The following is a 138,499-nucleotide window of genomic DNA, read 5'->3' on the forward strand; positions in this document are numbered from 1 at the left end:
ACACAAAGGCTCGGCGGGGAAGACGGGACCCTCGCCGGTACCCCCCAACCCTCCCGGTTCACCTTTGCTGAGGTTTTCTGCCGGTCGGTCCCGGCAGCGTCTGCAGCCCAGTGGCTTTTAGAGCTCTGCGTCTGAGGTGTGACATGTGTGACGTCCCTGGAATAAAAGGATGACGGCTACATTCCCATCAGAAAAAAAACGTCTCACGGCAAACAAAAGGTAGAATGACCACATCCTTCTTTGAGAGACATGGACATCTAACTGGAGTATATTTCATTTTAAACCGAGTGCAGATGATATAATCAACTTCTGCATCCGGACGTGTGGCTTCTGATAGTTTGTGGCGTTCAAGTTTCAGCGGAGGAGAAGGTTCCTGATTTTATGCCCTTCAAATTTTGTCATGTAAATGACATGATGAGGCATGAAATTATCTAAATGGCAGAACCCAACGACAGCTGTTTGGTGGACCTGGAATCAAAACGAGCCGAAGGATCTTTCTCTGTAGCAAACTTTCTTGGATTAAGCTATTTTTATTCATTAGTTTCCAATAGAACGGAAAAATCGAAGTGAAACTGCTTTGTTTTTGTCGTACTGATTATAGGCTGGAAAAAGTATTCCATGGATTCTTTTCCTTTCCAGAACATTTGTGCAATCACACTAGCACGAACAATGGCGCAGATAAGGTAGCATATTTTACAAATAGTTTTACGGTATATTCCGCTCTATTATGAAGTCTAACAAAAGAATTCCCTCATTACGGTCATCATAACCGAAAGCTCATAACAAGATCCACATATTCATGTCCTTTGGAAATAGAGCAGAGGAGATAATTGGATGTTTATACATAAACTAAACAATGTTTATTCTCAGAGAAACGAAGAAAAGAAAAAAAACACTCAACAATTAGGGAAATGCTAAAAATGAAATACTTTTACTTTAAAAAAAGACAGAAGACAGACTTTAAGAAAGCATCACCAACTAGTGCATTGTGACAATAGTTAGAACACATGAATCATTTACATCATACAAACATGTTTTCTAAAGCTACTCACTAACTCCTATGAATGCTGTATAGTATCCAATTTGTATCAATATAAAGGCCTCTTGCAAGCACAAAACATTTAGATTACGGTGCAGGACGAGGAAATATTATTTCCACACTAAAAACATCCTACGGAGAATATATTTTAACATGTGCTTGATAAATCTCAGCTCATGTATGTGGTAAGGTTCAAAAAAGTGCACAGGAATAAGCTCAAAGATTGTTTCGTGTAGTTTAAAAACGGCTAGTATTCTGTTTCAAGTCACGACGGCCTAAAATGTGCTGTGGTTTTCGGTTTCAGTTTATAGCTGCCAAAGCCACGTATAGTCTGGAAGAAAAATATACTGTACACCGCATGTACCTACTGCGCTCCTATACAATACACATGATCTAAATCCCTCTATTTGACTATAGCGACTGCATGAAAACAGACATTACATCGAGGTTCGCCTCGCGGCATCGTGGTCGAGGGGATCCACAAAGGGCCGCCCTGAGCTGCCGCCCTGAGCTGCCGCTAGCAGAGCGAGAAGCGCCTGGAGTTGAGGTTCATCTTGGTGACGCCGATGAGCCTCAGCGGGGCCGAGAGGCCGAGGCCCGGCGTGACCGGACACTCGCACAGCAGGTCCGACAGCTCGTCCCGCTCCTCCAGGCCGACGGTGGCGTCGTTGAGCATCCGGCGGTGCAGGTGGCACGTCTGCTCGATCTTCAGCTGGTTGATGTCGCCGCGGAGCCGCATGAGCTGCCTGGCCAGCTGCTGGTCCTGCAGGCGCATGTCAGTCTGGTGGAGAGAGAGAGAGAGAGAGACCCCAATCTCACTCACTAGTTTGAATGGGACTCTTATGCCTGCTAATTGGACACTGAGCCCAGTGCTGATTTGTAAGTAGCAGGAAGTCATCTTCACATTAAAAATGATTTTTTTTAAAAGGTGCCAAACTATCCACTCCCTATTCCAAAGACAGATGATACAGTTCTAATTTCTCACCAGTTCTCTCCTCAGCCAGCTGAGAGCTTCATCGATGTTCTCGAATCCCTTCAGGACGCCCGATGGCAGCTTGCACTGGATCACGCGAGACTTCCCCACAGTCTCCGTGCCGCTGACCGTTTGCCCCTCAGGCTCCGCTTGCATCGGGAATTTTCCGCTCCTGGCGAGCCGGGCTTTCCACTCCAGGTAAGAAGGCCTCCTCGTTTCCAGCCTCAGTTTCTCCGTCAGCGCCTTCAGGTCCAGGAGGTGGTCATCTGAAGGCAAATCGTCTTCCGCCGGGATGACAGCCTGGTCCACAAAAATCCCGAGAGCTGGAGGAGCGTCCATCATCCAACCGCTGGATAAAAAGGATCACGGTACAAATAGACGGAGATATCTTCTCATCGGTGGCCTCTTCTGCTGTGACGGGTTTCTGTTGCTGTGGAGGCCGAGGAACTTTAGATCTGCGCAGGAGAGAAAGTAGCACACTGTGAAACATTCGCTGACTGTACCACCGACCACATCCAGTGAGACAAAGAGACCAAACCGGCGTGACATTTGACGTGCGAGACTGCACCGCAACTGTGTCACGACAGGCTGCGTTTGATCCCGTCTCAGACAGTCGGTGAGCACGAGGCTCTGGACCCGTTCTCTCTCTCTCTCTCTCTCTGCGTTCTGTGAAGGGATTCAGATCGAGCATTTGACTTCTAACGCATCGCATTATCACCAGCACGCTGCGGGAACATAGTTTGAGTATTTTAACTTCCTGTTTAACAGGAACAAACTGTTGCCACAGCAACGACAGTCGTTGTAGATAAATCAGCCACTTCCAGCTCCTGTCCTCTGGGTTTATTGCCTTTAACAAACAACACAGTGACAGACAGCTGGCACTACGCTCATTTCCAGCTACAAACTTATGCAACAAATGTTTCAAAAAACACATATATTTTTTTTTAGGTACACGTCATTAGAAATTAGATAACCAGAAATCTAAATCTCACAAGACTTTGGGTCTGGACCAAAGTGGTGGATCAGCCGAGCTAAAGAAACATTGAATTGGAAATAATAGAATTCAATCTAGCAAATCGAAATATGTTTTTATCTGTTTAGAAGCACTGGAGGGGTTCTGGTGCCCCACAGTAAGGTCAACTGAGGAAGTTACGTTACAAACTAAATCTTTATGGATTTAGCAAACTCACACACTCATAACAGTGGCAGCAAAAACCGACTCTCTGCCCAGTGTCCTCTTTCCTACGAAGTCTCCAAGCACTCAATAAGTGGTTAGAGCTCAGTTATTCCATAACGGGCACAGCAGAGCAGCGGTGATGTCACTGCCCTTGTGTCTAATGATAGGCTTATGTTTTTGCGAGGTAAAATAGACCTCTGACTGCAAAGAGTAGCTGCATTAATGTATGAAAGCCGGGAAATGGATTTTCTACTCTGTCTGTGGGTCTCTGGGGACCACACTGTTGTTACAGGAGACCAATAGAGGAGGCGGAAAATAAAGCAATGCCACGTGCATCTCTAAGAGTAAGTTAGGACAGGACATGTACAGACAGGAATTGATTAAAATGGAGAAAAGAAACTGCAGAGCCAAGAGGTTTGTAAAGAGGGGGAAGAGTGTGTGTAAGCATATTAGCTTGAACCCAATTTAAATATATAAAAGGGTTTAGAATCACCATAAAACTAGCCGCTTTACAGACACTTTTTTTTAAATAATAAAAACAATCCTCTTAAGATCTATATTCTTAGTCTTCAGAAAAACTTAATAAACTGATCTGGGGAAAGATTAAAAAAAATAATCTATCGCCATGATCCAAATGTTTCAACTGCCAACCAAACCTGGCAGCATCCAACTACGTTCCTCTGGTTTTGAGGCAGCACAATCTGATGGCTCAGCAACATTGAGTTGCATCGTTGCCACACCAACAAGATGTATTTGTGGGGTTAGGAGAGGCTGAAGAACCAAAAGCAGTCTGGCTCGTCTATCCAGCACAGCATAAAGCTGTTAACTGTTATGAGTTCACAGAGTAACATAAAAGCTATTTGGGAAAGGCAAACGCACAATGCTGAGGCATGTTGGATACTTTGTTATGGCAGCAGAAACTTAATACAGTGTGTGATCCACAAATAAAAGGGGAAAATCATGCTGGGAATCACAATCCACAGGTTCTCTTCTCTGGTTGAATACATGTCGATGAAAAAAGCCCATTTTAAGACGTGAAATAAACTTTTTTTATCCGTTTTAGAGTAAAAAAAAAATTTAGATTACCATCTAACATGATTCTTTCTGCCATTAATACAATCACAATAACCTTGAGTTAACACATTTTACTATAATTTATCGTCAAACTTTGAATGTGGGGATGTCTAATAAGTGTGTGGACATTTTTTATAAATGTATGGGGAATATACCAGAGTAAATGAATAATAGAAAGTGTAATGCTTTCCCTTCTGACTGCCTTCTCTAAAATTCTGGTTAGCATTATTGGTTTATTCCTAATCCATAAAGGAAAAAGTTGTGGTACAAATTCCTCATGTTGCGTTAGTATGTTTTTCCCCCCGTAAAACGCAGTGAAATGTAGCAGGTTATTGTGTAAGTAGCCTTAGCATTATTTCTGTATACAAGTGACACCCAAGTTGCCTGCTCGTCCACATCGCCTTCACGGTGACGCTCGTTTTAAACCACCTGCCCTCCCCGCCGCCGGGAGCATGTCGGTCTATCTGCGTGTGGCTGCGTTACCGTTTATCGAATCCCTCCGACGTGCAGCTCCGTGAAGACCATCCACCGCGCGCTCTCACCTCATCTCGTCCCGAACAGCTCCACGCTCCACTGGTTTTAGAGCAGAGCGCCTGCCGGAGGGAGGGGTGGGGCGGGGAGGGGAGGGCTGCGTCAGGTTCTTGTTGCTTGGAGACGTCCCAAGAATCCCGAAACATATTTTTCCCGCCGCATGAACACTGCAAGTGCGTCACAGTCACGGACGACTGGACAACAGCTCCACGTTTGTTTTTTTCTTTATTTTAACTCGATAAAATGCAATAAAGTACAAAATGTGAAAAAAGTAGATACATAAATACAGACCAATTAACATCGGATTTGTCAAGTTACTAAAGGAGCTTTCTCAAAAATGTGTCAAAATGGACATTTGTGATATATTCTCGCTTGTAAAGAGTAACAATTTCCCAGTTTACAGACGTAGTGTGCCAACATGAACAGTTGTAAGCTGTAATGCAATTCTATAAGAGCTCGACGTAAATAACGTCTGCCACAGGTGTTTTGTATTATTAGTGCTGATTGCTTGCAGGGGCGTCGTGTTCATCAAAGAGGACAAGGGCCCTAAACCTGAAATATATATTTACTTCAAGTCATTTCAATTAAATAGAAATATCTTTACTTGCTTAAAACATACCATTCAACCAATTGTTGTAATATGACACACAAGAACACTAATTGTCATTGAGCTTATATCAATTATCAATCATTTGATTATAGAAAACTAAAAATGTTGTGTGGGGTCAATGGTACTCTGCTTTAATGGGACATTTTGTCACGATCAACATAAAATTGGTGGCTATTACCAGCAGTAAATCCACATTTTCATTATGACAAAATTGACAGAACCAACTCCAAATAAAGGTAGGTCCAGGGAACTGTAATCCCAACCAACGAAAAACAATAACCGCAACCAACTGTTGTTACTACAAAATATGACAAGGCGCTAAATGTGAAATGCAAATAAAGTGGATTTGCAGCCAACATCTGTGTCATTGGGACGGTTTCCCCGGCCTTTCGGCCTGTGTTTTATAAAACAATTATCCTTGTTGCAGTGATTCTGTAGATTGTGGATATGCAATCTTTGCTCTTCAAATATTTATACAATAAATTATAGAAAACAAGTTATGTTTTACCTATATTAGCACTTTCACCAGCATTGTGACAGCCACCTGTCACACATGCCTACTACACACATACACTTGAATGCTTGAAGATCACTTGAAATTACCCATTTTCAGCATGAGACACAGTCTCACATTTAAACGTCTTATCCCTCATGTAGTATTTTAGAAACTTGAAATGCTTAATCCTATTGATAGTGTTGATATTTTTATTGGGAAATCGCCTTTCCTTTCTTTTTCGAAATGAATCTTATAAAGTAAGTTCCTCTATGTCGTCGTCGAATGAAGCGATGGCACGGATGGCCGGCCGGCTATCTGTGACGTGCAGGGTGTTCATGGAGGACGCCGGAGGGGTGGAAGACCCCGAGTTGAAGCTGAGCAGTCCTTCCCGTCTTGATCGCACTCCATTGGTACTTGGAGGGCTGTTGAGCACCTCCATTTTATTGGAGGTGCTCGCAGGGACACTCGCAGGTGCTGCCAGGGCACCAAATAACTGCTGCATGAGGTTGGACTTCCTCTCCTTCCCCGGCCCGCTCTCAGTCTCCTTTTCTTTCTCGGTCTCCAACCCTCTGAGACTGTAAACACCAATGGCTTCCAACGCCGAGTCCGCGTCCTCTTTGGGCGCAGGCGGGTGGAAGCTGGAGGAGCCGCGAGGGGCTGAATGTCCAAAAGAGGGCGCGTAGCCTCCGAATGCCAAGTCGTCCCCGGTGATTAGGGACCGCGGCGCTCTCTTCCCCGTCCCTGATGTGGCCGGCCCACCAAGCAGGCCCGATCTCCTCCTCCCGCCTTCACCGCTCCCGGCGCGCAGACCGGCCGACTCCTCTGATTCTGTGATGTAGAAATTTGTAGAGCTGTGGTTCTTCTGCTCAGGAAGACGAGGAGAAGAATGGTCAGCGGGAGCCTTATTCGACTCAAAAGGACCGTGCTCGGCAAACATGGCGTCCTGGGCCCCGTGTTCCTGGCGGTCGATTTCCCGCAGCTTAGCCAGCAGCTGTTCCTTTTTGCGACGTGCTTCCTCTGCTGCTTGCTGATTGTCCGCAGCCCCCTGGTTCCACCGCTCAACCTCTTCCTGGACATGGCCGCGCTTCCTGTCGTTCTCGTCCTCCTGGTTTAACAGGGACCCCTCCGCTGTCCTCTTACTCTCGTCTCGCTCCGTTTTTCTCTCCCGGCCTGTGGACGAAAAAATGAACAAATCCATTACCGCATCGCTGCTTTCTTGTGCTCGTTATACACACACACACACAGTTTAATTGTTTTACCGTCTCTCGCTGTCACCGCCTTCTCATCCAGCACGTGGAGCTCCTGGTTCAGTTGCCGCTGCTCCTCCTCGTTCTTCCCTGTCTCCTTGCCGCCTCCTTTCGCTCTTACTCTCATCCTCTGCTGTTCCAACTTTTGACGTCTGTCTTCCATCTCCGCCCGTCTGTCCTCTCCGTCGAACTGCGGCTGACGTAAATTAATAGGGTGAGACATTTGGTATGAAGGGACAAATAACAACAGTGGGAGGTGGAGGCAGGGGGGGGGGGGTAGTATTACGTGAATTGACTCCACCTTGAGTGATAGGTATCCATCGGGCGCCTGTTCACTGCACTCGTCGATGGCAGGAGGAGGCGAAGGGAAATCCAGACTAGACGTTCCGTCTTTAGTCTGAGCGGCCTTGGTGCTGCCCCTGCTGGGGACTATGGGGGAGGGGAGGGATTAGATTGTATATTAGACTTCAGTTCTCCTTGATACGGCACACCGGACCAGGAGTCAGTTCTCACCGATCCGCTTTGCGCCACTGTCAACATCTCTTCTCAGTGCAGGTTTCATCATGCGATTGGCGTAAATGTTCTTAGTATCGAGTTCTCTCTCCTTCTCCTGATAAGGAAAGAATATAACAAAGTTAACATTTTAAGACAGAGACAGAGGGTGTCGTATGTGTACAGATTGTAAAGCCCTCCAGAGCCACATTTTGTGATTTTGGTCAATACAAAACTAACTAAATTCTGTTGTTCTAATGAGGTATATTCTCCTGTACATGGACCTTGAGTTTATTGGTCAGTCGTTCCAGCTCCTCCTGCAGAGTCCTGATCTCTTCCTGGGCACTGATGGTCTTCTTCCTCTCTGCAACCATCTGCCTCTGGTAGCTGTTGCTGCTCAGCTCCATGCTACGCTCCAGCTCCTTCAAACGCACACAGAGAAAGTAAATAAAGCTCCCATGTGGCAGCATGACAAAAAGTAATAAATATATAAATAACATACAAATGTTGGTGTAAATGATTTGGCTTTTATTTTATTACCCGGCTATAGTATAACCTTGTAAACCATACACCAATATTATGTTAAAGATCTTTTTACAGCCATTGCAAACATAAACACCACCTAATTTGGACGACCGCGAATGTCAAATGCAAATAACCACAGTAACATAAACACCTTGTAGAGAAATTAAATATTTGCAAAGCTCCGCTTTCACAACAATTCAAATAAATGTGCCTTAATCTTGTGTTCCGCCTCTTGGGCCCGTGTCCTCTCCTCATCCAGCCTGCGGCTCAGCTCGTCTCTGGCCCCTAAATCTCGCTGGTCGACCAGCTTCTTGAGCCGCGCGATGGTCGCCTGGCTCCTCTGCAGCTGCTCCTCGCTGTCCCTCATCCGCCGCTCGGCGGCCCGCTCGCGCTCCTGAGTGCGCCTGAGCCGCTCGCGCAGCACGTGGGTCTCGTTGGTGTGGCGCGACAGCAGCTGGGATATCTCGCTTTCCGTGTCGTCGTAGCGCTGCAGGGCTTTCTCTTGACGCGCCTGAAGCTGCGGCCAGCAAACGAAGAAGAGAAATGACACTTTCAGGTGGTGGAGAATTTTAATTTCCTTGCATTGCGTATTTTGCCCACTAAAATCTGATGTTTGATCAAGACTTTTTCTTAGGCCCCAACTCAACGAGAAGCGTAGAGGTACCTGTCTGAGGACTCGATTTTCCTTTTGCAGCTCATCGGTGCGCTGTTGCAGCTCAGCGAGGGAGTTACGCAGTTCATTGATCTTCAGCAGGCGGGCTGAGAGCATCCTCTTGGTCACCAGGTCCAGGTCTTTAGGGGGCGAGGACTCCTTGCTTCCGGAACGCACTCCCCTGCGATGCTGCTGGGGGAGGGGCTGGCCACCCGGCCGCAGTGGGCGTGTCACACCCCGGCGCCCCACAACACCTGCGCGCCAGAACAACATGCAAGGAGTGAAAATGGTTTAGAGGAAATTAAAGGGGAATACTTTCACAGGCCAACAGTGAAACAAATGGACAAGTGCACTAGAGGTGAATAGGAGGCTTTAGAGTCAAATTTGAATCAAAGATATTTGTGTGGTGTTAAGTGAAACTTCATTAGGAACCATTCGAAAGTTAAACTGTACAGTAAGAAACTGCTCATAACAATCTTCATTTCTCATGAAAGAGGATTTTTGTCCTGCAGAAAACCACCATGTGAAAAATCGGCCTTACACTGCCATCACCTGGACAGTAGATCAAATGTAAGCACTGGGGGTTGTTTTATTCAATCACCAATACTTGATGATCTCCTAGCTCCACATACCGGTCTTGTAGAAGGGGCCGTTAGAAATCCTCTTCACCCGCCCACCTCTCTGAGGCGTGAGTGATGGACTCCGGGACTGGGAGTATGGTGACATTGAGCGGCCTGAAGGAGACTCATTCTCATAGTCCTCCGAGTACAACGACCCAGTACTCCTCCGTCCCTCTCCATCGGATAGTCGGTCCTGATCCGGATCTGAACGCCAGGTTCTGGTTTTCGATCTACTCTCAACACAGACGTCTTTTTCTCCCTCACCCTGGACCTTGTCCTGGAAGATCGGTTTGTGTTTCTGGAGGGAGGATGCTCTGGAATCTTTCTTTGTACTTCGGAGGGACTGGCGACTTTGATCAACATCCCGGTTGTCTGCATACGGATCGGTTAGGTTTTCTGATTCCATGTTGTCACTCTGAGAAGAAATGCTGTGTTAAAAAAAAGACAGTAGAGTTGGAATTAAACAAATCAAACCTTAAATAACATTGAGATTCGGACTGAGATATGATTTAACATTAAAAAATGTCTTACATATTCAGGATCTACCTTTCCTGATGTTACAAACATACATCAAATGTCTCCTGGTAAACTAATCTCATCCTTTGAATATTCTCCAAGGTGTTTGTGTGTGTCGAGTGTCTTGGTCACCAAGCGACAACACAAATGAGGTGGAATTTTCCATGAGGTTGAATGATATCACTGCTCTGAATACTGCTGCTACATACAAATTAGTAGCCTGCCCCCATCTCGCCTGGTGACCGATTAAAAAGACAGTATCATTATTGTCACTGCAATAAGATGCAGGCTCACACGTCAAAGACCACCGGAAAAAGAAGAAGAAAAGTGATTCAGGTGTTCAGGAGTTCTCACCTGTTTTTCTTATTCTGCCTTTTGTGGATGTAGTGTGGCATGTTAAATACAAATATCGTACACAGTATTGTTGTTCACTTTGCAATATACGTGTACTCTATCAAATGTAGAACTACTCGATAGTATTTGTGTCTATTATAATGTTTAAGCTAAATATTAGTTTCTAATAATAATAGTAGTTGTTTTTTTTCTACATTTCACAAATCCTACAATCAAACATGTCAACATATGTGCCCCGTTTTAAACCTTAATCCAACACCTTCGGAGTGAAATTGCCTTCAATAAAAAAACAAAACAGAAAAGAACATCATTGGCAGAGGCTGTTCACCTGACAGTATTTACTTAACATTAAAAATGTATCTCATTAGATGTTTTTATTTTCCTCCTGTCTCTTCATTAGAAAAAAAGCGTATACACTGATAGACAAACTGTAATGATGGCTATTCATTCAAACCAATTAACTTAAAGGGCTTTTGTCGAATGTAACGTTACATGGATGTACAGTGACGTCACAGTATCTTTACACTCACCGCACAGCTTAAATGATCCACGTCCCCTTCGCTGGAAGCATCGTTCACATATCCCGCTCCATCGTTCTTATGTCTCACTGTCTCACGATACAGTGAGACATATGTTCAATACCCCCCCCCCCCCCCCCCCTCCTTCAGTGACACGGACAGATTGGATTAAAGTGGGCCGTCTGCTGAGGACAGTTGTATTGTCGTGAGAGAGCCACTTGACGCTAAAAGCTACAATGTGGCCAAGTTATCTGACGCTAGCCGCATGCCTCAACACATGCAACATTGTACAATTTACATGAATAAAAGAGAAGAGTGGCGGAAGCGTTAGTTAAAGATTACCCATAAGGAGTTAACTATAGAATACGAACTAACGGGGGCGGACTCTAGCTTATTATGCTAGCATAGCAAAGAAAAAACAACAACTGACGTTAGCAACCCTCAACAGGTGGAATGTGTTTTAACCTCACTACTCTGCGTCTGCAGCCACCAACCTTTCCGCTTTGTCCGTTTACCATTTCGTGTCTCCCCGACTTTGCCTGGCTTAAGCTTGTCGCGATTACCTCGGTGGGCTAATGTTAGCGACATTACGGTTCAACTGACGTTAAAGTTGCTAGCATTAAGTTAAGCTAGTTTAGCCACCGATGCAAGAAGGCGGAGACGTTTGCCGTTTTGGTTGCAGTCGTGTGAAAGCGCCACCCTATTATTTATCCACAGTCAACCAGCAAAAAGGAGAAATTCTGGCAGTCAGAAGCGGTCAGATACGATTTGTTGGGTTCCACGGTACGCCGAGAGGTTTTCTCCAGCCCAACCGCTGACGCCGCACCATGGCAACCGCAGCCTTCCGTGTAGTACCACTATAATGCGAGGGTGGCGCTGTAGTGCACGCTGTGTTATGAACAGCTGTGTTTTTGTTTTAGCATTGTATTAATTAAGGAGAACGTTTGTAATACCATCTGTAGCGGCCCCTCGGATTGATTGATCAAGACGCAGAGAGTTTCAAACGGGTGTTGATTTATTTCGTTTCTCTCGACGAGCACCATAAGCACCATGACGTCGTGAACACCTTGAACACCGTGAAAACTACAGAAACAGAAGAAATACACAATGCTTCTGTGTAGTTTCAACAATTAACTTATACAAAATAATGTTTACACTCGATACAGGTCATTTGAAATACTAGCCAAAGTGAAATAAAATATGTTTAAAACGCTATGACAAATAAAACATGCATCCTTCATACCTCAATCCGCTCTCCAAGGGCGCTAATCAAAGGAATTTCCTCCACCTGCTAGCATCTCGGCACACCCTCATAATTAGGAGCTTTTTGAAATGACAGGTACCAACAATACAAAACAATGAAATAAATTACGATTTAAACTTTCTTTACATCATTCGAATGTATTTACAATACATAACTAATAAGTTTACAAGTTTTACCCTTGCTTCGACGATGCGTGACTTCCACGTTGCAAGTGATAAGTAGCAGGAAGTTAGCGTCACAAAAACATAAGAAGAAAAACGGCGCTTTTCAAAATAAAAGCAGAACGGACCTCGTTAACACATGAATAGAATATTGCGTAGGAGAACTGCAATTCAAATCAGACATTTACACTCCCACCAAATCCTAGTACAATGAATGAACAAATAAGCAAAGAATAAATGAATGGTGCTGGATTTCTCGACTCTAAGAAATGAACTGCCTGAAATTCAGAGGTATAACTATATAGCATCATAATTAACCAGTGCGTGCTGTGTTGTCAATTAAGTTTTTCCAATCAGTTCTCAAGGAGGAGCACCAATTTTTTGATTGGTCTCTCAATAATTGAGGGCTTGGAGGGAGGATCTTGTTTTTTATAGGGTTTCTTTTCCCCAACTTGCACTTTAACGCGACGAACTAAGCCATCACCACTTTGAATAGTTTCAATGACTCGTCCAAGTTGCCACTGATTTCTTGGGAGGTTGTCGTCTTTAATAATGACAATATCATTCACCTTTAGGTTGCGCTGAGGTGAGTGCCATTTCTGTCTCAAAGATATGTTCAGCAGATACTCCTTTTTCCAGCGGCTCCAAAACTGTTCGATGAGATACTGAACTCTTCTCCACCTCTTTGTCGCATACAGATCCTCCTTGACAAATACTCCAGGAGGAGGAAGAGCAACTTTAGATTTCATCATAATGAGGTGATTCGGTGTTATAGGCTCCGGTGCCTGTGGATCATTGATTCCATCTACTGTTAATGGGCGGCTGTTAACAATAGCCATGGCCTCATACAGCAGTGTTCTGAGGGAGGCATCATCCAGTCGACCTGGGCACTGTGCAAAGGTGGCATTCAGCACATTTCTGACAGTCCTGATCTGGCGTTCCCAGACGCCTCCTGCCTGACTGTCAGAGGGAGCATTGAAGACAAATTCGCACTGCTTCTCAGTCAGGAAAGTTTCCAGTAGTTTAGTGTCACATTGTTTAAGTGCTTCCTTGAGCTCATTTCTGGCACCAACAAAATTAGAGCCTTGGTCACAGTGCAGTTGCTGGACAGCTCCTCTCAGGCTGATGAAGCATCTCAATGAGTTGATGAATGAGTCTGTTGACAAATCTTCGAGCATTTCGATGTGAACAGCTCTAGAGTACAGACATGTGAAAATCAAGCCGTATCTTTTGTATTCTTTGCGGGCTTTCTTTACAATGAAAGGGCCAAAACAGTCCATGCCGCTGTATGTGAAAGGTGCCGAGGCTTCAACGCGTTCTTTGGGAAGTTCGGCCATTTGCTGTCTCTCTGTTGGCCGTCGCAATTTCCTGCAAAACACGCAAGTGTGTATCAGCTTAGCAACCAACTTGCTCCCACCAATTACCCAGAATCCATTGGCTCGAAGCTCCATTAAAGTCTGGCTTCGACCTTGATGGCATGTCTTAGCGTGGAAATGGGATACAATCAGCTTGGTGATGTGGCTGTTATTTGGTAGGATGACTGGATGCTTGATTTTGTGACCGAGTGATGACTGTTTCAATCTCCCACCAACACGGAGGAGTCCTTCAGACCAAATAGGATCGAGACGGAAAAGAGAGCTTGAGTTTGGAAGGTCTCTTTTACCTTGAAGCATCTTTATCTCATGAGGGAAGGCTTGCAGCTGTACGATCTTTATCACTTCGTCTGCAGCGTTCTCACGCTCCTTAACAGTCACATACTCACTGGGTTGTTTTGTTTTAACCCCAAGCCTCTTAATTCTTGCAACTACTTTAAGAATTGTTGTCCAAGAGGAAAACTGACTTAGACGTCCGAGGATGTCATTGTAGTTTTTGACTTCTGTTGCAAGCACCTGAATTGTCTTGACTTCCGGATCACCAACGAGTAATTCTGATGGAGCGCTGGGTGTTAGAAGTAATTTGCGCTCCCAGAGAAACTTTGGTCCTCGCAGCCAGTTTGTTGAATGAATGTCTGAAGCACGAAGACCTCGGGAGGCATGATCTGCCGGATTTTCTGCGGTGTCCACATAGTGCCACTGACTGGGATCACTGTTATCCCTTATCAGCTGAACACGGTTTGCGACAAATATGTGAAACCTACGGGCATCATTGTTAATGTACCCAAGCACAACTTGTGAATCTGTCCAGAAAAATTCTTCATCAATCCTGATGTCAAGTTCAGCTTTTAACATGACACTGACTTTTGCAGAAACCACAGCTGCAGTGAGTTCTAGCCTCGGGATGCTTGTGACGTTTGAGGGTGCAACCCTTGCTTTTGCCAACACAAGACTGCAATGGACTTCATCCATGTCATTTTTGTATCTGAGGTAAGAACATGCACCGTATCCTACGCAGCTGGCATCCGAAAAATGGTGCAACTCTACTCTAACAATGTTGTGGAAGTCATACGGGTGATAACATCTCGGAATTGAAACCTCTTTCAACTTGTGCAGACCATTTTTCCACTCCTCCCACCGTAGCATCATATCTTCTGGGAGCGGATCGTCCCACCCGATGCCTCGGTGACACAGCTCTTGAAGTATACGCTTTCCCGTTAGGCTGAATGGAGCGATGAATCCAAGTGGGTCATACAGAGAGGCAATGACCGAAAGGCAACTACGCCGGGTTGAAGGCTGATCTTTCAAGCTGCTATTAAAGCTGAAAGTGTCAGTTTTAATTGACCATTGAATGCCGAGTGCACGTTCTGACGGGGTTGGATCCAGTCCTAGAGGTTCGATGGTTGCTGCTCTTTCTGAGGGATTTAAGCAGGTGAGAGCTGCTTCCTCGTTTGAGTTGAATTTATGAAGGCGTAGGCCTCCTCTTTTGCACAACTCCTGTGACTCAGTGATAAGTTTCTTGGCTTCCTCGATCGATGGGACACTGACTAACCCGTCATCAACATAAAAGTTTTTCTCCACAAATGTTGATGCTAGCGGATAGGTGGCTTTGTGTTGCCGTGCCAGGTGTTTCAAACCAAAATTGGCACATCCTGGAGACGATGCAGCTCCGAAGAGGTGAACCGTCATCCTGTATTCCTGTGGTTCCTTCTCCAAATCTCCACCTTTCCACCAGAGGAATTTCAGATAATTCCTGGATTCAGGAGTGACGGAGAACTGATAAAACATTCTTTCGATGTCACAGATGATCGCTACGGCCTCCTTTCTGAAGCGGCAAAGAACTCCTACCAGTGGATTGATAAGATCAGGCCCAGTTAGAAGAGTGTCGTTTAGAGAAACGCCATGGAATTTGGCTGAACAGTCGAATACGACTCTCAGTTTGTCTGGTTTTCTGGGGTGATAGACGCCGTGATGCGGAAGGTACCACTCTGTCTCTCCCTCGGATGTTGTAGGGACAGGCTCTGCATCACCCTTGTTAATTGTTTCTTCCATGAATGTTTTGTATTGATCATGGTATTGTTTATTGGTCTTTAATTTCTTCTTAAGACACTGCAGGCGAACTGTTGCTAGCCTCTTGTTGTTTGGTAGGTTGGGTGGCGTGTTGCTCTTGAAAGGGAGTGGCATCTGATAATGTCCGTCCTTTTTCTGCGTGATGTTGTCACTGAGGAACTGTATGAAACGAACATCATTCTGAGACACATATTTATCTTCATAAGTTCTCTCAGTGAAGTCCGATTCTAGGGCCTTTAGAACATCTGTCGCCGATGGATTTGGCAGTTCTTTTACTGTGAGCCGATGCACAAAGCTCTGACTTCCTTGTCTATCTAGGTGGGGGTTTGATGTGCCTATGATACTCCATCCTAGTTCTGATCTCTGTGCAAACGGTTGATTTTTGTCCCCAATGATAACTTCAAGGGGAGCTAGCGCTGACGGACAGTCATATCCAATCAGGAGCCCTACATCACAGTCTTGAAGGGGTGGTAGCTTATCTGCTATATGTCTGAGATGCGGCCACCGTAATGCGGTTTCCTTCGTTGGGACGTAAGACTTGTCCACCGGGATAAAATCACGGCTGTAGGCTTGCTGTACTTGGATGTGGTTCTTGGAGTGCAGTCCTCGAACCTGTAGACCATGGACGTTCTTGCTCGATATGACTGTGTCAATAGCTGTCATAGTACTCAGTTTCAGTTGTACTTTTTGGGTATCTACATTCAATTTGTCAAGTACATCTTCTAAGACAAACGTTGAATCACTCTGTGTGTCCAGTATTGCGTACGTAAGCACTTCTCTGTGTGGTTCTTGTATTGAAGACACAAGGACTGGCACGATACTCGAGGTAGCAGAAGCATGGTGTGTTGATGCATGGGATACGACCTTATGCGTTTCCAAGCTGGCATGGTTTTCCGTGGAAGGAGAGCTATTCGTTGACGCTTCCACAGGTCTTTGTTTCCTGTCTTCGTGCAAGCAGGTTGGGTGACGACGGCTGCATATGTCGCATGTGTGCCGTCTCTTGCAGTCTTTGGTAATGTGACCCTTCCTCATGCACCCAAAGCAGAGCCGATTTTCACAGATGAATGCCCTTTTGTCTTCACCACTTTTCGCTGCGAATATGGGACACTTGGTGATGTTATGAGCTTCACGTTTACAGACGGAGCAAGGCGATTTAAGTTTACTGACGTGTGTATCTTGTTTCTCCTGAACGAAACTCTTTGTTTGCGTATTTGTGTTGAGAGCCTTGGCTCGCTTTGGTGATCTTTCATCTGTGGCTTTGAAATTTATCAACCATGGAGAAGCAATAGGGTTGCAGGCTATCCGTGCCTCTTTGCTCAGGAACTTTGTAAAGCATGCAAGATCTGGATAGTTTCCAGATGTGTCAAGTTCATCTACAACAATTCGACTCCACTTGCGCACGATCCAGTCTGGTAGTTTTTTAAGCAACTTGTGGTTTTCCTCACAATCGTTGAGGATAGCTAGTCCTTTGACGTGTGGGATCGCCTCAGTGCAGCCTTGGAGGAAGTCAGCGAACTGTTGTAGGGCTTGTGGGTCGTTTGTGCTGATCTTTGGCCACCTCATGAGCTTATCTCGGAAAGCCTTCTGTATGGTGAACGGGTTCCCATATCTGTCTTGTAAGACTCTCCATGCTCCGCTGTACGCGCTCTCTGAATCTCTATAAAAGAAACCTTCTACAGCTTTGCGCGCCTCTCCAACAAGATAATTTTTTAGATAAAACATCTTCTCACTTTGTGGGAGGGGTTTTCTGTCAATAAGAGCTGTGAATTGCATCTTCCAATCGGTAAACTGTAAAGGGTCGCCACTGAACTTAGTTGGTTCAGGGACCGGCAAGCGATTCATGCTTAATGAGCTGGCGATTGCTTGGGCCAGACTGACAGACTCCAGGGTCATCGTCTCAGCTTGATGAGGTTGAAATGATGCAGCATCCGGATTTAATCGAGGTTCATTTTGCATTCTGTCATTAATCTCATCATGGTTCTCAAAACCTTCCAAATCGTCATATGCTCTCAGACGAGCTGCTGCTACAGCAACGTCCTTTTCTGCCTGTAACTGTTGCAATTTGGCTCTCTCTTGTTCCAACTGTTGTTGTATTTCGACCTCCTTTTGTTTCATTTCTGCCAACATTTTTGCTTCTTTAAGTTTCCATTCACCCTCTAACTTGTGAAGATGTGCTTGCTGCGCTTGGATTTCTTTCATGGCCTTCGATTGTTCCAGTTTAGCCGCAAGCTCTGCTTGTGCATCTACTCTACTGCTGTGGGTACTAACTGAGCTGCAGCGGTTGTTCGATCTCTCCGATGACTTTGCTGAGCTTACCGTTTCAGTTTGGGTGTGACCAAAGACAGACCCATATTCATCTTTGTTTAATGTTTCTCTCACCCTTTCCTTCTCAAGTTGGTCATTATAATCTTGATTAATAGTCTCTAGACGGTCGCTTATGAGGTCACAAATGTCTTTTGTTAGTGTAACACAAGCATCCATTTTCTTTACAATCTCTGGTGTGGTATTACTGTTACGTAGAATGGGTTCATACTGCTGGCTTACGTCATCATGCTTTGCTTGAATGCCTTGCTGTAATTCGTTAAGGTCTTCCAATGAACAGAGAGTTTTTAACTTTGTTCTGGTCTCCCTTGCTACCAGCCTCCAAGAGTCATAGGTCTTGTTAAATGCTTTCTCACGTTTTCTTGTCTCTTGGTCATGAATCTCTTGGCCTTTCTCTGTTAGCTTTCTTTCACGTGAGCTGGACCTGCATGGTGTGTCTTTAAGTGACATCTTGTTTGTGCTGCTGCTGCTTTACTTCGAGTGTAGCCTTTGATTGTGTTATGCCTGAATTTACACTTGTAAGCTGTAGTTATCCTTTACCACAGAGTAATATTTATGCCAGGCATTAACAGATTATGTACATCCAAAGGGTTTTTAGCATGAACAGTAACAACAAGATTTTTTCTTCAACTCTTTCTTAAATAGACATGACACAAGCACATGGGTCAGTTTCTTGAAATAGTCACCATTTTTGAAGCGTTAGGCACAGAATCTTAGCTTGCAAGTTATTTTTGACCTTATAATACCATGTTATTATTTAAGTCGCTTCAGTTATGCTGTAAGCTTGCACTTGTGGAAATAGTTATTTTTCAGTCCTTTTGCTTGTTAGCATCCAGTGTCTTCTTTTGCATCTCTAGTTGTACCTTAAGCATGTTGTCCATTTTACGTCTTGTCCAGGTGCAGGAGTTGGAAGCGAAGTAAACTGGCTGGTAGTTGGACATCGGATGTGATGGCGTCAGATTCTCATCATGGATGGCAGGGCTGGTGCAGCGTTGAGTTTTCACTGTAGCGGCCCCTCGGATTGATTGATCAAGACGCAGAGAGTTTCAAACGGGTGTTGATTTATTTCGTTTCTCTCGACGAGCACCATAAGCACCATGACGTCGTGAACACCTTGAACACCGTGAAAACTACAGAAACAGAAGAAATACACAATGCTTCTGTGTAGTTTCAACAATTAACTTATACAAAATAATGTTTACACTCGATACAGGTCATTTGAAATACTAGCCAAAGTGAAATAAAATATGTTTAAAACGCTATGACAAATAAAACATGCATCCTTCATACCTCAATCCGCTCTCCAAGGGCGCTAATCAAAGGAATTTCCTCCACCTGCTAGCATCTCGGCACACCCTCATAATTAGGAGCTTTTTGAAATGACAGGTACCAACAATACAAAACAATGAAATAAATTACGATTTAAACTTTCTTTACATCATTCGAATGTATTTACAATACATAACTAATAAGTTTACAAGTTTTACCCTTGCTTCGACGATGCGTGACTTCCACGTTGCAAGTGATAAGTAGCAGGAAGTTAGCGTCACAAAAACATAAGAAGAAAAACGGCGCTTTTCAAAATAAAAGCAGAACGGACCTCGTTAACACATGAATAGAATATTGCGTAGGAGAACTGCAATTCAAATCAGACATTTACACCATCATGTATGCCGTTGCATAGTATGTGATTGGTGCTTGTGTCATAAAGCCATCTGGTATAACATAGTTTCTTATTATTTTTGTGCAATGCATATTTCAATTGGTTGTCAGCTGCATATTGACCTTTGAGATATATGGAGTACCATATGCTACCTGACTATGATTCCGAAGTCAAACAACGTATTCACAGCTGCAGTTAAGATGTATTCATGCTACCAAGCCTACTGCCAGCAGCACATTTAAATAAATATAATATGATTGATTGGGGTGATGAGGCACTTACAATCAGCCTATGCATTTTCCCCAAATTTACATTTAACTTGTCTGCGATATTTTGCCGTACTTCGCCGGTCCCGTTGCAGCGCCACCAAGGAAAGGCCTGTTGACCTCTCAACGGTTTCACTCCCTGTTGCACTCTCTCTTCAAAATTATTTTAAACTTTCCCTCAAGGTACTTTTTGACTATCAGTCTCATGCCAGTAAAGCCTACTGACTTTGCCTTTCATTTTCTCAAAAACTGTACAGTAATATATCATGCAAGTACATAGGGGCAGAGAGGAGGACCTCCTTAACAAAAATCAAGTGAAGGTAGAGTGTAACCTTTTGTGTTCTTGTTTAAAGATAGTTCAAAGATTAGGAAATGACACTTAGAAAACAGTTTTGCCACTTTTAAATGAAGTGTTTTTTTCTTCTCTTTTTTAAAAGCCTCAAATAAGTGACCTGAGACGTTCAGACGCCATTTCAACCAATTTTAATGTTGAAATGACCTATACTGCTTACTGGGATGTGTACTGTAATTGGCTGCAATATATATTGCAAGGTAAACGCGCATACAAGTGCAGCTAAATCTTGATTCACATCAGAAATCGTGTTATTCACTTAAATGCACAAGCAGACTTTGAACAATACCAATAAGATCTCAGATGTTTTCCATACAACAAACATGTCTTAATCCTATTTTGTACGAAATGTACACTATAATGTAGTATACTTTTTGTTCTCACCCACAGCGTTTTTTTTAAATTTTATTTTATTTTGAAAACTACGAGCGGAAGTTCAGTGTTTGATTTAAAGTCCCATTTCGCGTGAGTGGTTGAGCGCCACAGCCAGCAGAAGCGCGTGCTGTGTTATTATTATGGCTCAGTTTAAAGATAGGAGACGCGTGTCGTCTCTCTTCTAAGACTCTGTCGCTTGTAGACTTTCAGTTATTTATTTTTTGTTAATCTCGTTTCCTCCAGTCAGTTTGTTTGTCGACTAATAATAACCGGGATTAAAATGGTCATCAAGGTTTACATCGCCTCTTCAACCGGCTCGGTCGCGGTGAGTACTTGTGTTTTTCTTTTCTTTTCCGTTTGACATTTGTATAGAAGAGATGCGGCATATTAAAAAAGCACGTAGAAATCTTTCTGCTCGCTGAATATTGTTCTCTGCCGTTACATGACCGAACTGTGCATCTTCACAATCAGTGAAAGTAATCATCATCCAAACAGGCGGTTGACTAAGACGCACATTTATAATTCCCAGTCAACATTTATTTTGGGTTTGGTCAATTCATCTTTTTCAACAAATGGTTTGTATTTTTGATTTGACACCGTATTAAATCGTCATTGTGTGGAAGCTTAATAAATAATAATAAAACTTCTCCCTTCCAGAACAAAGGAGGTGTTGTGTGTGTGTGTGTGTGTGTGTGTGTGTGTGTGTGTGTGTGTGTAACCACCTGACCTATATTAACTATGACCTAAACAATGCCGGATTATGTGTCTATCAATCATAACCTTGTTGGATTAAACGGTCTTTATGGCAGATTTGTGTTGCATGACTTTGAAGACATCATCTGGTGTTGCATCTCTGGAAAAGCCCTCCTGTCCTTTTTGTTGTAGTACCCTTCACTCTTATTTGTGCTGTGAGATGTTATCTTCCACCTGTCCAACTCCTTCGCTCCAACAACTGCGCCGTGTGGAAATACCCTGATTTATTATATATTCTGTAGTAGATCAACAGATCCTTCCAGCCCCATAGATGTGAGCTTTTTCTTTGGATAAAAAAGCTTCAACTGTTGAATGTGTCACTTTGATCTAATCTACCGTTATTGAGCTAGTATGGATTAATCAATGATGGATGCCATCATTAGTCCCCGGTCTACTGCTGAGAAGGCCCAGCTGGTATTAAGTACCGGCAGAAAATCATCAAACAACACTCCTCTGTGAATTCTTTAAGTCCTAGGTAATGCTGAAAATGAGTAATAATATTTATTTTATCACGCTCCATCTATGGATGAGGGCAGCAGAAATTAGCGAGTGTTTACAAAAGAGTTATTTTTACCAACATGACACGTACGTTCAGAACACGCAGACTCTCTCCCATAAACGAAGCACAGTCATGCATGCCTGACCGGGTCCGCCATTCGGGGGATGAGCTCATGTGAATGTAATTTACTGCGAATGCTTTTGAATTGAGTTACAAATGATCAAATTAAGCGCGAAGGTATAAGGACTGGACCCCTCTGCTGATTTAAAGGGAAAATGCATGTGTGTGTGTGTGTGTGTGAGAGAGAGGAAAAATACGGAGAGAGATGGTAGAGCGGCACAAAGTTGAAAAACATTCATGTGCAACACGTGCAGGACTGCATGTGCAGAATCAAGCGGATAAACAAAACGCTACATAAAAAGAGCATTTTGCAGCTAGCAGATTAGTGGGAAATCACCCCCAACAAATAAATTAAGTGTAAATTAGGTTATCACCTATTGTCCGGTTCAGTCTCATCCGCTTCTTTGTTGCCCAGTAATTATCCTGAACATAGTTTTTAAACCTTCAGAATATTCCTCTGTACCACACATTATCCAACCAAATAAGTTATTTTATAGTTCTAAAGCATTGCAGTCCCTCTTCTTGACAAACGATGTGCAATGTGGTGACGATTTCTTTTTCTCCGTTCTTAAGGGAAGGGAAATATACAGATTTTATTAATATTTATTTCCAAAATCCTCTCCTTTGGCTGTGTGCATCTCTGTCCGTGTCTGATGGATTAGTCTTGACGTCCAGTTAATCTCTACATTTCCCGACAGTGCTCTCAAACAACGCACACGTACTCATGCACTGTAATGTCAGCGTCTGCGCGTTTGACTGTCAACCCAAATCTGAACTCGTCCGTCCCCTGAGAGACATTCTCACTCACCATCACAGGGGGGACCTCTTCCATTATTTAGTATGAACCGCTTTTCAGCTCGGAGGAACAACTACGCTGCATAGCACAGACCGGTCACACTTTACTGGAAGTTTTGTACTTTTTGACTGGAGTAAACAGGCACATTTTGTACTTGTCAGTAAACGTGCAATTTGTTAGCTCTCTTACTAAAAAAACACAACGCTGTTTTATGACCACACAAAGGAAATCACCATTGGACAAAAGACGTAACAGATGAACTTCTTTGGGTGTGTGTCTCTAACAGATGGTGCAGAATAGTCTCCTGCTGTCTTTTAGGTAAGACAATAGCTCCATTGTGGCCCTTAGAATCACTGTCATTTTGGACAGACATTAAACACACACACACACTTAAAGTGCATATATTTAAATCATAATCTTCTTCATCTTCTGCATCAAAGGCCAAATTTCTAGAAGGTTTCCTTGGTACTCAAATACACGATCATTTAGCCACAAAATACATGGCACTGAATAATTAGCATAGCTTTTTGTCATGTTAATGAATGCTCAAGCACACATGCTGCACTGACTGAATTGACCGCGTGAGATAACGCAGATGTTGACCAAAGTGAATGTTTTTACAAATGGGAATCATCTAACAAATGATTCTACTAAAGTATGGCAGACTTTGGTGCTTTTAACACGCTTAGAATAATTGTATTTGAGTAACAATGCATGCTAGACGCGAATGGAAAAAGCTGAGTTGAAAATCCAAAATCCTTCTTAATATCCCCGTTACCACAGGAGTCGCTCTGCAGTGAATACATAGCATGCATAGAATGCATATTTGGTTGTACATGAGAATGCCTTTTGATCTCCCTTCCTTTTATTTGTTTTTCTTAATTACCTATTTCAGGTGAAAAAGCATCAGCAAGCAGTGGTGGGCTTCTTGGAGTCCAATCGGATCCGTTTCCAGGAAGTAGACATCACCATGCTGGAGGAGCAGAGGCTGTGGATGTTCCGCAACATCCCCACGGACAAGCGGCCGGAGAAAGGCAACCCGCTGCCTCCGCAGATATTCAACGACGATCACTACTGTGGGGTAAGAAGAAGTCCGTGCAACCATTTGGAATCCATTCTGTCATTTTTGACATCTGACCTTAATAGTAGACATACCATGCGATGACGCACACACGGATGTAATGTTGCATGTAAACATTACGTTACAGGGGCACTAGTGGTAAAATCTTACAGACACATCACAATCGGATACAGTTATGTCACTAGGTGCAAATGAATCACCCAAGAAATTAGTTCATTTATGGAAGAATAAAGAAGGGGGTTTCAAAAGAAAACCTATGCGGGTTTAAATGAGTTTGATCCTTCAGTGCTGGCCAGTTTGTGTCCTCTACTGATCCTGCACACCACTCTGTAAACCGGTCGTAATCCGGTTTCATGTGTGGGGGCAGATTATCTGCTCTTCCTGTCGTCCCCCTCCCTGGCCGAAGGTAATCCAACATCACTCTGCAGTGTCATGGCAACTGAATTGTATCAAAGTGGAGGAACTATTTGAAGCATCTTTCAAACTGTCATGTTTTTGTCTCATCCCCCCCCCCCCCCCCCCCCCCTCCACAGGACTATGAAGACTTCTTCCAGTCAAAGGAGGATAACACTGTATTTGCCTTCCTCGGGCTTAGTTCCAAACCCTCAGTGAAAGTAAGAGACGGTTTGCGTTCAAACACACTAAATCACACTTGATGTCTCTGTGCTATACATCCTACTGCCAACAACATCTGCTGTCAGGTCTGAGATCCTCCATCGCTGCATCAGCAGCTTCCTCTACTGCAAACCGCCTCTGAACTGTTTGATTTAAAACATATTTCATGCACATCAGCTTTATTTTTTTGTTCGGAAAAAGAGAAGTTAGTTTGGTTCAGCTGCTCTTTGCATCGGTCCGTTCTACAAATGACAAAGGATCATCTGCCGTAACTCCCAAAGACTATCATTGTAAAAACGTTCATCTTTGTGCTTAGATGAATGGGAAACTAACTAATTCCATTTATCATTTAACATTATTCATTTGATCTCTTTTGAACTTGTTTTAGCACAGCATGTGTGAGTAACGTTTTTACATAAAATGATTCAATCTCTCTTCCCTTTCCGCCTCATAGGATTCTGAGTCATAACATGAAACCTCAGCTACAAGATGTTCTGTGATTCTTTAAAATCCGAAGATGAAAACCACATTGCTTCCTGTGTTGCATCACCTCTTCTCCCGCGTTCCTCCTCCTGCTAATATGCCAACATGTTGCCAAACATCAACGGCCACGGATTTCACCCTGCGTGACTTCTCCTGACTCTCTTTAAACACATCTTTCAATTTCCAAGAAATTCCCAATTCCCGAGATGGACCTAATCACAGGAGAAGGTGATTAACTTCGGGACGGACGTATTAGTGTTCCCTTTTTATACATTGTGACAGCAAACCCCGGCGGTAGCATAAGTTCCGTGCAACTTAGGTGGAGCAGTTTTCTGTAGGTCGATGCATAATTGGGGAAATAACTAAAAACTAGCACCTGTCACCTGAACACACACCTGTGATCTTTACTGTGTGCGTATATTTGCCTTAGTATGTATCTCAGTAACCGTTTAATGAAGCGGTTGCATTAAGTAAGTGCAACCTGAAATAACTGTGTGATGCTTTCCAAGAGGAGACCGTGGCGCTACCGTTTAACCACCTAAGCAGATGCTATGAATCCTAAAACGTATGAGGGATGGACCTGATATGTAGTCCCCAAACAAAGCTTGCACTTGAATTATTCCACTGCCAATCTAGTTTGATTTAAGGACAGGGTTTCAGTTATATGCTTTTTTTTTAATCCTATTTCCTATAAATCCAATAAAATATTGACATCAACGTGTGGTAGTTTCTTTTCTACGTTGTGACTTTGATTGGTTCAGGTTTTAAAAGGCCAATGAGTTCCCTAATAGGGCAGGCCGCTGTATTTCTTAGCCAATATTACTCAAACAGGAGCAGAGACTAGTTCATGGTGGTAAACAATACATGTGTGCCGTTCTAACAATTATTCACAGCGGCAGGATGGTGTTTGTGGGATTAAAACAGACTACAGTGCACAGGTTCAAAACAATGAACAAAGATGTCAGTCGGCTCAATTAATTGTTGGTTTTGGCCTTTTTGTAGGATTTGTTGACAGGATGCAAACCAGTGGCAGCTTCATCCTCAAATCCAGGCCGTCCTCAAATCCAAAGCGTTTTTTACAGTAGACGTCACGTGAGTCATCGCAGTGCACTAGATAGCAGCGTATCACCATGAAGTTCTATCAGACCGAGGACTGAGATAAGAAAATATAGTTCATTGCTCAGAGATAATCAAGTGGCAAAGCTCTGCAATAACAGAACCCGGCTTCTGTCCGAAGTGTAAGCAAACTCACAGAATCAAAATACGTGTTGGCATGTCCTCCAATCTGTATTCTATGTCCTCTGTCCCAAACATGTCCCTCGTCCTCATTAAATTATCATGGGTGGGTGGTTAACTAATTCCTTTATGTTTACACATGAAGGCCACACAAACAGATGCACCCTAACTAGCCAGACTTACCTTCATGTTGTGCCATCGCGTGGAAGGATATCATTCTGACTTCTTTCAAATCATTTTGAATAATAATTGTTCGAACAACATTCCTATTTTGCTTTTGTGTCCTTGATTTGTGAATCAACGTGATAATAAGAAGCCCTTTGGACTGACTTAAAAATTTAATATTTTTCAGTTTGTAACATGTTTTTTTTTTTTTTAGTTATACTCAACTCCACATGAAGCGGGACATTTTATAAGTAAATTTGACCACTATTTTTCATATAATGATGTAATACTACAACAAATAAAATGGTTTGAGTGCCTAATCTTAATCTATTTTCTAGTGGTGAGAAGGTGTTTAATGCGATGCAAAAAATCCTACATTAGCGACTTTGTGAGTCGCACGTTAAGAGTGAGAATAAAAGCGATTATGGATAAGAAAAGTGGACTCAAAGACAGACTCATGAGATAACGTGTGCCGAGGTCGCTGTACATACAGGGGAGAACCAATGATAACAGGTTGAGAAACTCAACTCTATTCTTACACCACTATATGAACTCTCAGCACCTGTATCTGTAGCGTTTAAGCTTTTTAACCAGCTTCCGAAATGTCCCCTCTCTCGTTGCTAAAAAGAGTCCCGTTTGATCTGTTCCTCTTTAACTGCCCTTTGGACCGTATAACCATTATCCTGTTGGCGAAATGACCCCTCTGTCTCTCAGGCCACTCACATTGGACCCTGCCGGATGAGTTGTACGGTAATTTCCCATCAGAGAATGATGCAAATCTTGTGTGTCTGTAATGATTTACCCAGACATCGATATGTGCTAACCTGCTTTTAAATCTCAGTGTCATCAGTTCGGTCATTAGATGATACTGAATGAAGACGAAGGCGACTGTGTCACTACTTTAGATCTATAGTTTTGAGTAGACGAGCACAGGTTGAGTTAAACAGGTGAGCGGGGACACCTGAGTAGAAAGAGTGATGTCATAAGTAAACAACTGTGGCTTTTCTTACTGTGACAAGGCAAACGTTTTTTGTAAAAAATAACTCTTTGGCTCATACCGACACAACCCGAAATGATCATCAATGAACACAACGGCTCAATGACGCTACACAGACGAGAACTTTTCTCCTTTAGAACATGAAAATGGCTTGATTGTGCATTGTGCACACGATGTGGGGAAAATAAGCGAGTTGTTTACGCGAGAAATGTTTTTAAGCGAGAAATATCACATACAGTCACACGTTTGACAGGACAACAACTCAGGGAAACTCACTGTTCTCAGTTCTTTCAAAAAACAGTTATATATCAATACAATATATCTGTTCTACTTGCTGTGAATGTCATTCATTATATTGCATTAGTTTATACATATAAATGAGCCAGAGTTGGACCCTGCTCTTTTTGCATGGAAAGGAGCCAGTTTGGGCATCTGGTAGGGCCAATGGAGGGCAATCAGGCCCATCCCTGAGCCCCCCCAAAAAGAAAATATTGAATTATAGAAAATGTAAATTTTTGTTTTGGAAATATGAAATGTACCCATGAATATTTTTAATATATTATATATGCACATATCTGGTTTTCCTGCACATCCTGTCTTCATGCGCGTTTTAGCTGCTCTAGGGGCAACTTCAAGATCGCCCACAGAAGGCGGGTCAAAGAAGCCCTTGGGCCCATTGCTGATTCAATTTAAAACTGTGTGACATATAATTTAGCCAATCAGAGTGCTTAAAAAATTCACCAGCTGCCACGTTCTCCCTGGGGAGGTTTTCCAGGCACGTCCAGCTGGGAAGAGGCTCTGAGGGAGACCCAGGACCAGGTGGAGAGATTATATCTCCACACGGGCCTGGGAACGCCCCGGGATCCGCCAGTCGGTGCTGGTCGATGGGGCCCGGGAAAGTTTTGGGGTCCCTGCTGGAACTGTTGCTCCCGCAACCGGATCAACCGTTGAAGATGAGACTCGATCAAATGAGATGAGTGTGTTCCTTAATATTACTGTCAAGTAATAATCTTTCGGGGCAGTTTTGCAGTTTTGTGGCGACAATGTTTTTCTTACACCAAATATGTTTACATGGAGCATTGCATAAGTGGGTGGTCTGTTACAGGAACTGAACTAAAAGGACAAGGACTCTCAGCATTTCGCAAGCGGAAGTGTTGACCATTGGTCCCAATGAGTCATGTTGAGAATAAGATGTGGATAAGAACCGTCAGCTCTTCTGAAAGAACAAACCTCAGTGAATTATGTTCTGTTGCATCAGACCATTATTCGTTGATCAGATGAGCAGAAAAACAACCCCATTAACCCGTTCTGTAAGGTAAGAAAATGATTTATAAAAAATGATGTCTCAAACAAAGTTGATAGTGGAAATGGATTGTTTTGCAATGTAATGCAATATTTTGAGTAAATAATTCCACAATATTAGCACCAGGACTGAACATGATGCACGATATACAGCAAACTAAATGCACTTAGAATATAAACATTTTGTAAAAACTACTTAAATTATGAACACATTTTTATTTAATGCATTTCATTAATTCCTTAAAGAGCTGTTGATGCTGTGGAGAAATAGCTGGAAATTAATGAGCTGGAAATTAGCCTGTTTATATGAATTTAAACTTAAAATCGGGGTAAATGGCCGTGGTTGATACAAATAAAACATGAAATTCAGTGGTCACTTCTTACCATTCATGGAAAACAACTCTTATTCTGATTCCCTTTTATTTTCCTGGTGCTGATCGTTTGTTGTGTACGTACATCAGCGTTACCTTGATTACTGCTTACCGGCAATATTCTCCATCACTATTGTCGTTTTAAAAATAGGAATGTCCTTTTTCTGTTACAAAGAAACCATATCTCCTCCTCAAATGTCCCCCCTGCCTTTAATGATTGATGAAAATGTCAACATGTTTTTAGTTTGCAGTCCAACTGCACGGAGCCCCTCTTATTCATACGAATTACTGGGTGTCCGTGATGTGTGTTTCAGATATGATCGGCTTTTTATTTTAAATTGTACGGTAATTTTAATAGCTGCACACACTTATTGGATTTAAAAGGTAAGCGGGTTACTAAATCGCTTTTTGCAGATTTGGGAAAAAACTGTAAGGCTTCCAAAAACCAGCGAGCTTTGCTTATTCTGCCGAAGACAAATGAGACACTAAATGAGCACTCTTCTAATAATTCCTTCTTACTGTACCTCGACAGCATTTGATCTTCTCTGGAGACACAATATGATCTTCGTCACTGCAGAAAAACTACATTTTGTTTGTTTTTTGTCACTAGGTACGTTTTTTTCTTTTTTTCCCATTTTCTTTTGGTTTTGTGCTATTTCTTTTATTGTGAATCTGACAATATTGATACTGGACAATTATACGGTGTATATTTTTCCAACTTCATGTTACATTTCCTGGAGCTTGTCCTGATATGTTTGAAATTTTATGAATCACAACGTCGACCGTACAACGACACAGCATTTATTGGACAATGATATTTTGAAAATATTAATCTCAAATCTTTGGGCTTTCTGCTTTAGGTTTATTGAGCCTGCCACTGCTTACAGGTCAGTATGTTTTATTTATCTTTAACCCCTGAAAGCGCGTGTGCTAATTGGGTTTTTAGATTTTCTACACTTGCATACAGTGAAAAGGGACTTTCGTTCATGATGACAATACCTACAGCTACTGCGCCTTTTTTTCATCATTTCTAGAATGTAATAAAATTCGGTTGGTTGGGACTTCGCGCTGCTCTGGCAGAGTGGAGGTCTACAACAACGACGTTTGGGGAACGGTGTGTGACGACCAGTGGAGCACTACCAACGCTGACGTGGTTTGTCGAGAGTTGAAATGTGGGACGGTTCTTGAGGCCAAAAAAGGCGCGTTTTTCGGAGAGGGAGAGGGCCAGATCTGGTTGGATGACGTGCAGTGTCTTGGTAGTGAGTCTTCCATCCTTAAGTGCTCACACAGACCACTTGGGGAGAATAACTGTGGCCACTCTGAAGATGCCGGGGTTATCTGTTCAGGTGAGGCTGAGTTCATTCACTTATGTTTTTTGCTTTACCTGATCCTCTGTATAACTACCAGTAGGGTACCGCTCAATTTGCAACTTAATCACATACAGCGGTAGACTTTGTTTGACATCTTTGGAAGAAATGCTTACTCCCAAAGAGTTGATAAGTTGGATATTCCAGCTGTATCTCTCGGTCGTATCCAGTGTTTCTGCGTTGCTAAACTAAAGTGATCAGCAGCTAACTGGAGCCTTATGTTTATTGAGTAAATATGATTTTTTTTCTGATTCAACACTGCCGGCAAGTAAGTAAGTGAGTTAGTTAATTACTGCATCTTCCAAAATGTAAAAGTTCTACTTAAAGTATTAATTCGTTTTTTATATCAAATCACAGTTAGCTTGTTTGATCAGTTGTTACAAAACCCTGCATTGCGAGGCCCTTCCTCTATTTTGACAAGACCAGAAATAAGGAACTGTCAATTGATGTTGGGAAATAAAAACTTTTGAGAAAAACAGCTAACGCATCATTTATTTTATCATCTGATCATATTATTGCATTAAAGACCGAGCATCCTTATTTCCAGTTCACGCGTTGCTGTCTTTAAAATGACACCTGTGGTGCTAATGCTGATGCAACAACCGCAGCGCATTGAGCTCAGCATGTGACCGGCTGCTGCACATTTAAAGTGCAAAGGGCATGACGCAGAGATGGGAGGTAAAACCAAATAAAGCAACATGAGTGTTGAGTAGCTTTAGTTATTATGTTGTGGAAGGATACTTAGAGACATTTTAACGTTTAAAGTGATGGACCTGCCATTTTGGACCGCAAATGAGGCTGAGAATGTTCAGTCACATGTATGAGTCAAGGGCCCAAATTCCAATAATACATTTGCTTTAAAAGGTAGTTCTCATGACAGATATTGTCAAAATATTCTGAACCTGGAATACTAATCGAATGTTTCAACAATACAGGGAGTAATTTGCTGTTTTCAACAGGTTTGAATAGGAAATTCAAACCATACAGAGTACTTTGGAAGCAGGTGTCTGGCAAATTGCATTACATAAAACATCCTGTAAAATAGAAAATTGTTTTTTTTACACTCTTTCTTACAGTACATGTTAATACGTGATGTTTATAGAGCTTGTGCGATAGATTTAGTAAACGTAAGAACTTTTGGGGGATTTTATTATCTTATCTTTTTTCGCATCACTTGCAGAACATGTGAGAGTGGTCAATGGAACCAATCGGTGTAATGGCAGAGTGGAAGTCTACCACGATGGCAAATGGAACAGAATGTGCACCAGTGAGGGGAAGGCGGCGGTCTCTGAAGTTGTGTGCCGAGAGACCAACTGCGGCAGCGCTGTCACTCCGGCTGAAGCCCCATATTTTGGAGAGGCCATGTTGCTTGGTGAAGTCAACTCCATATGCTTCGGAAATGAGAGCTCCCTCTCGCAGTGCAAACATCAGGAATTCAAGGAGAACTGTGTCGATGCCACCGTCGTCTGTTCAAGTAAGTCATCCATCTGTTGAGACCACCGCAGAATGTGTGTGTCGGACGTTTGGTAAACAAAACACGCCTTTGGCTTTTTGGCTTTTGTTTCTTTCCCCACCTTGAAGACAGTAAACCCATTCGACTGTTGAACGGGACTGGCCGGTGCTCTGGTCGACTGGAAATCTATCACGAGGGACAGTGGGGAACGATCTGTGATGACAGGTGGGGGATGCAGGAAGCGACCGTTACGTGTCGCGAGTTGGACTGTGGGGCCGCTCTCTCGGTCAAGTTCAAGGCCCACTTCGGCAGAGGTAAAGGTCAGGTGTGGTTGGACGACCTTGAGTGTACGGGTCATGAGATGTCCATCGCCGACTGCCCACACAGAGGTTTTGGAGAACATGACTGTGACCACAATGAAGATGCCAGTGTCATATGCTCAGGTAGCACATACATCCTTACTACAATACCTGTCACGCAATAACATTGTTTTTCATTGCTGAGTTGAAAATATGAAACATTTTAAAATGTTTAAAATGAAATACCGCTTTTCAGAATTTATCAGATTGGTCAACGGGACTGACCGCTGCTCTGGCAGAGTCGAGGTCTTCCATGACGGCAAATGGGCAAAAATTTGTAAAAACTGGGGCAATAAAGAGGCCGCAATGGTGTGTCAAGAACTGGGTTGTGGGTCACCAAAAGCATCTCAAGAAATCTTCCATTTTGGTGACAGCGGACTGAGAGGGTACACAAGCAGATGCGCTGACAATGTGAGCTCCATCTCCCAATGCACATTTGAGAATTACATGGGGAGATGTGAGGGGGCTTCTATTTCATGTTCAGGTAAGAAACGAAATATGGCTGTATATAATATGTACTGTCCGTGAGCGCCATTGAACTAGGATAGCAATGGAGTTGTGTTGAAAACAAGATTGTACATTAAGTCTTCTTATATACAGTACGTGTGAACATTTTATCCTGATATTGGCAATAAGTAACTATAGAAATACCTTAACAGAGTACATTTGCAAGTCAAGTCGTAATAATAATATTATATCATTTGAATTTAACTTGAATACCTGTAACAGGAGTGGGAATGTTCTTAGGTATTCCATCCATCAGGCTTGTCAACGGCACTGACCGGTGCTCCGGTAGGGTGGAGGTTCAGAATGACGGCCTGTGGGGAACGGTGTGTGATGACGATTGGGACATCAAAGATGCTCAGGTGGTGTGCAGATCCGTGGACTGTGGAACAGCTCTGACTGCCAAAAGCGGTTCCTTCTTTGGTCCAGGCCAAGGAGATATCATGCTGGATGATTTGGGCTGCTTCGGTAATGAGACGTCCCTTTTCCACTGTCGACATCCCACCATCGGAGAAAGTAACTGTGGCCATTCTGAAGATGCCGGTGTGGTGTGCTCAGGTATCATCTTGCTGGTTAACGTGTTTATTTTGTTTTTGTACAGTAGCTATCTGCCTCAAATGAATATGTATCTTAATTCTACTGCAGCAGCGATTCCCAAAGTGTGGGCCGCGAAGGTACTGCAGGTGGGCCGCGAGAGGTCATTTACAAAGAAGAAATAAATAGTTGAAAAGTTTGAAATTAATATGAATATATTCCTGATTTAAATTACGATTGATAATCGAAGATACAAAATGCACATCTTTTTCTCAGTTTAAGTATTATTTGAACAATTCTAGCGGCACATTGGTTATGTGAAAGATTAATTGATGAGAACAGATTAATAAAACAATAAGTTCTCGCTCGAAACGGCTGCTCTTGTCCGCCTGTCGTTATTCAACAAAAGGCGCCGCAAAACAAAACAAGGTCAAATGGGGCGCCCTCTTGTAGTATTAAAGTAAATATATATGAGCTCCGGAGAAAATGGTATACAAAACATACATTGTCGGTTAATACATTTTAAATTGGTTAAATTCGTAAGGTCATTTAATCATCCCTAGTTTATGTTTTGATCAGAGTTGTGATTAAAGGTTCGGCTGGGCCGCAAAAGTTTTTCAAATTTCAAATTGGGCCGCGGCATTCTTGAGTTTGGGAACCGCTCTGAAATACCGAGGTATTGTTTTCAAATCTGTCAAAACATCAACTAGTGGCTGATTCTATCCCCTTTGATTTACAGCTGACATCAGACTGATCAATGGGACGGATCAGTGCTCAGGCAGAGTGGAGTTCTACCATGGAGGAAAATGGTCATCAGCATCTAGCCAGCACTGGGGAACGAATGAAGTTGCGGTGGTGTGCAGAGAGATGAACTGTGGAAATCCCGTCCAGTTTTCCGGATCGTATGGTCGAGGCGGACAACTCGGTTGGCATACGGTCAGTTGTAGCGGTAGAGAGACCTCTCTGGCACAGTGCACTTTCGGGCCGTATGCCAGGAGCAGCCAGGATCGCACTGAAGAGGCGTCTGTCACATGTTCAGGTGGGGCACGAAGTTGACTTGAAATTGGAATTCTATTCCCTTATTTTTTTAAGGAGATATAAACTACAGTCATATGGCAATTTGAAAAGTGAGAGTGGGATAAACCTTCCTTGGACAAATGTGTGGAAACAGCATCCAATATTATTCATATTGATACTGCATTCACATGGAATCAGACAAACGGTACGCAGCCTTTTGGACGACAACATATTTTTACTTTAAAAATCAATGGTGTGTGTTACTCCATTAATTACCTTCTGAGAGGTTATGGAGTAACTAACACTTTAAAGGGGAGGAAACATTGACTAACAATGTCATGAAGTCCAGTTAAATGATGACCATGAAAGTGTAAATTTAGAACAAATTGGAACTTATCTTTGATGTAACTGTCGTTTCAAGGTAACGTAAAGCTGTCCGATGGACACCATCGTTGTATCGGACGCGTAGAGTTCTTCGACAAAGGCCAGTGGGGGGGCGTGTGTGGTGAAGCCTGGGATGCGAACGACGCAAATGTGGTGTGCAGACAGCTGAACTGCGGAAGGAACCATAAGATTACCACCAACGCCGAGTTTGGCCGTGGCTCAGGACCCATCTGGAATAGTCAGATTGAATGCAATGGATTGGAGTCGAGCCTGAGTCAGTGCCCACAAAGGCCATTTAGGGACAAAACTTGCAACACCACCTTAGTTGCTGGTGTTGTCTGCACGGGTAAGAATAATCACATATGTTGTTGACTTTCAATTATTATAGATTGAGTTTTCACACTTGGTTTTGTAAACCTGCCGTTTCATTAACTGCATTGCAATAGATTTCAAAGGTCTGATGCTGTGTAACCATTTCCGATAACTTGACTTCGCAGGGAGTTTGGAGGCCCGGTTGATTGGTGGTAAGGATGAGTGCCAAGGCAGAGTGGAGGTTCGTCATGGCGAAGTGTGGCAAACGGTGTGCGACACGGACTGGAACATGAGCAAAGCTCAGATGGTGTGTGAGTGGCTGGAATGCGGAAATGCACTCACCGCTCCCGGCGCTGCCACTTTCGGCCAAGGCATCGGATCAGTAGTCGAGGCTGATTCCTGCTTCGACAATGTGACAACTCTTCAGCAATGCTCAGTTAAAGGTTTCAGAGGAGCCAGGTGTGGGCACGACCATGATGCTGGCGCCAGCTGTGCATGTAAGGCCTTTTAAATCGCCTGTTCAAAATCGTCACACACAGACAATTTACATTTTTTTTACAGCGTTTGTGGCGCAATTGTATTTTATTTGCACAAAACAAGAGAAAACATTGAGCGAGTTGAAAAGTATTTAATGTATTTACCACTGAGCCTTGAAGTCAGGGATCAGGGAATACACAACTTTTCTTTACCGTCAAAAAGTTAAATTAGAAGATACAGCTAAACCAGCATGAAGCCAATTGAAAGAAAATGATGTAGCAGCTGCTTGAGTGGTAAAAGCTATCCTTGTGAATTATTAATCTGACATTCTGGCTCGCTGGTTCCCCGTTTCCATTCTTCATTTTTGTGTGTGTGTTAGAATGAATATGTACTAACGCACGTATGTTCAATTCAATGACACGTTTACTCTTTTTTTTTTTCCTGCAGCACCGATTCGGTTGGTGGGCGGCTCAGGTCAATGCTCCGGTAGGGTGGAGGTCTTCTATAAAAGCAAGTGGGGCACCGTGTGCGATGATGAATGGGAACTCCCCAATGCCGACGTGGTGTGCCGACAGCTCGGCTGTGGTCATGCGGTCTCTGCTCCCTCAAGTGCCCACTTTGGCAGAGGCACTGGTCCAATATGGCTGGATAATGTGGAGTGCGAAGGCCAGGAGGCCGCTCTCACACACTGTAAGCATCCTGGTATTGGACAAAATAACTGCGGCCACGGAGAGGATGCCAGCGCTATTTGTTTAGGTAAAAGACCCGGCAAATATTTGATCTCTGAGAGAAGTCATCAACTCTAAACTGTTTTTTGAATGGAGGTGCGTTTGCTGTTTGCCACAAAACTGACTACAACTTTATTTGTTACAGGTTCTCTAGAGATGCCTGTAATAACGTTGAGCCCTGCCGCAGAGGTGAAATGGGGGGACAGAGTTGAGATCACATGCACTGTACTAACACAACAATTGGGCGGGACATTCGTCCTGAAAAGGACCCAAGACTCAGTAAAAGTTGAAAGATTCTCTGAGAACGAAGCCGCAACCTTTGTCTTGCCAAACGTCGACTTCAGCCAATCGGGGTCATACTACTGTGAATATCAAAAGAAATTGCCAAACCAAGTCATCTTTTACCCTCCAGGAGCTACTGCGGATCTCACTGTCACAGGTCAACAACTGTCTTTCTGCTTTCTCTGGTTGAACATAATTGTCGGATGTTTGACTGTGCAAGATTGAGAACCTGTTTGTAAACAATCCGTCTTCTATTCTGCAGTAAAACTAGAGAAGCCCAGCATCTCCCTGACATCTCCCCACGCAATGGTGATCTATAGCCCTGACAAGATATCGGTGCCCCAAGGCAGCAGCTTCTCCGTCACATGCTCCATCCATTCCAGCTATCCTGGAGGCATCTTCTATCTGAAAGAGGCCCACTTGAACACCAGTAAAGCGATTCCAGCATTTGACCACTCCGTATTCTTCATGGCATACTTTGACTTCCCAGAGATAGATTATAAGAGCCAGGGAGAGTATTCCTGTGTCTACGCTGTTAACGTTTCCACAAGGTTCTTTTCTTCTGATCCCTCCAAGTCACTGCAAGTAACCGTTGTCGGTAAGATCTGAAGAGCAGATGGAAGTTTATTGGTCTTGTTATTTCCCATCAATAACTGTTGTGCTCGATCTTCTAACTCTTACAGCGACATCCTCCTCAGTCGCCTTGGGGGCTGTTGGGGGGGTTCTTGTGGTGCTGCTACTTGCGCTGGCTATTGGTTTCTTGCTCTGGAGAAGGAGAAGGATGGGTGCTGGTAAGTGGCAGCAACGCAAACTTGATCAGGTCCTTGTTAGCGCCCGAGTACAAGAGTGATGTAACTATTCGCTTTAGCCCTCTAAAGATGTCCGTGTTTTTTATGCCTTGCTGTTCTGTGCCCAAGTGGCCCAAAATAAGGTCGAAAGATGACATAGACCTAGTTGCTCTAGACTCTTTCTTTTCTTTCTCAGGTACCCTGGTTCAGTTCGTCAATAGGTTTGGAGGAGCAATAAACCAAGATACTGAAGACATGAACAGTGGAAGGTACTCAATAGCTGAAGATGCGCACCTTTTTATTTTAGATTAAGCCACTAGAAAGATTGCAATCCTCTTATCTCCCTCAGAGGCCCAAATACACCAGTGAAGGAGCAGAAACACAGTCGCGGCGCAGAAGACAACGATGCTGATGGCGATACGTCCATTGAGAGCGTCTCTGAAGAGTTGGTTGGGCGAGTGTGTTATGAGCTTGAACCACTCGTTTTCTCGTGATGACCAAACGCCTCAATCAATAACCCAAGTCATGCGTAACACCCACAGCACCCGGCTGAGAAACCGGGCGTTTATGACTCTCTTTATCAACACATCCTGGTGTACAATTATCCCTGCAATAAAGAGAGAAGAGGTACGATGTGATTTTAAAAAACATACTTATGGCTTTCGTATACAGGCAGCACTTATTTTCCTGCTTATTTCTAAAGTGACTTTTTTTTTTCTTGAATTTTCCACCAATCACAAAGCCAAGGTCCACTGTCTTGTGGGAAGATGCTGATTACATTGTCTTTGTATTGTTTGAACATTTGCTGTATTTCTTTAATGTGATCTGAACAATACATTTGTATTTCTTACAACACTTGCACCGTTTCATTTGGCAGAGCTTTTATTTTCTACACCCTGCAGATTAGGGAGCAAATGTACAATATATCAAATACATAAATGAACTCCCAAGTTGATTAACTCCTTCAAACGACAAACATCACTAACGATCTTGACGAAATATTCATAACGTCAAAGCAGCAAAAACTGAAGTCAGCCATCATGAATGGGAACAATTACATGTGTGCTTTTCCTTTTTATATATCCTCCATGAAATGTGGATATGCAGTGGTATGAAAGGGTATCTCTTAAATATGGTGGTAATGTTCTCTAAAGGTTCTGAGGGGCGATACTTGAATACACATAATGAGTCACTTTACACCTCCAGTGGTGTGTGTGTGTGTGTGTGTGTGTTTTTGCTTTCACAGTAATCACAGACTGGGGCAGGTCACACAAGTGGGTGTGTCCATGCAGGCAGGTAAGTCGTGTCCAAACCTGTTCAGGGTGTCTGCTGTTGCATCAAACGGGATCCTGCATTTATGTTTCTGAAACGGTCTGTCTTCCTGGGACTTCTCTCAATCTGTCTCCGAGTTTAAGTTGTTCTTGTTAGAACAGCAGACATGTCCATCAAAGTGTTTTACACCAGTGTGACCAGCTCCCGAGAGGTACAGTACGCTGTCTTGCTTGTTATATTTATAGATATATTTGTTTCATCATATTGCTAACACGTTGGTCTACTGGGCAAATTTGAAAAAAGACAAAAGATATTGAATTGAATGTATCATACTTCACAACTACAGTATGTTTCTGTCGATAAACAGCTCAATCTTGACCGGGTGTGTAACTGATGATAGAGTGTCCTTTCCAGATAAAGAAAACTCAGCAAAAAATCTTTGACATCTTGGACAGCAAGAAGATCAACTACGATGCTTTAGACATTTCACAGGAAGTCAAGGTTAAAGATCTAATGAGAGAGTTGGCAGGGGACCCGACCGCACTGCCCCCTCAGATATTCAATGGAAACAACTACTGTGGGGTAAGTCTCAACCGGCAACATGCAATAGTATAAGTGAGAAAAAACTCCTTCTCAAAGTAAGCAAATGTTGAAAATAGGAAATCATTTGCTTGCTGCATTCAGAAACAGGAAAGAAATGCAAGTCTAGGGAGTAGACATAGCAATTAAATAAATATTTACCACACTGTTGTGTTTGCACACACCCTGAAATACCACACCTCCTCAAAGACACACACTTATACACCCCAGGTTCCTCCTGGATGGTTCTTAGTCATTTCAGCATTCCATTCGGAGTTCATTGTGACAGAAAAGCTTGGGACTGCACCTTTATTGACACATAATAATAATAATAATAATAATAACAACAACAACAACAACATAGCTATTGTTAGAACTCAAAGCACCAACAAAACTCTGGTCAGAAGCAACACTGTGTGAGGCAGGCCGGCTCAGTCCTGCAATGACCACACATACAAGCATTTGATTCATTGATTGGTCAAGAAGATTACAAACCCTGCCTTTAAGAGCTCAAAGAACAATATACGAATGTTCACACGTACACAATACAGTTTAGTTAGGCTTAGTTAGAGAATTATATGATATGTACGACATACACTCTCCACAATGTATTATGTTTAAATACATATTAAGATTTCTTTGTAAAATATATCTGTATAATAATAATATAACTGCAATCTATCTGTCTCTCTATCAACCCTCACCCCAAAATTTCTGACCACCTTTATTCATTTCTTCTTTCTGTTTTTTCAGGACTACAAAGCATTTGATAATGCAATCGAAGAAGAAAGTTTAGAGAAATTTCTCAAGCTATAATGAACTGGGACCAGCCATGAGACAACAATAAATCTTGACTATACAAACATTTCTGTTTCCTTTCATTTTATTATAACGTGCCTCATTCCTATTTGGTCTGTGTTGCTCAAATTCTTGAAATGTATTTGTCAAACAGGGAAGGGCTCTGGTTTCATGGAAACACAGAACTCAACACAAAATAGCTACGGGTAACCATAAATATTGTGTCAATCAAGGGTTCTTTCTTTTAGAAGATCTCAACATATTCAATGTGTTCAGTTCAACTCATTTTAACAATGATTCAGACATGAGTATCTGACACCTACACACATAAAGGTTACAGGTCTAACATTGTTGCTCCTAGTGACCGAATTAACCACAAAGTACTTCTCTGTGTGAACTCACAACATGCCAAAATCAATGGAAAAATGAAAGTAAACAGATAATATAAACTGGATTAACCTACCATACCAGTGCTTGCTGGTGGTAAATTATTTTGAAAGCCCTCTAGCAAGACTTTGTATGAACTACACAAGAGTCTGTGAACTTTTTGATATAATTTAAATAATTAAAAAACGACATTATTGGTTTGAACATATTTCATCCTCATCATATATATTACATACTTTGCATGTATTCATTCATTTAGTTATTTATGTTTCTTTCGACCTGAGCATTGAAACTCCAACAGGCAGCACATTGGACACCCTCGTACTGACAGGGGCCTGATAAATAAAGCCATGTCGCGCGGTTATGACGTCCTCTTTAACCGCTCACCGTCAGGAGGACAGGGTATGTGTGTTGGACGTCCGACTCAATCTAAAAGATAAATCAAACATCTCAAGATATAAATTCATCACAGTACGCTGTTTGTGATCTATAATGACCATCCTTTCATTTCCCTTCTTTATTGCAGAACTTTTAAGTCCACCATCCATCATTAATCAACCATGGCCGAGGAAGGGTGAGCGTGACTGCTTTCTTCTGACGTTGGCGCATTTAGTGGAATTAAACTGTATTAAACTATGCTAACTGTCTGTGCTAAGTGAAAAGTGACGTTAGCGATGCTGTAGGTTTGATGTATTCTTTGAAACGTAATCTGGTGAGAACACTGATCGGTGTAGCCTTTCTATTTCCACCAGCTAAAGCTAACCGACTAGCTAACGTTAGCTTTCAAGTGTTGCTGATGTTAAACGAAGAAACTGACAACCGTATCTCCATGTGTAATGTTGTTAAGCTTACAGCAATACTGTGTAGGGGTCAATGATTGTAGGGAAGTCCAACTTCTATTGCCTAGACTAGAGAAATGGACGTGGCAAGTAACGTATGTTCAAACAAACTGCAATGCTTTAAGTACATTCTCCATGTAGAACAAACACGAAGGCTGCCTTGCTTTCTTTTTCCTTTATCTACTGAACGTTGAGCTCTCTGGCGCTTGAATGATGACTTAATTTCTTTTGTCGGATACCCCTTCACTCTCCAATGAGTGAGCTCCTTTCTCTGACGACGCTGGAGGCTCTGATGGAATCATCTAATCCTTCATCTCTGGCTTGTCAAAATCTCAAATTATGCCCCCCCTCTTGTCCACCTTGTTTTTAGTAGTAGCGTTGCTACTGGAGGTGTGATGGATGTCAACACAGCCCTCCCTGAAGTGCTCAAGACAGCGCTCATCCACGATGGCCTCGCCCGTGGGATCCGTGAGGCTGCCAAGGCCCTGGACAAGTACGTTGGCTTGTGCCATCCAATTTTGTGACCCGTAAAATGGTTTCTGAGCCATTACTGAAATGTTAAATCATTGTCCGTTCTCTTGCAGGCGTCAAGCCCATCTCTGCGCCCTGGCTGGCAACTGTGATGAGCCCACATATGTAAAGCTGGTGGAAGCCCTCTGTGCTGAGCATCAAATCAACCTGATAAAGGTAATGAGCTCGCTCACCCACACCAGATTCACTTATGAAGTGACGACATCATAAAGCGGTTAGAGACCTTCGATGCCGTTGTGCCAGGTTACTGAGGCCATGAAGGTCAAGTAAACTGGTATGGTATGTCAAGTACTGGTGTATCACTGGTTTGGCTGCTGTTAGCTGAGAGGTTGCACATCTGTTCTTACTTTACCCGTATGCCTCCAGTAAATCCAACGCTGCTCTCACTTCATTTCAGGTTGACGACAACAAGAAGCTGGGCGAGTGGGTTGGTCTGTGCAAGATCGACCGTGAGGGCAAACCCCGCAAGATTGTGGGCTGCAGCTGTGTCGTGGTCAAGGTAAATGATGCTGTTTACAAGTAATCTAATGGTCTAATGAAAGTGGCTTAACTCCCTGCATACTGCTGTTAAACGGTTACTGTTCAGAGTAAGCGATCTGCCATTCAAGTGCAGTTTCTGTGCCTCGTGCCATGCGGCTAATGTTAAACAATTGGCTAGGTGACTGTCAGGGTACAAGCCCCGGTGTCTACCTGTCTGGGGTCCCTGAATAGGAACATGTGACCGGTCCTCACTGTAATGCTGTTTTTTACTTTATTGGCGAAATGTACAAACTTTCAGGACAAACAAGGACTATTTTAAGTATCAACATAACTAATACAGTGGTTTCTACATAATTCAAGCCAAAAATGCCACTTTATGACTAATGCTGTCTCAACATTTTTCACCCTTCATAACGAGCATCTTTAAAAAAAATGTAAGCAATAGAACGGGAACTTTTCTGACCTAAGGATCTGCAGTATGTCTGGATGGGGAAAGAACGCATATGCTGAGACGAACCCCTCTGCTCTGAGGCTTTGATTCAGTAGAAGTCCTGCAAGATTCTAGTGTCCGTACATGATTTGAACCCCATAGAAAATCTCAAATAGGGTTTGAGGAGGGCGCTCACACCACTCAAACCCAACAATATCGAATGGGACGAGATTCATTAGACCCAGATGTTTGCATAAGGGGGCTCGACTAAGGACTAAAGATGCTCTTGGATGAATCGTTTTGAGATGGCAGTGGTCATTGTCACTTTGTTTACTTTGAGAAACTACTTGTACCATGTGTTGAATTGTCAATGTTTCAGTTTATCAAAAAAACGTTTGTACGTTTTTCTATTAATTCTATTAATTATTCATTAGACCCAGATGTTTGCATAACATCTGGGTCTAAACCTAAACCTAAAGGCAATGGGCGTTAAAGAATTTAAAATGCAATTCTATTTTAACAGTGCATGTAATAAATTTACTTTTGGTTTGTGTCCTTGAATGAAAATGGCATGTTTTAAAATGGCTCCTGTGAACGATTCACATGGAATCTAAAGCAGAAATATATGTTGGCTAAATGTCAAAACTTAAACTGATGTTTGATGGCATTTAGTACACTTGTCAAACTTGGTGTCCCTTTACAGACTGAATATTTTACCGTTGATACACGCTGTCTGTCTGCTTTTTAGGAAAGTCATTGTTTTATCAGGGTTATATATAATTTTTGCATAAATGTATTCTGACACCATTCACTGTTTAATGGACGAAGTGATCGTGAGCCATCTTAACTTCAGTATTTTTCTGTCTACAGGACTACGGCAAGGAGTCTCAGGCCAAGGATGTGATTGAGGAGTACTTCAAAGGCAAGAAATAAAATGTCAATAAAAAGTGGAAATGGTAAAGGTTTTCTGCAGTGTTTTGTTCCACCTTTTTGGTATTTAAGTGGCCACAAGTGTCACTGACTGAGGTGTTGGTTATTTAATACCACCATGATTAAAATCTGTCTTGGCATTTCCAATTTATTGCATTCATTTTTATCTTTGGCTGTAATTTGACTTTTGATCACTCTCGTATTTCATTAGTGAAGACAAGATGCATTGTTCATTTGTATAAGTTCTCCTTTATATCTACATACAGACATTTCTGAATAAAGAAAAGACATTCAAACACATTTAAGGCACAACACATCATGACGCACATCCTTAATTCCCCCAGCCAAAACAATTACAAAAATTCAGGAAAAAAAAACAGACCCCAAAGATTGAATTTCATTGAGAAATCCTTCACCACACCCCTTAAGTTTATTGTAAATAATTTACACAAGTTTGATTTACACGGCATTGAGTTGTGATGTGTCACCAGGAAGAAAACCCTTTAAAAAAAGCAGCGGTTATTCCCGCTCACATACTGCAGAGAAGCCCTTGTTCTTTGACGGTAATTTGTCCGAGGTGTCTCACTGCGGCTCTGACGCTAGTCCATGTGCACCACAACCAACCAAACATCAAGGCGTCGCCCAGAAAAATGTCCTCCTGTGCAGAAGGGACGTCTCGAGCCGTAAAAGGCGTGGAGTCAGATATAGCTGCAGGGACGGTAGCTTTTTTGGGGGGGGGTGGTGTTCCCGGCTTTGCAACCTCGGGAGGCCGAGCCTCGAGTCATCTCTCAACTTGTTCTCTCACATGAACTGTGCTTCTTAAGACCGTTCGGAGCTTCGCCAGAGACGAAAAGGGGAAGAAAAAAAAAACAACAGTTTTGCAGTGTAGTTTGTTCTTAAATAGTTGTACAAAAGGGGGCTGACCATGTCTGCGGTAACAATACACAAGTCCACGTTGCTATTGTAGTTACAGGTACTCAAACTCCAGTGCTTGGTGTAGTGCCAGCAGGTCGGAGTGACTGGATATCCTCCAGAAAGGCATGTTGTGCTGCAGAGGGAACATAAAGTCATTAGAACCAACGGGGTTGTGGCTTCCGTAGCTGCACACCGCCACCTTCAGTCATGCAAGCGACACTACAGTAGGTCGTAGGGGCTCGCTTCACAAAAAGCACTGCAAACGAAACCCATGCAATCCCGAGGCTTGGAGGAAAAGTTTGCCCTTTTGGGAAATCAAAATCTGCTTTCATCCGGGAGAGAAGTTAGATGGGAGGAGCTAAATCACTGATATCTGCAGCCCAATAAGGCCACAGTAAACTTAGCATTGATGAGCATTACATTCAATGGGCAGCAGCATCTCGTCTAACTCTCCAAGAAAGCAAATCCCAAAATGTCAAACTGTTTCCTTAATCCCAGCATAATAAATGAAACCCAAAGCTGGAGAAGAGATGGGGTTTATATTCCCACATGAGGCGATAAATCCTTGTGTATCACTACTTTTCTCTACTGTATAAATGAAAAATAAGATTATAGACACCACTGGATAAAACTGCTTAATGAGATTAAAAGCATGATTGAGTACATTTTTGCGGTCATTCTTTTTCAATGTCAAATGTGACAAATCCGGTCGAGTCAGGAAGTGCATGAAACAATTCAGCGCCGGGTCGTTTTGTTTGACTTTAAAAAGTAGGTGCAAAATGTACCACATTAACTAATCCACAATCTGGGATCTTCCCAACAAAACCATAAGCAGCTAGTAGAACGGAAAAAAAGTAAAACGACCATCACAAATCCTTCACAGCAAAGAAAGGCAAGCTTCGTCCAATCAGAGCTCACGCAGTGTGGAGAAGGCGGGGTCACGGTGAGGTTGCGTGTCCGTTACCTTTTTGGCCGCCTGCTCCTCTTCCACACCGTCCCCAATTACAACATACACTACTTTCCTGCCAAACCTTTGCATTATGCGCTCAAAGCAACTCTCTTTTCCTGCGAAAGAAAACAAATAAACAAGGGGGAGGAAGGAGGGTCACAAGGTCAGAGCGGTCAAAGTTCAGAAGTCGTTGTTTACCTGGCTGGCCGCATGCTCTTCATCCTTCCCATCGCCAACCACAACATACGTAATGTTAGTGCCAAAGCGGGAGACTATACGCTCAAAACAGCTCTCTTTGCCTGGAGACAAACAAATGGCTTTCACAGGTTTTCTCTTTGTCGTTCGGATGGAAATAAATCACGCAGAGGTGCGAGGCTGCGTGCATAAAGGGGAGGAGAGGAGGCCGTGTCTCTCTGACGCACAAACACACACTTTAAAAAACACAGTCGATAAGAAAAGGTGCACTGGTTAATCGGGACACCTACATGTGCATCCTTTTATTGCCACACAACGTACAGAAGTGTATTAAGTCGTTCTGAATGCAAAGTGACGTCTAGGGTTTGTCACATAAACACACACACTTATCAAACAACAAGGCAGGTGCTTTCGGTTATTCTGGCTGGAATACAAACTATTCATTTCACATGGCTTAATTATAAAAACAGTCACATGTTATGATCAATCTCAAGATATAAATCCATGACGTTACAAGTCATTTATATAATTACTGTTATTACTGTACAGTTGGATAAAATTACATGAACAGTGAGAAATACCACACAACACTGGTTCCGACGACAATATACTGTAATAGACAGGGCCTACTGATTACTGATTTTATGTATTTATTTTATTTATAAACCTACTACTTTAGTATCCTACTACTACCTGATAGCCTCTTGCTGAAGGTCAAAGTGTGTGTGCGTTTGGCTAATGTGTGTGTACCCAGTGTGATGCATTGATTTAATGCGTCCTGGGTTCAGTTACACACACAAGGTGTAAAATAAAACACACTGTCCCATCAAGCAGCTCACTGAGCCCAAATAAAGCAAAAGGGGAAATATCAATACAAGAAAGAGAATATCAGTAACATGCGGAGAAGCTTAAGAAAACAACAAAAAATGTACGAGACCTTTGAACCGTTCTCCATAAATCAACTTTATGGTCAAATAATATTCAATCACAGCCACTCATCATTTCCATCAATCTGAGTTCAACCTATGGAACAATTGTGCCTCACCTATTTTCGTTGCGCTGTAGATGTTCTCGACGGGGAAAACCGATCCCAGGCTGTACAGGAGAACCTTAGCCAGCGCGGGTATGAGCTGCGTGGTGGTCACCATGACGTTCACACAGTTACTCCTGTGGGACAGAAACAACGGACCTCCTTACCACCCACGGCGGGATTAAGATCACCAGTCATCACCGCCAATTTGGGATGCCATTAATGAGAGTGTGGGGGGGGTGGGGGGCAAAGGGGGCACCTGGAGCTGATGATGGACAGGGACTTGAGGGCGTGTGTGAGCCACGAGTCGGTCAGAGCCTCCACCTCCGCTCGGAGCTGCAGCCAGGCGTCTCTTTTAGCGGGACCCAGCAGGCCTGAAACACAGCAGCACTTCATCAAAGGCGTCACACACAAACACACACACACACAGACACACACACACACACACACAGCGAAGAAAAGGTGGAGTCCACCAAGGGGAGATCTTTGGCCTTTGATGAGGCATCACGGATCAACTACGGTGATGAAGGTGAGGTTAAATTGGGTAAATTGTTTTAAGACTTGTAGAATAATTAAATATAAGTATTTTTTTTGTTTGTTAATATCTGCTTTTAAACCCAGATAGATAATATATATACATTGCAATGTATATACTAGTTAAATGTGTTTTATAAAGATTTTATTTTTATTTTATTTTGAAAAGAATTATTAAAAAAAATGAATAATATATAAATTTATATATATATATATATACCTAATTCTTGCCTCCAGAAGTTGGTTTCTAATCCCTGTTTTTCCCTTTTCCATAAAAGGTATTATATACTATTAACATTATTCATTATCATGCTGTTAAAACTCTTAAACCTCATGAGTCCAGGACGTTATTCTTTTCTTTTCAGACCCTTTAATCTGGTAAACACTTTCCTATCCACCTCTCTGTCAGATTGGCTTACCCCCCACATTGTTTTTGTACGTGCTATACAACTCTTTGACTCGTCGGTAGCGGAAGGCCAGTTTCCTCATCCAGTCGACCCCGCCGCGGACCCCCGTAGCCAGGCACAGGTTGGCGCTGGTTGCAGCTGCATGGAAGCCATCAGTTGCAAAACTGTAAGTACTGTCAATAATAATGATATGTTTTATTTGAAATATCACCTCTGGTGGAACAAAAAGATCAAATGGTTATTCTGTTATTCAGTAGCCCACTGCACATTTATAGAAATGCAAATCATTAGTACCCTTAAAATGCATGAAATTAAGATACCTTACGGTTACGTTTTTTACATATTGATAAATTACCGTAAAAAAGAGCCAAACAACATAAATACATAAATTATTGACCTATAAATAAAACACAATCAATAACATCAGCAATATTTACATCAAAGTTATCATTGCAACAATGTGAATTCATATTTTATATATTAACCTTAAGTCCTGGCCATTGTCGTCCGATGACACGTCATCGATATGTACCTGATCACACTCCTGCGAGTGCACAAAGACACAAGCAGCACCCGTCAGATACAATAATCAATATCCATTGATTGCATGCAGGGAATTCATGTTTCACAGCAGCAGAGGAACAGAAATAGATCCATGGCGGGGGGGATAACGTTTGCTGCACACATTATGAGCATTAAATATACACAAATAAAGAAGAAATTAAAATAAATACACAGCAACATATATCATAACAGTAAACTATATGGAGATAAATTAGCTCTGTTGATAAATATCTCTACAGCGATTACACCTATTTATCATATAAAGAATTTGTACAAAACTTAAATTGGAATTTAAAACACAGTGCAGCCCGGACAGCAGGTGGTATGTTACACCACTTTACACCACTAGAGGGCAGCACAATAGTCCTAGTACAACTATTAAGTGCTTAATGAGGGGCTCTGCACAATTCGAATTGTATTACACAAGATTTTTTTTAATTTCTTTATCAGTGTGAAGCCTGTCTCACCTCCAGGTCATTAAAAAATAAGTGTGTGTCGGCCAAGTTGAAGATCATCTCCTCCATCCTCAGACCCAGCGTTACCGCCATGGGAGGGTCCTGATGGAAGAGCAAGACAACATCATCATCATCATCAGCACCGTGAAAAACTACCCAAAAGAACTCACTCTCCAAGGGATGCCCCCCCCCCCCTCCCGTCCCAGTCCCCGAAAAAACACAGCTGTGTTGACACATCCCGTATGCGTCCCCCGGCCCACCACCTCCCTTTTAGAGTTGGTACGCTCCACTCATCAGAGCGGATGCTGACAGACAGGTTGCACTTGCTCTGTCCCATCAACATTCCCCACGCTCGCCGCTGGTGGGGTGTTTGGAAGTGTGTGTGCGGGAGCGCGCGGTATGCCAACGGTGTGCGCGCGTGTTATGTGTGAGCCGCGCGGGCTCAGCTGCAAAAACCATCATCTGCGACAGGTCAGCGAGGGACGACAGCTCGGCGCACCATTCGCTGACGCCGTCAGACGACCAGAATAGAAAGAAGCCGACGGGAAGGAGGGCGAAAGTGAGCGGAGGCGCAGAAAGTGTGTGAATTTGGACTGCGCTTCCTTCCCCGGGCTCGCCTGTCCCCCCCCACGTGATCATCAGAACCCTCGCTGTGTTAAGCGTCGTTTGGACCCTGAGCGCCTGCATGGGAAGGGTACGTCGGTCTGGTGGTTGCTGTGTAAACACTGTAAACACTATTTTGGGCGAGGTGTGAACAGACACAGCTGCTGCTGCTTCATTTCTTGAGACCAGCAGCGGCGAATGAGGCGAACAAATGCTCTTGGAATTATTTTTAATACAAAACATGGCGCATTATAAGATGTCAGTTCGTTCACTGTTTATAGTCTTTTATTTTTCTACGTTCGCCAAGACGCAAACTGTGATATTATTATCCTGAACCATACCTTTCTTTTCAATTTTCATATTTTCTACTTAATTTTTGTTCCAAAAGGAGGGTGGGGCCCACACACACACACACACACACACACACACACACACACACACACACACACACACACACACACGTCCCTGTTGTTCCATCTCTGTGAGGCCACTAATTGACATATAGCATTCTTCAGCCAATCAACCCTAACCTCAAACATCACAACCACATGCCTGACCTAAACCATAACCCGACCCAAACGTAAAACCCAATCTGAACGGACCAACCGGCCTTTGAGGAAGTGGGAATCAGACAAAAATGTTCCTCATTCCAAAGCTTTTAAAACTCCTATCAAAGTGCAATGACCATTAGCAACCAATCGCCACACATTAAATCCCACCACGCGGAGCCAAACAGGAAGCACATCAGCTCCTACGGTCCCTTATCTGTAAAACACCTGGGCCCCTCTGGCTCTCTGTGGGTCCGGCTCCCGCTGCTGCCAGCTCTCTGTTTTTGACTGCCAGACGGGAATAGGAGAATGGATTCTGCAGGCCGCGCGGGGAAGGAAGCGGAGCCCGAACGGGCCGGCCGGGCCGGTGGTTTTTTCGCCGGTGCCCACAGGAAACGACATCACCCAATAAAAAAGGTCTGTAGCCGGGGCCACATAGGCTGATCTCAGATCAGAGCCCAGAACTACTCAAATAAAGGAAACTATTAACAGTGTTGCGGTCAGGTGAGCGGGTGAGACCACCAAATAAGTTCTAAATGACGATCGAAATAAGCTTCTGTCCAAATAAGGAATCTGCATGTTAAATTATGAAAAAACTAACCTAAGCAATTCAGATTAAAGAGATTAAATATGAATTTTAACGCATTTATTTTTACTTATGAAATCTACCATAATATTGAAGGAGTGGCTGTTAATATAAAATATTGAGGGGAATTCACTTTATCTCAAATGGTATTGCTTACTGTCCCATTTTATTTTATTAAATTGCATAAAAGTGACATTTTAGAGGTTAAAAAGAGTCCTTTAAAAAATATCTTTCTAGGCAATTATTTACTTTTATTAGAAAATAGAAAATATTTGCTCAATAAATATATACTGAAACCAAAACCTTTTTTTTTCTTTTTAACAGCAGTTAAAGTTAAAAGTTATTAGATATAAGAGTAAATTAGAACAAAAGTATTCGTCTTTAACTCTCTCACAGGATTACATCATTCCTCCTTGTGGCCTTTCTTCATAGTTTGAGTTATGAATCCACCATTTGACTTTCAAAAAGACTTCCTCAGCCTTCATTCACTCAAAGCCAGGACGGTTTAACCTGGAATTCCACGTCGAATCGATGGAGGAGGATCTCACCTTGCCGTACTTCTGTGCGTAGGAGCCCGTCAGCAGAGAGTGGAAGACGATTATCGTCTCGTCCAGATCCCACACAAACACCCTCTGCAGAACGAAAGAAGGGACACGGCGACAAGGCGCTTATGTTCATCCTTTTCAGCCCGTATGTGCACTCATGATCAACTGGACGGGGAGGAGGGGAGTGCTCAGTCCGTGGGTGTTTTTCTGGCCCCTTACCTCCAGGTCACTGTCGGGGGGAGGGGAGGGGTTGTTCTTGCGGCCCCTGCCCCGGGACTTGGACCCCCCACTCCGACAGGCTCGGTCATCCAGCTCTTTGATGGGCGTGGAGGGGCTCTGCACTGTATCAAACTCCCCTGAGATTGCATGCAAACACATCCGAGACGTTACAAACGGTCACATGTGCGTCTCGGAGCTCCACAGACGATCACAAACTGTATTCCGACGCATTACAGCGTCAGTAATGAGGCGGTTTGAGCGGATACCACAGGTGCTTCAGAGTATCCACTCCGGGAAAAGCGATAACTCACATTTGGAACAGTAATAAGCCAGATCGTCAGGTTTAATAATTCAGGGTAATTGGCACAGCACATCAACTCAGGACTACCAATGGACCTAAACAAAAGTCTTACTGATTCATGATAACATGCGATGGAAATATGTGTAATATATACAGAGGAGGGGAAAAGAGGGAGCTGTGCAATAAATTAAAAGGTAATCCGATGCTTTTTTTTTTTTTGCAGAGATACAACATTGTGCAGGAGCATACATGTGAGCACAGACATTCCTCCTAATGCCACATGCTCCCACTGCTGTGTGGTAACCAAAACCAGACTCTAAGCTCCGGCTCTCATATTGTTATGTCTCAATCAGGGAGAGACCGAGAGAGGAGGGGGGAGGATGAAGACTAAAGAAGTATGTAAGTGACAAAATAAAAAACACAGATACCAACTGTAACTCCAACAACAGGAGATTCAAAAAGAGAAGTAGTAGGAGGGAAAGCTCCAGTGACAGGAAGAGCGATACATTTGACGAGGAAAAAAGAAAAAGAAACCAAAATAAAATGATTTATTTCGGTACACATTGGTTCACTTAAGCTTCACTTCTTATTTTGTCTTTCTCTGACCAGCTCTGACCAGCTCTAAAATATTTAGCATAAATTCCCTCTGATCAAAGCCTTTGAGGCAAATGTAAACATGTGCCGATCCTGCAATTAGCGAGTGCAACTCCGAATATCTGTGCCTACAGTCCGAGGTCACTTCCTGTGCTTCATCACGAAGAGAATTCTGAACTCAATTAGCCAAACTGTGGTTTTGTTCTGCAGGAAACAACATGACGGAGCCGGTATGCAGGAGCGGGGACGCAACCTGACGTTTGTTTGCATTTTCAGGGACTGTCCTTCATCTAAAAAACCAACCTGGGTGAAGTTCAGCAGCGTGTCCGGTCATGGCGGGGGCGGGATCTTGCAGCTGATAGGCTGCCGTGTTGCCTGTGCCATCCACGCTGTTGGAGGTCATATAAGTCCCGTAAGTAGAGGCGGAATAATACTGGGCATACTGGTTTTGGCCAAACGTCGTATATGAGGGATAATCCTGCAGAGAATAACAGGATATAATCAGCACACAAGAGTGCAAATACACCCCCCCCCCCCCCCCCCCCACACACACACACACACATACCCCGAAAGAACAATTGGGAACATTGAGATGTTTCACTTGTCTGGAGAGGTTCAAACTGACTTTGGAAAAGGGATTTTTACAAGTGTTCCTTCTCGTTTCTGTAATCTTTTATTCCCTCGATTCTGGAGTTTATATGTCCACCAAAAGCCTTGTGTTGCTGCTTTTTACTGTCCCAGTGGAGATGGACGCTTTTATGAGTAAGCTCTCTAAACCTGTCACTACGTCCATCTCCAAAGGTTCTTTATAAAGTGGAGCACGCACACACACACACACACACACATAGACTTACTGTCTATAAGTCTCTCACACACACACACACACACACACACACACACACACACACACACAGTATGTCCCCCTTAACCCACACACACAAGCCAAACCTTGACTTTTGTCCCTCTAAACAGCCACATCAATCATAGTGCAACATTAAACTCCCCTTTAAGCACTTTACTACCACAAAACAGAGAAATATTCGGAACAAAACACTCTTTTCACAGAGATTCATTGTCTGTTTCTCTCATGAGTTGGTTGCGAGTTCACAATGTAATTGGATTTTATTTCTAGAGAGAGGAAACATTGTGTGGGAGCACGACTGTGAAACCACTTCTCGTCTCAAATACTAACGCAACTGCACCGTAAAAAAAGAAAATCTCCATCTTTAATTCGACAGTCAACATGACGAGGAAACTCACATTCCCTCAGAGCAAACATGTAGCGTGGTTGATCTGCTCTGGAAAAGAAGTCCCTTTGGGAAATGGGCTTTCTCATTGGGCCTGGGAAAATGTTACTTGAGCTTACTTTTCAGCTGGGCGGTAATAGCGGTGCAGGTTTAAACTAAAGGAAACACACACTTACAGTATATAGACCCTGAGGTACCTGCTGTGTGGCTGTGTAGTTGGCGGGGTTGGACACTGAGTTGTTGGTGGCGTAAAGGCCCGAGGAGGGGGTGAAACTGGAACCTTGGAACAAAAAGAACCGGACGGAATTAGACAGCAAAAGCAAGCGGCAGGCATTGAAAGGCAAGATCATTCTCAGCAAGAACATCAAAATCGCTCAGGGTATATTTTTTCGTCAGGCAAATTGAAGCGAGGTTTGTCTCCGGCTGACCTGGCATCTGGTAGGGGGAGTACGCCGTCTGTCCGGGCTGAGGGGTCGTGAAGCCGGGGCTGTAGCTGAGGCCCGTCTGCAGAGGGGACTGACTCTGAGCCAGGCCGCTCTCCGTCTTGATGCCCGGAAGCATCACACCGAGGTCTGTGTGACGAGAACACGCCACAATCAAACTGATGATTGAGCTCCGTATGTAAGTGCAGGTCCACTCGTGCCACGGCTTTGCTTTGCTTTTGCTGGCGAGTTATAAAGCCAATTACAACAGTCAATCCAAAAATCATTGTAACAATAACAGGTGGTGTTTGTATGTGTATTTGTTGATACCATAGGAGGACAGCCCGTATGCCTGTCCCGTCTGGGAGTAAGCGGTGTAGACGCCCGGCTGCTGCATGCTGCTGAACTGGGGCTGACCGGCGTACGTCGGCATGGACGGGGCCGCCGGCGTGGAGAGGATGTGAGGATAGGGCCTGGGTGGGGGTGGGGGGATAGCGGGTGAAAGGTGAGGTCGGCGCAGGACGGACCATGGCACAGCAGGACAGTAGAGAGCGTGATGAGGATTCTTAGAGAGCAGCTGCTTGTTGTGTAAAAGAGGCCCCCGACTCACTTTGATGGGTAGAGCGGAGGGGAATACTGGTGGGCCGAACGGGGGCTGTAACCGCCGCTGGTGATTACTAAAAACATCACAATAATCAGAGACAACAAGGTTATGGATGGTGTCAACTCAAATCTTCATTTTCCTTTTGTCAACCCACCCCCCTCCCCCCTGAAAAGCACTGTTCAAGGCAATCTCATTTGAAGCATTATTAATGTTTCCCTTTCAGAGAGCAATTGAGTCCGTGAAACCCTTTCAGGTCTCGTAGTGAAACCCAACGTCTGTTTGAGAGCTTTGGGATGTCAGAGCTCAACGCTGACCGACACCCCCCACTGCCGCTGACCCCCTCGCTGTGTGTTGCTTTCAAAGGTTTTGCATATTGGTGAGTCCCCCCCCCCCCCCCCCCCCTCCCCTGCTCTCTCTGGGACGTGTGTGTTACCTGAGCCTGCGTATGTGTCCAGTGCCGTGTCGCCGGCGGTGGTGACCGTGTCGCTGTTGTTCATAGGCTCCGTTTTCACTTGAGAAAGACGGAGAAGATTGGTGTTAGTGAGGACCAATGACCAAGTACCATCACACACACACACATAAATGCATACAGGCACACAAAAGGAAAACTACCATGCAGTTTTAAGTATGGGAGCAAATGCTGTGTGCAGGGTTCCTTATGAAATTGGTGCAACATTTCACATTTTAAATGTGTGGTAGCGATCGATTTTAAAAATGCAATCATACCATGCTTCCCTGAATTTTTTGCCTCACTTCCCCAGTGAAATTAATAAAATTCCTCAGCTTCTAGTGAATGTCACGACCGTTAAGGAACCCTGCAACTATGTAAAGACTCCACACAGTGGGATCCAAAGAGCAGGGAACACTGCAAAGCAAAAGAAAATTACTGCAAGTCTGGAAGGAAAAAAAAATCAGATCAGACACCAGCCGTAACTATAGAAACCCATTCCTTTTGCATTAAAATGAATACCACTGGCGTTTGATTCACACGCATGCACCTCTGTACCATAGTCCTTGGAGCTCGGGGCGGGGGGCGGGCTGCTGCAGCCCAACAGCCAATCAGCCGTGTTTAGAACTGTCATGTTTTCACCTAAAGGGTGCAAGGTGGGAAGGTGGTGAAGACACGACGTGCTGCATATGGGACTCTCTCATCCGTACGCTAAATATGAGGCTCGAGTGATGGAGCTGTTAGCTTAGCTTAGCATTAAAACATGGATGGTTCTTGTTCCTTCGGACACGCTAGCTAAATGCTAGCTAACGCGCGTGGAGTCGTGTTTCTTGCCATCGGAGAAAGTTTACATTTTGCTCTCGATCAACTCGATGTGCGATGCTCCAGTATTCACAAGCTAGTAGCAAATTCTGTTGGTTTTTGTGTGTATTTGACCTAAAACAGCTGCCTGCTGTGGCCGGAAACGACTCTAATAAAAAAAATGTCTTAGTATCTATGCGTTGGTCCTGTCTTCTACATACAGGTGATCTGTCATGTGACCTGTGCTAAATATAAACATATTAATTACGATAGAGACTCTCAACACAGTAATACATGTTATTTCCCCAGGTGGTCAAAAAAGTACATCTGTTAACCACCTCACAATCCTCCATGCTGCGTCATTAACTGTATATTATTATTTCTTTCTGATGATTTAAGGACATCGTTCAGCTCGGAACTCCACTTAATTCAACTTCATTAGTCTGCTCAGCGAGGACCACAACCCATCGGACAAGCCCTAATAAAGACAAATGAGTTGCTATGGAGACGGCCCGTGAGCCAGAGCTCTGGCTGATGTCAGGTGAGGGGAATGTTGGGTATGTAGTTTGTTTTGGCTGTGAACGTGTAGTCCTGGCGCTGTCTGCTTAAACCATTAACTGTGAGCTCATCAAAAATGATTTAACTTGCTCTAATATGGTCTGAATGTGCGGCGGAGTCCACTCTGAGCTGCTTCTGTCACTGAGAGTGTGTGTGTGTGTGTTGACTCCTCAAGTTGACTAAAATGCTCTAAAATCTCACTTTTCTCAATGCTGAAATCGCAATGTTCTAAAACCTCACTTTTTCCATGACATTAGTTTCCATCGCCTGTTAAAACAGCAACAGATCAAAGGATCACTCCTCAACAAAAGCACTTACGTCCCGTGTTATTACATCAAACTGCCTTGTCAAAAAAATATGGCAGCGAGAGGCACAGAGATGAAGAGATCAAGGGTGACAGTAAAATAAGATGAGAAGAGAGAAGCAGAGACAGACGGAGGAAAAGAAAGGCACGAAAAAAAGAGCAAAGACAGAGAGAGGAGAGTGTCGACTGGTGTTGACATCTGAAAGAGCTGTGATGCTTTAATGCTCTTGCAGAGTTTCCAGCACGATTTTCTGCTTAAACACACACACACACACTCACACATAAGCTACACGCACTTCACTAAGCGGCAGAGCAGAAGTGCTTCTCCGTGTGTTTACACAAGTCCTTGAGCTAGTGCAGAGTGTGTGTGTGTGTGTGTGTGTGATTGCATGTGCATGATTTTCACCGTCCTGACTTCAGAGACACAAATCTTTTTACTGGTCTTTTCTTTAAAATGAAATCTTAGATCTGCATTTAATCCATCACTTCCACATTTTTTGTAAATGCACTTTTGACAGTTGGATAAGGCGATCGATATGACTGTTTGTGGGATAGAGATGACGCTGCAGCCAGCAGCTGATCAGCTTAGCTGGAAACAGCTAACCGGTCTAATGGTAAAACAATTATTCTACCAGCAGCTTTTAAAGCTCAACCATTTACCTCGCTTTGTTTAATCTGTATAAAAGAAACGTACACACAGTGTTATTTTGATCTTTGGACGGGCCGATCTGCCAACAACTGCCATTCCATTCATTACTGTGGTAGAAAACATATCCCGCCCTCTCACCTCCTGTTCCATTGGTGGTGATGGAGGGGCTGCCGAGGTTGTTCTTGTCCAGCTTGGAGCCCGTCGAATCCCCGCCTCCCACGCGGTTATGAGGACTGGCTAGGTCCTGCATTTCCATAGACCTACGGGGGCGAGAAGAAGATGAACCCTGATCTTGAATGAATATCAGATGGACAGCAGTACGCTCTCACAATCTCCTACCTCTGTATATTATGTTGGGATCTGACTGAACACATTCAATGACACACTGCGTGTTCACACAGGAACCACACGCACACGCACACACACACACACACACACACACACACACACACACACACATAGTCATAAACTCCATGCTTCTCCGTAGCAGTTAGCTTACACGAGCATGTGTTCAGAGGCGCTAGACATTGTCCGCGGGCCTGCTGGCTCTTTTATGGAGTGTGTGTGTGTGTGCGCGTGTGTGTATGTGTGTGTGTGTGTGTGTGTGTGTGTGCACTTGCATACAAACCCACAGCCTGCCAGCGTGCTTTAGTTTTACAATGTGTTCCACATGCATGACTGGAACCAGCACACAAGGTGGTAATGTTGAAGGGAGAGTGTGTGTGGAGTAAATAGAGACACAAAGAGGACGGTGAGCGTTCACGGTAGAAATCTGTCTTTCATACATCGGTGTTTATTGTTCTTATGGATCCCGATTAGCTGTTACTGCAAACACAACCACTCACAGCAGGGTTCACAACCCCTGCCGGGAGGTTTAAATGAGAGCTTCCCTGCATGGGCACTGTAAGGAAAGCAACATTAAGCCCTCTTTCACGTCCTTTGGTAGTGGACATAGTTTAATGATGACTCCTGTGTGTGTGTGTATCTCATTTGAACGTGTCCGTGCACGTGTATGTGTGTGTGTGTGTGTGACTCAAGCTGCCCGCAGGTCGGTCACACTCGTGCTCTCGTGTGAGACATCAAAGCGAGAAATGACAAAAACGGAGGGAGAATCCATTCGATGCGGGCCGCCGTCCTACCGATCTGTGTGTGTGTGTGTGTGTGTGAAAAGGCGAGTGTGTACAATACGTCTGTGTCATTGGAAGCTGGCCATTGCAACGCTTCGGGCCGATAGCATCGCCGCGCATGACTGCGCCCCGCGGTCGGACTGACAGGTATATACAAACAGCTTTCAGAGGAGAAGAAAGAGCTCAAGGGAGAAAAAAGAGAAACCCTACGGAAGATAAACGCGCTGCATCGACTCTCTCCGGCAACTCTTCACTCCTCTTATTTACAGCTAAACATTTATACTGCTCTTTTGCACATTCCGAAGGCTAACTTCCAAAGAATGCCGAACAATGTGTCTGCTATACAATGCAATAACCTTCACAGATTACTCTCCATCTCTCTCTTGTGTGCTTCAGCACTCTTCCTTCATCCTTTTCTTTTGTCTCCCAACAGCAGGAAATGATTGCGTCTCCACTCCTTGTCCTTTTCTTCCCCTTCCCTCTCTGTTTCACTCCTCTCGGGAGGCGATGGCAGCACTTGGTGTTTCATAAACTCCCTTCTGGTTTTCGCATTATGTCTCGTCATTGAAAAAATGTGCTTAGCACAATGCACAGTGAATGGCATGTTGTTTGAAATAAATACTTCAACAATTACTTTTTCTCTTTTCATTTATCTGCTATCGACATTCATTTTTTACCGCATGAAATGAAAATAAATGAATGAAAAAAACTTCCCAGAGCCCAAGCTGACAACCACAAGCCCTAAACCCCCCAATCCCTGATATCAGACAAAAATCATTTCGAAAAAAAGCTAAAATCTGAAAATATTTGAATGAATGAAACAATCAGTGAAAAAGCTTAATTATTTTTCTATAAATTAATGAAGGAATCAACAAACATATGCAAATAATTGAGTACAGCATGCTCCCTCTGCTTGTCCCTTACATTATGTCCTTTGTGTGTGTTTGTGAGTGAGTAAAGTCTTTACAGCTCGCAACTGCAGTGAAACCTCACCTTTCTACCCCACGATAAGACAACACACCCGTACAAACACACATAGACGTCTGAGAAACCTAATGTTGTTTACCTGGTATCAGAAGGGTCTGGAACATGAGATTCACTGTGTGATTTCTTCACCTGCGCAGAAACAAGAGCAGAGGACATATTTAATAAACACACACATTACATTAGTGTTGAGGGATGCATAAAAAGGCCTAAAATAGTCTTATTAATTATAAAAAAATACACTAGTATCATGAGCTGTTGTGAATAACGAGAAAATGAATTCCTGGCATCTTGGGTACTGATGTTAAATCACCTGAAATGCATTTGACATAGCGTTTAAAAGGTCTTTGAATGGTACCATACAATGGAGAGATGCTCATAAATCAAAGGCCCCGTGTCTGTATTTGTAGCCACCACTGTGACGAAAGTGCTAACTGGCATGTAAGTGACAGATATGAACTTTCCCTTGTTCACCCGTGACCCTGTTCAGGCCCCTTGCTCAACCCTTGGAGAGTTGGAAGGTCACGGTGGGGTCACGTCAGGTTACAGGGCTCACTGTTCACCCTCAAACGCCTCACCGTTGACACTAAATTGAGCCTGGACCTCGGAGGTTAACCGAGGCATTCCGTCGCGGTAATCACCGGGTGCACAAAATCGTCCTTCATCATTGAATATAAATGTAAAAAAAAAATTGAGAAAACACACTCCACACAGAGCCTCCGCGCCTTTCCAGCGAAGCGCACACTCGCCGCACTCACACACAGGCTGATTTTTGTGTGTGAGGGTGTGCGGCGCAAGGCGGTCGACCAGCGGTTCTCTATTAAAATTCCTCCCTCTTATTTGGAACAGGAACTAATTAGAACAGTAAATGCAGGGCGGAGCGAGGGCCAATGTGTACCAGCTGCCCTATAATTACTGTGTCAACACACTGTCGAGGTGTAGGGCACGCGCGAGGTGCCAAACACACACACACACACACGCACACGCTCATGGAAATGCACATACAAACTCGCCCAGGCAGCATATATTCAGGTAATTTGCACATTATCGCAATCACAGGTAAGTGTACGGAGAAAGTGCTCGGCCAAACTCCATGTTTTTGAAACTAGGACATCTGCGCGCGTGTGTGTGTGTGTGTGTGTGTGTGTGTGTGTGTGTGTGTGTCTGTCTGTTCTGGAGTGCGATGTGGTGTTATGGTTCAGATTAGAGGATCCTGCTGAGAGCGAATAGAAGCAGCACTTAGCTGTTTAAGGCAGGGTTCAGAGGTTAGCCCGTGCCCTCGTATGGATCGCTTTACACACACACACACACACAGACACACACGCATCACATGCCACTTTCATGTCACGTTTCATGCTTTACTGAAATATAACAAGGCTGTCAGTCACACCGTCAACAGCGTGGCCGTGAGAAACTGCAAGCCACATGTAACGCACACGTAGGGCTACGTACAGACGGGGGTGCGCACCCCGCCCGCATGCAACCACACACACACACACACACACACTCGCACACAGGGAAACACACAACTGTCCGTCTGTTTCTGTCTCAAAAGGATCTGTGAAAACAGGAGGGCTTTGATCCCAAAAAGCTTTTATGGTTGCACACTTTCTCTGAGTCGCTCCCATCTCTCACTGCTATTATCTGCATCCATGAAAACATGGCATATTTCACTTTTTTTTATGAAATCGTAAACAAATGATCTGAAACATTTCTTTATTTTCAGTGACAAAATGTTTTTCTATTTGTTTTAACTGTCTTAAATAGAAATGTATCAAGAGCCAGTACGCCAAAAATTAGGATCCAATTAAAACACGCTTTTCAAACTTCCCTTTTAAAGAGAAAAATAATGGACCAGCAAAACTCTTCACATTCACTAATTGCACTCAGATATTCTGCAGCATTATTACCTTTTCTGTATCTATCAGTAAAACAGGCCAGATTTATCTCTAATAACAACGACTAAAGATCAACAAACTGTAGCACTTAAATTGTACTTATAATGGCTCTTATCTATAGCAAGTTGTAAATCGGCTCATTTAATCAAATTGCACTTTCTTGATCTTTGAGTTTGTATCCTCCTTATGGTTGAGATGCACTTATAGTAAGTCGCTTTGGATAAAAGCGTCAGCTAAATGACACGTAATGTAATGTAACGGACGGGCCACTTAGCGCATACTCCTGGGTCATCACGATATCTGAAGGACCCATTTGTGTCACCCGAGCCAATTACATCGGTGACCTTTGACCTTTGTTGGCCGGGTGACCGGTCTAGAACACAACCTGGCCGGCACGGGGAAACCCTGAGGGATAAATACAGCCATTCCAGGTAATTAGCACTAATAACTGGGATTTATTTAAGGGAATTACAACACTGCTCTGTTTGTGTTGTTATTAACTGAGGATATTTATCATCGGATGGCTGTAATGATAACACGGGGCCTAATTGGGCCCCAAGAATTAAGGAAACGGTAGGTGTGAAGCGGTCTTAGTTCAGGTCCTAAATGGGTTTGCTTGTTTTGCACCTCACCCCCACTTTTTGACAAAAAAGGTTCATCGACAAGGGTTGTGGTTTTGTTTCTGGCAAACTGCTAAAGCAGTGCACGGGAAGAGCAGAGGGGCAGAGACGGAGAGAGAATGAAGAATAGCTCTGTGTGTTTCTGATAATAACCCGTCTGCAATAGGTCATTTGATACCATGCAGATGAGTTGCACACACACACACACACACACACAACTGGGCTTAAGGAAAATATCTTTTACAATTATTGTGCAAATGTAAAAGGAGCATTAAGGGTTGTTTTCAAATTAATTAGTTCAGTCATTTTAATAATTAAGATAAAATTGAATTGCACATTTTTGGTGACGGGGCTCATAAAATTAAATATTTTTATTAACAGATCTGTGTTCCTAAAAAAATTGGAAAAAATGACAATTTAGAAATAGTATCTAAAATTATAAAACTGTCAAAGTAAAATAATGAAGAACAAATGATTAAATATGATTTCATTTACACAAATTGTTTTGAAATATACAGTTAAAGTGAAAACAAATTTAACTTTGAATAACACCCTCAAACAATTACAGTACCTTCATCATAACCTACCAACCCTTTAATTTCATATGCACTGAAAATTGCATCCATTCAGACACATAAAATAAAGAATAAAAATGTGGATTAGCAACGTTCCTTTACATACAGCAGCATTTATTCATCCAGAAGTGTGACCAGCAAATAAGTGTCATGGAAACACACACCGTAATTGATTTAAAATGTGAGTTTACTCACAATAAGGTTCTTTCTTACCTCGGGGTGTAATCAGCTCGGGTAGCAGTCCGATACTTCCACCGAGCATTACACAGCTGTACCATCCGCTGGCTTCCCCTCAGACTCAACCAGAAACACACTCCTCCGGACTTCAACTCCCCTCTATCTACCTGCCTCTCACTCCGCGTACTCCAGGTGTCAGGTTTGTTCTCCTTCTTTTACTCTCTGGAGGAAGCGCAGTCTTCTTCTCTTTGTCTCTGGCTGGACAAGCGGCGCAAACTACGCTCGTCTCCTCAGGTCGATCCGGGCGCACAGCTCCTGTCTTCCTCCACCCCAGTAATGGGGAAACATTTCACTCGTCCTGTTTCTCTCCTCCTCTGCCTCCACCCCCTGTTTTTCCTCTTCTCCTCCTCCCCCTCATCATCTCTCTCTCTCTCTGTCTCTCTCACTCGCTCTCTGCTGTCACTCACTGCAGACTCACTCAAGCTTTTTATTTAAAGCAAATGAACTTTTTCATGTAACAGATGTAGCCTTTTCAGAAACAAATAAACTGAATTCCACATAGTAATCCGCCCGTGCATGAAAACATAACACAACTCAAAAAAGCCGAAGCCCCTAAATTAAAAACATCCGCGCGCGTGTGACTCAACATCAGCGTGATCAAGCCCACAAAGCTAAGGCAGTAAACGGAGATGGTGGCGTGGATGTCAATGTCCTGCAGTAGAACGTAAAGGGCCGGACCGTAAACTTCACACCATGCAACTGATCCCCCCGCCCTCTCACCCACACCTCACGCACGCCACACAAACGCACACCCGTAGACCCGAGCAGACGGACGCACATGATCAATCCGTGTTGGTTGGAACCACGCGGGCTGCGCGCGGGCGTCCTATGTGAGTGTAGCCGGAGAGGAAGGGTGGGTGAGGGCGTACTATGAGCCGGGTGGTCTCCCAGCTGCCTCGGCCTGAAGACAGCACTCTTTCGCTTTGGTTGTCGAGGTTAGTCGTTGGGCAAGGCGCACACCGCTTTTGGCCGAAATATCATCGCACAGAAATTTAAAGGGTGATTTTTTTTTAATCATTTCTCATGGTGTTTGGTTTGGTTGTAATTGGAGCAAAGGTCACTCATAAATATCTAAACACGATGCATTTCCTTTTCACGTTAGCATTAAGAATCAACTAAATCGTCATAATGTAGTGATGGATTCTGATACAATGAATATTGGGGGTGCGGGATTCTACTTTACGGCCTATCGCCCTCTATTGCAAACCGAGTCTACAAATAAAAATGACCTGAACTTGAACCTGAACCTAGATCCAAACACTCAACTAGCAAAGAAAACTAAAATATTCATCTTGAGAGAACACTGAAATTAAGTTGTTTTTTTTATTTTGGGTTAAACTGACCCTTCAACAGCACAGGACCAGTTCACATGTTACTGTACATCTAGCATGTTGAATAAAACAGCTGAGAAAGATGCAGCACGTATGTGCACAGCCCCCGAGACCAATTTAGAACGGGGGCGACTGTCTCCCACCGCGCAGCAGCCACCTTTAGCTCGGTCACCGCGGGGGACCCCAATGAACGGCCTGATTGATGGACCGTCCGTGAACCTACGAGAACACATCAGTGCAAACGCCTGTGGGACGTGTGTTGTACGTGCGCGCCGACATGTGCCTGTGTGCGGGACGCTCGAGAGCCTGCGTGGAGGACTGGCTGTCAGAACAGATTAGGGTGTTGCCGAAGCGCTTGACAACTCAAGCACTTTATTATTAGCCGGGCAGGACGCCCAATGGGGGGAGGAGGGTGGGGGTCGTCCGAAAACATCCCCGATGAAGTATTTTCACAGCAAGTGGAGATGGAAGCGAGAGGAGGTGTTCCCAAAACGCATCGGGTGAAATAGAACGACAACAAAAAAAAGAAGACAAAAAAAGGAGTAACAAAAACAAAACGGCAGAGTCGCATGGGCACATCCGAGCAGCCAACTGTGCAGTGGAAGTGGGGTTTTGTTGACTTTAGGAGTTTTAAAAAGTGTCTGAATGAGGTGCCTCACTCCCTTTTAAGAGGCCCCCGAGAACAACTTTGTTCTTCAAGTGGAACAACAGCCGTTTATCTTCCTCTGCAAAAAACACAGAGAGAGAGACGGGGAAACACTCTGCTGTCTTTATTTATTATGTATTCTTGTTGAATGATTACTTATCAAAAGTTAGATCAGAAGATCAATACCACTCTCGTGTTCTCCCCATAAATAGGAAGCTAATCTGTTAGCTTAGCACGTCAAAGTTAACAAAATACACCACGCAGCACAGCTGAAGCTCAGTAATAAAATATATGACATCTTTAATTTGTGCAAAAAGTAAAGCGGAGTGAAACAACAAGTTGTGGTTTCAACCAAGCTGGTTTCCAGTGTTTGTGCTAAGCTAAGCTAACTGCCTGTTGGTTGTGGCATTGACTTTTTCAGACAGGAACCAGGAGACGACAAATGGCAAGTTGTGTAAACTTCAGAACACATTCTTTCAAAAAATGACTTCACACATGCACGCACTCACACACACACTCTCACACACACACACACACACACACACACACACACACACACACACACACAGACCTGTGCAACATGATCATCCTGCCATCCATGTCTCTGACATTAGCCGATGTGTATCGACCACAAAACACATTCATGAAGGATGTTACTCACCACATAAACACAACCATCTCTATATCCTGCACATATTCTCTCTCTCTCTCACACAAGCAACACGCGCACATGCGTGCACACACACACACACACACACACACACACACACACACACGCACACACACTGTCACACGTTTACCTGTCCCCTGCTCAAAGTGCCCTGCTCTCTACCCATTTGTATGAGTGGCTATCGGTGTGGTAACTCAATCCCCTTCCTTTCATGTAAAATACATTGTGCCGAGCCTCCTCCCTCCCTCCTTTCACCCCTTCACCACTCCCCCTAGACCCCCCCCCCGCCCGCCTCCCCCCAGTTCCCCCGGCCTGGGGAGGTGTAAAACTATCCTTCTCTTTATGCGTCCAAAAATGCCTCTTTTTCAGGTGTAGTAGGAAGCTATGAAAGAGAAAAAAAGGAGTGAGGGAGTGAAAAGGAAGAACAGGGTGAGTCTGTGGAGCGGGGAGGAGGTGGAGGAGGTGTTTGTGTGAAAAGGTGCCTTCCAAAAACGTCCCTCTCTCTCTCTCTCTCTCTCTCTCTCTCTCTCTGGTTTTACCTGCCTCTCATGAGTTTGCCAAGAGCTGCCTACTCGCAATTTGGAGGGTTTATAAATGAAGGTACATTCCCACACGGTAAAGTATCACATGTCTTTGGACCTTTGTCTTCAAGAGGAAAAATAGAGCTAAAACGAGACGCCGACCTCTAACCCCGAGCCGCAAAGCGCCGAGCCACTCGGGCGTCGTGGATGTAACATGTTATATAGTATGTATTTTAAACAATAAACCAAGATTTACCTCGAATTTAATAACCAAAGTAAAAATTAAATAATCAAGATTTCTTCTTATTTGTTTTCTTGCTGTAAAATCCATGAGATCAGCCCGTATAAAGATCACTGATTAACACATTATATGAGATTATATTTTGGACTCCGGCTTGAACATCGACTAATTTATTCATACTTTCATTGGTCGGAGGGGTCAACCGCCAACCAGTTTATCCAAGGTCACGTCTACTGGTCCTAAACCAGTTTACTTTTAGATTATCATGTGTTAAAAATATATCTAAATATTAACATACCGTCATTTCTAAGATGTTTTCATCCCTCTAGAAGGATGTTTGTATATAATCCCCTTGTAGTGAACACTCGTGTTTGGGGGAGGAGGAGCAGTAGAGGAGAACAGGGACGAAGGCCTCCTCGCCGTCCCGGTGGTCTTCATATCTGCCATTTAAATTGGCTCCTCATCGTCTCGGAGCGAGGGCATCGCAGACATGATTTAATGCAGCTTTACTCAATGGAGACAAATGAAAAGTCACTGATGGATATGTGTGCGCGCGTGTGTGTGTGCGTGGGCCGGTTCTGCGCTGTTAATTGTGAAGCGTTTGGCCTCGACTGCCCCTGCTCAGCTAATCTGATGTGAGTGATTAAAAAAACAACTGGGAGAAACCTAAACCAGTATATGGCTGACCAGTCACACACACACACACACAGAAGCATTCCAGAACATCACTCTAATCAGTGGCCCAGAGACACACAACTCAATATGAAATGTCTAAAAAGGTACAGAAACATGAGAGATGCCGTTTAGTGCAGAAGCAAAAAGTTGATACTCGTTGACGCTTCTAGAAGAGTTTATACACACTAAACATGTAATATATTAATATACACGTCCACTTCCAGGTACAACTCACCACAGGAGCACAAACAGCAGTACGCTGATAGGCAAAGGGTGCCGGGCTTAATGGATGTACGATGTAGAATGTTCCCACACGATAAAACTACGCGTCATAACCGATAATACATGAGGACACAGCTTGATGAACCGGAGAAAGAGTGAGTGGACTAGAACAGTGTGGGCTTCTCTCTGCTGCTGTGTGAGACCTGAAGAAACACAACACCACTGCCCTGAACCCCCCCCCCCCCCCACACACACACACACACACACACACACACACACCACCCTCCCTTCCTCATCCGTGACCCGACCACAGCTACCGCACACCCCGCCCGGCCCCCATTCTGCAGCCCCCCCACCCAACTCGCCCCCCTGAGGGCCTCTGCATCCCCCCAAAATCAATGAGATGTGTGTGTGTGTGTGCGCCTGTGTGTGTGTTGGTGTGTCTGGTTGTGTGTGTGTGTTGGGAAAAATATCAGGTAAGAGAGAAAAGAATTCAAAAGCAACAAAGAGTGAACTTGTCTTAAGAGTTTAACTCCAAGAGAGTCTGAGTGTCATAACTGTAGAGTGTGCGTGTCTGCGCGTGCGCGTCTGCGTGTGCGAGTGCGTGTCTGCGTGTGCGAGTGCGTGTCTGTGGCAGCAGCAGCCGCATCAATAATTAAAGCTAATCTCATTAGGCCTCAGATCCCTTTCAGACGCTTTTAATTAAATGATGAATGGCCTCCCAGCTGCCTGTTAAATAATGCTGCTCATGACATCACGCCATGTGTGTGTGTGTGTGTGTGTGTGTGTGTGTGCGTGAGACGCACACCATGAGGTAGATATCCTTCAAAAAAAAGACAAATGGAGAGACGTTCGGCAGACAGAGAGGTATGCCCCCACATGCCATCTGCCCTCGGATTCAGCATTGTGAGAAGTTGCTGCTGCCCTGCGACACCGAGGAGAAGGGGGGGGGGGGGCGGGTGTCGAGTTCCATCGTACCGAGCCCTCCAAACACTTCATATCATCTTCCTAATAAAATCACTCGCAACACCATATGTCTCCAGAGAAGAAAAGGCAGCTTGAGGGAGAGGAGGACGTACGTAAGTGTTAAAAAAAAGAAGAAAAAGAGAGACAGACAGACAACCGGAGGGGACAAAGAAGACGGAGAATGAGAGCAACAGGTAGAGCGGAGGACAGGTAAGGGTGCCAAAGCCGCCCCCCCGGGCTGCAGACAGCACAGACCTGGCAATGAGAACGCCCGTAAAACCTTCTGTTCCTCATCCCCCCTGTGCTCCCCCGCCCCCCCCCCCCCCCCCCGACTCTGTCTGTATCGGATTGCTGACTTCACAATAGGCCCTGAATCATCACTCCAGCCAGAGAGACACAGGGAGAGACGAGGAGGCGGGCTGGCCGGCGGAGGAGGAGGAGGAGAAGGTGGGACAGACGGACGGGCAGACAGTAAGATGGACGGAGAGACAGACTGGAAGAATCAAGGACAGGGACAACGTGTGTCGGATCCGTTTCAAACATGTCGAGATGGACAAATGTGCTTCCTTTGGACATCTTAAATGCACAAATTGCATATAGTATTGGAACATGGCCTCAATAATACTGAAAAGTCAACGGGCTTGTTTGTCATTAAACTCCATCTAACTGTCATTTTTTACTTTGAGCAACCACTGCGAGCTGTCACACACACACACACACACACATGAACGTTAATAGAGGCTTAATGGAAGGAGAAATTTGACTCTTGTCTTCACTTTTCTCGCGATTTTTTGAGAGTCAGTGATATGGAATTTTGATAATGGACTGATTGGTACAACGTAGGGAAATGAAAAGAATCAAACGAAATGAGAGAATCGGTTCATCGGTGAGAATCTCAAGCTGCACACGCTGCAGACAGGAATACAACCCGCCAGCAGAGCAGCAGAGGACGTTCTCCAGCATGCAGGGGAAGCAGGTTCCTTTTCACTTTTCTAACCAGCAAAATGAGGAAATATTGTTTGTTTACTTGTAACCAATCCCAGACGAGCTTTTGGCCAAAAGACCAGTCCGATCAGAAGGTTTGGCTGTGCAACAAAAGCATGTTATGTTTAACTACTTCAGGACTTCTGTTACACACATATATATATAGGTACTTTCCTAAATAATGAACTTCTCACGCTAAAATGTCCAGTGGGCAGACGTGCAACATCTGGCAGTGACTTTCCTTGAAAACCCTCTGAGTAATCAACAAAGTGAGGAATCTCGGCTTGACATATTGCGCCCTGATTGACTTGCATTAAAGGAGCGTGGTCACAATACGAGGCCGTCTCTCCACTCAGATGACCTCAGCCGTCTCACACCGCAGAGAGTTTATGTGTATAACAGAGAGAGAGAGAAACACCTACACACACACACACACACACACACACGCGGCAGACACTGAAGCACACGTATCATGTGGTTTCCTGTCTGGTGCGTTCTTCTAGAAAGCCCACGCCGGTTGCTCTGGGTTTTCTAGATGGATTCTCCAGTCTGTTTGGGAGTGGGGGGAATGGAGGGGGGGGGGGGGGGGGGTCTGTCAGTCTGTGATTGGCTGACAGGCCGTCTGTGACCTGCTCACCTCACACCTAGCTGGCTCTCCCCCGGCCGGCCAGACTCTCTCGCTCGACTTCCTTATATATGCGAGTCGAAGCTCATCTGAAGCAACTCAAGAACTGAATACGGGGGTTGGTGGGAAACAGATGTTTTGGTTGTTTCAGCTTGAATACAACTTATGTCATCACAAGGAGAGAGAGTTATTTTTCCATTTTCTCCATTGACAAATGGGTCCTTCGTCAAGTTTTTTATTTGGTTTTTAAATTTGCGGATGAAGCTAAAACTTTGTTACACGCGTGAGAAGGTTATGAGAAGGGGTATTTTAAGAGTATAGTACTAATGATTAATACTATTCTAAAGTTAGTCTGTTGCACACAGACAGCAGCTGGTTTTATTAGCTGAGCATAAAGGCTTGCAGGGGGGCGGGAAACAGCCGGGGTCTCTCCAGGTAACGAAACGGTCTACCAACACCCGTGAAGCTCACTCATGGAAAGGACTTACCACCAATTGGCTGAAGACACACATACGCTCGCATTTCGGAGGTCGGGCTCCCGTTGCTTCTCACGCCTGAGTCCATTGTTCAGAAGGTATAAAAGCTGGAAATTTGTGTGATACAACATGCACGGGGGGGTCTTGAGCCGGTGGATATCTCTTGTCAGGTACAGTATGTCCCGCTGTCAGTGTGGATTGGCACATTTCATAAATTAGAAGTGTACCGCCCCCCCCGCCCTCCGTCAATCACTCATCTGAAATCGCCTCCTGCGTATGTGGAACGCTCATCCCGAGAGGAAAGATTCGCTTAGAATATAAAACTCAGCATCCATATTTTGCATTCTTTTTTTTTTTTAAATGCATCCCCCAATTCATCTCCTCCTGATGAAATCCCAAATAATCACTTTTATTACGTAACAGACATTACTCTTAAATAACGCCTTCCCTCACGGCGACACCCAGCTGTCAGCTGAACTCATAAATAAATCTCACGCGAATCACCGTGCACCCCGGCTGAAATTGAAGTGCACCTCGGTGCCACAACTAGGATGCCGGCCTGCTTGAGAGATGCCAGAGGGTCGTGGTTACACTCCTGCGGACCGTCCACATGCCTTGTCGCCGGGCAGATTTTGAAGCCGGCCGCGGATGACGCCAATGCACTCCTGGCGATCGTGGGTTGGGCCGTGCTCGCATTTAGCTACTGCTGCTGCATGTAAGTTTGTGTGAATGTGTCTGTATGGCGTTGTAGGGGTGAAAGAGGGGTGCAACATGACCCCGCTGCTCCTCTAACTTGGTCTCGCTCTCCGTCTTTCTGTCTCACACACACACACACACACACACACACACACACACACACACACACACACACACACCGACTGGGACAGCTGCCATACTCAGGGCCTCTCCCAGCGCACCAGAGGAAAAGGCTACGGCTAAAACGGCCTTTTCTTCCCCCCCCACTCCTCCTCCTTCATCTCTCTCACTTTTTCTTTTTCATTCGGGGGGCCATGCATTTGATTCCTGCGAGGCCTCCCGGGGTCAACAAACACCGGCGCTCCTCTCGGCCAACGAGGGGCTTCTATCGGGGCTGTGTGGACTCCGTGTGCATGCTGGAGGCCTCGTGATGGTCTCTCTCTCTCTCTCTCTCTCTCTCTCCCCACTAGGTATCCGCTTAGCGGCTTTTACAAATCCAGAACTGGAATCTCCGTTAAACTTTTCGTCCACACGCCGTCATCTGTTCATCGCGTCGCTCGAAAAACACCAAAAAAAAAACTTATCGCCGTTTCCGCTAAAGCTAAAGAAGCAAGTGACAACAGGTGGAGGGAGAGGGTTAGGGGATGGGAGGGGGGTGGGTGGGGGCACTTAAACAAACTAAAAGTAGCATTAAGAGGCTAACCACTGTTGGCCCTGCCTCAGGCTCCTTCCAGCGATCCCCAAGGACCCCCAGACGGCAGGCCGGCCCTCGGCAGGCAGGCGGCCAGAGAGGACGCCTGACCGTAACCCAGATGACGCGCGATGGATGTGGTGGGAAATGGGCGGGCTGGAGGAAGTGAGCGACGGGGTGACGGTGGGGGGGGGGGGGGGGGACTTTAAAAGGGTAGAGGGGAGGTAAGGGGGTATCACCTTTCAAAAGACAACTCCCCGAAATTTTGTGTGTGAGGTCCGCGCTGTTTTCTCAGTCACCCGACACGCGCCGATCGCCACGATGCAGAAAGAATTAGACACTTTCAAAGAGGACAAACACACAGAGGAAATGCATCACGATTATGGAATCAGTTCCCAGATTAAAACCTTCAACATTTAATGTATACTGTAAGTGAAATTAAATTTGTGAAATATGTCATTCGCAACTATTTTAGGTTCAGTTGTGATTAAATTCAGATGATTGTGTTTCCTGTTATGATGTGAATATCTGCTCAGATTCGGTTTTATTTATACTTTATAGTTTATCAGTCAATTTGCAGACCTTTTTTTATTTAATAGATATTTGTCATGTTTTAGGCAGAAATTCCCAATATGAATTGGTTTTACCGTCTTAGTTGTGATTATTACTTCTTCTTCTATGATAAATAGATATGATGAAAAGTTTGTTCAGTTGCTGGGAGCAACAACTGAATGTGAATATCTCTACTTGAGAGATTTTAGAAAGTGTAACATTTCAAGTGCATGTTTTTATTTCCTTCTAACATTTTATGGTCCCAAAAAAAGTACATTAAAACCAAACTATTGCCAGGACTTTTGCTTTCGCCTGCAGCAGAATGTGCATCACAGAAATACTGATTCAAAAATGCTTACACGACAACACCACTTAGACCCATAGATCTCCGCTTGGTAAGTCTATAGCTCTGTGCGGTAAGATTAAAATCTCTGCCCTTGCTCTGAGGTCTCATTTCCAACCTGAACAATTAATCAATGCCTTTGAGCCGCAGCTCATATTCACGTAATAAATGATAGCAGTGCCCTATTTAAAGCAGGTGAAGTAATTGGGGAATATGGACATCAATATTTCATATTTGGACGGCGGCAGGACAAGATGGATGCTCCTCTCGACCCTCTTCCTTTCTCCCTTTGTCTGTTCCGTTGTGTGCATGCACTGCGGTGATGTGCGCGCTGCGCTGGGGTCGGCCCGTAATCCAAGCCGGGGCGAGTCTGACGGAGCAACACAAAAAGTGGGGGGAAAAACAACATACTTCCTTCGCTCCGTCCCACTTTGCGCTATTATTACCGTCGAGGCGGGCGGGTCACAGGGAGAGCGAGGGAGGGAGAACCGAGCTTGATGGAGGAGGAGCAGGAGATGAAATTACACCTGTTCTGGTGGCTGACTAACGACTTTGAAATGCGAGCGGACCTCCTCGCCGCCAAAATAATTTTCCCAACAATACGGCCTGATCTTTAAACAAGCAGAACTGGGACGCTGACGCGACGTGACGTGCTGAGGCTCCGGCGGACCCTCCGGCTCGGTGTGTGTGTGTGTGTGATTCAGAAAGGCCGTGCATTCACACACACACACTTCCTAAATTGATGTCTTCATCCAGCTTTGTTTCTAATACTCATTCACTGCTGACTGCTGCCATATGGTTACTGTACACTCACTGAACCACATCTGCTACCACACACACACACACACTCACCTCACCAATGCACCTCAGACTTTTGTGGCCGACCAAAGGTACCCATGCACACACACACACACACACACACACACACACACGCACACTCGCAAATGCACACAGTAGCGTTTCACTCACCATCTGTTCGTTGAGGTCCTGTGAGGCCTCCATGGTTTCTTCGGTTTTGATCCGCCACAAGCTTCAGAGGCGAGAAATGAGAAAATAAAAAGTTGGTCAATGGATAGACAATGAAAAAAAAACAACACCTTTTTCTCTTTACCTTTGCACCGGTTGAAGCATCACCTGTGATGGATTTGTTTTCCCACGGGTGATGCTTGAACATTTGGGTTTGATTTCCTGATCGAAGCAATTAAAACTGTGGATGAAACCCTGCCGCATTCATTTCTTCCTTTTATTCCTGTCTACGTGCATCTGTCGGTTAGACTTTCCGTCACTGTGTTTATGTGTGAGCAACAGGAGACCGAAGGAGGGAAGCGGCAGCGGTAACTTCGGCATATCATCTTCAGCCGAGGGTGAAGTGGAGAGATAATTGCAGAAGTAAATATCAACAATGAAAACGGAGAAGTGTAAAAGATACGGCTGCTTGGCTGCCGCTGGACCGCAGTCGCATCGGCTGCTGAGCCCTGCGAAGACAGTGAGTGACCCTTTTAACGCTGGACAGGAGACAGGTTGGCGCGGGGGTCCGGCGCGCCGAGGTGACCGTCGGGCAACTTAAATGAGGCTGGTGACGTTGTGATGCGAAGGAAACGCAGACATTCTGTCCTGGTTTTTTCTTTTCTTTTTAACGCCCACCGTCATGCAAGACGGTGACACTGCAACAAAAGGTCAGCTGAAAGAATGGAGCAGAATGCCTTCCGCCCCAAAAGAACGGCCCAAAATGGCTCCCCTGCGATATTGTGTGAAGGTTTGACGGTTGAACAAAAGAGCGGGGCTGTGAGGACGCACACTCCCATGCAGACACAAAGGTCCTTCCCTGTCATTAGATCTGCACGTTCCCAGCAGGTGTGCGGTAAGGAGCTTCTCTGCCCCATGGAAATGTTTTTGTGCGTTTCTCTAAATTAAATCACTCTTTTTACGCCACCACATTGAAACACTGTCAATTCTAAGTGAATTTATCCTTTTTTTTAATGTCTGTGTGCACGCTCAGTGTGTGCATGGATGTACATGACTGCAGGCCAGAAAGTTAAATGCCAATTTAATCTAAAAGTGTGTATCAAACATCAAGAACATTGAATTAGGGCCATATTTGATTTTCGTGTGTGCATGCACGTGTGATTGTGCGTGTGTGTGTGTGTGTGTGTGTGTGTGTGTGTGTGTGTGTCCTGGAGTTTTCTGGCTCGACCCTTTAAACTAACTGGCATCCTTTTAATTTTTCATAGGGATCAGCTCCTCCTCGCCTGAAACCGAAGACAATAATGCGTCTCTCAGGTGAATTGATTTGTGCCCAAGCCTCCCCTCTCCTCCCCCTCCTTCCCCTCTCCCTCCCTCTCCCCCATACAACATAATCTTCTTTAGTATGGATGCGGTGACCATTAAACACACTATAAGTCAATATTAACCACCGTTTAATGAAAGAGCCTTTTGGACCAGTCAGGTTATCAATCTTAGATCATGTCTTTTAAAAGATGAATTTACGCTTTCTTACAAATCGTTAACTGCTCCCTTTGCCCACGTCTTGTGTCATGCGCACGCGTGCACGCCTGCCTCCCACGGCCCTAAAGCCAGTATAGCTACCTGACACTGCACTGGGAATCAATAACGCCTGCCATTTCCTTCGGCGTCCCACAAGAGAGAATTAGATTCCTCGCCATGTGGCCATCGACGTGGGAAACACACATGGGACGGCGCGGGACTGGAAGGTGGCCCACGCGGACACACTGCGCTCGTTCCACGCTTTAAAAAGTGCTGCCGGATGGAATTGGTCGCAGTGAAAGGTCACATGTTCCGACATTCCGACTCAAACTTGATTGACTGAGGAATCGTTTTTTACGCACGGATCGATTTTTTGTTGTTGTTTTTGGCAAAGTTTTAAAGGCGCCGATTAGTATTACTAATAGTACTAATTATGATTAGTATTCTCCATGAAAGGTGCAGACACGCTTCTTCTCTCTTGTTGACTTTCTATTTTCATCAACCGGTCCATGTGCTGCATACACGTACGAAACAATATGTGTTCTTTTTTTTCAAGACAAAAGTCGAATACAAATTAAAGGTAAAAGGACTGCGTCAAGTCAATACTGCCTGAGTAAAATATATTTAAAGATTGACAAGAATAAACAAGTGCTTTTTTCAAATAAAAAGTGCAGAAATGTACAGGGTTAAGAAATAGTCCCTAGTAAACGGATAGTTTTTATAAATATGTGTATATTTAGGGGAGAAAACTTTAGCACGTTATATTTTTCTCATAATGGAAAATCGGCCTTTTCACATGAAGTGCAATTTATATTTTAATTCCAAAAACAGTTATTAAATTCAAATAAAATACTTCGATTCCAACCTCATAATAATTTCCCCCAAATCTCCACACACCAAAACCGTCCACCCATCTCTCTTGCGCATTAATGCGCATTGGTTAAATATGAGTCCTTTATGTGACATCTGATCCGTGGGGATTGCGTTGCCGTGGACGTAACTTGTTATGCTGTTAGTGGCAGGCCAATAGCCAGCGGCCATTCGAGTCCTGAGAGCTCGGCCACGGTGTAAGATTCCCATTTCCTACATATCAAATATAAACACAACGTCCACGTGGGATGAGAGGAGATGGGGAGAAAAGGTCGTGGGCACACAGAGGGATGCTGGCAGAACACAGACGGGCCAATAAACCCCCTCCAGGTGTGATGGAATGCGGATTAAAAACCGAATTGATCTGCAGTAGAAGCTCAGTGGCAAACAAGAATCAGCATTAAGATGAATTTATTTTATTGTTCTTTGACAAATACATCAGAAATGTTTCATCAACAGCTTTGCATGGATATGGCGTCTAACTGAAATAAGCTAAATCATATTTGTACCGATCTATAAAAAGTATTTAAGTGAAAATGGGTCGGTGGATAAAATATATTGAGGTAGTTTTGATCTTAAGGAAATCTGGAAACTGAATCGTAAGAAAATTGGACTTCAAATTAAAAATTGTAATTGTCTCTTTTGACAGACGTATTTATGGGTGCGCAATTCATAAATAATAAATTCACAAAATTGCCGTGCTTTTCAAAATGAACTTCCTTGCAGAGAGATGAATATTTAAAATAAAGTACTATTTGAATAACAATTCCCGACTATTAGATGCTTCCTTTTTTTTCCTCCAAGTTAGCATGAAATCAATCCAACGGAATCCAAAAATGCGTAACGAACATCCGTCGGAGCACAACGACGCGCGCGCAACTGTCAGCCAACGCAGAAACAAAGTCCACGTACCTGCGTTAATATTACTTTCGTCCCAACAACGAAGCTCCCAGGTTCCCTTCACCTCTTGGAAGCGCTCATGCTCAAATGCACAGAGATCTGCGCACAGCTCTCCCTGCTGTCTGCGCGCGGTCACTGACCGGGTCGGGACTCTTCAGCCATCACGTGCGCGACTCCTAAAAAACGAGCCCGGGGAGTTGATCGGCCTCGGTTAAACTATTTTTTTTTCCTTCACACGCTTTAAACCGGCGTCACGGCTCCGGGTGTCGCTGAGAGGGGCGGCTCGTCTCCGGACACCATTGTTTTCCGGCCCGCGTGCAAGTTTGAGGCTGCGGGCTGTTCACACGCATTTGGCTCAACTTCGTTATTTGAAAACCGTCTCGCTGCGCATGCGCTCGGCTGCCATGCGGACACAGTTGGGAAAGTCTCCAAAGGACTAATGGGGTTCAGAGGGGTGGGAGGGGGTTGAGGGGGGGGGGATGCCAAAATGACACTCTTATTAATAGATTGGTCCAAATGACGTGCTCGCAGTTTTATTTATCCCATCAGAGCAAAAACAACATGCACCCACTGACCAGATTATCCATTTATCTATCTATCTATCATATCCATCACAATTATACACTAGTATTAGTATTACAAGTAATAGTCTAAAACTGTTAAAGCTTTTACTTTACTATTAATATATGAGACAACTCAAATGACGACTTGAAACAGCCTCAACAGAGAGCCATTTTAAAATACGCAGCAGAACACATATGATAGGAGACATCATAGTAAAAGTAAAGTGAATAGGACATGCAGAGAGAGAAAAAACATGATGCTTCTATTTAAATTGAAATATAGAAGAAATGCTGTACGGCCGTTCGAATGAAAGGAAAAGTACATGCAGGGTAAACAAACCAAACGAACGGGGCTGAAATGAATTGTGTGAGAGTAAAGTTGCACGGCGCTGTGCCACACTGGTCCCCGAAGATGACAGATTTGACCGCAGTGCGTAGTTTATTTTGAAAAATGAAATGTTTGTTGGGGCTTATGGAAGTTGTGGCTGTTGGATCCCGTTGGCCGCCTATCAGCGCTCTTTCACCATGCTGTCATTTATTTGGGACGAGGATGTCAACAGTCTTTGACAGATCCCAATTGTTTGGTTTGAGATCTTGCAGACTCACACAAACACACACATACAAACACAAGCTTAGTCGTTCTCCTGCTGTTTTGTCCCACATATGCACACAAATGCAATTTGTTTATACGATTCAAACAAATAGAGCCAACGTTTCCCTGGCAGCACACACAATCACTGAAAAAAGAAGCTCTTGTTGTTGGCACAGTGGCTGGTCGACCCAGAGAGAGAGCAAGAAAATAAAAAACAGGGATCAGAGGAAATCATATTAATAATAATATACATTTTCTTACTTTCATTCTCCATTTGTCTGCATAGGAGCTGGAGATCATCCCAGCTGCAGCAAAAACAAGGATGCAGTATTGATGAGGTCATACATGTGCCAGTGGCTCAACTCGCCGTATCAGATATTATGAACCTGAAGATTTGTGAAGCTGAGACTGGGTCCTCTAAATAAAACAACAAAATATGTCATTTATCTCTACGCCTCTATAGGCCGACACATCTTTGGACATGACTCCCCGAGAACAACATCGGGCCTTTCCCTTCCAAAAAAAACACGGATCACTTCGGAAAAACAAACCGCATTAATGGTGCTGCAGCACAAAGGCTTGCATGAGGTGCAACATTCACATTAAGGGAGAGATTGTGGTTTGGATGACTATGACTTCATTACTTCATTAAGGTTAGCGGAGCTTTATCGTCATGGTTGCGATGATAAACACATGGTCAAGGTTTGGGATTGATTCCGGTCATGCTTGGACCAAAACGACGTTGACAGTTGGGTGGAAACGGGAAACGAATAGCGGTTTTCCCGTTTCTCAGGAAAAGGACCAGAGAAGACAAACCCCTCTCTGGCTCCCCGTCACATTCGATGTAAGTTCTTCTCGCTTTTTTGGAGTGATGAAGCTAATTGAAGAAAAAGAAATGTACAAATTAAAGATGATCAAATCATTATATAAGTAGAAGTGAGATGATCCACTAAAACTACACTTTCAACTGAGAGTAAACGTCTGCTTTGTGTTCCCAAATAAAGCGTGACAGCTTTACTGCAGATTTTTACATTCATTTATTACAGAGGCACTGCAAAGTGACGTGCTTATGCGGGCATGACATCACGTGATGACTGAGGAGTGTGTGTTTTGGCACCTCGGGAGGGTCACATTCGAACCCTCGGCATGGCATGTGGACTGGCACCAGCATTGTAACCGAGAGTGCGAAAAACGATTACTGTGTTGTCGCTGAAGATCATCGAACCAGTAACTCCTTCATGGAATTGTTCCATAAAGTTGGATTATGTCAAATGGGACTTTTTGAAAATGAATATTTATATCTTTTATTTCACCAACAGACGACCGAAGCAGCTGCTCCGGCAACTTGCTGCTTTCCAGGCCGAGTTTAATTTAAATGCCCCAACCAAACAAAAGGCGTCATTTGTGCTGCTGAAAGGTTATGATCCCTCAACTGGCTTCCCACCTAACTGAAAGCAATGCTTTCTAGCGGTTCACCACGGACAGAAAACCCAGAAAAAAAAGAATCTGCAAATGCTCGTGGAACAAAAAATATGTGACAATTGTTATGAAGCGACGGTTTGGGGAATTTTCCAGCAGAGTTTACCTTCCGTCACAAGATCAGTTTGTCACTAGTCCAGTTTGACTCTTATCTGCTGTGCCCGTACCTCCTTCCCCTCTGGCAGCCGACTCAGGCCTGAACCCTGCAGCTCAGTGATTGACACATTCTGGCAGAATAAATTAAAACCTCAAGCTGTGACAGATCCCGGAATAGCAGGAAGCTGCCGCTGACCTAAAGTCTCTAGTGCCACATGTCAGGGGGCTTAAAAAACTTGGCAGAACATTCTGCACAAAAGAAGCATGTGCAGGTGTTTCTGGTGTACACAAGTCAACAAGCACTCATCCGCGTCGAGGCTTTACCTTCACTCGCAGCGTCAGGAATTAAACTGAATCCATCTGGCCCGGTCTCACTTCTATATACAAAGTTTGGCAAAAATCAATCTCAGATTGTCCGAATCAACTGAAACCACTCTGGAATTTAAGGCAGTGGCAGATGGATCTATTTTTTCAGCCAGCTGTTCCCCCGGAGGACGACTCTGGGGTGGGGGAGGAGGGGGGGGGGGTCTAAGCTCCAAGATGTTTAGTGGCCTAGGGCTGCGGCCGCCTCTGCCAAGTCACAGAGCTCCCGGTTCTTGCCAAGCAGGGGGTGGGCGCGGGAGAAAAGGCCATTTAGCTGGCCGGTATTTATAGATATGTTAAGAACTCGTGCTCAGGCCGGGCCGAGGTGCTGACGACGTAAAACGAGAGGACGCTTCCAGAAGTCGAGTGTCAGGGCACACAGATAAAAATACCCGGTGAAAGATGGGCCTGGTCATTAGTGGCGCGGTCTGGCATGTGACATGGCAGCATTTCAGAGGTGATTTATGGTTATTACTACAGCTAACCTATACCTCTCCCTTTCCCGCCCGCACCCTTCATCCCAAATTGGTTTGCCAAATGCCGAATGGTGCACGGGGGTTTATTTCGGGGGGAGCGGCCCGCAGAATTTTTGACTTTGGCGAAGTGCCACAGTCGGGTTTCACGTTTGATCACAATATCAAAAGAAACACAAAAGCGGTGTTTAAATAATCCGTCCTGTTAATTAAGACGCCGCTGCACAAGTCGAATGCACGCTACATTCCCGACAAAGATGCAGGTGCAGGGGTCATTTTTTAAAATTTATGACCATGTTTAAAACAGCGTTCATATGACATCACTTACTGTTGGAAGGTCAATCATTCGAATAATTCTGCATAAAAATGATGTGAGAGATAGACAGGGAGGAATAATGAGCTCATTGCACAATGCTGGCTTCCCTAATTGCCGGAGCGAGCTGCCACTGGGAGGAACAAAGGAAACATTTAACACATCGTAAATTCCTGTAATGTCCTGCTGAGGAGCTGCTGCTCCAGTTACACTTGCAGATTTTTTTTCACTGACAGAAAGAGACAAATATGATACGGTAAAAAACAGCTGAAGCAACATATGAATTAGACTCTTTCTCCACGTTTTAAGTTTGCTTGTCAATGACCTCGTGCAATCATTGCAATATTTGATATCCTTTTATTAAAAGCTTGACAAAATGATTCCCGCCATTAGCTATTTATCATGCACGTGAAGATCATGACTGATGTTTTCTTCTCCTCACTCGAAATAGGCTATCTTGAATACAGAGCCCCCCAGATTTCAACGTCTAAAGAGCTTCTTCTGTTTCTCCTGTGCAGCCGAATGCTGTTAAGAGAACGCATGAGCAGTGCTACAATGTCTCGCCGAATTCCTTCCCGGTCTTTTTCGTCCCTCATGGCAAATGATGGAGCATATGCTTTACTTGCCTAGATGGTGATCAAGTGTGTGAGAGCAGTCGAGGGAAGAGATGGAAAGAGGGAGGGAGGGAGCGAGAGAGTGTCATTTGGTCTCACATTTAGCTAGGAGGGTCTTCACAGTACAGTGTCCCACACAGAGGTGAACACCGCGCGTGTGTGTGTACGTGTGTGTGTGTGTGTCATGCTGCATGTGTGCAGGTTTTCTTTGGGAGGTTTTTGGGGGACATCAGGCCAACAAAATGAGTTGGCCATCAGCTGCGCTCCGGCTTTCATTCGCTCCCAGCCGCCGTCCACTTTTTCTTCCAGCTCCCTCCGACTAATGGCGGCTGAGGGCGGGTTTTACTGCACCACCCTCGGGAGGCTACTGTGGCCAGATCCAGAACACTTGGCTTTATGTGGATTGAATGTTTTATGGTTATGGACATAATATTTAAGTTTAGGAACAGTCTCACATGAATCCACCCCCGCACCACTGTCCCCCAGCCTTAATAATAATTACCCCAGCATACGAAAGGACAAAGTTATGTTACTGAACCTATTCTGGTACAAAATGTGGAACTAAGTAGATCTACTTAAGTACTGTACTTGAATACATATTTGAGTACTTCAACAACATTTCAGAGGGAAATATTGTGTCCTTTGTTTTCTTTCCCTTCAATCATTTGGAGGTTTTAGTGACTTAATCCAGACATAAAAGCACATAGAAAGTATTGCTATTTTGCATTTTTGGTACTAAAAAAGTATTTCATGGTTCTATTTTAACCAATGTGAGTATATGCTGCACATTTCTATTTCTCTATTTCATCCTTTTTAAAAAAAATATATTGTTTGCACTGTTGGCTGTAAAATAATATTATATTCAAATATCGTTTTCACAAACCAAACAAACCATCCATTAATGGAAGAATTTATTAGTTATTAAAAAATTAAAAAGAGCAATAGCTACAGATCTGAAAGATTGGCATGCATTCTGATAATGTACTATACAGTATTATTACAGTCAGGGGAATTTTATGAATTGGATACTTTTACTCTATATACTATACATACTTTTTACAGATTATACTTGCCTATATTGTCACTCAATTTGCAGGACCTTTAATTCCAAAGTAGTATTTTTAAAGCACAGTATTAGTACTTTCGCTTCGGATCCACTATTTCCTGTAACTCAATAGTGATGGAATAGACACGCTGACTGTTGATGCAGAAATGCTAAATCCTTTTTTGAATTGTTCCCCCACCTCTTCATGTTATGCGTTCAAAGGAGTAAACAGGAGAGAACACAAGCTGATCTGTGCCTGTCCTCTGCTTTAGTGTCTGTATTAGAAAGAGAAAGAGAGAGAAGTGTTGTCCGAGCAGTGTATTAATATTTGCACCATCACACACCGATTGATCTTCATCTGATCGCAGCTCACTGTGACTCCTCTCCGAGGTGTCTAATGCTGCGACTGCTTTACCACAACTATGCCATCATGTGGCACGGATGAGCCAGATGATCCATTTCCTCGTTCTGTGGTGTGACGGAACTGCGCAGAAAAGACGTCAATAACTCCTCCTATTTTGCAGAGAAGTCAGAAAGAAGTTTCAGGAAACAGGCGCCTTAAGATACGCCTTCATTTGAATTCCAAAACAGGGACGTAAATCTAGTAAATAGTTCGCGTTCTATGCCACAAAGAAGTGTTTTTTTTGTTTGTTTTTTCGTTAAAGTAGTCGAACCGTAGCACGTGACTGGTGAGTCGGTGAAAGAGAAACCAACCGAATGGCCTCCAGCACGTCGCTTTCAGAAATGGACTTCACTTGTCCCGTGTGCTGCGACATATTTCACGATCCCGTCGTCTTGTTGTGCGGCCACAGCTTCTGTGAGCACTGTATTCAGGAGTGGTGGACACAGAGCCGCCTGAAGACGTGTCCCGTCTGTCAGGAACTGTTTCCGATGGCGCAGCCCGCGCGTAATCTGGCACTGAGGAACCTGTCCGACGCAGTGAGGCAGGAGAAGATCCAGAGGGCCAACGCCACGTCGGAGGAGATGTGCAATCTGCACGGTGAGAAACTCAAGCTCTTCTGTTGCTACGACCGACAACTCGTGTGTGTGATTTGTAGGGATGCACAAAAACACAAGAAACACAACTGCGTGCCCCTCGACGAAGCAGTCGGACCCTGCAAGGTGAGCACATGTGAAGAGTTTCATGAAAACTGCGCAATAATTCTTCAGGCAAACGTGTTGCTAATCCACTGTGTACTTCCACCCAAACACCTTCCAATTGTACAGGCCCAACTCAAGCTTTCTATGGTGAATTTAAAAACCAAATTGGGCAGATTTAAAGCACAAAAATCCAAGTGTGATAAAATCGCCGGACATATCAAGGTAAGTCTCATACGTGATGGTTGGATCGACAAAGACGTGCTACTTTGATAGAAGCAATGTGGTTCTCCTCCTCAGTGGCAGGCTCAGCAGACTGAGAAGACGATCAAAGAGGAGTTCCAGAAGCTCTACCACTTCCTGCAGGCAGACGAGGCTGCCAGGATCGAGGCAGTGAGGAAGGAGGCAAAGTTCAAGAGTGTAGCAATAGACATCGCCATCGTGAATTTGACTGCAGACATCGCCTCCCTCTCGGACAAACTCAAAGCCGTAGAGATGGAGATGGCAGCTGATGACCTTTCATTTATGCTGGTACTTATTACCTGCCTTGATTACCATTCTGATCTTAGTATTGACTAATTAAAATACATACTGGTATTGATTTGTTTTCCTGTTCTCTCTTTGTTTGACAGAATGTCAAATCCAGCATAGAGCGGTAAGTTGTTTACCGAACGCTAAATAAAATGTTGGGTATTTAAAGACATTTGGCTGATAACGGGGGGCTCTCTTATATTCCTTCAGGTCCCAATGCAAGCTACCATACCCAGAGGTTCCATGGGGAGCCCTGATCGACGAGGCCAAACATCTGGGGAACCTGCTGTTCGCGGTCTGGCAGAAAATGAAGAACATAATCCAGTACAGTAAGCAAAGTGTTTCTGTTTTGTTAATATTGTTTTGTGTATATTTATATGACTTCAGAACCGAATCACCAAAGAAACACCACGTTGTTCTCAAATTACACCTCAAATCAAACATTTACCTTTTTTTCTATTATAAGCATCTGACCAAAGCTCCCTCTTTGTTTCTATATTGCATCTGAAGCTCCTGTTACTCTGGACCCCAACACAGGCAGCTCACGAGTGACCATATCAGAACACATGACCCGCTGTGCAAAAAGCTACAAGAGCCAGCCGCTCCCCGAAAACCCAGAGAGAACGTTGTGCTCGGACGTTCTGGGCTCTGAAGGTTTTAGCTCTGGTGCACACAGCTGGGACGTGGAGGTGGGCGGTTATTGGTTCCTCGGTGTGGCTCCTCGAACCAATGTACGAACCTATGAAAATGTTTGGGGCATCTACATCAACGGTTGTCTTGAACGTCTCTTTGAGCGCGATCAGGGAAATAATTCAAAAGTCGTATCCGAACATTCATTTCCCCAAAACGTCAGGGTGCATCTGGATTATGACAAAGGAATACTATCTTTTTTTGATCTCGATAGGAAAACGCGCGTGCACACCATCAAATGCGCTTTCACGCAAACGGTATTTCCGTGTTTCAGCGAGAACGCAAAAATCCTTCCATATGAATTTTCAGTGAGGACAAGAGAACCCAGATAAACACTCAGCATGGCTGCAGAGAAATAACCAGAAGATGATCAGAACCATAAGCAACAGCAATATGACTTTGTAGCAGGGTTTACCTCTGGGTTTATCTCATTCACCTCAGTAATGCCAACACAGGTCTAAGGTCTCAGTCCTCAATGCTCAATAGATACATTATTCTCACAAGTTTAAAAGGGAAAAAAAGCAGGCAATGCTTAACTCAGGGGTTCAAAACGGCATCAACAAGCCAACCGATTTCCATACATGAGGAATACACAGCATGGTGTGATCTGCGCTTCTGAACAAGGTCGAAAAGTGAGACTTGCGAGATATTTTTAGGGGGCATAATCTCTGAAAGATGCCATTGGGTTGTGTCATGCACAATGGTAAATGAAGGGTCCACTGCTTTTGTGAGGTTTGACCACATGAACAAAGGCAACTGAAACAGAATCTTCAGTTTAATCATGTGATTATGTTGTATAGATTAAGATTAAGTCCATTTTCCAGTTTTCAACATGTTTTGAAGGAGTTCTTTTCTATCTGAACTGAGTGTGTGAGGACGGAGGGTTTTGGCCAAAGTTTTGTGATTTGGGCCTCGTTAAACAAACGTGACTTAACATTTACATGCATCTGTTATCAAATAAAATGTATATCAAATAAAATGTATTTCAAGTAATTACTTGAGCTCTTCTTTACATGCTAAGCTGTTTGGCAATGGAGGAAATAGTTACACTTAGCTTATTCTGTATGGTCTTTGGGTGCGATCACCGACCCTGCAGGGTGTCGACGTTAACGTGGCTCGTCGGATTTCTCCGCCAGGTCCCAATGTCGTCATTAGGAATCTCCAGAGCACACATAACACGGGGATGAATCATTGTGAGGCGCTGACCAACGAGTACTGCCATCTCTCTCTCTCTCGTGCACACACACACACGCGCGGGTCTCAATCCCCGGAACTGATACTGAACCTCGGTGGTGTTACAGCTGGAATGCATGCTATGCTATGCATGCTATGTTTTTTCAACTAATGAAAGAATGAAGAAAAACAAACAGAGGGGCCAAATTAAAAGAGAGTGTTTCGGAGTCTCGTTTCTCAAATCTAATTAAGGTTGGAGATCAAGAGCCGGCAAAACATTTGCCCCGATTGTCTGAGATGAATTTCAAACTTTCGCTCATTTGAAAAAGAGAATTGGACACTTTGATGTTTTCATACTTTTATTCCAAGTTTAATTCAAGACTGAGGGGTAAAGGGGGGGAATTGGCATAAAGTACGCAACCTTTTGTGTTTATGGGCATAGATATCAAAATTGAAATGGATCCATAAGCGTTACCTTCAAAGCAACTGAGAAATGATGGGTCATATTTTATACTGTGGATTAAATACTGTGTGGATTTTTGATTTTTTTCTCTCTCTACAAATCATTAGTCCTGTATAAACCATTACTACAGCTCAAAGGAATGGCAGCCAACCAGCGTGGCCAACTCTTTTCTTTCCTTCTCAGAATGCCCTTTGAGCGATCAATCACTCGATGTTTACCAGAGAGCACCAAGGAGCCGCTGAGTACAATACGTCACATGTTATTTTACTGAAAGTCCTCTTTTTTTCTCTACTAATCACATGAAATAAACACATTCATTTATGGAATTGCAAAGTGCTGGATAATGTTTTTGTCGCCGTGTGGAAACCACCTTTGTCCCAGAACATTCTAGAGAGAATCTATCGATTTAAACAAGCATTAAAGTATTAAACCAAAAGGCAAACGAAAGTCATTCTGGTGTGTGTTTAGTGTGCGTGCATCCTGGTGGTCAGAAAGACAACGCGGCTCGGAACTGGGGCCAAAACAGTGAGCAGATATCAAGTTAAGAGACAAATAGAAAGAGGAGTCAAAGGCCTGAAGGTTGGAGACAGAAGACAAACAGTAGTTTGAGTTGACATTTGAAGAGGGGTACACGTGTATTGTGTGTGTGTGAGAATGTGTACCTGAATGCAGTAAAAATGCAATGCGTGGATTCAAGAACACACAGATGGAAACTCACGCGTGCGCTTCTACGTGGATGTTTTTCCATCTGCTCCTTGTTTTCAGGTCCCATCTGGTCACTTTCTGCTCGTGTTATTGTGGTCTGGATATCTTCAAGAAAAAGACTCCAAGTATATGATGTTGTCATTTCGCTCTCTCTCTCTCTCTCTCTCTCTCGAAGGCTTTATTGTTTTGTTTGGCATTTGTGTTTCGTTTGGAGGCAATCATTGAAGAATTTGAGCAGCACGTGTCCTCGGCAATCATAATCATGAAATCCCTACTGGTCTCTCGCACACACACACACACGCACACACATGCCTGATTACTACTGGGTCTGGTCTGTATAATGTTATAGATACAGATTGAGTGTGTCAGTCAGGACCTCACAGTGGGATATAGGGAGAGATGGTTAAGCATTGAAGGAAGGAATGAGGAAAGGAAGGAAGGAAAAGGAAATGCAAGGTTGCACTTTGCGTAAAATGAGGCTGGGAACGGTCTGACAGTTCAGATTGTATTCTTGTTTTCTACAAAATATCTCTACGTAACAAAGCGCTTTGTTAGTGCTCCATCTTCCTCTCTCTAACACACACACACACACACACACACACACACAATTGCGCAGGCCAGCCTAGATGGTCAAGTGCTGTGATAAAGTGCTGTCTAGTGTTCTCTCACTCTGTAAGGCCCCCGAGAGAAGATCAATACTCACTCAGCATCAAGTTACTGCTAATGTCTTCATGTTTTTTAACAAGGCAGTGTGTGCGTGTGTGTGTGTGTGTGTGTGTGTGTGTGTGTGTGTGTGTGTGTGTGTGTGTGTGTGTGCGCGTGCATCTGTCCCTGGTGTGACCCAAGTTATAATTATCATTAAATGTCAATGAAGGCAATGGGAAGAGCAAGACTGCTGCCTCACAGCGCCTCCTAAGGGCCGTCCCTAGCAGTTGCAGCCTCAGCGAAGGACGCGTTTGCTTCTGGGAGAGACGAGAAGACGCATCGTGTCCCGTGGCGGCGATCACTGCCTTTTGACCTGCGACTTCAATGAGAAGGAGGCCTTCACGTCACATATCCGCCTCATCCACTCCTTTCAGATACTATTTCAATTATGTTGCTGAGTCATACAGGATAGTTAACACATTAATAATACATGTCCGCCCTGCTGAATCAACAGGTATACATTAACTTGAATGGATACTCTGGATAGCGATCGGTGCGGTTAGCGCTTCGCAGGGTTTTAGAATGCATGTCAAATTAATGCCGGTCAACGGTCAAACATTTCATCAAAATCTAAATATTTGAATAGTAAATAAGTTGAATAAGTTAAATCAAATAAGTTGATCAGTTTTAAACAAATCAATGGTTTATCCAAACCAAAACAAAACACTTTCTTTGGTGGTAAAACCCCAAAATGAGCACAGTGTAGATTGAATAGGTCGTTATTCAAAGTGCAGGCCGTTGTCTGTGGAGACGGGGTCGAAGAGTGTCGACCTGAGGCCGAGGGTGTGAAGAACGAGGAGCGCGTGGATCTATTTGGGCCATTAAATACACAATCTACCCAACTCACTTTTTTTTCAGCAACAAAAAAAAAACGGCGTACATCATTACGATGCAAAAAAAGTGGCGCGGCCCATTAACGCCCTGTTTCATGTGCTCTCCTATCTCCTCCCCTCTCTGTCGCCCCCTCTCTCCCTCACCCTGATGTCCCACGGCCTTCTTTGCAGGCCCTCTACATTTTTGGGCGTAACGTGACCCCCCCCCCTCGTTCACCCCAGGGTGGTCCGCTCCTCTGATTCAAACAACAAGCCAGGGGGGGGCTGAATGGAGGGGAGGCGGAGAGGGGAAAAGGCTTTTGGGAGAGGATGGAGAGGGCCGGATGATGTGTGTGTAAAACAGTCATCAAATCTCATCCTTGTTCATTCATGTCCCACACCGACGGGTGCACGTGCGCAATGCACCGCCCCTGGCGGGCGGAACCTGTGCGTCGGTATCGTACCTGCACATGCGGCAGCTGCTCTTGTGTTCAGCGACCAACGTTGTCTCAAAGCAGCATTTCCATCCGAATTTTATCCGAAGTTTTTAGATACGCTTTAAATAAACACCTTTTATAAAGCGTTGGTTTCATACATCATTTTAACGTTTCTTAGGCTCATGAGCTGCTATTCAAGCAAAAAGGCAGAAGGTAGACCTCAGTAGAATTAATGTAACCATTCTGAGGTATGTAACTCCTTTGTTTTAATCCTTGAATTCACTTTGATTTCTCTCATTCTTTGTTCTTTATCTCTTTTTTGTTCTTTCGTGGTTCTCATCATCTCCCCTGTTTCATACCCCCTCCTTTTCTGCCTCAGGTTGTCATCCGCTTCTTTGCCATAGGACGTGCACACACACACACGCACACACACACACACACTCTCTCACCTATACATACCACTGCGGTGCCCCAGACAGCCCTCCACAATGTGGATGCCCCGAGGGAGCTTGGGTAACTTAGTCCCCTCTATCTGCCAACTGCTGTGTCACAAAGAGGCTCGCATTACACACACGCACACACACACACGCACGCACAGTCGTTGCCATAATCAAACACACACTTGGATACACAAGCACATACTCGATATCTAGGCACGCTAATGCGGTTGATTATGTGACACGCGCACACTCACGCGCACTTTTGCTGAGTCTCATTCATTGCTCCAAATTGAGGCTTACAACAAGTGAAAGAGAGGATTAAGAGAAGGGCACAAATTGAAACGGAGCTAACGTCCTTAAACCAGCGGCTTTAGGAGGTGTCCCACGCTCATTGCTGCACACGTTAACACCAAACACAAACTTCCTTTCCAGCAATTTGCGCTGATAAAGTTATTTATACAAGAACCGTCACTTATTTCCACCTGAATTAAGTGATTTTTTTGATCAACTATTTGAATAAAAATAATTCCACCCTCACATGTCACCTCTCTGAGTGCAAATGTGTTGCTTGTGCAAGCAAGTCTTGGTTTGTGTGTATGTGGGTGCTTGCTTGAGTTGGAACTTGTTGTTGTTGGCTGCAGGACTGAAGTTTAGCTCCAGTTTGGCTTCAAGCTCCAAACCTCAGACCTTTACACGCACACACACACACACACACACACACACACACACACACACACACACACACACACACACACGGAGTGGTTTGTTAAAGTGTTCGGAGGGAATGCTGTGGTCACACCTGGGAATGCTCTTTCGGCTAACCTGACTTAGGTTTTTGCCTTCTCAATCATTTTCTCTCTCTAGTGGTGGAAAGTAACAAATCACATTTACTGAACTCGTGTTCACTTTTCCTTTTGAGCAGACTTTGTTTATAGGAATAAGTGTTCGGAGTACTGTAGCTTTTAGGACAAAACCAATATGGATTCCCAAATATTGTCAATAAAAACCAAGTGTTCTTAAAAGCTGTGTGGAACAAGAGTGCGTTTCTTTTATAATGAAATGACAGCTTCTTGGTCAAAAGGCATCTAACGGTAATACTATAGATTCTATTACGATTACTCCGTAAAATCCCTCCTAAATGAATGGATCACGCAGTCCTGAGGGCAAAGCCAGTACTGGAGGTGGTGAAAGGCCCTTGCACCCCTCCCTCACACACACACGCACACACACACACTCTCTTGGTTGCTGTCTCATTGTGTGTATGATGCACATTGTAGCATTTTAATTCTGATTTGATTGGAACGAAAGTGGTTTTAAGCCAGAGTTAATGGATTTAGACCGTTTCTAATCCTGGTTTAATTAAGGCGTGGGTTACTTGCCTTTTTCATCATCCTGGACTTTGGCCCATCACAATCCAAGTGGTGAATCAATCAACCACTTTATGGAGAGAGAGGGATGTGTGTGTGTGTGTGTGTGTGTTTTGGAAAGAACATGGGAAATGAATACATGGTCTTATGAGCTTTTCTATGTAACTTTTTTTTTTTTTTTTTTTACATTTTTTATCCTAAGATCTGGTCCATCAGCACTTAGAGGATCATTCTTGACTTTCTCTCTTTGGTCGTGTGTGCATTCTTCGCCGTGCGCACTTGGGTGCGTGCTTGCTCCCTCGCTCCCCATCCCCATGTAACCGGAGCCAAACCCTCCCCTGTCAAAAATAAAAATCATTTGTCCGCTGCACGAGTGTGTCCATTAAAAATGCATGGTGGAGGGAGCCGGGAGCCGCTGGGGGAGAAAGGTGATACGACGCTCTCCGGAAGGGCATCCGAGTACCAAGGTGGACAAATGGCATCCAGAGAGAAAGAACGGGATGCAGAGTGAGGGGGAGGTGAATGGGTGAGTAGCTGGGTGTTGTGTTCTACAGTCTTAACCTGCTGGTGAAACTCAACTTGTGGGGTCCAGAGAAAGAACCTCTCTCTCGCTGACCATCACACGTGAAAATATATCGAAAAACACATAGAGACATCACAGTGGATTTGAGGGAGGGCTACGGGAGAAGATGCAATACCTTTCGGGGGAGAATAATCATCTGTACCCCAAACCCTCAAAATGTTCTTCCCCTCGTTCATTTTGGAACACATAAATGAAAATGAAGAAATAAAAACATTTTTCTTTACCAAACAATAGGTGCCATAGTAACATAAGTGTGTTCAGATAGGATGTGGATTGTGCTTGATATTAAGTTATAATGCCAACTATAAGAGGTTGCAAGGGAGTAAGCAGACAACTAAATATAAAAGATTTAGCTGACAGGAAATTGTAAGAGAAATACAGATGTAATCTGGATGAAGGCACAGCAGTACATTTTTCCATTAAAAAGAAAAAGCCCCTTTAGTGTTTTTACCTTTCGGGCTGACTTTTATTTGACTTGAATCCCTTTTAACTTTTGAACAGCGCGTCTCGTTCGGGAATAATAACGAGACTTAAACTGAAAGTCATTGCATTCTGTAGGCAATTTATTTCATCGTTAATTTATTGTCCCTCTGTTAGTCCGTCAGTACTTTGAGTCACTTTAGACCACCAACCGCTATACTATTCAACGCTTCCTATTTCTTACTATTTCTAAAGATGGGCGCATTGCATTTATTTCATACGATCTGCATCTGCCAGTCTCACACGTTTCTTGTTTTCATTGCTAAATATACAGTAATATTGAACTTTTCCTCTCACAGTGGCCTCTAAGAGCTCTCATTGAAAGAAAAGTACTGTTGTGAGTTGCACCTGATGAATCTGTCATAATACAGGAGTGTGTGTGTGTGTGTGTGTGTGTGTGCATGCATAGAGATCAGTGGTCTTTCATGGTGTTGACCTCCTCGCCTTGCAATCTAAACTCATTAAGAAAGTCGTTGATCAGAATAGTCATGTGTAATCCCTGTGTTACTGAGGTTGTACTCGTCTTCCTTTCTCATTGAGATGTTGAGATGTTTTTGTATTCCACTGTGAACCTTTCTCTTGTGGGACTCACTGTTTTCTTTGCTTGCTCTTGTCCATCTGCTTCCTATAACACAGGGGCAGTCCGATCTGGTTTGCAGAACCCCCCCCTCTCAGAAATCTGACATTTATTCACTTACAACCAAAATAGTCCCCCCCCCACACACACACACACACTAAAAACACTGTCTTGGCCCTGTTTCGATTGGGTGGTCGAATCTGGACCCTATTAAAAACGGGGACCCCCTAAATTTCCTTCACACCCAGCTTGAGGAAGACCCCAGATTAGAGGAATATTTTCCTTAATGCCGACTTTACTTTTCGCGGAATTCCTTGGGATAATAATTGAGCCCATGTGTGTTTCCCCGTCTTGGTGGCGTGCGGAGAAAACGGCGTGTTGTTACAGCTCCGTTTTTTGGACAAATCGGTTGTTGGTTTTTTTCCCCCCTTCATCTTTTTTTCTTATGGGTTTTTTACCGCAACCGTCGGGAATTAGTTTTTTTTTAGGTCTATGGGCAGATATCCACGTGGCGGGACGCACGGGGGGGCTGAATTGCGATCAAATAAACAAAAGTCACCTGTGAGTGATCGCGGCTTGTAACGGCACGAACGTTCGCCGGCTCAACCGGTGCGCACGCACAAGGCCGCGCGCAGCTTGGTACGCGCTATGCGGCAGGTGTAGCCACAGGCCTCCACGCAAACACCGTGGTTTTCTTTTTGTCCAAATACGCACACCGGCACACGGATCGGCCTCGTGGTCCTGCTCCCCTACGCAGTGACCCCCCCGCGCGCGCTCCCTCTGGCTTTGTGAGCGCTCTGCTCTGATGAATAGCCGCTTGTTCAATATCCCAGTTGTCTGCGCGGTGTTATTCCAAGTGGTCCTATGAAGAAAACGCACGAGGACGCTGTCTGACTCTCAGCTGACGGTTCCTCTGCCCGTGAGTGGGCCCGTGGGGATCCGTGGGTCGGACTTTGATTCGTGTTTTCCTAAATTGCGACAGACCCGAATCCCTCTTAAAACAACATGCGGGTAATTCCTATGCACACACGTGCGCGAAAGGCCCGTGTGCGCGCGCCCGTGGCAACACACGCAGACGCACTCCACGCACAGGTAATTGTGCCCACCTGGGAAAACATCATTTAGTCCGGCGCCTCTTCCTTCTACTAACAAGGCTCTTACAGCGTGCGTGGTGCGTGCACGTGTGTGCGTGGAATGTCTGTGTGTATGCGTGACCTCCGCTGCTCTTTCTATGTTCTTTGATCCCAAATTACATTTGACTATCCGCACTCTCTAGGCCTTAAACCATCCAATTACAATATTGTTTTATATTAGCTTAGAAGTTCAAGGCTCCAACGTGCAGGCAACCAACCACGATGTAGAACATTATTCGCTTTATAACAATGGGAAATAGAGTGGCCCTTTGTTGTTTGGCTGGTTTTCTTGTGCCCTGTCTTGTAAAAATGGGGGCTTCTGGGTGATTAGTCCCACAGGGTGGTTTTACTTGTTGTAACGTTATCACCAAAGCCCGTGTTCACAAATTCCTTCACAGTCTGCTGAATGTACTTCAGGCTTCATAAATCAGTTTGGTGCTTTAAGGCATTTCACAGTGAAATGTATCGTCCTGTTGTTGTGTTGTTACATGCTGTAAATGGCTTAGGGGGAGGAGAACGGTTGATGAAGATATAAAGATAGAGCCGTCATTATAAGAAGAAATTAATTTGTGACCTCTGTTCTCACACAATTTGTGGGGCTGTTGTTTGGCACCTCGTGCGTAGATAAACTAGCAAAAGGTCAAAACGCAGTAAACCGAGGAAGTAATTCGTACACGTATAATATAAAGTGTGAAAGCATTGGTTCAGGCACGCCACGATGTATTGCTGTAGACGTCCTTTTCTGTCACACCTTGTGAGCGGGGGTGTCAGGGAATAATTAGAAGTGTGCTCCGCAGGGGGTCGGATGGCTTTCTGCAACAAAAAGAAGGAAGGAGACACGGACGAATAGTTTACCGGATGACGCAAAGCCCACAAGACTCACGACACCTGCTGTGCTCCTTTTAATAAGCACAAACTGATGCCAACAATCTCACCCACCCGCACGCACGCGCTCACGCACATGTGAGTGTTCCCATAAACACGGGTGGGTGATCTGGTTAGGCCTTAACTATCTTTGGTATCTCCTCCTCTCTCGTGGCTGCTGTGCCAGGCCGCAGGCTGCCATGAGCCCCGAGCAGCTGTTCCTCAACCCCAATGATGTCAGTATATCTGGCCTTTTTTCTTTCTAATGCATGATGAGTTTTGGGCTTTGTGTACTCTTAAGCCACACATTTAGGATGTTTTATGCTCTAATCGCATGAAGAGAAAGACCGGCCACAGCGGTCAGCACTATTTTACCAAAACACTTGGTGTTCAGTGATGCTTTGTTGCTACTCCGCTACCTCTTCTCCAGTAATGTCTGCACCTCATCATTGTCTCAGTGTCCATAATCCCTCATGGATCCATTGCCCTCATTGCTTTTATTGACGTTCACACGTTTTTATTATAGGGAATCCTCTGCTGCCATCTATTGGTATACATGCTCTTAGCAGGGTGATGACAGATATTTATAACAATTCTTTCTGCTTTTGGAACGTGAGTGAATAGGTTATCGGACAATGGTCTGTTGATATGTATAGTGCATTTAAATTGTGTCTTTGTGTCATTTCAGTGACTAAACGATAATAATGTTGGTCTGAGTTTGAGGAGCAACTGGTGATAATGTATTTTTATTCATTCTTGAATCCCAACCAGTCCCAACACCTAAACAACGCCTGTTATTGTGAAGCTGTAATCTTTTGGTAAAATGTCACGTAATGTCAAGTCACTGGGATAAATGCTTTTACTGTCATTTTATACTTCTCGACATACACAAACCAGTACACACACTAATGTTGTTAACTTGGAACAGCAATAGGCCGACAAGGTCGTACTTAATGTTGAAGCGAAGTGATAAAAAGGAACAACAAAGATGGAATGGAAAGTATATTTATACCCATTTAACATTTTATCAATTCCCTTTTGTTTATTCATTCATTCAAGAGAAAATGTGTAATTGAATCAAATCCAGCACATGTTCACAGTGGGACCTTGTTGCCTGAATCTGATGAAAGGAGTTCACGGTTTTAGATTTACCGTATGTGATCACACAGGTGGAGGGCGATGGAGGTAAACAGGAGATCCTCGAAGTAACTCCCAGAGAAGAACATTCAATTCATTATAATGTAGAGAATTACAGCGGGCTTCTAGCCTTTGCAAAGCTAATACCCTATAAAAATGAAATAAATGCAAAATACGATCATGGGTTACCGTGTTTTGAGAAGACTCGTAGGTCACTAAAAGTCAGTGTAAGAATATATGACAATATGTATTCGTTTAACACTCATTGGGGATCTTATAGGGATGCCTGAAGTTGTATTGTTGGGTCCAAAGATGTTCCCAAGAACACGTTATACTTTGACCAGAAGGTGGCAGTCTAAGGATGCTACAAGCACAGGGGGTTGTGAGCCCCTTGGGGATGACAGTGAGCTCTACACTATCCAGTGATATAACATACAAAAAAGGGAGTTTTTTCTTTTTGCAGAACACTTGATGAGATCTCCAGGATGAATAGCTGTCAAAGCATGATGCATCTCTTTATTGGCTCCTCAGTCCAACGGACAGAGAGAGAAGTCGGAATGCAACAGTGTAAACTGTTGATTACGGCCTTCACACTTCTAACACCGCACTATCACCCCTGAAAACCAGCCACGGCGATATAAAGTAAGTGATCTGCGGGTGGAGAGGAAAGATGAGGGGATGCGCTGGAACGCGATGTGATTTCTCTCCTCCTCTTCAGTCCGTCACATCACAGTTTTGGGCAGCCGTCCAACGAAACAATTAGCAAGTATGGGAATCCTGGCCCTGCTCTCATGCAGTCTCCTCCCTCTCTCGCTCTCTGCAGCTGGCCCCAAGGGAGAGGAGGCCAAGTTTATTTTCTCCACGGTGGTCCCTTTGAGGTGGCGGCGAGGCCCCTGCCACGCCGCCGCTGATGTATTAGGTGAGGGTCCTTGAAGAGACGTTGGTTGGACTCTTTTATTGCAACAGCACTCAGTCCTATCGTCCTTGTTAAAGGATACGGTGCTGCCCTTTTCACATACAGGGAAAGTAAACAAGTAAGTGTGATTTTGAGTCGTCCACATCCCTCCGGTTAGTCCCCGAAAACTAGTGACGGGTGAAGCTAAATCAGCAGCCTCAGAACTTACCTCAATATATCTTGGTCAGGACCATGTAACCATTGGAGTAACATTTGTGATTTCTTAAAATACAATCAGGGAAGGATTATCAGGTCATTAGAAGCGACCACTGAGGTCACGGAGGTCATGTTTTGGGATTTTTTCCTCTAAATTTGCAGGTTTTTCTGTCTTGGCCTAAAGATTTTTTTACTGAACCAAAATAATACACCGGGGTTATTTTGGATGATTATATGGAGGTATTTAAAAATATAATGAAACAGGTTTTCTCACTATAATAGTATAATCCTGGCCACAGCCCTGCTGAAGAAGATTCATTCTGCCTCATTTTGATGACCATGTGTCAGATCTAATTAACACATGAAAGAATCTGGCTGAACAATATGTAAATAGTGGAGCAATATGTATCTCTGAAATATAATGGAATTTTATAGAATTTAAATAAAACCATAGGCTAAGTATATTAAATGACTAACCAATACAATACAATTTTGCTCATCTTTAAAATAGTACAAAGTGTGATATTGGAACATGGCCTTTAGAGTGGGATGCATTTTTTCCGCTATGTTTTTAAAATAGATATATAGATATATCTATAAATACAGATAGGGGGGTAAAACGAGAGGGAATCTGGGTAGAAAAAAAGAACGAAAGAAAAGGTCTGGCCACGTGTCAGACTACATCAATAACTGCCTCCATGATGTAAACATAGCGGTCATAACCCGGGCGAATTAAAACAACTCTTCTACGCGGGATCAAAGCTCTGCCCGCAGGCTTTTGAATATTTTTAAAACGTGTAAAATGTCGTCTGACCTCAAACAAATTCGCGCCGCTGAGCTCTTTACTTCTGATTGGCTGAATCTAAAATAGCCGATATCCAATCAGGGCGCATCCGTTACAATTAACACAACGTTGGATGTTCTTTAGATGCACGTGTGTTGTGTGCTGTTGGCCTCACATAAAGCTATAGAGCGTATGGCCTTAACATATATCTGTACATTTGAAAGTGAAAGGAAACTAGTATTCGTTATTTATAGATTTTGCACCGTTTCGTCAACCGCGTTCACGCATTTATCGATGAAAAGGGGCAGAAAGATACTTTTAATTTGACTAAAGCAGCAGAGCAATAACTGCTTTTAAAGTTCCAAATAGTATTTGGAGGGAAAAGTGTGTTTATGCACTGACAACCGCGTCCACTGTTATCTGTTAGAAACAACAGAGAGAGACTTATCTGCACTGCCGCTTGGTCGCAGCTCGGGTTCTGCTATTGTGAAGGAGTGAAGTGATAACAGGGGTTACTGGGTCACAGCGTCGGCCCACACAGGGAAATCAAACCGAATAAAAAGAAAACCACAAGGTGTAAAAGTGATACAAATATATTTTATACACATGTAATCTGTACAATTTGAGGAAGTGGACGCGTTTCATGTGCACATCCATCCATCATAATGCAGCTGCCAAAAAAAAGGCCCGCATGAGTAAAAAATGCATCTGCGCTGTATAACCAAAAAAAAGCACGCAGTTGATCTTTGAACCAGCAAAGACAACGTTAGGTGACAGAATGCATTTAAATAAAATTGAACTTGTCATTACGGGAACGAAGGAGACGTCTCTCCGTTATTCCCACTCAAAGGCGGCCGAGATGAGACGTTCAAGTCCGTCACAATCTTTTTTTTTTACTTATGGTCCTTTGAAAAAAAAAAAAACGCACGGGTGTGTCCGCCGGGTTTCGTTATGAGGCCGTCGTTCCACACAACCTCGTCGTGTTCAGCATCTCCTTCAAGTCGTTTTCCGGCTTACCTGCCACCATGAAGGGCCACGTCTGCGGGGGGGACACAATCAGTCAGTACCCACTGGAATGCTAATGCGTCAAGCAGTCAAAACCATGTTAAGCAAAAGATAAGGTCAATTATGTGACGAACAATCACCTTCAGGATGAACATAATGGATTCCAGGCAGGAATGGATAGCGCCAGATGTTTATGCATTGCATTAAGAATGGTATAACCCATTTAAATGCATCTTATGTTTGTTTGGTCCCATATGTCATTTCAAAGGGGTCTTTTTAAAAGGTGGTCTTCTAGGCTGTGATATTTGATATTGCAGAATTAAAATAAAAACTATATTTTAATTAAGTCATTTAAGGTCCAGTGTTACTGCAGCTGGTATTTTAATTCGCAATATACTTCGGATTCCTGGTCATACAGTCAGTATACATATCAATTGTTTTCCCCTCTCATGCACCTGCTTCACTAAACTATCACCGTGGTTCGTAGTCAGGAGTCTGTTGGAATCCTCATAAATCTAAGTCTCATGGAACATTATGAAGACACACGATCATAAGTATTTAAAACAAAAATCCGATTCATCTAAACGTCACTCAAACTTCCATCTGGGTCCCCCACCCCTCCCACACTTTAACCCTCGTGCTCACCAGGTTAACGGGGTGGATATATCCGTTTTCATATTTGTCATTGGCCAATATCTGCCGGAGGTGCGCGATGTAACTGGACGCCAGGCGCAGTGTGTCCAGTTTGGAGAGCTTGGTGTCCGCCGGTACCCAGGGCAAGGTCGTCTTCAGGCGGGAGAATGCTTTGGACAGGACGCGCATCCTGGCTCTCTCCCGGGCGTTGGCCGCGTTTCTCTGTCCGTGCTTGCCCTCCTGCTGCGCCACACCCTTGGGTGCCGTTTTCCGGGACGCTGTCTTCCGTTTCTTGCCCGGCGCGTCGTTTGCGCCGGCGCCCTCGCAGTTGGAGCTCTCCTCCGTGCTGTCGTTGGAGTCTTTGCCGGAGGAGCCAAACTTAAGGATGCCGTCCAGGAGCTCGTCGTCGACATCGCTGAGAGACCCGGTGGACATGGTGAACTGTCTCCAACCGGAGCGGACTCAAAGCATGGGAGCAGGACGCCGAGGCTGGACAAGGACGGAACAGGGCAACCGAACACACGCCTTGGAGATGTGTTCATCAACGTGAAGAAAGTGGGAGGGGGGGGGGGACAGGAACGGACTTTATATCTTCATGTGGCCAGAGAGGGCGTTACCTCATGCTGGGAGGAGACACTGGTGCAGGTTGGTCCTCTAAGGGTTCCAGGACCCCAAGAGAGCCGACTAGTTTATTCCATTGTGCAGAAAAGTGCAGAAAGATGGTTAATTAATAATATTTAATAATAATAATATTTAATATTGCCTCGGTGGCCCATCTGACGTGGTTACCAATATTACTGAAGTAATGCAAAACAAATAGTTGGGGTGGTAATTCATTTTTGAAGTGGTGGCAATGTCCCTTTTTGATGCATCAGATAAAAATCACCATTGCAACCATTTCCCCCCAAACTTCGAGGGGGAACTTTAATTTTATTGATGTTTTATTTTCATAATCTTGAAATTGGAGGGAAACATCCCAAATGTGAATATCTTGTTTTCTGTTATCTTAAAAAAAACTGCCGCTGCTTCTTAATAAGTGGGGCATTTTCACTTTTACATTAATCATGAATCAATATGTTTAATTCTCAGAGACTCAACCTGACAATTAAAATTCCAAAGTATTTGCTTTTATCCCGTCCCACTCGAGGGCCCACGTAACTTTCAGCACATCTTGCCAGTTAACGGGATAAAGTGCAAGGACAAGGGGGTGTCACGTCTCAAATGGCAAACTGGCGCCTTGGTCCCCTCTGATGTAATGGACACCCGGCACCCACAATCCCCTGTTTGGCCTTCCACATCATTCCACACCGATGCTCCATGCCCGGTTCCACTCAGGGGCCAAGTCCAACCAAAGAGTCCCCGGAGCTGCTGCTCTAAGTGGAAAACATTGCGTTCCACCACAGATATAAGGACGGCATTCATGTGCATTCTGCAGACTTCTTTTTTTATATATATAAACATCTACATGAAGATCTCTCTTGCCGGGAGGCCGGCTTTTGTGTGTGTGTGTGTGTGTGTGTGTGTGTGAGGGCTTATGTCTTAACACATCCACAGCTGAAGCGTGTGCGCGGATGAGAGGGGTGTCTCCTGAGAGCTGGCCTTTAACCCCTCTGCTTCCGGTGTCACAGGCCATCCAAATAGGCACCAGCACTACATTTTAACCACTAGAATTGACACAACACAGGAGGGCTCTGAACGTGGAGTTTAATTTCCAGTTGGAAATTGGTGACATCTTGAAATAATTCAACAATTCCGAAAGAGGAGAAAGCACTTTGTAAATAAGCTCTGATTGGTATTCCAGTAAAATAAAGGGATAGATGGTGCTGCACGTAGCAGACCGGAGAAGAGGGAGAGGAATATAGGTGATGGGACGGAGGGAGAGCAAAGAGAGGAAGGCGGGGGATCAATCTCCTGGGTGGGCTGGAAAATCAAAGCACTTTGTGAAAAAGTAATAATAGAGTCTGCTAGATTGATGATCGCCTCCGAGATACATGGAACCACCAGAGAACAACAGAGGGAGTCAGGGAGTGAGAGGCAAACTAAACTAGCTCACAGCAAAAGAGCGCATCCCTTTTTCTCCCCCCCGGGCACGCCGATAAAACACAAACCTCCGCGTAATGTCAGCGGAGCAACTTGCAAAAGGTTACGGCTCGTCATGGGAACGGGGGGGGGGGGGGGGGGGGGGGCAAAGAATGTACAAGTAAGTGTTTAGGGAAACCTTCTCAGTGGCCGTTTGTCCTCCAGTCGCACAGTGACGTGAAGCAACAGGTGGAGAAGGGGGGTGGGGGGGGGGGGGGGGCAGAGGGGACCCTGGCAGTTATGGAAGGACAACTCTGCTAATTAGCCGGTGTGAGGTCAAAGGTTAGGCTGGTTTTATGATGTCACCACAGAGGGACGGGTTCCAGATGCTGCTCACGGGGCCACACTGGGGGACACCTGATGCCTCGGGCCATTATCAATTCTCCCTCTCTCACACACACACACACACACACACACACACACACACACACACACACACACACACACACACACACACACACACACACACACACACACACACGTATGCACACAGACACATTCGGATGCGTGTGTTGCTGCGATGGGGATTTCCTTCTGGGGCAAAATGAATATTGTAGCCGTGATGACGGAGACGCTGGTGATTCTTTAAGGTGCTGCTGAGCAAACCTTCACAGCCTGCATCGGTGTCAAGAGCATGAGTTGGCATAGCGGGCCACTAAAGGGGGTTTATTTAAGTACAGTATCCAAGCCGCAGCTTAGATGTCTCATGTTCACGTTTGGAAGGTGTCAGTGTTTCACAAAACGAAAGCTATATTCAGTTTTCCGTTTGACATTTAAGAAGCCTCTGTCAAACAATTGGAATTGGCGTACTGACAACAAGGGACGAAAATATTTGCCTATTTATTGGAAAAAACATTCCACTTGTATTCTCTTGTGGTTAAAAAAAATGAAATAAAAACAAGAAATAAGACAGAAAGTAGTTTCTTGGAGGCTGCAAAGAACACAATGAGAAACTGTAATCTCAGAGTGAGGCTCGGGGTGAGAAAAACATCATCCATCTATGTCGAAGCCCTCCAGTTCCCTGTCCTTTATCACAGCCGTACTCCCCCAACACACACACACACACACACACACACACACACACACACACACACACACACACACACACACACACACACACACACACACACATTTGCAAACACACTCGTGCACAAGTTGGTTTCCGCCTCAGTTCAAGTAGCTCCAAAAAAAAGAAGAAAAATCAAAGTAAAACAACTGAAAGAAAGGTTGCAGAAAGTACAATAAGGGAGTGGAGAAAGCATATGTGGGGAAGGGGGGGGGGGTTCATATGTGACGGAAACACCAGGCAATAATAGAGAATTATGAAGATGTTTATGGGAGTGTGCATCTAAAATTATATTTCAAAAACGCTACAATCCTTTGATATTCAGTGGCAGGAACATCCGGTGGGAGGCAAGCAGCGATCCTCCAGAATAAGACAGATTTTCTGTCACAGTTTCGGTTAATGACCTGGAAGTCTTGTACTGATGCGTGAGGGAGATGGAGTGTATTTGGTCCCTGGAATGTGTGCACACATTATCCTCACAAGTGTGTGCATCTGTGGGGAAATCTATTGGATTTCACAATATCTGTGGACGGGACGGTAAATTGGGTCGACGCGTCGGTGAATGTCAGAATCTGTGAAATGTCAAATATTTCTTTTGTTTATTCTCAACAACAGGTTTTCAATCAAAGCGGGAGAGGATGAGACACGGTGAGACGAGCCAAATAGAAACCAATGCAAAAAAAAAAAAGCAAAACAAAGGCTTCAACCTCTCTGGCTTCCTCCAACTCTGCATGAATTCTGTAGAAAAGGTGCAGCGCGACTGACCCGCACAGGTGGAAACCAACCACCCGATTGGGGGGTTTAAGCGCGCACGCTAAACTGTTTTGACAATCACAAACCTGCCATGTTGTGTTGGACGTTGTGTTAGCCCGGAGAAAGGAAAACGTGCTGGTTCCACATTCCACAATTCGCCACAAATTATTTTTGCGCAGGTGAGAAGAATCATACTGATCATACTGACCCCTTTAAGAGGCAACAAAATACGCTGCAACACACCCCCCCCCTCCCCCCCCCGACCCGGTCACAGTCTCCCAAAAGTCCAGACAACAAGGCCGTTTTGAGATTTATGTCCGGTCTTACAGTTTCGGGTGTAAGACTTTAGGTATCAAAGATCCACGTGGACGGAAGGCCGATACATTTGTGTACGTGCGTCCTTGACTTTGTGTCCTCAGCGCAGAAACCAGCGGGAAATAGGAAGAACCGGGTATTCTGAGGAGCTGTTGGATCAAACGAACACGAGCAGCAAAGTGATTACACAAAAATAAATGGTCTTTCCGATCTTTCTCTATTTAACGGTTTCCTGAAAGCCGTTTGTAAAGGACAGGCGGACAAGCCAGAGACAGATAGATGGAGGTCAGTAGCGGATCAGCCGTGGGAAAGAGGCAACGGAGGGAAACACAGCAGTGAAAGGGGGCCGACTGCAGAGACGCCGCCAAGCACACCGACCACGGCTTGCTCTTAACGGGCGGCCTGAAAAAAAGACACACGCACCGTTGCTTAAGTTGCATCGGCTTGAACTTGAATTGGCCGAGTGCCCAAAGTGGCCTGTCGGAAGTAAGTGAGACGCGGCGCAGCTGCAGCCCGAGTGTGTTTGTGTGCGCCGCTACAGTACGGCACTTTTTTAACCTCTGTCGCAACCTCTGGCCGCACTCGTGGCCTGGTGATCGGATGCACTGATAAAAACGCTGTGTGTCTGTGTGTGTGTGTGTGTGTGTCTTCACTCGTCAGCACTGTAGGGCAGCAGGGCATTGTGGGACAGTGCCGGGTTTCGGGGGCAAAGGTCTGGTCTCTGTCACTGTGATTGAGTCTACAGCTTATAAACACGCAGAATGGACACTGCTCGGGTCTCTATTTCACGCAGTTTATACGTGTGTGTGTGTGTGTGTGTGTGTGGTTTGATCCTACAAAGTCCCAGCACCCCTACTAAATCCTTCACAGCAGCCATTTGCCCCCCCGTCCCCCCTCTTCCTCCACTGTCCCCACTACTAACTCCACTCCCTGTTGCTGGATGTCTGCTCACCTCCGTGCAGCCAAAACAAATGGAGTCAAAACATTTGAGAATAAACACTCTTTTTAAGCCACCTTGCAGGCCGCACACTCGATCCTGTTAAAATCGGTGTTTTAAAGCCGAACCTGAAGCGACGGCGAACCGGAGATGTGTTGTTGTTTGGCTTTGTTTACACCCCAGCGTGGCACGTCGGCGTTTCCTCCCAGAGGCACTGAGGGCGTTGGAACCCAGTGGGCTGTAAATAAATGTTATAATCCAACCTCAACAAGTGCAGAGACGGGATTGAAAGTTACCGTTACACATGTGGCCTTCAGACGAGTCGACGGCGTGAGCGACCACATGCAACAAGTGTCCAGTGGGACAACAAAGGACTCTGAAATGGGTTTTGTCTATTAACAGAGCAAAGAGAAGGTCGGTCTACAACACACACACACACACACATGAGCACAAACACACACACGGAGGAAGAGCAGCAATGTCTGCTGAGTAAATGTTCTGAATCCCGTTTATAGAACCATTAACAGGTGTAGTTTTCCTTGTGTGTGAGACAATAAACGCACGGGACATTTCATTTTCAACAGGCGACACCGCCGACTCTCAGCCTCATCTAAGACAAATAACAATTCTACGTTGTTGTGTCAAGGGTATCGGTGTCTATTAAATAGTATTATATGTATCTGGCAAAGCTAGATTGTGATTCATGTTCTGTGATTCGTTGTTTTCAAATCTAAACTGATATTTGAAAGGTTTAAATCTTTAGACAATTATTAAAAAAAATGTTTTTATTAGCTCATCCTCCAGATTTATGGTGTCTTTTTTTGAAGTGTTACAGATATCCAACACTACTTTTAGAGCTTGCATTGAGGATTTAAGATTCACAGGAGGATTGCGCAGACAAATCACTCGAGGGCTCCAGGGAAGTTTATCCAAAGTACAGATTATGCACGACCGAATCATTTCATATCTCTGTTCCTCTGTAAATGAAGGGGATGCAACGTCAGGATTTTCATTACACACCTAATTATCTGTGTAACACTTGACCGTCACTGATATTATTCACACCTGATCACTCAGGCTGTTGTTAACATGCGGGGCGATGATGGAGAGGGATGATAAACAGTGCTGCGCCCTTATTGGCTGGATCAGGTTCGGTGCTTTGATCCTCTTCCTCCTCATTAGTCAGCGGGGGAATAAGTCGCCCAGAGCGACAGGTGTGCGAGTCTGTTTATACATGTCGACATTTCTGTAACACATTAAATAAGGTGCAAAAATTCCAGAACACTCACCAGAAAACGTGTTTGTCCGTGCTCTATCATATTTATTATTACATTTGACTTTTAGTTCATTTTGAAGGAAGAAAAAACGGATTTCGTTTTTTTTTTTTTTGTTCCTGCAGATGAAATGATCTCATCACATCATATCTCCTCTGTCTACGTGGTCGGGTTAGCTCATAGTTTCACACTCATAAACAGACCACGGACACACACACACACACACACACACACACACTATGACATTCAGGGGTAATTACTGTAGCTCACTGTGCTAAAGGGAGACAGAGCATTATCAGACCCCAGGAAGAGCGATATGAGCAGTCCCTGAAGGCAGCACACTGAGGGCTGTGTTTTCTGCATCCATGCACGTGTCTTTGTCTCTGTGGCAAGAGGGTGAGGTGGGAGGGGGGGGGGGGTTAGCCTGCTCTTGTGAACAAACTCCAGGCTCGGGTAAGATACACCCACGTAACCTGCCGATATCTCCGGATAAACCGGCCAAAAGCTGCTGATAGCCAGGGTGTTAACTGCCCCAGATGAATGAAAACCAACGCCTTTCTGGGCGAAGACATTACGCACATCACCCTCCTCCCCTGGCTGTCTCCCTTCCAGCCTACAATCTCCCCCCCAGGTCCCGCAGGGGAGCCGTCGCCCCCACCGGGCCCAGCATCCCGGCTGCACCAGGGCTGCTCCGCCGATACGCCTCTCGTCTCGATGTTCAGGGAGGGAACGCGTGTGCAAATATTTGACTTGCATGGACACACACACCCTCCCACTGCACAGCCGTGAAAGCCTGATTTCCAACACTGGTGTAATGCAACACGGCATGCCTTTGGTTGTCTTTATGACAGAAAAGTAGAAAGAAAGAACAAATAAAAGAAAGACAGAAGAATGTGGAATTAGCGGTTTGTGGCGTGAAGTGATGGTGTGTTGTGTACATGAGTGTGTGTGTGTGTGAGCATGTGTGAGTGTGTCAGTTCTCCCATGAGATGCAGATATAATGCTACCGGAGGCTAACAGGAGATGACCAAGAGGTGAGATGTGAGTTGTGATACAAAAAGCCTCTAACACACACACACACACATTCAGCATCAAATCCCAAGGGAGCGTTAAGATCCTATGAACCCAAGTCCCAAAGCAGGAAGCAGACTAGTGTGTGTGTGTGTGTGTGCACATTAGCTCATTAGTGTGTGCATGTGTTTGTTTGTGTCACTGCGGGTGTGACCCAAGCTCCGGTGCAGCTAACAGACAGGTCCACTTAGCCGAGGACAGACACAACAGCACCTCACCTTCATGCGGTGATCACAGACAGACGGTGACCTCTCTACTACAGCACATAGCGTTTCATCATGAGGTTATGATGCTGAATACAGATTTCTCTGATGACACCACACTTCATGCATTTATGAGAAAGAGAAAGGTCGTTACAGGGTGACCCTTGAAAGATGTGATGCTCTGCACTTGTGAGTTTGTGCAGGGACGAAATGGACCCTTTGAACAGGTATTCTTTCCGAGAATACGGGTGCTTCCACTAAACATGGAACAGTGTTTATTTCTTTCCTTAGTTTGGTTGGAATGAGAACTTAAAGGTCGATATGCAGACTGAGCAGCGCTTGAATTTGTTTTTGCCAGTATGATTCCACATTTTTTCCACTTTCCTCTATTTATTATTACTTTGTGCCGTGTGTTTATGCATATTAATCTCCATCCCTCCCTCTGCCTTTCTTCTTGTTTCTTTTCCCAGAAGATTATTGAATTGTTTGTGGTTGCAAAGAGGTGGGATAAAAAGTGTGCCATCAATTATTCTCATATTTCCAAGAATGTCTTGAGTGTATCACACACACACACACACACACACACACACACACACACACACACACACACACACACACGCACGTGCACACATCCATATCCACTTCCTCTCACTTGCTTAGAAATATTAGGCAAAATATCTCTGTCGCTGTTGTGTATCCACTGTCCAGCTGTTTGATTTGTATTTAATGTTTGGCTTATTTATTTGACAGCAGCGGTGTGTATCTCAAGAGTTGAGAAGTGTGTAGGAATGTTTGTGTGCGCTTGTGTTTCTCCCTCGGTTTCATCAACATCATCCCTATAACGCTTTAATCGTTAATAGTTTGCCGACATATGTTAATGAGTTGGCGTTTGTTTTTGCTTTGCGCTTTGTTAATAAATATGTAATGATTGGATTGTAGCTATTTGCATTAGTTATTGAGTCACTTTTGTCAGATCATTTTAGTAAAATGCCAGCAGGTAAACTTCACAGCCATGAGATTGCTGTTATGTAGCAAAAGTGACTCATCTGGAAATGTGCATGGAAATGAAAACTGTCAAACACTACATTTGATTTTTTAGAATTTTGATATGAACTATGACACTGCTGGATCCCCTTTTTAAAACCCCTCTTTGTTGGTAAACAAACTGCTGCAGAGTTGTAAGATTGCTTGTTTTCTTTGTTGATTCGAGATTTGTCCAAATGATCATGTATGATAATATAACATGTAAAAGACAAAACAGGGTCCTTTTACTTTCAGTGGGCAAATTTGAGCTAACTTAACTTTTATTTAGTTGAATGCAGGTCATGGCGGTGCATTTATTCCCAGTGTACTCTTCAATCATTATATTACTTTGAGCAAAGGTCTATCTGAAGGCATCTGGACCTTTCCATGACTGATGAGGCCTCACCTTGCTTTTTTTACTACACTGTTTCTTCTTAGTTTGGGAAAGAAAACGAGCAGATCTATCAGCGAGATGGTGGTCCTTATCTATCTCTTTCCCCCTGCATGCTAATTAAAGACAATAAACCTTCCCGATCATTTCTCTGCAGCTCCAAACTCACCGTCACCTCTGCTCCTCCAGCACCCGCTCGCACATGGCCAGATGGGGTGAGAACACACACACACACCTACACGCACACACGTGCCTAAACACATGGTTGTTGGCTTTCCCCCGAGGTAGCAGGTGTTTGTAAACTAAAATGCTGCGTAGCCGCATATAGGCAACGCTGAAATGCGTGTTTAAATAAGCACTGAATGATAAAATGCAGGTCTCTTAAATACACAACGCCACATCTTTCTGCACCCAGCATCTAAACGCGCGCACACACACACACACGCACAGATTCATTTTATCGTATGTCTAAGTTTAAAGCTCTCGTTTATCTTCACTCCGCGCCTTAAACACAGGTGTTTGGAGAGCTCACAGATGAGTCTGATGCCAGATATCGTGCGACTATGTTCAAGTCTTCTCTCTCCCTCTCACACATACGATTGTTTCCCACAGAAACTTCCCCCCCCTACTTCACTTATCACAAACACACAGACTTTACTCAAACATGTCTTTTCCCCCACTCACCAGCTCCGGCAATACGCAGATATTTATTTAGCCCAGAGACAGGCAGTCTCATGAGCAGACCGGCCCTGAGATTTTTATTGAGCAAGAAGATAAAAAGACCAGTTCTGCTCTGCGTCCATTAGGGCTAAAACGGCCCGAAGATCGTCTGATGAAATGGAATAAACTGTTGTGGTTATCTCCCCCTCTGGCTGCGGGGGTGCAGGGGGAGCCGGAGAGAGAAGGAGAGAGAAGGACCACATACGCACGCTCCCAAAACTACACATTACCTAACAGACGCACACAAATCTATCCCTCCTTGGTATTGCCCAGGTCTGTATTTACCCCTAACCATAACAGAGCAGGCAGATAATGGCTGAGGGGACCGTCGTAAAAATAACCTGGCACACGTCTGTTTGGATTAACCGCGTCTCCTCACTCTTTCTTTCTGCTTCTTGATCCCTCCGTTATGTTTTATTGCTATTTTCTATTCCTAACATTTTTAATCTATCTCTATTCATCGATCAAGCTGAAATGAAACGACAGTATGGCCACGAATAGTTGATTCTCTTCCTGCTCTTCCTGCGCCTTATCAACAGAAGAAGCAACAGGGGCTGCTTTTTCTCCCCTCAAACTAGTCTCTTTGTTTGCGCAAGATATAAAATACTTGTCCAAATATGTTAAAAACTGAATCCGGGGGGGGGAAGAAAACAAGACAGACCAAGAAACCGCATGTATCATTAGTAATTAGTGGAACCACAAGCATTCCCACAAACACTGCAATAAATGTTGGAACAATAAAACAGCTCATTCTCTATTCAGTGTTGCAGTTCTCCCAGTGAACTTCCCCCTCAACATGAGTGGATGAATTGACTCTTAAAGGTGCGAGATCAAATATTTGGAGCATTTCAAATTTCGTTTCAGCAGCTTTAGCTCTGTTTTGGTCACCACCAACTCTTGAGGGACATATTCAGCTCTTCAGGAGCTGAGTGCTCGACTTTGTTCACAAGCTTTTGCTGGCTTTGTCTAGCTGCTGGTTGGTGGTGGGACCAATAGAGGGATCCCAGTAGGGAACCAAAAAAGACATTGTAAAATGATGGGGAAACTACAGACAACAGATAATTACATTTCAAAATGTGTATTTCAAAATGGGAATAAGAGTGTTTTTTGGAGCTTAGAATGAACCGTTTTTATCTACATATCTAAATAGAGCCATTTGGGTATTTGCATTGGCCACATGAAGCATATGAAATATGGACATATAGGTTTCTGTTACTTCAAATAACTTTAATGGCAAAAAAAAACGCCAATGCTGAAGTTGCTGACTCCTTGCGATGAACATTCCCACAGTTAAACCCTTCGTGTTTTCCAGGATGTGCCTTTTTCATGAGTCATGTTCAATCAAACCGGAAACAATTTTGTTAAAAAACCAACAACACGACAGTTGATTCCTTCAATAAACTCTCTGAACCCCAAAGGAGGACATCGAAGGCCCGTAAAATGTTGATCCCCTTGTCTGATGAGAATGGGAGGCCAATATTTTATATCCTTGTGGAGGACGTGGATACAATATATCTGACAGAGCTTTATTAGCTTACTCTTTAATGACTTCCTGCGCAGAGTGAGTCTGCAGGAGACAGAGGGAGTGGAACTTGCTAAGAATCTTTTATTTATTTGTTTTACTCTTTCTTTTTGCTCTTGGACTTTCTTTGAACTGTTTATCCTCTTCCCTCATGCTTCTCATCCCCGTGGCTGATTCCTCATTCGCCTTCCATCTATCTAAAACACCGTCCTTTGGAGAGACTGCAAAGTGAATGCCTCTTCAACATGATAAGTATATAACCTTGTCCACGTATTCCTTAGTGTACACCTCTCTCTCTCTCTCTCTCTCTCTCTCTCTCTCTCTTCTGGACGGCTAAGATGGGGTTACTAATGAGCACATGTTCTGATGATGAAGCCTTTTTCCAAGAATCTTTTCTCCCAAACGCCCGTGGCCTTTGGATGACTCCCCAAGGAGACCATTAATTTAGATATCAGTGTGTGTGTGTGTGTGTGTGTGTGTGTGTGTGTGTGTGCGCTTAGGCATTCGTTTGTGCCTGCATGTTGCTCTCATATGAGTGGGAGATCTTTGTTGCTTCATTTCATTGCACACAAACAGCAGTATGAGCAAAAGCAGATCAATTAGAGTGCGTGCACGTCGGCGAACACGCAACGGCACGGAAACCAAAACCAAACTCCCAAAAGTATAAGCTGGTAAAACACAACAAACCCTTATCACATATCCCTCCTTCCTATCATCATTCTGCACCTTCACCCCGACTTGTTCCCCGAACGTCACCCCAAAACATCCTTCTATGTCAACACCCCCCCCCCCCCCCGCCCGCCCCCCCCTATTGCACCGAAATGCAGACCCTCACCAGCACAAAGTTTCTGTGACTCTTTACGCACATGCACACGGGGGGTAGAGGGTACTTTTGGCACCCACCCTCCCCTCCAATTGACATGCATAGTATACATCAAGACACACAGTGATAATGGTGCATGCAACCCCCTGATCGCAAACATACACACACACACACACAATATCTCAAAAGGCCACCAGGTGAGTAATTTAGTAATTTTCTCCTACAGCAGTTTGTTTTGGATTCGCTCTGTTGTCTAGAGAGGAAGAATCCACTCTGCAGGGCTTACAGCAGCTCCTTCTTTATCCAAACACTGGACGTGTGTGTTTGTCTCCTTGGGGTGCTGATAAAATGACCGCTGGCCCCCACTTGCGCATTGGAAATGTGTTGTTTGTTAATGGGCCAGTTAAGAGACACAAAAAGAGGGCATCGGGATCCTTTAAGCATTTCCTAAACACTGGTGCTGTTTTTCTTTTCAAATTCTTCATTCTTTACCTTAGATGGTTTTCTCGTCAACTGTACAGCACTCATGAGACGAGGCATCCCTCGGTTAAGTATATTAACCTATACTTTATCATATGAATCTTCAGTTTGCATGAAAGCAATTGTAGTCTAATTTGTAGTGTTTGAACTTAGAGAGGGAGTTTGCTAGAACAAAAGATTGCAAATTTTTGAAAAAGCAGGTGCTTTCTCATCGGACTGGATCGCTCCAGATAATGTTCATGGCAGCGTCATCATTTCCAAAACTAGTCTAAACATGGCTTAACGGGGAACTGTAAAATAACATTTATGCAGGTGCTGTTAATGTTAGGTCAGTAAATCTGGCATGATGAGCGTTTGAGTGATTGTCTCTGTGTCTGAGTTGGCCTCATCTCTGCAGCTGATGGGAGGATGAGGCGATTTCACTTCTTTTTAGAAACTCCTTTTGTTTGGCCTACGTGTTAAGACTCCCCAACACTTTGAGTGAGAAAGTAGAGAGTTGGCTCTCAAGACACAACCTACACATGGTAGGTTTGGTCATGTGAATACAAATAACTCCTGGGTATCGCAATGTAGTTTTTGCCCTGGAACGTACATAAAACTCACAGACTTACTGATTTGTGTTGGTTTTCAATAGAACAATTCATGTTATTTGAGACAACAACCACCTTTGTCATGTGCCTAAATATTTTGAATTTACTTTGAGTATTGCAATGTGTAAACTGAATCAGTGGATTTACATCATTGTTGATTTGATTAATCATTTCCCCAGAATCTAAATCTAAATTAAAGTCTCTGAGTTTTGAGGTGATGCCTGTTCAAAGGAATCCTGCACACATGCATTTCTATTTATGCAATAAAAATATATTTTTTGATGTGGCTGAGCTTGCATGCACATGACACTGGTGTGCTAGCTGTGCCCCTGATGCCTGGCTCACTGGTCCCAGTAAGAATTGGATTGATATAAACAGGCTCGGTGGTTCCCACGTCTCTGTTTACACTGGGAGACCCCAGAGCAGCACTACCAGAGCACTGGATTCCCTCCACACGGCCAACTCACACACTATCCGTCTCTGTCTCGTACAGAAACACTCACTCATAAGTAAACACACGCAGCATGTGGGCATGCAGAAGCAGTCTGCACACATCTATGCAGAGATGCAACCATTAAGGTGGGTATGGTCACTGTCTTATCTCCTCCCGCGTGCTGTTATTGTTTGAGACCCCCCGTGCTTTCATTTCTGTCGTTTCCAGCCTCGTCCCTGGATCCTTCATTTCTGCACCCTTTTCAAACTCTGCTGCGAAAAAAGTGAGAGTTCCCACAGAGCCATCAGAGCAGTATTGAACTCAGTTTTACAGCACTACCAAAAAGCCTCTCAAAAGGTTTAACTTTGCCGTCTGAGTCCTTTTGAAAAGGGCCTGTGATGTACGCCCAACATAAACAGAACACTGGGGTCCTGACAAACACGCCCAGTTTACAGGCAACAGTGAGGTCACTCCTGCAGAACATCTCTGCAGAGACACATCTGCTGACTGGGACCAGCTACGTTTTTTAAAAGGATTGTGTTTTTGGAAAGCTCAAGGCACAAAACAATCTTGTATTAGTATGTTTCATTGTGATTTTGGAGAAAATTGTGTGACTGTCAGCTTTTTATCATATACAGATCGCACAGATATCCAAGGGAAAAAAAACATCTTTTAGGGCCTGGAGATGAGTGCACATGTGGCCTCCATTCACCAGGGTTCCTCCCCAAAGTTAACATTGCACTTATCATCTGTATAAATGTATAAAAACTTTTCAAGATAGCCAATAGTCCGTAACTATTGTTACACGCACACACAGAAACACACGCCAAGCACATGCATGGTGTGACACAAGGAAAAATGATCCATCTCTCACTTTCCCTCAGTCACACACACACACACAGAGCAGTTACAGTGATAGAACGTCTATTTATTCTCAGACATTTCTGGATCTATTAGGACATAAGTGCTCACATCTGTGTGTTTACAGGCTGCATCTTATGACCTAATGAGAATAAGAGCATTGTTCCCTTGGGAATAAGCTGCCTCAGCGATGTGCAACCCAACAAACTATAAACATACTCCTGCGCCCTGCGTCAGCCGCCTCACAACACACACACACAAACACACGCACACCGTCTTTGCTAGTGGTCTGACTTTCCTAACCTTATCTAAATCTAAACCTTTATAGTAAACATCTCGGGACATCTGAACGAGGCTCTTGCGCGAGATGACTTACGGGGCTGTATTTCACCAAGAGAAGCCCAGGAGGATTCAATGATGAGGACACAATTTGGTAACCAGGGAGGAAGAACAATAATAACAAGGCTGAATCACAAAGAAGTTATTTTTCTGTTTTGTTTGGACGCAGGCCAGGAGGGAGAAGTATTTACAGTGGTCCAAGCAGAAGAACTGGGTAACAGGACGCAATGCGTGTATGTGCATAAGCAAACAATAAGTCAGGGATATTAACACTAAAAAGCACACACATAATGTGCACATAAAGTTCAGTTTAAGATAATCGATTCGAAAAGATGATATGTCGTACTTATCAGATTGACTTTCATGCGGTGTTAATAGAGCGAGTGAAATCATCTTACGGTAAGGTATGATCAGCCACAAAGTCATTATCAGTATGCCTAAAAGTCCTGATCACTGCGGGATGTGACACCGGAGCAGACACCTCCAGACACCATTCATTCACTGGATTCATTCATGAGTCACGGGAGCGGCTGTGAACTCTCTCATTGATAACACAAACATCCCCAACTTCCTCCAAACTTTACTCCTTTTCCTCTTTTGTAGTCCGTCCAGAATTCCCCACAGACCAGATGTGCTCACTTTCCACAGAGATGTACTAATCCGCACAGTTTGAATGTAAATACGCCATAAACACTGGGGGGAGTTACATATTGTTATCTGGAAAAAGGGTGTTAACATAAGCTTGTTAAATGTAATATTGGCAGACATAGATGATCACAAAGGCAAATTTGTGGACATAGAATTTGGCCACAGTGAACAAGCACTTTAACCTTTTGTTGAATAAATTATAACTTTGAGCCTCAATGAATCCCCTAGTTCATCTGTTTACCACTCATGTCAATTAGAAGCTTCCTTTGCAGGAAATGATGTAGACAAGTTGCAAATTATGTCAAAATAATGTAATTTCTCTTTCCCAGCAGGACGACCCTCATTGTCCGCATGGCTGCGCGAGATACCAACTCATTGGCAGTGGTTTCTGTTCAAGTATATCTGTATGAGCAGGTAGAACTTTTAATCAGTGAATAGAATATGTCCTGGAGAAAATGAATGAAAAATGGAAAGTAAATCCATTATATGTGCTGCAGGAATCAGCTTTATTGGCCCGGTAGGCATACATGGGACTCCAATTTATCCTTATGCTCTGCTCTCCACATACAACATTTCTAAAGGTAACCTTCTGTTTAACAACTTAGTGAGTTAGCACCGTTTTATTTTGAAAGGGGTTGCCGGAAGTTTCAAATTCAATAAATTGCCTGCATTTATTCAGAAACTCCAAAAACAGGAAGGGGTTTTGCTTCCAGTCCACGGATGCAGGGGTCCGTGCAGATTTTTTTTCACCGTTGACCGGGCTGTTTATGTCTCTACTGCACTGAGATTGCCAATGAGGTATCTTATGAATTCAAGCACACATTCCACATGCACACGTTTGCCGTTTTCACGCAAACCCGCCCGGAAACAGTTGCAAAACCCCCCTCGTCCTCAGCGTAACGCTACGCAGCTAGCATGCTAGCTAGCTTAGCTAACAACTTTTCATTCATTAATGCTTGTGCACTTTCTTTGTTGCTAGTTAGCCGATAGCTGTATTCACCGCAGTCGACGGGCAGTTGTGGGGTATCATAACTCTTCGTTTTTTAGTCGCTAAGGTCAGTAAGGTTGTCCCGTTTCAGGCCGGGCCATGTTGTGATGATGGAATAGTTTGCGATTAACCGTTTTGACAGCCGGTTGCATCGGCCTAGCAACGTTCGCTAGTTTAGCATCAATTCCATAAACATCCATCAGTTGCGTTACTTCATAAAAACAACGCCGGGAAGGGCGACGCGTCAGCTGGAACGCCGACACACACCTCACATCCCAGACGAGCTTGAACCCCAATCAACATATTTCACTTTTCATTTTATACGTCGTTTAGCCTCAAATATATAACGTGAATTCGCCTTTTTCTGCGGAGCGCTAGGTAACGTATGAAGCTGTATCACCAGCGGGGAAGCTAATACGTTGTAAATATAATCCGAAATGTTTAAATACTTCCTCTGATGTGCAGATGGCTTTGTGATCCGTGTTTTGAGTGATTGGGATCCACGTTGCAGAGGAATCGGGTGAATCGGTGTCGCCACTATGTGCCACGTTATAAGCCCCTTTCGGGACGTTTGCAGTCAGCTGTAGAAACAACGTTTACTCATTTCTGTCAGTTAATTTATTGATTACGTGGAAAATCAAATTTTTAAAAAAGGCCTAGAGACATTGCAAATGTCAAAATGACTTCTAACTCTCTAATACTAACAGACCCCGGGGCCCATTTCTTTTCCCCCTCCAGCTCCACTCGTCTCTCTCCCCGTCCGTCCGTGCGTGAAAACGCGATGGTGGCATCGGCGGTAAACGTGTGAGGAGAACGCTCCCGTGGTCCTCTTGCTGCACCGCACACTTCCTCATGGAGCCCGGCAATGACGACGCACTCGATATCATCATCACCAACGTGGTGGCCACCTTCAGGGTCCGGTGCCACCTCAACCTGCGCACCATCGCCTTGGAGGGAACCAATGTCATCTATAAGCCCGAAATAGGGGTAAGGAAGTCAAACGCTGAGCTCCGCCTCGTTGTCGCTCACAGAGTGGGTCATGTGACTGCGCGTTGAAATCGGACCGCTCTTTGGTTTTCAGAAAGTGCTGATGAAGCTTCGGAAACCCAAAATCACAGCCTCGATCTGGTCCTCGGGGAAAATCATCTGCACCGGAGCGACAAGGTAAGACGTTGACTGACCGGCTGTAGAAGCGTTCTCGTCTTGTGTTACACTAGCGGTTATCATTTTTGGCCAATCAGCGAACCTCAAACCAACACCGGGACGCCTCTGGTTCTGTATGTGTCTCTTTTGCAATGCAAATCATCTACGGTTGTTGTTTTTTTCTCTGACTGCTCTCTGCTCTTTTCTTTGTTCAGTGAGGATGACGCAAAGCTGGGTGCTCGCAGGTTAGCACGCGTTCTGCAGAAACTGGGCTTCAAGGTGAGCGGTTGGTTAACTGCATGGGAACAGATTCCACTTTTTTTTTTTTCACTGTTCTGTTTAAAAAGACCGGAACATGAATGCAAAAAGGGAGCTTGTTTTAATATCTGTTAAAGATTCACGAGACGTCAGATTGTCTTTTTAAGGTTCAACTGTCATTCAAGTTATTTTCTCAGGTTTATTACACGTCGTTTTCTGGCGGAAGGAGAGAAGTTGCATTAGTTGGGTAGAGAGATCTGTTGAGCCTGAAGTAACTGATGCTGTGCACCTGACCGGGTGGGGGAGCGCTCTCTGCTCGGAGCTCCCGATTGAAAATAAGCTTATGTCCGCAGGGAGGGAGCGTGCTTAGAGAGGCCCAATAGATCCCGAGGCGATTCTTTCCAAAGTGGTTGAATTTGCCGGATCAGGTTCGTCTCGTAAAATTAGCATTTGTCTCCCGAGAACAAAAAGACGCTTGAGAACCGTTGTTGTGTCACAGGCTGGCATGGGGACAGACGACCACTCTCTCTCTGCGGGGAGGAAAGACCGCGCAGGCACGGGACGAATCCGTGAAGTCTGTTCACTTTATAGATATCGTGTATTCAGCACTGACCGAGATTGTACGACTGAGACTTGTCCTTTTGTTGTGAAATTCTAAATACATTTGCATGTGCGTGTCGTGTGTCCAGGTGAGGTTTTCCGCCTTCAAAGTGGTGAACGTCCTGGCCGTGTGCTCCATGCCGTTTGGGATCCAACTTGTAGACTTTACAATAAAAAACCGACCCATTGCCAGGTAATGTGGTACTACACGTCGTCACTGTCATTCAAATCTTTTCCCTCTCGATCTCTCCCAGCATTTATTTACAAGTAGTTTCATTGATATTAAGGAAAGAAAACAAACCACCGTCATGAATGTCTCTTTTATTGGCTCTCTGATTAAATTGAGTCTGACACCTCAATACCTGCATTATAAAGCTAATGGCTTTGTTCGCTTTTTGCTTTTTAGTCTTTCAGTAATGGCAAGGACAGGGTGACCTCTAGTGGTGGCAGCAGTGGTCTCGCACGAGACGTTTTTAGACGAGCCGTGGTTTGCAAGCCTTTCGTTTACAAACAACTAACCCGTGTTTATTTCCATCCATCAGCTACGAACCAGAGCTCCATCCGGCTGCCACGTACAGGATCAAACACATAAAGGCCACGGTCCAGGTGTTCTCCACTGGCAGCATCACAGTCACAGGTAGAGCTCTCACACTCGCATAGCAACCTGCACACAAACAACGTCCGGTTTGAGGCTGCGTCGCAAAAATGCACTTTTATAGTCTTGTCACAAGCAGAATCGGCGAATAACCCGATCCCTCCAGGCTTTCCCCTCCCCGGGTGACGGAGCGTGTGCCCGCTTTTTGTGTTTGTGCGTTAGGCTGCACTTGTCTCTATGTGGGTTAATGCTTATTCTCCTGCTCTCACCCAGGACCAAATGTGCAGAACGTGGCCACGGCCGTCGAGCAGATTTACCCGCTGCTGTTCGAGTGTCGGAAGCCAAAAGCCCTCTGCAAATAAAATCAAGAGTCAAAAGAAAGCGGCAACGAAGGAAAGAGAAGGCGCCAGTGTGTTCGTCCCGAGTGAGGAAGCCTTCGGATTTACCCGCTCGATTTTATGGCCGGGGCGGCGGCGGTGGCGGCAACCGACTTCCAACACGATCAACGCCGGCCCGGATTTTAAAGAGAATCTTCAACGATGCCGGTTGGAGTTTTAAAATGTTAATAAAAGACGCTATTGTTCTTCTTGGGGATTTTAAAGAGACGAAACTCGCGAGTACTTTGTTGGACGTCACACCCGTCGGGGGATGCTGGTCGGCCCAAAAAAACGCTGGCGCACAGCAGGGCGGAGGCATCGCCTGTGTGTTTTAAAAAAAATTTTTTTTTTAAATTCCTTTGAAAGTCTTCACCATTTCAGCGCTCAGCGGTTTCGATTCGGTTCTGTTCGGTTCTGACCCTCCTCCTCATGCCAGACGCCGTCACGCCCGCCCGCCCGCCCGCCCCCCCCCCTCCAGGAGCCTCTCCGTCCACGGGCACGAAGCTTTGGCCAGAGAAAAGGCAGCAGTCCAACCGCAGACAAAGTCCTCACTGTCCCCACGTGTACTGTTAAGTGAGCACGTGTCCTCGTGCAGGCGGACGTGTCCACCCGCGGCACACGCGCGTCCGATTGGAACCGCTGGTTTCTCACATTTCCTTCCATAGTTTGGTTAGTTTGCTGTAAATGTGTCTCTTATTTAATTTTCTTGTCAATTCCTAACAATAGTTTTCAACATACTTAAAAGATGAATTTTGGTTTTTCTAGGCTGGACAGACACCCAGGACATCGCTGTCCTAAAGGTTTCTTTTTTAACGGAATGAAAACATTCGAAGGGTTTAAGGGGTATTTCATGTTTCAGGTGGTGTGTTGAGCCGCTGATCCCTGACTTAAGCCAGCTGCTGGCTGCTGGATTATCCAGATGCCGTGTTAAGTGGACACTGGACACCCGTCAGTAGCTAGTTAGTCCCAGGCTAAAGTTGGGATGAGGCGAGTTACGGCATTGAGAATTATCGCTGGGAATAAAGTTATCCACGCTCATGGAAATTGCCGCATAGGAACAGAAACAGAAAAAGGACGGTAAAGGTTTCAGCAGAGAACTCAAAAATAACTGGAATGAATAATGCAGCCGTTAAATGAAGTGACACACAGTTTAATGGCCGTTCATTCAGCGCTGTCCCCTGTAAGGAGGCTTGGCGCTGCATTCATTTGAGTTTTTCTGAAGGAACATAAAACCGTACGCAGTGTTCAAAGAGCCCGTGCTTAGAGTATTAGCCAAGGAAAAGAAACGTCATAGATTATAATTTACCGAAACAGAAATTTAGTGTTTTTAAATGTAAAAAAAACCTCATGACAGGCAACGTAGATGTGTTTGATCTGAAAGGCGTTGATTAAAACGCGGTGTCTTAAGTATGCGGGATGGACTTTTTGAACCTGTGTGAACTGAGCATTTGCGCCATTTGTTCAGAATTTTGTATTTTGTATAAAAATAAAGGTTCACGGTAAAACGCCACCGCGGTGCTGCTGTCTTGCTCTCACCATCATTGCGTCTTCTGTCTGTTCCTGATTGCATGTGTTTATTTTCAGACTGACGGAAAGAGACACACTTCCACACTTTAAACATAAAAAGATTTTAAAATGTGCAATTTTATTCATGAACATGTCCACTTAGAAGTAAATTGTTCCAGTAAACATCCCTCTTGTTAATCAAGTTTAATTTCAACAAACAAGACAATAAGTTTTCATACTTTTTTTTTGTTGCATTCCAGCTGTTAGACAATACATTCAACGTCACAACTGAATAGGAGTTTAGTATTCCTTTGCTTGACTGCTTGTTGGTTGGTTTGATTCATTACCATTTCTTTACGTGTAAAAAGGAAGAGACACCGTGTATCTGTCCCCTCGTAGCTTGTGGTGGACATCCTGTATGTGGACAGTGTGTCCCGCAGGCCTGTTAATGTCATTACGTCACATAGAGCAGCAGAATAGTGTCACGTACACGGACGTTTAAAGTGATCAGTGTCTCAATCGTGTTTTTCATCTTAGTCCAAAAGGCTGGCTTCGTTTTTTGACCCGTGAGGCTGCGAGAGGGAAAATGACCAAATGTCGTCCAGGCACAACATCTCTGGCGAAAAAAATCCAACCGCTAGTCTCTAGTTTGTAATCATGTCCAAATGGAAAACCCCTAAAAGGCTAGTGGTCAAATGTTGGCTTCATGCACAATGCGTTACTGGACCTGATACGATATAAATATATTCAATCCCTACGGTTTCCTTTTTTACTGCCGTTTAACAAGCGGAACCCTGAGAAATCCTCATTTTTGCTAATTCACACATTCCTCGCCATTATTTGATTATTTCCCATGAATGCAAAGTCCACCATCCATTCCCACTTGTATTTCCCCCATCACCCACATACAGCAAGTATAACGAGGACGTCAATATAGGAATCAGCAGGAAACCCTGTGGTGTGGGTGAGGTGCATAAAGTCTTAACAGTGCTTACACATTGTCCTTCTTGGCCCTCCTGCTCTCCGCTCTCCTTCGGGCGAGGTCTTCTGTTGTGGTCCGTCAAAAAAAACTAACTAACTAAAAACTCTGTGGACGTGCTTATCTGGCGCTCCTGCAGCAGTCCACTTCACAAATTTGACTCTTTTGACACTGACAACGTTAAGAATGCGTGGAAGCGGCGGTCTACTTCTCAGCCAGCTCTTTGGATATCTCCTCCAGCGTGCGACCTTTGGTGTCGGGGACGCAGAAGATGACGAACAGCAGGAGAACGAAGCTCATGGCGGCGTAGAGGAACATCATGTTGGCCACACCGATCTTTTCTAGAAAAAGAAAAAAAAACAGCAAAGAAAAGTGTCCTTAAACTGCCAATTGGAAATTGATCCTACGCTGTCTGCAGTGTTATGGCTCCACAACAGTGTGACTGACTACAACGGGCAAACAAGGTGAGACGGGGAAACAAGGTGAGACCCGCCTCTTCTACCGAGTAAACACAAAACAGGTTCTGCGGAAAATCTCTGGAGCCAATTATAGAGTTTGCTCTTTTTTTGCTTTTCTTAAAATATGAAAAAAATAAATTAAAGCTGGCAAATATTGTTGGCAAACAGAAGTGGATACTAGTCCTAGTGAATATTTGTTGTGGACAGGACTTCACTTGTGACTGGCACTGTAAAGCACACACACACACACACCTGTAGCTGTGAGGAAGGTCATGGAGATGAGCAGGTTGGTGGCCCAGTTCACAGCCGACACCACGGAAACTGCCCGGCCTCGGACTCCCATCGGAAATATCTCACTGAGAACCACGTAGACCACTGCAAAGACGATCAAAACACACACACACACACAATGTAAGTCAACATGGTTAATAAGGCACAAACACAAGCGACGTGATCCAGTAGAAGTTTCATGGGGAGTTGAAGGCTTCCCCCGTTTTATCTGTGCGACTGCATGTATGTGTATGTACGCATGATAACTAATGGTGCACTTTGCACACAGGGCACTCCTTGGCGTTCCCCTTTGATGACAATTGAGACTCGGGCAGCGTCAAACACGCCGTGCGCGCGTGTTTATGTGCACGAAGGATCGTGGGTGAGTGGAGCCGAATGATTGGCTGCTTACTTGGCCCGAGGCTTACGGAGAAGGCCGCCACGTACACCAGCAGGCTGATCAGTGACGCCCACTTCAGCAAGGAAGACCCTCGTCCCGACGCCCCCCCGACCCCGCCGTCCTCTCGGTCGGCGCGTAGCGACTCCTCGCTGTTCCACCGGTGGGGGGGGTCAGTGGCGAAGATGTCGCCGCTTCCCAGCTGCGCGGCGGTTTCGTTCAGGTCCCACGGCGCGTGCGTGCGGTTGGACCCGGTGTGACTCTTGCACAGGCTGCTGAGGTTAGTGTGGCTCTGCAGCGTCAGCGCGCCCAGCGCCACCAGCGACGTTCCCATGGCGACGGCGCCCCCGCACAGAAAGCTCCGGGGCCCCACGCTGTCCACCAGCAGCACGGCCGGGATGGTGCCGACCACCTTCACCACCCCAAAGCCCGTGGACGCCAAGGTGGCCGCGGCGTCGCTGTCGAAGCCCACGCTGCGCAGGAGCGGCGAGGCGTAGGAGAGGATGTTGGGCTGACCGGTGGCCTGCTGCAGGAACACCAAGGTCACGCCCGTGAGCAGCCGCGAGCGCAGGTTGGCCTTGGAGCTGAACAGCTCCCAGAAGCTGTGCTCAGATTCCTCCTTGAGTCCCGTCCGGATGTCCATGAGCTCCTTCTCCAAGTGCTCCTCAGTCCCGCCTCTCATCCTGGCCAGCACCACCCTGGCCTGCTGCACTTTGCCCCGGGTGACCAGGAAGCGGGGACTCGGCGGGAGGAAGACCAGCGCGGCCATCTGCAGCAGCGCCGGGGGGATTACCAGCCCAAACGTGTACGCCCAGCCGTTGGGCAGAGCGGCGAAGGCGTAGCTGCAGCTGAATCCCAGCATGACGCCCACGACCAGCATCAGCTCGTACAGCGTGACCAGCAGGCCCCTCCTCTCCCTCGGCGAGATCTCGGCGATGTACAGGCACGCCGCGGTCCCCGACAGCGACGTTCCCATGCCGACCACCACCCGGCCCAGCGTGAACGCGACGAGCGAGCTGGACGCCATGAGCACGACGCTCCCCCCGACCACCAGCGCCGCGCTGAGGAGCAGGGAGCAGCGGCGGCCGTAGCGGTCCAACACGGGACCCCCGGCCAGGCAGATGAGGAGGGCGCCGAGCAGGTGCGAGCTGACCAGCAGCTCTTGTTGGCGGCAGGTGAGGGAGAGGAGGCCCCGCAGCTGCAGCAGGACACCGGAGGTCAGGCCCATTTCGTAGCCCAGCATCAGGCCGCTCAGGGACGCCGCCCCGGCCGCTGCCAGCAGCAGCCAGCTGACACCTGGAGAGAGGGACAGAGGACCGGTCGCAGGGTAGGAGGTTAACAGCCGAACGACCAAAGTCCACCCCCGAGCACTCGTGGAATTTTGCTAAAAGTCTCCCATGTGTTGGAGGAAGGGTGGGAGATGTGGTTCGTGAGGCCCGGCAGTTGGTCGCATGAGTCTCCCGCGAGAACTTGAATCCTAAAATAGATGCGTCACGGCGTGTTTACGATCAAACGCGGTTGTCGTCGTTCTAGTTAGTTTATCTCCATTGTGATCATTACGGTTGGAGTGGCTTCGGAGGGAGGCGCGACGGGACGGCCCGTCAGTGTTGCTGACTTGGCAACTTTGTCGCTAAATTTAGCGACCTTTGGAGCTCGTGCTTCTTGCTGCTGATACATTAAAACAGTTGGCAACACATGGCGTTAGTTTTTTCGGTTGGCCACTTTCTAAACATGCTTACCGCTGCTGTTATCTCCAATGTTACAGAACCACTAATACGTTTTAATACACAGCATATATAGCCTACTATTCTATTCAGCAAGTGGCCTAATTAAAGTACATGAAAGGACTTGGTATTATCTTTCTAGTTAGACATTTGTCATATTACTTCGCAGCATGGAAGTCATGAGAGAGGTAGGGAGCATCAGCTGCAGACATGTTTTACTTCGTGCAGATCCAGCAGGGTTATCGAGGTGCAGAACTGACCTGGCACTAAGACCTAAGACCTCATTGGAGTCCGGCCAACAAGTGAACCATTTGTTCTGTCAGGTGATTAACGCGAGTAGTGCTCTTGTTTACGGCCGGTAAGGTCATGCAATGGATGGCATGATGTGTCGCAGGTCCCAGGTTAACAGTGTGGCAATCTCCTCAAAACGAGGGATTTCAGTCAGAAAACGCTACAAGTGCAAATATAATATTATATTTATTAAGTGTCATAGCAAAGAAACTCCACTAACAAACCATCAGCCAAGGAAATTTCATTAAAATAAGAATCTAAATTGTTCGTCAGCATGAATTCGGGAGGGAGGGAACGTGGTGAAACGTTACTTAACTTTAAAAAAAAAGTAATAAATATTGTAACTACTTTGGAACAACAGTAGGTCATCACTTTTAGAAGGGTCACAGCTTTTCTCCCCCAACCACGAAGTCCCTTTAGAAGTGCTGATTGTGTGGAATTAGAGGTCAGAAGTTACAAAGAAGAATGCAAAGGCAATCTTGTAAGTCATTGTGTGAGTGTGTGTGAGTGTGTGTGTGTGTGCGCGAGGTTTAAGCAGACACGCTTTATCTTGAACGAATCACTGTGAGCTTACAGACATTCCTTATCATTAGAGAGATATGACAACAGATCTGAATGAATTAACACTGATGAGCTTACAATGTGTACCTAGCAAAGCAACTAATAACTGTTAATATGCACGACCTTTGATATTTATACGTGGTAAACTTAATAACGGATCCGACTTGTTTTTCTACAAAGTACAGCTTTGAATAGAAGACACTACACTTTATTGAATAGAAGATATTACACCTTAATAACGGTTATTGTTGGAACCCATTTTTAAAATTGGCTGTCTACTTAATGTAACTACAATTATCTTCTATCTAATCACGCAAGTGAGACCTTTTTTCATTTAGTTTTAATGTGATTCTTCTGAAAGAAAAACAGAGATGCAGCTGCAAACTGCAGGGTCCTATATGTGCTTTGACCCTTGTACTGCATCGCCCTCTCACTCAGTTTTACATAACAGACATTATGAATTACTATTTTACATGTTAGACTGTCCTCACTTGTTGGTCTTGGGTCTTTCAGCTACTGTTGTTACATTTCTGTTTGGGGTTTATTTTGGAAACATTAAACACTATACGAGCATCTTGCAATGGGATCTAATCGAACCAGCGGCGTAAAATGGCAAATTCCCCACTTTCTAGTCTCCGTTACTCAGATTGCTGGTATCAAAATGTAGTACCACTACTATATTATGTTAATAAACAAAAGTTAATTTGTGATCTACATTTTCGGCACACAAAAAGCTTTATCCAGAATTTTTTGTCCTTGCAAACTATGCTCTGATTCATCTTCATTTCCAGTCCCGGTGTCCATGAGCACTGTTTGTCCCACGCGCGAGAATGATCTAGTTTGTGATTAATGCATGTGACATTTTGGTATAACGCCAGCAAAGTTAATGTGACACCGGCATGTAATCATCATCATCATCAACAACAACATTGGGCGTTTAGAATGAATCAGTGTCTGGTTTACTGATTTATCTGCATGTCTTTGTGTTGCAAAATCCAGCGTGGGACTTTTTTAGTCCAAATTCCATATTTAAGGGAGGGACGTAAGGCGTGAGCAATTTGTATCAGATAGATCAGATTTGTATCAGATATATATATATATATATATATATATATATATATATATATATATATATATATATCATGCATACCCTAATATCTGTACCTGTGCTTCTTTGTTGCTCCACTGTCTGGGTCTCAGAGGGGTTGGAGGTCAAGTTCTTGGTCTCACTGGTGGGATCCATTGTCAACCACCTCGAACAGAAGACATTAAACAAAAACAGAAGAAATACACCATGAAACCATCGCACTCAACGGCCATGTTCACATGCACACACAGGTGTAGGACAATCAGTTCCTAGAAAGAGGTTGGAATACTCTCATACTAGTAGGCATGATTATACTCTACTATATATATATTTGTATATAAAACAAATACATCATATTTATTTAATTCAAAATAACTTGAACAAGTCTGCAAAACGCTGCTCTCTGCTAAGTTATATGTTTGCATCTTATGACTGACGCTTGCAAGTGAGACTTATAGATGTCCTCATGTCCAGGACATGAGCGGAATGTCGCACGGTCCTTCTGTTGAGACCACCAAGGAAAACACAGGGTGTTAATAAGCGAAATAAAGCAGAACCCTCTTACATAATGACGTGGGGCTTCACGTGAAACGCTCTCTTCGTAAAGAGTTCACGTTTAGGCTACGCGTTAGCAATGGTGACACTTTGCCTACCTGACGAGCCAGCGGTGTCTCTGTTGCTTAAAATTTGTGTAAACGAGTCATTCGGTTTCTTCAGAGAACTTTCGGGCATTACCTCTATTCCCAACTCGTCTTTCTCTCGTGTTGGCGCACGCACGCAACTTGTTTTGTCAAATTACTTGTTTAGCCCCGCCCGCGTCCGCACGAACCACCAATGAGCAACGAGGATTCGGTTTGGGAACGCCCACCACAGATCCTTATTGGTTGTGACGCGAAAATCAGACACAATGTATAGTTTCATGCATTTGTAATGCAACAGTGTTGCCACGTTACAGTATAACGATGATTAACAGTGGGAAGCGTGACGTTCTCTGTGGTGTTTTCACAGTTTAGCTTTAGGAGTATGAAGCGTTTGGCTCTGAGCGTCAGATTAGAGTGCGACAATAATGTTCTTCCTCTCATACCTCATGTGAAAAACAAATGGGTGATCGCCTGCGCTTTTGCTCGGCTCCCACGTCAGCTGCAGGATTAAGCTGTCACACCCGTCCTGCAGCCTCACAGGTGACTGAATGTACCCTAATGTTCATGCTTGGCACTCCTTTGCGTTGGTGTATTTTCATATTTTTGACATGACTTGTAGGGACCTGTTCTTGATCCGTTTTTGAATCCGTGGTTTACTTTACCAAAGCCAAGTGTGCGTTAAATGATTAACCAGGATTGACTAAGAGACCAAGATGACTATGGGTAGCCTATATGTTGAATACTGGTCTTTAATATGTTAGGAATTAGTCACATGATTAATATTATATAACTATGTGACAGTGTACCTTGGCAAATGGCCCCATGCAGACTACTTTCTTAGCTGTGCTTAAACATCTGTGAATGGAGTGTCTCAACGGGACAATAACTATTTTTCCTTTTTATTCTTGATTTTAAGGCACTCAAAGATTACTCACTTAGCATGAATTGGCAACATAATCAGCAGACATACGTATTGATGGTCTAAAGGTCAGACTTGATTTGAAGCAGACCCTTTAAGTTAAGGCTTAACCTTGGTGTAAAAACACTATTGGTCAAGGAAACATCAAGTATATGTTGTAAGAAATAGCATTAAAATAATAATGTTGTTATACTCTCATTTAATTCTACACTGTTCCATAAGAAATGTCAAAAACATGTGAAAGTTACAATTAAATAAATATAACTATAAATAAATAGTACACAGTAAAATCGCCAGTGTTAACACAACACTTAAAGAGTCCATTTTAACACTACCTCAGTGAACATATGGTCCCTATCTACAGAGTGTTAAATTTTACTCTGGTAAGAGTTAAAATTTTACACTAGGTGCAGTGTAGTGTAATAATATTAACTCTAAGAAGTGTCAATCAAGTTTTACACTATGTAAGAAGTAACACCCATAGTGTTATTCACATGTAACACTAAAGAGTTATAAAAGAAATAACCTTTCCAGTGTTAAACCTACTTTACACTATGTTGATTATGAAATCACTCCAAAGAGTGTTGATTTTTAACCAACTCCTACCAGTGTTTCATATCTATGCAGGGGGAAAAACACACAGACAATTGTATCCATACTGTAATACATATTTATTCCAAGTAAACATGAAATATTGGCATCAAAAGTAAACCTAAAACATGTAAAGCTCACATCTTATCACAGTGGCAAAGATCTTGGTTGGTGCTGGATGACAGGAATGTTTTGATCAACATGATGGTATCTGCAAAGACAGCAAACTGAAATCAACATTATGATCTACAACCCCATACAAGCTGACAACCTGAAAATACCCTATTTCAGCTTTAAAAATCACAAACACAACTACATTTTCGGTCAAGTACATCAACTTATTACTTACCACCAGAGCATCACAGTACATTAAAGAACAACCTGAAAGAAAAAAGGAAAATATACATAATAAGTAACTACGTAGACCCCTCCGCCGTAGCCTGACGTGCACCTCCGAAAAAATCTAACTGCGAGTCGAGTTGACGTGGACCGCAAGTGCTGTGATTGGTCCGCTCAGAACGTAATTTGCGGCAGTTGCTGACATTCGAAAGTATCGAAAGTGCACTTGCTCGTCCAGGTCCCTCAGTGGGTGAACCAGTGTTGTAAATTCAAGTCTTCTCCGTAGCCTGCGCTTCAATATGAGATTCGGCTCACCAAGGATTCGGCACCCGCAGAAACACACAGCCACACCCGCCTAGCGGCATGGGGGGGAACTGCAGAGCAACGGAGAACTTGCTCAATGACGGGGTTACGCCGCCGCCGTAACGTGGAAGCATAAATTAAGCTTACAGCAGCTACAGCCATAGACATAAAGAATATACATCGACCGCTGCTGCCTAGTGGTGCTGACGAGCCGCGGGGCCGCCAGCTTGGACCGGTCACCCGCTCCACTCTGTGCCAGCTGGCGCAACGAAGTGTCAGCGCATCACTCGCTGAATACAAAAGCGGATGTTCACGGGATTTTGTAGGCATGACACCGAAAACATGATTCGGCGTATTTTAATATTCATAGTAGGCGTAACAGTAATAATATTCTGGTATATAATATAATATAATAAAAAATATTTGTTTGCGCCTCAGCAGCCAATGCAGCGTCTACTCTTTATATGTCTATGGCTACAGTAGCAGCTAACGTGAACCGAGCCTCTCGGAGCCGTGGCTCCGTTCACGTTAACTGGGTCGACTCGGTGCATTCCGCCGTCTGCCGGTGAACTAGCGGGTCCTATGAGCACGTCCGCATGTCCGCGACATGTCCCGCTATGCTCGACCAAATTGTGACGTGACGCTAAAGCGATTTGCTCCGGCTCAAATAGAAATAATAAATATGACTGCTTCAACGAATTTTTGTCGTCATCTTACTGAAATAAATGTGCAAGCATGACACATAACACACCACGACAGCTCGTCCTCGCTGACATTAACGTTACCTCGTGTCGTTTTTGTTCAGTTTGGTGTTGCGAGGTCAGACATGTGGCTGCTACATTTAAGCTAACCACCCACCCGATAATCACGTTAGCCATTTGAAATTCGGTATTTGAAGACACGTACCCAACATTGACTAGTGTGGTGAATGAATACGTCCCTTTATTCTTATACAGATTCTACTGGAATGAAGAAAAACAACGGGAATAGTTTATAGTAGAAAGACTTACCACAGTATTTCGATGCGAGGAAGATGGCGATGCCAGAATCCACATTCTCAGTTTGACCGGGAAAGTTGGTGGGCGGGGCTCTCCAGAGTATTTTTTGTGATACTCTGGAAGGTATCTTGCTCTAATCAGTGTTGAATCAGGGCCTGAGAGAGTCAATAACACTGACAGAGTAAAACCTCTGTAAACGATTATTTTCACCAACACTGGAAGTTTTCTGGTTCAATTTTACTCTGTCCATTGTTGGAAGAACTCCGGAAGAATTAAAATAGTTTGACACTGCCTTTTTGACACTGGCAAATTTACTGTGTACATCATTTTATAAATATTTACTATTTTACCTATTCTAAATCACACTGTAGTTTGATAATTACTTGAAATAAGAAATATTTTATGAAGATGTTATGAAGGGATTGTAGTGTATTTTGTAAAAAATATCCACGGAATCCCATTAAATAGACACATATTGTAACGCCTCGAACAGCAAATAGTTAAGTTATAGTACACTATCTTGGAAAATATTCCATAAAAAAAGTCATATTTATCAATTTTGAAGACAAAAAAGTAATTGTAATGTATGTCCTGCACCTGCAATCAGATGACCACGAGCAACAGGGACACCTGTGTGTGACAAGGAGGGTCCTCACAATGGCGTGTCATTAAAAATATGCAAAAAGTCATGGAAATGTGCATTGTGAAAACTATCATGAAAAAGTCATAGTAATGTATGTTGTAAGAACAAGTTCATACTTTTGTGTATATATATATATATATACACAAATCACAAAAAAGTCTGATGTCACGAGAGGCGCCGCCGCTCTCTCCGGGGTAGTTCAAATAGTGCGAGGACACCGGGTTCAAAATGTAAACAAAAGGTTTTAATTTACGTCCTTCAGATTAAACAGTCAAAACAGGGGGTAACTCAGGCTTCGGTCGATCGTCGCCGGTAAAACTTAACTAATGTCTTGACCTTGGAGGGGAAACGGAAATCCACTTCTTTAAGGAGAAAACACCGTCCTCCCGGTCTCTCCTGCCCCCCGGGAATCCTTCTGTCTTGGCCTGCTCTTCTGCAGCGGGCCCAATCTGCAGCTCGTCTCTTCCCCCCTCAACGGTGTGTCTTCCGCCCTTATGAAGGCCTCCCGGTCGTCATACCCTGATGGGTTTCAGGTGTGAGGGGAATGCGCTGAGTTTGAGGGTGGAGTTCCTAACTCCACCAGCAGGTGGAGCCATAGTAGTTACAGCCATCGCCGGTGAACGTAATCTCCCTTCCCAGACCCAGCCTCTCGTGACAACACAAGTCATATTACACTCTGTTGGACAATATGTTTTTAAAAAAGTAGTATTATATATTGTGAAATATGTCATTAAAAAGTCATGGTATTTTTTGTCATAGTTACTAACGGGAAGAAAATAGGTCCTCCAGAAACTTTCAAACATAGGAAAAGTTCCTTCTATTGTCTCGTATTAAAGATTATAAATTATTGAGGATCAAAGCTTCAGTTGCTTGAACAAAATGACTCGTCTGTCATGTCATGTGTTGTCTGAGGAAATAAATAAGAGGAACTGCTTAACCTCATCAGTTCCAGACCGGGCCAGCAGATGATGCTGCACGACTACTGCTGCAGGAATAGAGCATCTTTGGCCCTATACAGTTTTACTAAACTGGGACTATTGTACAGAGGTGCCGATAATATCATACTGTAGTATTTTGATCAATCGCAAAATGTCAAACACTGTGACCAACAACATTTTGCTTAGCAGCTTTAAAAATACATGCATTTTTTGGCATACCATATTTTCTTACTTATTTTCCATCACATTTTTTGGCCTGGTAATGTTTTAAAGGAGTTTGTTGGAGTTAAACTCATTATTCAATTCCAACACTGTGCTTGTAATCAAAATCCTTGTGGCCATTATACCCCCCCCCCCCCCCCCCATCTGGTAGACATGCAAAGTCCTGTTTAAATCCAGCCCAACAGACACAACTAACCATGCGCACAAGCTTTAGCTCCAGTAAAAAGGTTTGCGTCACACTCTGCGTTCTTACCACTTACTTAGTTTACATCATTCCCACTTGACTCATCGTTGCAGCTTTAGCTTCAGCTTCGTGCAGCCGACGCTCCTCTGGCCCGATGTGACTCGGCTCTGGTTCATCAATGTGCTTTGACCTGGAGTTGCGTTATCATTCCAGCTGCGGCCAGCTGATAGTTTCCCCGTGAAGTGATCCCTCCACGTAAACACACACATAGAGACACTTGGACGTCACAATGATCGTTGTGTAAAGCTGCTGACGCATGTAGGCGGGGGGGTAAAGTCCGTTTCACGCTCATGACACGTTTGCCGGTGGCCTGTAGCTAAAGCTCTTTCCAACCAGGAGTAGTAAATGTTAACTAGGTCTACATGTTTTGGTTTACTCTTTAACTTGGAAAGGTGTTGACCTGCTTATTTTCCATGGACTCTGTTGCAATGCCAAGACATTTAGTCAAAATAATCAGCAGATTTCAAACTAGAAATAATTGCAAACAGGGTTATGAGGTGTAATAAAGTTAAACTTTTATTGCAAACCTGACATGGCCACATGAATCTTAAACAATTTGACAATTTACAGTACATTTAACATGAATTGTTACATATATATATATATATTCAAGCACAACGTAAGTCATTTTTTGTTCAATAATATACATTAAAACTAGTACAGATAACTCAAATATACAAACAAACTTAAATACCACCAAACTGCATAACAGCAATATTAAAATGGAATGTTCAGTTGCGATGTCGTCGGCTGCGGGCCGCCGCAGACTTGTTGCGAGCTGAATGGAAGACCGCATGGGGGGGGGGGACACAGTTGGTATGCAGAACAACACAAACACTCCTGAACACATCACTCTCTCTGTCACCTAGCAGCAGTGCTCTCTCTCTCTCTCTCTCTCTCTCTCTCTCACTATCACCATTATTGTTTCATGTGCAAATGAAGATTCAAAACGCCGTTTTAAGTTCTCTACGTCTCGCTGCAACAGGTGCGTCTATTCGGTGCGTCACCGTTCCTGTCTTGTTTAAAACAAATGCATAAAGCGAATAAATTTTTTTTTTAAAACGTGGTACAGACAAACTGAAAAGAGGATGGAGAGAAGAAAAAAATAAAATAAAAAAGGCACATTTCAGAGAATAAATAAAAGATCCCCCTTTGTAACATTCAGCTTCAAATACCTCCCTTTTCAACCACAGAATGTAAATGAGAAGAAACCAAAAGCACCAAATAAATGTCATCTCTACTTTTTAAAAGTCAAAAGGAAGTTCCCCTGTGGGCGGTTAGACAGAATCTCAGAAGACTCCCTACATAGATGAGGATGGAAATCCTTGTGAGGGCTGGTGGAAGTTGATGTGTGTGTGCTTGTCGGTTGACGGGGGCTTCTAAGCTGCCCGAGCTGTGTGCAAAATACCTCCACTGTCAGGTAAGAGAGGGGCAATTAAAGGCTGCAGTCTGTCTCTGTTCAAGAAATTGTGCGTCGCTTGATCGGGGGGGCAAAAGACGAGGGTTTAACATGTCCTCTAAAGAAAGCAGGCGTTTTTTTTTTTTGTTGCAGAAAGTCTTCCTTTAGGAGTCGGATAAATCATGGCAAGTGCACGTGTTTCAGCTCTTTGCAGACGCGCTGTGGTCGCAGGGTTTGGTTCAGACGTATCTATCACCCCAATGGTAAATGTAAGGTGGGGTCAAGATGCAAGCGCAGGGAAACACCATATTCCATGTCCTGTGAGTCTGAATTGGTGTCCATTGAGGGGCCTGTGTTTAAATCCTATAGGTAGGAATCCATAGACGGGGCGTACGAGAAGCCCACAAAGGCCTCGGCGGCGTCTTTGATGCTGGCTGTAACGAGCGCGCTGTCTGGGGAACAGCCGATGGAGCTGGGCACCGGCTCGTCTGTGAACTCTGGATCAAAGTGCCGGAGGTCGTTAGGTCCCGTCTGAGAGGGAGGAAGGAGAGGGTGGGTGGGGTGGGGGATTAGTCAGGCTGTAAAATCCATTGCCATATCAGGAAATGTGTGAATTCACAGCGAGGATGCTGCCTGCTCTCGATCTGGCAACACAATGGCCACTGTGCCGTAGAAAGGCCTGAGACTTACCACGTTGGGGTTGAAGGGAGGGGTGATCTTCTTTGCGTTGAGGTCGTCCCAGTTGATGGGGGAGAAGAATACGTGGCTCTTAATTTCAATCTGTGAAGAGAAACAGATGAAGAATAATTACACGATGTCCGGGTATGTGTCGATTCTTACAGATACACTCAACAGAGCAAAGAAGCACGTACAAAGTCATCCGCGCAGCCCAGCCTCTTGGTTCGGTCCTTCTGCAGGAGGCCTTCCAGCAGGTGCCTGGCCGCGTTGGAAATGTTGGGTTTCAGCTGCAGCGGCTTGTTCAGGATGTTGTCGTACATCTCTGCTGTGTTGCGGCTGTAGAACGGAGGCTGTGGAAGGGACGATAGAGAGAACTGATTAGCATCTTGGCAACAAGACGGGGGCGAGGCGTCCACATGACCGCCGCTGATTGAATCATTTCGAATCACGCACAGATTCACGTGCGAACACGCGCGGCGAAAAAGGGAGATAAGCTGGTGCCCGTGTGTGCAGTATCACTCGATATTACAGATAATGTCCATGACATTTAAGGCTAAATAGAGGCCGGCGTGTAACTATTCCGCGAAATCACGGCGAGGGGAACGGCAACGTCACTCACCAGGCCGTAGAGCATCTCGTAGAGGACAGCCCCTAAACACCACCAGTCCACCGTCCGGTCGTACGGCTGCTTGTGTAGAACCTCGGGAGCCAAATACTGTGTGCGGGAAAAGAAAAAAGTGGTGAGCTACGTTACCGGACGAGTGCCGTCAAAGTCCCGTGCGACCTGACATGACTTGACCCTCACCTCTGGAGTACCGCAGAAGGTCGACGTGGTGCCGTTGGGTTCGATGTTCTCCTTGCAGAGGCCAAAATCGGTGAGAATGATGTGCCCCTGGGAGTCCAGCAGGATGTTCTCCGGCTTCAGGTCCCTGTAGACGATGTTGAGGGAGTGGAGGTAGCCCAGTGCGCTGGCGATCTCCGCCGAGTAGAACCTGGCTCGGGGCTCGAGGAAGCAGCGCTCTCTCTGCAGGTGGTAGAACAACTGGAAGACAAGGAAAACAAACAGTATTAGTAACTGAACTTCAAATGTTTTGATTATCAAAAAGGGGAATTTGAGCGCGAGAGAGCAGCGTGACCGAGAAAGAGAAAGGAGAGTCAATGTCTCCTGCTCCCGATGACGCCCGCGGCTAATCAGCAATCTCTTTGCTCGTCCAACAATCGCAGGAAATTAGCTGGAATAGACACACTGAGCCTGAATGGCGCTGCTAATTTGGGCCCGGAGTCTCTCCCGCTGTCCCAACCCACCCCACGGTTTCCTGCGAGGTGTTTCCTTTACAGAAAGAAGGGCAAGAGAGTGGCAGCTTCTATTCTGCTTCTCATGACAGGATATCCCGTCTTTCTGTCTGCGTTTCTGCCTCGAAATTAATCTCGGATTCTGACACAGCATTATTCCCCCTAAAACCCCGATCCTTCATCTTCAGCCTCTCGCTTCGCCTCCGTCACCCCCCCGCTTCACCTCCTCATCCGCCAACTCACCTCTCCTCCGTTGATGTAGTCCAGGATGAAGTAGAGTTTGTCCGCCGTTTGGAAGGAGTAGTGCAGGCCAACCAGGAACGGGTGCTTGACATTCTTCAGCAGCACATTCCTCTCTGACATGATGTGTTTTTCCTGAGGATTACAAAGAGGCTTAGAGAGGTTGACTAAGAGACGCGCTGTGCAGCACGTGCATTTTCTGCATGCCTGCGTCCACCTTTACCTCCTTCTTCTTGAGAATCGCCTTCTTCTGCAGGACTTTGACTGCGTAAAACTGGTCGTCGGCGCGGTGGCGTGCCAGCAGGACTTTGCCGAAGCTCCCCTTGCCGATCACCTTCAGGAAGTGGAAGTCGTTGGGTTTGGCTGAAGGGTTGGAGGATGGTCCGAGGTTGATCTGTTGGGAGGGACTGGGCTGGGAGAAGAGGAGAGGACGAGGACGTTAGAGACCCATCGTGAACCCCAAAATCTAAGACATACACGTAAACAGAGGGTGTGTGTGTGTGTGTGGTTGTGTATCTCTGCAAAACGGTGAAATGTAAACAAAGGACAAAGCACACAATTCACTGTTTAATGCAAATATACTTACAGGAGGAGAGGGATTTGTGTTCATCAGCTCAGCATCCTGAGGAGGACTTAAGTTCAGAATAGACTGAACTTCAGGACTGAAAAAAAGAAGAAAAAATTCAAAGTTAGTTTATTCAACAAAGCATCAAAAGTATCTATTTGTTGTATGTGAACCAGCTGATCCTCCAGTGAAGGCAGAACAATGACAGGAGTCACATGGTACTCACTGCTTGCAGGCGTAGGAGTTTGTGGCGAGCCGCTGAATGAAGTCGTTCAGACCCATTCTCCTCTGTTTCATAAAAGCTGCAACGAAAGAGAAGAAGGAAAAAAAAAGAAATTTTAGATTTTTAAAGTAAAATGCGCAAAAAAGGATGTTCCGTACACGTGAAGAAGAGCCTGCTTCAGCTGGTTAGAAGTCCGTACCGGTGACTAGTGACACGAGCCCTCTAGATTTCGAGTAAGTCAGGTCGGACTTTTCCGTTTCTGTTTTGAGAGTCATGGTGTGATGCGATCAGCTGCCTCCAAACTTAAAATACAACTAACATGGCTTTGGCTCGTTGCTTTATAACGCGCTGGGGAGGCGCGTCTGCACACAAGCTCACGCCCCTCTGGTGGGCGGTGACCGGTTCCCCGCTGGGCCAATCGGAGGCCGTTGCGCTCCTGATGAGTCACAGCCGCACCTCGCGACGCGCTTGAGGCAAAAAAACATAATAGGAAGAAAAAAAAAATAAGTTCTTCAAAAATCCCGTGAAAAGTCATTACCATGGCAACTTTGCTTAACATCCCACGTGTCACGCAATCTGAATTGGGGAAACGAATCCCATGAATCCTGTATAGGCTATAATGACATCCAGATGTGTCCGTGTAAGTCATTTATGCAAACCATTAACATACCCGGAAGGACAGAATTAACTGTACAAAAAGTGCACATGAAGTAAAAACTTCTTCTCCAAACGCGGGAGTGACGCAGGTCCCCCCACCCTCCCACCCCGGTATACAAAAGAACCAGGGGGGAGAGCCTGAGCCGGGGGAGGCCCGATGCCAAGGGAAAAAAAGGAGAAGCTGGTGGTGGAAAAGTACTGACCGGGGAAACTTCTGAATGCGTCCAAGTCAAACAAGAGACGGATCGGACGCGCACGTCCTGTCTCTCGAGGTCAAATAACTCGAATTCGATGGTTGAAATGGCGCAAAGAACAGGGGCTCGTTTCGTGCGCTGGCACACAGATGATCAGATGGGCTCAGCGCGGTTATGTAAAAGGTCCATGGAACATGAGAGGGCCAACTCATTTTTAGAAGGTCATTCTTAACCGTGCAAATAAAAGGAAGAAGGCACCGCAATGTTATCTAAAACAAACCGTGGCTGCAATATTGCAAAAAAAAAAGTTTATGGATTAAAGAAAGTAGAGTTGGACCACACCACGTTGTGCGTTTTTTTTATACGCACCAAAAAAAAAAATCACAACAGTTGCAATGATGTGTTAAAAGTAAAAACCAAGGCCTGACTCACAGCTTGTCATGTCCTTAACTATCTGGAAAAGCAAACAGCGTGTCACCAGAGAGCACAAACACGCCTTTCACATGTGAAGGGGCTCCTCACTTCACTGCCCCACAGCCACACAAGGTCTCCCCTACCAAGGGAGGCTTTTCCCACAGCAGCACCATACGTCCAGATCAAGGGATTACGGCTTCCCACGCAGGCGTAAATTCTCCCCAACCACAGAAACCACTCCAGAAAGTAGGTCAAAGGAGAAACGCACCACCCCGAATAGCGAGGGTCTCCCGACCGGAGCGTCGCGCATAACAATAACACGGAGTTGAACGTGAACGCGCAGCTTTTACTCACACGTCCAAGCGGTCGTCCTGTCTTTCATAAGCGAGCTTTGTTTTCCGAACGGCGGCGCAGGAGCGAGTCTGTGGGGCTGCTCGGCGGGCAGGTAATCGGACTACACCGCATTCCTCCCTCAGGAGACTTTCATCCTCGGTAATATGTTTCTCCTTCCTTCTTTTCGGGGGGCGGAGTCGTTCCGCCTCTGTTTCCTTCCTCGGGACTCTTTGGCACCTTCACGCGCGGCTCAATGCGTCTCCCCAGCGGGCGGGGCCACGAGGTGCCTTCACGTGCTCCTCATTAGCTCGTACTTCTGGAAATTTAGACCCCACTTCTGTCTAACACGCGATGAACCAAAGCGCAATTAAAACACATTAATTAGTTAGTTATTTATCTTGCGTGGCGCTTCCTCCTTCATCACTATTTCACTTAAAAGCCAACCTCTCCTTATTTGTAACGTGTCAACAATACTTAAAGGTTTGGACAATGATTCATTTATTTTTTTCATGCCAGTTTTTTCCCATTGCAGCCAGCTAGATGAGGTCATTCTCCTGCAGGGCATCAAAGTAAAAAGTAAGAGCTGCCAACAAGCTGAGGCCATATCAATTCACTCTTGCCGTATTGCTCCCCCGACTCCTTTGTGCAGGTGGATACATGCAGAATGTTAATGGAGGATTAAAAAAAAGCCATGTACATGTGAATCAGACGCCAACTAATCGGAGAAGAGAGGATGATGACGTTTCTTAACCAGGTAGAGTTCTGGAGAGCAAACACGGAGCGAATTAGTTGTTGGAGTGCATTCATGTGTTCATTGCTCACGTGTGACTGTGCAGTTTTTAAATATAGCCTCAACTTTCTTCTGGTGTCTCCGTTCCTCCCTTGACTCGGGTCAAATCTATTATTAATCTGTCCCCCAAAGACAACTGATGCACGCACACACTTGCGCACACAAAGCTGGAGGGCAAAACAAAAACCCGCAGAGAGACAGGCAGAACATGCACACGCACACTCTCCCTAAATCAGGGAGAAGGAGAGAGAGAAACTGCAAATCAGGTACATCCAAGGTGTCCAACATTCCTCTCCTTCACTCCCCACGAGGGTTTGTTACCACATGATTGTTTCTCCTTCATACGGGTTGGGTCATTCCTTACAATCCACAAAAAAACTCATGACTGCACGCTTCAGTAGCAGCAACCAACCTCGTGCATCACATGCTGCTCTTTGTTAAGTTGATCTTAAAAATGTGCAGGTAAGATCAGCAGAGAGCAAGAGAGCGAGAGCGA

The 138,499-nt window shown here is 44.5% G+C and overlaps 12 protein-coding genes, 3 long non-coding RNA genes and 1 other non-coding gene across 41 annotated transcripts in view; 7 read left to right on the forward strand and 9 right to left on the reverse strand.

Annotated features, from left to right (window-relative positions):
* Positions 1-903: 903 nt before the first annotated feature.
* fam167ab (family with sequence similarity 167 member Ab) lies at positions 904-4,960 on the reverse strand. 2 transcript variants are annotated; one of them, XM_040160908.2, is made up of 3 exons: positions 4,747-4,960; positions 2,025-2,467; positions 904-1,820 (listed from the first exon to the last, which is right to left on the reverse strand). In XM_040160908.2, exons 2-3 carry the CDS (start codon positions 2,352-2,354, stop codon positions 1,557-1,559), a joined length of 594 nt encoding a protein of 197 aa, XP_040016842.2. In that variant the 5' UTR covers positions 2,355-2,467; positions 4,747-4,960; the 3' UTR covers positions 904-1,556. The 2 variants fall into 2 exon arrangements, with proteins under 2 accessions (XP_040016842.2, XP_077949393.1); XM_078093267.1 differs by lacking the exon at positions 4,747-4,960 and having other exon boundaries at positions 2,025-2,468.
* Positions 4,961-6,091: 1,131 nt separating this feature from the next.
* Positions 6,092-11,712, reverse strand: lca5 (lebercilin LCA5). Of its 4 annotated transcripts, none has more exons than XM_040160907.2 (9): positions 10,837-11,712; positions 9,449-9,864; positions 8,829-9,070; positions 8,376-8,681; positions 7,924-8,061; positions 7,661-7,757; positions 7,449-7,576; positions 7,160-7,337; positions 6,092-7,070 (listed from the first exon to the last, which is right to left on the reverse strand). In XM_040160907.2, exons 2-9 carry the CDS (start codon positions 9,840-9,842, stop codon positions 6,151-6,153), a joined length of 2,403 nt encoding a protein of 800 aa, XP_040016841.2. In that variant the 5' UTR covers positions 9,843-9,864; positions 10,837-11,712; the 3' UTR covers positions 6,092-6,150. The 4 variants fall into 4 exon arrangements, with proteins under 4 accessions (XP_040016841.2, XP_040016838.2, XP_077949380.1 ...); XM_040160904.2 differs by having other exon boundaries at positions 7,160-7,343; positions 10,837-11,690; XM_078093254.1 differs by having other exon boundaries at positions 9,449-9,851; positions 10,837-11,672.
* A 108-nt stretch (positions 11,713-11,820) lies between these two features.
* Positions 11,821-12,382, reverse strand: LOC144389377 (uncharacterized). Its single transcript, XR_013453376.1, has 3 exons — positions 12,265-12,382; positions 12,068-12,147; positions 11,821-11,907 (listed from the first exon to the last, which is right to left on the reverse strand). It is a non-coding gene; the product is annotated as an uncharacterized LOC144389377 (long non-coding RNA).
* Positions 12,383-19,055: 6,673 nt separating this feature from the next.
* LOC144389376 (uncharacterized) lies at positions 19,056-19,619 on the reverse strand. The gene is made up of 3 exons (XR_013453375.1): positions 19,502-19,619; positions 19,305-19,384; positions 19,056-19,144 (listed from the first exon to the last, which is right to left on the reverse strand). It is a non-coding gene; the product is annotated as an uncharacterized LOC144389376 (long non-coding RNA).
* A 1,121-nt stretch (positions 19,620-20,740) lies between these two features.
* Positions 20,741-25,734, forward strand: sh3bgrl2 (SH3 domain binding glutamate-rich protein like 2). The gene is made up of 4 exons (XM_040159989.2): positions 20,741-20,995; positions 23,734-23,919; positions 24,453-24,533; positions 24,989-25,734. Exons 1-4 carry the CDS (start codon positions 20,951-20,953, stop codon positions 25,001-25,003), a joined length of 327 nt encoding a protein of 108 aa, XP_040015923.2. The 5' UTR covers positions 20,741-20,950; the 3' UTR covers positions 25,004-25,734.
* Positions 25,735-28,181: 2,447 nt separating this feature from the next.
* LOC120807687 (scavenger receptor cysteine-rich type 1 protein M130) lies at positions 28,182-38,148 on the forward strand. 2 transcript variants are annotated; one of them, XM_040159978.2, is made up of 17 exons: positions 28,182-28,730; positions 29,621-29,698; positions 29,949-29,975; positions 30,123-30,434; positions 31,636-31,929; positions 32,037-32,351; positions 32,464-32,751; positions 33,015-33,329; positions 34,045-34,344; positions 34,744-35,052; positions 35,204-35,515; positions 35,943-36,251; positions 36,369-36,662; positions 36,768-37,103; positions 37,189-37,296; positions 37,490-37,562; positions 37,643-38,148. In XM_040159978.2, the coding sequence occupies exons 2-17, from the start codon at positions 29,647-29,649 to the stop codon at positions 37,785-37,787; spliced, it is 3,789 nt and encodes a 1,262-aa protein (XP_040015912.2). In that variant the 5' UTR covers positions 28,182-28,730; positions 29,621-29,646; the 3' UTR covers positions 37,788-38,148. The 2 variants fall into 2 exon arrangements, with proteins under 2 accessions (XP_040015912.2, XP_040015913.2); XM_040159979.2 differs by lacking the exon at positions 28,182-28,730 and adding an exon at positions 29,331-29,472.
* A 426-nt stretch (positions 38,149-38,574) lies between these two features.
* LOC120807691 (SH3 domain-binding glutamic acid-rich-like protein 3) lies at positions 38,575-40,009 on the forward strand. The gene is made up of 3 exons (XM_040159990.2): positions 38,575-38,776; positions 38,980-39,147; positions 39,898-40,009. The coding sequence occupies exons 1-3, from the start codon at positions 38,732-38,734 to the stop codon at positions 39,958-39,960; spliced, it is 276 nt and encodes a 91-aa protein (XP_040015924.1). The 5' UTR covers positions 38,575-38,731; the 3' UTR covers positions 39,961-40,009.
* A 607-nt stretch (positions 40,010-40,616) lies between these two features.
* Positions 40,617-43,570, forward strand: rps12 (ribosomal protein S12). Of its 2 annotated transcripts, none has more exons than XM_040159987.2 (6): positions 40,617-40,731; positions 40,856-40,903; positions 41,539-41,661; positions 41,753-41,855; positions 42,097-42,198; positions 43,480-43,570. In XM_040159987.2, exons 2-6 carry the CDS (start codon positions 40,890-40,892, stop codon positions 43,540-43,542), a joined length of 405 nt encoding a protein of 134 aa, XP_040015921.1. In that variant the 5' UTR covers positions 40,617-40,731; positions 40,856-40,889; the 3' UTR covers positions 43,543-43,570. The 2 variants fall into 2 exon arrangements, with proteins under 2 accessions (XP_040015921.1, XP_040015922.1); XM_040159988.2 differs by having other exon boundaries at positions 40,657-40,731; positions 41,542-41,661.
* On the forward strand, positions 41,373-41,449 carry LOC120808558 (small nucleolar RNA SNORD101). The gene has a single exon (XR_005709980.1). It is a non-coding gene; the product is annotated as a small nucleolar RNA SNORD101 (small nucleolar RNA).
* Positions 43,571-43,768: 198 nt separating the features above from the next.
* Positions 43,769-76,738, reverse strand: eya4 (EYA transcriptional coactivator and phosphatase 4). Of its 16 annotated transcripts, none has more exons than XR_005709865.2 (21): positions 73,209-73,386; positions 73,067-73,127; positions 59,211-59,260; positions 57,156-57,277; positions 55,264-55,347; positions 54,691-54,768; positions 54,264-54,330; positions 53,984-54,126; positions 53,660-53,803; positions 53,429-53,511; positions 52,288-52,462; positions 51,090-51,226; positions 50,874-50,957; positions 48,601-48,690; positions 48,055-48,113; positions 47,582-47,742; positions 46,888-47,002; positions 46,644-46,765; positions 45,602-45,702; positions 45,419-45,519; positions 43,769-44,587 (listed from the first exon to the last, which is right to left on the reverse strand). XR_005709865.2 is itself a non-coding variant. In XM_078093257.1 (21 exons), exons 1-20 carry the CDS (start codon positions 73,325-73,327, stop codon positions 44,507-44,509), a joined length of 2,076 nt encoding a protein of 691 aa, XP_077949383.1. In that variant the 5' UTR covers positions 73,328-73,386; the 3' UTR covers positions 44,236-44,374; positions 44,464-44,506. The 16 variants fall into 16 exon arrangements, 13 of the variants coding, with proteins under 13 accessions (XP_040015917.1, XP_040015914.2, XP_040015915.2 ...); XM_078093257.1 differs by lacking the exon at positions 45,419-45,519 and having other exon boundaries at positions 44,236-44,374; positions 44,464-44,587; XM_078093255.1 differs by lacking the exon at positions 45,602-45,702 and having other exon boundaries at positions 44,236-44,374; positions 44,464-44,587; positions 73,209-73,383.
* Positions 76,739-82,324: 5,586 nt separating this feature from the next.
* On the forward strand, positions 82,325-85,201 carry LOC120808330 (zinc-binding protein A33). 2 transcript variants are annotated; one of them, XM_040161194.2, is made up of 6 exons: positions 82,325-83,011; positions 83,117-83,212; positions 83,288-83,518; positions 83,620-83,642; positions 83,729-83,847; positions 84,029-85,201. In XM_040161194.2, exons 1-6 carry the CDS (start codon positions 82,607-82,609, stop codon positions 84,538-84,540), a joined length of 1,386 nt encoding a protein of 461 aa, XP_040017128.2. In that variant the 5' UTR covers positions 82,325-82,606; the 3' UTR covers positions 84,541-85,201. The 2 variants fall into 2 exon arrangements, with proteins under 2 accessions (XP_040017128.2, XP_040017127.2); XM_040161193.2 differs by having other exon boundaries at positions 82,399-83,212.
* A 12,355-nt stretch (positions 85,202-97,556) lies between these two features.
* Positions 97,557-99,187, reverse strand: tcf21 (transcription factor 21). The gene is made up of 2 exons (XM_040161355.2): positions 98,630-99,187; positions 97,557-98,018 (listed from the first exon to the last, which is right to left on the reverse strand). The coding sequence occupies exons 1-2, from the start codon at positions 99,050-99,052 to the stop codon at positions 97,929-97,931; spliced, it is 513 nt and encodes a 170-aa protein (XP_040017289.2). The 5' UTR covers positions 99,053-99,187; the 3' UTR covers positions 97,557-97,928.
* Positions 99,188-114,707: 15,520 nt separating this feature from the next.
* On the forward strand, positions 114,708-119,616 carry tbpl1 (TBP-like 1). The gene is made up of 7 exons (XM_040160191.2): positions 114,708-114,943; positions 115,872-116,120; positions 116,215-116,297; positions 116,492-116,555; positions 117,224-117,327; positions 117,677-117,771; positions 118,003-119,616. Exons 2-7 carry the CDS (start codon positions 115,986-115,988, stop codon positions 118,089-118,091), a joined length of 570 nt encoding a protein of 189 aa, XP_040016125.1. The 5' UTR covers positions 114,708-114,943; positions 115,872-115,985; the 3' UTR covers positions 118,092-119,616.
* Positions 119,617-119,730: 114 nt separating this feature from the next.
* Positions 119,731-126,188, reverse strand: slc2a12 (solute carrier family 2 member 12). 2 transcript variants are annotated; one of them, XM_040160190.2, is made up of 5 exons: positions 126,115-126,188; positions 125,457-125,545; positions 121,732-123,012; positions 121,302-121,424; positions 119,731-120,932 (listed from the first exon to the last, which is right to left on the reverse strand). In XM_040160190.2, the coding sequence occupies exons 2-5, from the start codon at positions 125,533-125,535 to the stop codon at positions 120,796-120,798; spliced, it is 1,620 nt and encodes a 539-aa protein (XP_040016124.2). In that variant the 5' UTR covers positions 125,536-125,545; positions 126,115-126,188; the 3' UTR covers positions 119,731-120,795. The 2 variants fall into 2 exon arrangements, with proteins under 2 accessions (XP_040016124.2, XP_040016123.2); XM_040160189.2 differs by having other exon boundaries at positions 126,033-126,171.
* Positions 126,189-127,591: 1,403 nt separating this feature from the next.
* LOC144389378 (uncharacterized) lies at positions 127,592-131,432 on the reverse strand. The gene is made up of 3 exons (XR_013453377.1): positions 131,234-131,432; positions 127,880-130,489; positions 127,592-127,741 (listed from the first exon to the last, which is right to left on the reverse strand). It is a non-coding gene; the product is annotated as an uncharacterized LOC144389378 (long non-coding RNA).
* A 275-nt stretch (positions 131,433-131,707) lies between these two features.
* The window catches only part of sgk1 (serum/glucocorticoid regulated kinase 1), a 21,686-nt gene continuing 14,894 nt past the window's right edge, over positions 131,708-138,499 (reverse strand). For all 3 annotated transcript variants that reach the window (XM_040160193.2, XM_040160194.2, XM_078093268.1), the window contains 9 exons: positions 135,619-135,694; positions 135,414-135,489; positions 135,051-135,239; positions 134,831-134,962; positions 134,100-134,336; positions 133,914-134,009; positions 133,489-133,644; positions 133,307-133,396; positions 131,708-133,147 (listed from right to left, as the gene is read on the reverse strand). In XM_040160193.2, the coding sequence (XP_040016127.2) occupies positions 132,980-133,147; positions 133,307-133,396; positions 133,489-133,644; positions 133,914-134,009; positions 134,100-134,336; positions 134,831-134,962; positions 135,051-135,239; positions 135,414-135,489; positions 135,619-135,694 (1,220 nt within the window). In that variant the 3' untranslated portion in view covers positions 131,708-132,979. The remainder of the gene's footprint in view (positions 133,148-133,306; positions 133,397-133,488; positions 133,645-133,913; positions 134,010-134,099; positions 134,337-134,830; positions 134,963-135,050; positions 135,240-135,413; positions 135,490-135,618; positions 135,695-138,499) is intronic.

This window comes from Gasterosteus aculeatus, chromosome 18 (assembly GCF_964276395.1).
Source record: "Gasterosteus aculeatus chromosome 18, fGasAcu3.hap1.1, whole genome shotgun sequence".
NCBI classification, from domain to species: domain Eukaryota; kingdom Metazoa; phylum Chordata; class Actinopteri; order Perciformes; family Gasterosteidae; genus Gasterosteus; species Gasterosteus aculeatus.

What these genes read in the sequence shown, in the direction of transcription:
- fam167ab (XM_040160908.2), bottom strand. Translation starts at nt 2,354, where the DNA reads ATGATGGACGCTCCTCCAGCTCTCGGGATTTTTGTGGACCAGGCTGTC. An exon ending in GCTGGCTGAGGAGAGAACTG is followed by an intron (nt 1,821 to 2,024) that starts GTGAGAAATTAG and finishes TCTCTCCACCAG; the next exon opens with ACTGACATGCGCCTGCAGGA.
- lca5 (XM_040160904.2), bottom strand. Translation starts at nt 9,842, where the DNA reads ATGGAATCAGAAAACCTAACCGATCCGTATGCAGACAACCGGGATGTT. An exon ending in AGGCGGAACACAAGATTAAG is followed by an intron (nt 8,062 to 8,375) that starts GCACATTTATTT and finishes GTGCGTTTGAAG; the next exon opens with GAGCTGGAGCGTAGCATGGA. An exon ending in ATGGATACCTATCACTCAAG is followed by an intron (nt 7,344 to 7,448) that starts GTGGAGTCAATT and finishes AATTTACGTCAG; the next exon opens with CCGCAGTTCGACGGAGAGGA.
- sh3bgrl2 (XM_040159989.2), top strand. Translation starts at nt 20,951, where the DNA reads ATGGTCATCAAGGTTTACATCGCCTCTTCAACCGGCTCGGTCGCG. An exon ending in CTTCAACCGGCTCGGTCGCG is followed by an intron (nt 20,996 to 23,733) that starts GTGAGTACTTGT and finishes TACCTATTTCAG; the next exon opens with GTGAAAAAGCATCAGCAAGC. An exon ending in ACGACGATCACTACTGTGGG is followed by an intron (nt 23,920 to 24,452) that starts GTAAGAAGAAGT and finishes CCCCCTCCACAG; the next exon opens with GACTATGAAGACTTCTTCCA.
- LOC120807687 (XM_040159978.2), top strand. Translation starts at nt 29,647, where the DNA reads ATGATCTTCGTCACTGCAGAAAAACTACATTTTGTTTGTTTTTTGTCA. An exon ending in TGCCAGCGCTATTTGTTTAG is followed by an intron (nt 36,252 to 36,368) that starts GTAAAAGACCCG and finishes TATTTGTTACAG; the next exon opens with GTTCTCTAGAGATGCCTGTA. An exon ending in AAGGAGAAGGATGGGTGCTG is followed by an intron (nt 37,297 to 37,489) that starts GTAAGTGGCAGC and finishes TTTCTTTCTCAG; the next exon opens with GTACCCTGGTTCAGTTCGTC.
- LOC120807691 (XM_040159990.2), top strand. Translation starts at nt 38,732, where the DNA reads ATGTCCATCAAAGTGTTTTACACCAGTGTGACCAGCTCCCGAGAG. An exon ending in GTGTGACCAGCTCCCGAGAG is followed by an intron (nt 38,777 to 38,979) that starts GTACAGTACGCT and finishes TGTCCTTTCCAG; the next exon opens with ATAAAGAAAACTCAGCAAAA. An exon ending in ATGGAAACAACTACTGTGGG is followed by an intron (nt 39,148 to 39,897) that starts GTAAGTCTCAAC and finishes CTGTTTTTTCAG; the next exon opens with GACTACAAAGCATTTGATAA.
- rps12 (XM_040159987.2), top strand. An exon ending in GCTGCCAAGGCCCTGGACAA is followed by an intron (nt 41,662 to 41,752) that starts GTACGTTGGCTT and finishes GTTCTCTTGCAG; the next exon opens with GCGTCAAGCCCATCTCTGCG. An exon ending in ATCAAATCAACCTGATAAAG is followed by an intron (nt 41,856 to 42,096) that starts GTAATGAGCTCG and finishes ACTTCATTTCAG; the next exon opens with GTTGACGACAACAAGAAGCT.
- eya4 (XM_040159980.2), bottom strand. Translation starts at nt 73,327, where the DNA reads ATGCGGCAGGGTTTCATCCACAGTTTTAATTGCTTCGATCAGGAAATC. An exon ending in GGACACATACGCAGGCTCAG is followed by an intron (nt 54,331 to 54,690) that starts GTAACACACACG and finishes TGATGTTTTTAG; the next exon opens with TAATCACCAGCGGCGGTTAC. An exon ending in ATACGGGCTGTCCTCCTATG is followed by an intron (nt 53,804 to 53,983) that starts GTATCAACAAAT and finishes CTCGTCACACAG; the next exon opens with ACCTCGGTGTGATGCTTCCG.
- LOC120808330 (XM_040161193.2), top strand. Translation starts at nt 82,607, where the DNA reads ATGGCCTCCAGCACGTCGCTTTCAGAAATGGACTTCACTTGTCCCGTG. An exon ending in AAATCGCCGGACATATCAAG is followed by an intron (nt 83,213 to 83,287) that starts GTAAGTCTCATA and finishes TCTCCTCCTCAG; the next exon opens with TGGCAGGCTCAGCAGACTGA. An exon ending in GTCAAATCCAGCATAGAGCG is followed by an intron (nt 83,643 to 83,728) that starts GTAAGTTGTTTA and finishes ATATTCCTTCAG; the next exon opens with GTCCCAATGCAAGCTACCAT.
- tcf21 (XM_040161355.2), bottom strand. Translation starts at nt 99,052, where the DNA reads ATGTCCACCGGGTCTCTCAGCGATGTCGACGACGAGCTCCTGGACGGC. An exon ending in ATATCCACCCCGTTAACCTG is followed by an intron (nt 98,019 to 98,629) that starts GTGAGCACGAGG and finishes TCCCCCCCGCAG; the next exon opens with ACGTGGCCCTTCATGGTGGC.
- tbpl1 (XM_040160191.2), top strand. Translation starts at nt 115,986, where the DNA reads ATGGAGCCCGGCAATGACGACGCACTCGATATCATCATCACCAACGTG. An exon ending in ATCTGCACCGGAGCGACAAG is followed by an intron (nt 116,298 to 116,491) that starts GTAAGACGTTGA and finishes TTCTTTGTTCAG; the next exon opens with TGAGGATGACGCAAAGCTGG. An exon ending in TGGCAGCATCACAGTCACAG is followed by an intron (nt 117,772 to 118,002) that starts GTAGAGCTCTCA and finishes GCTCTCACCCAG; the next exon opens with GACCAAATGTGCAGAACGTG.
- slc2a12 (XM_040160190.2), bottom strand. Translation starts at nt 125,535, where the DNA reads ATGGATCCCACCAGTGAGACCAAGAACTTGACCTCCAACCCCTCTGAG. An exon ending in GGAGCAACAAAGAAGCACAG is followed by an intron (nt 123,013 to 125,456) that starts GTACAGATATTA and finishes CCCTCTCTCCAG; the next exon opens with GTGTCAGCTGGCTGCTGCTG. An exon ending in CTCCGTAAGCCTCGGGCCAA is followed by an intron (nt 121,425 to 121,731) that starts GTAAGCAGCCAA and finishes TCGTCTTTGCAG; the next exon opens with TGGTCTACGTGGTTCTCAGT.